Genomic DNA, 144,179 nt, shown 5'->3' on the forward strand with positions numbered 1-144,179 from the left:
TTTATTTCAGAAAGCAAAAAAAATAATGTTAATCCATCCATTGACTCTCAACTTTAAATTATTAAAGTGACATCAAATTGTACTTAATCTTTTTTCTGCTTATCCTTGAGATCAAAGATGACTTGCGTCTAAACTATTTTCCGGTTAGAGAAACAATCTGATGCAGGAACTAAGCAACTCAAGCTAATTTTACAAGATCCATTGAGTTCTTCCTGGAGATTGTTTGTTGCTTCAGATTCCAGCATTGCATTTTCTTCTGTCTCCATTATGAGTTCATAAGTGATAGGAGCAGAATTAGACCATTTGACCCATCAAGTCTATTTCCGTCATCGGTTTTTTCCGTTGATGAAAAATGAGAGAGATATTAATGTTTTTACAAAATTCCCCATTCTCTCTGCTGCCCCTGCTGGTGGCAGGGGGAGGGACTACAAAACCAGGAAGTGTCGTGCCTCATTCAGTCTCTGCTAGACCAGGAAGCGAGAAGGTCACGGCTCTCTGAGCTGCGAATAACACTGAACGCACGTCTACTCCACGGTGAGTCCCCTCGATGCGGCTGTAAAGTGGCTGCAGCCCTTTTTTAACAAGTTTGTGTTCACAAAATGAATTTTGGTTGTCGGGTGTCTGCAGCCCAATTGTTTGCCTCGCCTTTTTTTAACAAGTTTGTGTTCACAAAATGAATTTTGGTTGTCGGGTGTCTGCAGCCCAATTGTTTGCCTCGCCTTTTTTTTAACAAGTTTGTGTTCATAAGGTGAATTTTGGTTGTCTGGTGTCTGCAGCCCAATTGTTTGCCTCGCCTTTTTGACAGGTTTGTGTTCGCAAAATGAATTTTGGTTGTTGGGTGTCTGCAGTCCAATTGTTTGCCCCGCCTTTTTTTAACAAGTTTGTGTTCACAAAATGAATTTTGGTTGTCAGGTGGCTGCAGCCCAATTGTTTGCCTTGGCTTGGCTTTTAAAATTGTTGCAACAGTTGGATGCCTGCCCAAGCATCCATACGGCCCACAATATCTATACTAGCCCTCTGGAAACCAGTACCTTCAGCCCGCAACACCCATACTAGCGCAAAAGATAGCCCCCCCCCCCCCACCCCACTGGCGAGCAGTATTGGAATTGGTGGAGAGGTGGAATATTGCGTTGGTGACCAGCCCTCCCGTGTGACGCTGGGACCCAACGGGTCCCACTTAGTCTAGTTTAATATATATATATATAATAATAATAATAAACTTTATTACGGACTCAAGGTCCAGACAAGGGGCAACAATACATTAAAAATGCATTGCATATCAAATATCATAAATACATATAAAATCATGGTATATCACTTATAAAAACATCATAATTTTTTTTTTTTTTAAACCCACAATACTTAAGTTAAAAATCCAGATTAAAAGATGATCAATGTCCTACAACGAGACAACAATACCAGTGTCTCCACAACTGGGATTCGTAGCGTGTAGTGCTAACCCTTATTTTTGTCTAGGCCACAATAAGCACATTTTTAGAGTCATTTATCCTGTAAATGAATTTATACATGTGGTGTCTTAGGATAGCTTCTAAAGTACTGACTCCTGCAGCCACAAACATATTACTGGCACTACACCATCTAGGTTGCCTTAGCAGTGTTCTCATGGCATCGTTATATGCCACCTTTAGTCTCTGCATACTTGTCTTTAAATAGTTCGACCACAGGTGCGCCGTGTAGAGTGGTGTGCAGTATGCTCTAAATAGCGACATCTTCACCACATCTGCACACACATCAAATTTACGCAAGAGGATATTCGCCTGTACATACAGCATGCTTAGTTGCCTATAAATATCCTCATCATCTGTCATTTGTTCTGTAATAATATGCCCTAGATATTTTATCTTATTACAGACACTAAGATTGTTGTCAGACAATTTAAAATCAGGATATTTTAGGCATTTATCATCTTTGGTTCTATAGACCATAACAGCACTCTTACTAGCATTATATTTAATGTCATGTTCCACACCATACACAGAACATATAGTAAGGAGCTGCTGGAGACCAGCGCTAGATGGACTAAAGACCACAGGATCATCTGCATACATAATATGGTTCACTAAAATATTACCAATCACGCACCCAGTGTTACAGGCTTTCAATTGTTTAGACAGATCATCAATATATAGATTAAAAAGAACTGGGGACAAAATTTCTCCTTGTCTAACACCATTGCTAACCCCAAATGGGGCTGAGACCCTATTGCCCCATTTTATTTGCATAGTCTGGTGGGCATACCAGTAGGCCAAAATTCTAACAATGTATTCAGGCACCCCTTTTTGACTCATTTTACCAAACAGCTTTCTGTGATTAACACGGTCAAAGGCTTTGGAAGCATCAATAAAGCACATAAGGATTGAAGAGTTTTTGCCTCTATATTTGTTTACAATCTCCTTTAGGGCATATATGCATGTCAGTGCCATGGTTAGCTTTAAAGCCAAACTGGTTATCTGTGGAATTAACAAACTCATTTATTCTATCCAGCAGAGCTCTTTCTAAAACTTTTGACAATATGCTGGCTAAAGCTATGGGCCTGTAATTATTTAGGCTGCCTACTTTACCAGCTTTGTCCTTAATGACCGGCACTAACAGGACAGACAACATTGAGCCTAGTAAAAAGCCATGAATCATAAAGCCAGTAAAACAAATAGCTAGGAGAGGAGCTATCCTCATACTTGCATACTTAAGATGTTCAGCAGAGATATGATCCCCGCTACTTGCTTTGTTGTTGGACAGCTTGTTCATGGCATGATACACCTCATGTGACATAATCACCATCGAGTCATTACTCTCAATATTGTCCACCCTATACAAGTCACCTTGGACACAGTTGAATAAAGTGCTATAATGTTGTCGCCATAACTCCGCGATATTAGCTGTTCCGGAGATTCCATCTACAGTACATGGTAGAGATGCTTTGCAACTGCTAAGAGCTCTCACTTCCTTCCAAAAATCTGTAGCATTGTTACTTAGCAGCTTCTTAGCCATGGAATCAGCCCTCATAGCTTGCTCATTTTTACAGATGAAGCGAACAGCATACTTATACCTTGCATTAGTGAGCTTCTTGTGCTCAAACACAGGCCCCTGTCTGGGTCTACCTGCCATAGCCCATGATTTGGTGGCTTCATGGGCTTCAGTATGATACTCAGCTACATACTTATTCCAGCCAGGTCTGATGTTATGTGTCTTATTTTTACGCTTGCAGTAGGGCTTACTGCCTACATATAAAGCGCTTACTATATCATTATACATGGAGCAGATATCTCTCCTATGCTTCATATCTTTACAATTAACATTACTACATATTATTGCATCTTTAGGTAGATGAATATTGCTTAAGGATTTATCTGTATGGGCATAATAGTCTAGGATGTCTTCCTTTGTAAGCGTTGACCAGTCCAGTTTTTCTGTATTAGAGCTATTTCTATCTCTGGATACCACAGGTATGTGTTCAACATTTATTGTCATAGCAACAGGTATATGATCAGTCATTGCTGCCCCGTACAGAATGCTCATACACCCCAATGAGGCATGTGCATCAGCTGTACTAATACCAAAATTGTACACCAAATCTGGAGTATGGTGTACAATTTTGGTCGCCCAATTATAGGAAGGATGTCAACAAAATAGAGAGAGTACAGAGGAGATTTACTAGAATGTTGCCTGGGTTTCAACAACTAAGTTACAGAGATAGGTTGAATAAGTTAGGTCTTTATTCTCTGGAGCGCAGAAGGTTAAGGGGGGGACCTGATAGAGGTCTTTAAAATGATGAGAGGGATAGACAGAGTTGATGTGGACAAGCTTTTCCCTTTGAGAATAGGGAAGATTCAAACAAGAGGACATGACTTCAGAATTAAGGGACAGAAGTTTAGGGGTAATATGAGGGGGAACTTCTTTACGCAGAGAGTGGTAGCGGTGTGGAATGAGCTCCCAGTGGAAGTGGTGGAGGCAGGTTCATTGGTATCATTTAAAAATAAATGGGATAGGCATATGGATGAGAAGGGAATGGAGGGTTATGGTATGAGTGCAGGCAGGTGGGACTAAGGGGAAAAAAAATTGTTCGGCATGGACTTGTAGGGCCGAGATGGCCTGTTTCCGTGCTGTAATTGTTATATGGTTAATACAGTGGTCCAGCCATGATGTGGTGTGCCAGGCCTCACTAATATAAGTATAGCTATCTGTAGGTAAAAGCACTTTGCTTGACAATATTAAATTATTATCTTGACAGAACTGAGCCATATGATTGGCAAATAATGAGCTCCTATCTGAGATATCTGCATTCATATCCCCAATGACATATACATTACAATAATTATTGTTTTGAATGAAAGAATAGATGAAAGCAATTCTATTTAAATATTCATCCTCATTCTGATGGCATTCATAGGGTGTATATACATTCAGGATAACAAATTCCTTGTCATTGTGAGTAAAGTGTATGGCAATGCACCAGTCAACATCAAGCCAAATCACATTTACTGATGAGTCAAGCTTCTTGTTCCATAGTATAGCCACACCACCTGGTATCCTACCTCTGACTATTCCCATGCCAAGGTCAGTTGTAGACTCCCTAGCCCCATTGAAGTTGTCATTGAGAGAATTGAGTTTGTCCAAGTCTTGCTTCGCTAAGAATGTCTCTTGCATACATATATATATATATATATATACACGCACATGAATAAGCATAAAAAGTGCAATAAGCTATTAAAGTTCAGATTTTTGTTTGAGTTGAGTTTAATAATCTGATGGCTGTGGGGAAGAAGCTGTTCCTGAACCTGGGTGTTGCAGATTTCAGGCTCCTGTACCTTCTACCTGAAGGCAGTGGAGAGATGAGTATGTGGCCAGGATGATGTGGGTCCTTGACGATGCGGTCAGCCTTTTTGAGGCAGCGACTGTGGTAGAAACCCTCGATGGTAGGGAGGTCAGAGCCGATGATGGACTAGGCAGTGTTTACAACTTTTTGTAGTCTTTTCTGCTCCTGGGCGCTCAAGTTGCCGATCCTAGCCACGATGCAACCGATCTGCATGCTCTCTACTGTGCACCTGTTGATGTTCGAGAGAGTCCTCCTCGACATACCGACTCTCCGTAATTTTATTGGAGCTGTTTATTGGGGTTTATATTTATTAATGTTCTTTGTTCTAAAACATGAATTAACTTTTGAGGCTGCCTCAAAAATATGCAAATGCCCAGAATTAATGGGAAAAAATAGTCAATGATGATTAATTCATGATTAGTGATGTATACCTCTAAATCCTGCTCTTCTCTGAAATCAGCTGAAAAGTAATTTTAAAGCTGGATAGTACAAAAGCTGCATTATTATCTGATGGATAACAATCATTAAATAAATAAACGTGTAATTGTTTCCATCAATAGGAGCTATAGGTATGTAGAAATGGTTAAATGAAACGTGTTCCATCTAACACATCCCCTATCACATCATATAATTTCCAACATGCACATCAGCTGCTTTAACAAAATTAGATGGAATCAGAAGACTGTTTTCTAATACACTGAACTGCAAAAATGGTTTGTTATGTAATTTTCAAAATGGCGTTTCCATGTCCCTGGTTTGACTTTCAATGGGGTAATCAGCAAAGGTCACCTGCTTCCCACCCACGGAAAGAAAATTAATGACTATGTAACTGCAGAGTTCTCTTCTTGTGTACTGGGTTTTAAAAAAATACACTCTATTCAGAGTAAAAAATGTACACAAAATAGGAACTGTGCAAAAATTCTATTGACATTCTCGGAGGCTATACATACATTCAATGCTTCGTAATGTAGTGTTTACCAAATTCTACCCGACACCCTTGCCGTGGTGAATTACTGTTGGTTTATAGTAAAATCTCTCAAATCACAATCACACAGTGCTGCCCACAATCTTGCTGCCCACCTTTCCCGGGAATGGTGCGTAATGAACTGGGATCGAGTGTGGTGTGAACATGTTGGAACAATAAACCAAAACGAGCCAACAACTGCCGGAATATTAACTCATAGGTTGGGGTTTCTCTCAAATATATTTTCTTGCTGGTTCTTCCAGGTAATGAATATTCCCAGGCTGCAAGGTCAAGCCACAATCTTTGTTCACACCAATTTATTTCCAAAAGTTTTCCGTTTGGAGGTTAATTGTGGAGGCATTATTCCAGTTTAGCATGAAGTCAACCTGGGACCTGAAGTGGGTTATTGTGAGTTTCCCATAGCATTGATTTACTGCACTAATATATCCCTTTAGCCACAAGGGCCACATCTAACTCCCTCTTAAATATAGCCAATGAACTGACCTCAACTACTTTCTGTGGCAGAGAATTCCACAGATTCTCTGTGTGAATTGCATTGCTCTGATGAAGAACATTGTCGTGATATGGAGTTCACCTCCATCTGGGGATGCTTCATATAGTCTTATTGGATGGCCCTGATTCCATCAGCTTGTCCTTTTGCAGTAGTTTGTGATTCTTTTATATCATGGAGTCACAGAGTGGTACAGCGTGGAAACAGGCCCTTTGGCCCAACTTGTCCACACTGGCTAATATGTCCCAGCTACACTAGTCTGACCTGCCTGCGCTTGATCCATATCCCTCCAAACTTGTCCTATCCATGTACCTGTCTAAATGCTTCTTAAACGTTGGGATAGTCCCAGCCTCAACCACCTCCTCTGGCAGCTTATTCCATACACCTACCACTCTTTGTGTGAAAAGGTTACCTCTCAGATTCCTATTAAATCTTTTCCTCTTCACCTTGAACCTATGTCTTCTGGTCCTCGATTCCCCTAATCTGGGTCAGAAATTCTGTGCATCTACCTGATCTATTCCTCTCATGATTTTACACGCTTCAGACGTTCATAATTGTCTATGACGGCTGTAGAAAATAAGGTTTGGAGACTAACTAATTAGCATATCACTCAACAAAGTTAATCATCAGCATTCGTGGAGGAAGTACCAACATCATAACTCTGCTACATAAGCAATTGCATCGTAATGAAAGAGTAAAGTCCTGGCCAATATAATTCTGACAGGTGTTAATGTACACAGAAAAATGGACGAGAAGAAATAATGTTCTTCTTTTCAGTGCTATGTTTATTGATTTGTTAATAGTTTTAAGCATTTGTTTTCTCCAAGTTAATAACAAATAGCCAAGTTCCTAGCAATGATTTATCCTTCTTTCCTGAAATATAATAAACAGCAGACTTTCCAGGCATTGAGAACCCTTCCTGTTGGTAGGTTTTTGTTAATGATTACCATTTACACTGTTCGAAGGCCTACTGTTCCAATAGTGAAACAAAGAAAGATTCTTCAGAGTGAAAACCAACAGTGTGCGCTTACATGAGTAGCGGGACGGTGCAGGACAAATCTATCGATAATTATCGTAAGTAGTTATTATCTGTTTAGTGAATTTTACAAGCAAATTCAACACTTTAGTAACAAATTATTGCAAGATAATTTTGATATTGTGATGTTTATTAAATCCGATGATAAAAAGTATAATTTCAAAGTTTGGGTGTGGCTATTTATCATTGATTGAAAATCAACATTTTGAAGACATGACATTTATTTAAAATATACTTTTAATTTCGGAATAAATTTTGTTCTGGAGGAAATTATTAATTTATCATCGTTGGATAATAATTATATCTAAAGATAGTTTGGTTACCAGAAGTGAAGGCTACTGCATTTCTTTGTATCTTAGTGTTATGCCTACTGCTCATGTTAGACACTTCCACATATTAAATGAGTAGTGGGTAACATGTTTGTCACTGTTAATACTGTTGGTGCATACTGTATGTCTGATATAGAGTTTGTGAGGCCTAAGGTTCCTCTGTAGACACCAAAGCATTCTAACATCTCTTTCCCTTAGTGCGGAGAAGTGGATGTTCTTCACTTGGTTCTGAGGCCCTGACTGAAATTGGAAATCTATGCCACAGACTCTCCTCTCTCCAACATGATAAATTCTAGCATCAAAGTGTGCTTTAACTACCCATCACTAATTATGCTTTGATACTGTAAAACCACTTTGCATTTTAACATTCACATAGTCCCCTTCATCTAGAATTTTTAAAAGTTAATTGAAACATATAAGATCACCTATTATTTTGAAAATGTCTGCACCCTTTAGCACCAATAGATGACTTTTCAATTTCAAAGTAGATCATGGGAATTAGGTGCAATAAAAGGTTGTTTAGATCTTTCCATCATTCAGTCATATCATACCAGATTGTTATATCCAATTAACCTTCCCTTAATATTCCTTTATTCTTTGATTTTCCTTCCAAAATCCAAAATTTTATTGACCTCTCTCGTGATATACCCAGTAAGGTAGAAAGTTCCAAAAGTTAATATTCTTTTTAACAAAGTAGGTTTTCCTTACGTCAGTCCTAAATAGCCGATACATTATTCCGATATTGATCTCCAATTCCAAATATCCCAGGCCACAACAAGACCAGCTTATTGTACCCTAATGCAGTAAAATGCTGTAACATACTTCACCGAACAATTTCAAATACAATTTGATGTTCAGACACAAGGCGGCAATAAGAAAAAGTGACCAAAAGCAGGGTCAAATAAATTTGTTTTAAGAGGCCTCTTAAAGGAAGAATCACTTGGGGCTTTAGCAGGCAGAGGTTTGCACAATGTCTTGAACTCTGAAGCCAGGCACATTTCCAATCTGGGCCTTTAGCTTCATGCTGATCATAGCTGGCATTTCCAAAATGTCCCAAAACCCTATTGAATGGGGTCACCATTTTTTAAATTTAGAAGACAAGTAAAAGCAATGATTATTTTTATCAATATTTTAATTAAAATTAATATATTTAAATAATTTATATTAACTCTACTTTATATTTTTATATTTAAAAATAAAATATATATTTTTTTCAATGGTTTCTGTTTCTAAATGTCCATGATTAATTAGAGACTTTGCGAATCACTGCAAAGGCAACTTGACAGCAAGGGCCATCTTAAGGCCATGGCAGTTTGAGGGCATTTTAAGGCCATGGCAGATCTTGCTATCTGCCCCCTTGTGTCCTACTTCTGCTTGTGAGCCCACTCCTGAGGATCCGGTAAAGCAATAAAGTTGGCATGATCAGCTGGTGTCAGAGAGTGCACTTGGGGAATATGATTTGGCCCAGTGACTTTGGAGTATTGTGAACAGTTTTGGGCCCCATATCAGAGGAGGGATGTGCTGGCATTGGAGAGGGTCCAGAGGGGGTTTACGAGAATGATCCCAGGGATGATTGTGTTAAAGATATGATGAGCATTTGACGTCTTTGGGCATGCACTCACTAGAGCATAGAAGGATGCAGGAGGATTACCATACAAATTAAAGGCCTGGATAGAGTGGCTGTGGAGATGATGTTTCCACTAGTGGGAGAGTCTGGGACCAAAGGTCACACCTCAGCATAAAAGGACATACTTTTAGAAAGGAGATGAGAAGGAATTGTTTCAGTTAGAGGGTAGTGAATGTGGAATTCATTGCCACAGACATCTGTGGAGGCCAAGTTTCAGGGGTATTTTTAAAGTGGGGTTTGACAATTACATTATTAATAAGGGCGTCAAAAGTTATGGGGAGATAGCAGGAGGATGAAGTTCTGAGGGAAAGATAGATCAACCAAATAAATGGTGGTGTAGACTTGATGGGCGAAAGGCCTAATTCTGATCCTATGACTTATGGTCCGAACAATAGTTAAATAGAGGAAAGTTATTCCCATTCAATGCTGTAAGGTTTTAAAGCAGTCTGATAACTTAGAAACAGAGAATTGCTGATGGACGTTGCAGGGAGTTTGAACATAATCAGATTCAATAAGGAAACTGATGCATTTTTAAATTATCTTTCAGAGAAAAATTGTGCAATTCAGTAATTAGATGGACAGAGGAGCACTTGGAATCTTCAATCATTTAATGTGCAAGCACTGACCCTTATTTCATTAAATGCTTAAAAATAAAATTGTCACATTCACAACAAATGTAATTTGCTTGTCTGAACTGTTGCAACACAGCTGCTGCATTGTTGGAGATGAAAAACTCTGTTTAGCTGCTTTAGGCTTTCATTTTATGCGACACTTTCTGGCCAGAATTGTTACCTCCACTTGTGCTTTGATAATGCTGTTTAAATTATTGTTTCAATCACAAAACACAGGATAATTTGAGCAATCCCATATTACCAGCCAAGGAACAGTGCTCAAATAACCATAGATCAAATTACACATACCTTTAATTTTATTCTGTAAAATGGATAAAATCAACACTTCCAATAAGTGCTTCATTATGCAATATTCATAGAGGTAGTCTATGCATTTGGGACAATTTTTGCACTGATAGCTGAAGGTACGAAAGCCCTAAGTTGCAAAGTGAGATTATTACAACCTACACCATTTTCCATTGCGATAGCTTGCTCAGACTATTCTAAAACCAGTGCTCTCATTATTTTTAATAGCACAATAGATAATTGGCCTGATGTAGCCAGTTGTTTTCTCCAGATGTAAAACCTGAGACGCTGATATTTAGTAGCTATTGATAAACGTAATGAAGGGACAGTGAGTGGAGCAACATAGAGACATTTTAATTCACTGTTTGCTTTTGGGAATCCGACAGAAATGAGTACTACACTGATATTACAGTACCTCCGTCAACAAACCATTCTTCCCCTATTTTATACTCATTTGAAGCCAATGCAGAGTGATATTGGGCATTATTTTTTGAACAGACACTTCACATGATTCTCTTGGTCTTTGTCCAGTGGGTTAAGCAACAACCATCCCTTAGGATCAGCTGATGACCTATTTATTAAAACAAATGTTTGAGGAGATTGATACTCGAAATTATTTTAAGAACGTATTTTAGTTCACAATGTAAGTCAATATGAATAGTTTCCCAATTCATTGTTTGTGATTTCATACCATGCTGGCTGTCATATAATCATGGAATCTGTAAATGGTTATAGCATGGAAAGAAGCCATTCGCTTGCACCACGTCTCCATCAGAGCAATCCACTTGTTTCATGCTTTGGTCCCTTCTTGGTAACCTTGCAAATTTTTCCTAACCATATGCACAGTTCCCTCTTAAAGTCAGCAATTGAACGTGTCTCTACCAGGTCTGCCTGCAGTGCATTCTATATCCCAACCGCACACGATATAAACAAGTTTTTACTCCTGTTATCATTATCCTCTTCACACTTTATAATCCTGCCAAGTTTTGTGGCATCTGCAAATTTAGAAATTACGACTTGCATTTCCAATTCCAAGCCACTTACTATAGATTTTAAAAGAATGGCTCGAACACTGATCCCTGAAGGAATGCTACCAGTCAGCTTCTTTTAGTCTGAGGAATAATCATTCAGCACAGGCTTCTGTGGTCCATTGCTTTGGTAACTTTACTATAACTTTAGTTAATGGCTTCAACTTTGCTGGTAAGTCTGCTATGTGGCAAGCTATCAAAAGTTTTTTGGAAGTGCATTTGCACAATATTGACTCCCTTACTTTTGTCAACTCTACCTGTTATTTCATCACAACGTTCTGTTACATTAGTTCAGCACGGTCTGCCTTAACAAATTTAGCCATTATTAATCCATTTTCTTTCAGGATTCCATTCATCCTGTCCTGGACCTGAAAGTTTTTCCACCACTGTGGTTCATCTGACATTTTCTTCTAGGCCAACCATGACTGTTTTTTAAACAAGAGAGTAACATTAGGGAGGGAGTAGAGAGGGAGGAGCATGGGGTAGAGACGGAGGAGGGGAGTCACTCGCAGCGTGTGGTATAACTTGTGTGAAATAGGCTCCGACCCGAGCCATCATGCATGCCCACCTCATTGTGACGTCATCAGTGGAAGCTGGTCGTTTTAAAAGGGAGTTTAAATTTTTTTTTTTAACTTTAATCATCAATGTCGAGAAATAAAGCATAAAATCTTCAGTGAAGCTGTCACTGCTTAGAGGGGAAAAATGTGAATCAGAATATGTAAAAATCTTATCGTTACCGCGTAGTGTTTTTGCAAAAATATATAGACACACACACACATATACACACATACATGATGAGAGTTTTAGTTATCATATTATATCTATATTATTAAAAGTATCATCTTGACCACTTCCTGCTGTTCTCTATATTGGTTTTAGAAAAAAATGCTGCCACTTATGGCAGTTATTTTTGGCCATCTTACTCAGAGTCCCCCTCCACTGCGCAGGACAAGAGGGTTTTTCCCATCGATGAAAAATAAAAGAGTTATTAGTGTTTAAAAAATGTTGAGATTCTCTCTCCTGTCAATCACGCCATGAAGGCCATGCACCTTCTGGTGGGAGGGGGGAGGGACTATAACACCCGGAGGTGTGTGCGTGCCTCAGTCTCTGCAAGATAGGGGAGGGTGAGTTCACGAATCTCTGTCTTTAGTGGCCTTGCACCCTGCTTGAAATGGTATGAAACTGCACTTGAATTTGGTGGCCTTGCGCCCTGCTTGAAATGGTATGAAACTGCACTTGAATTTGGTGGCCTTGCACCCTGCTTGAAATTGAATTTCACGGAATAGCCGTGAGTCAACTGCCAGCCCACCAGCCGTGAGTGAGTGAGCTGCCAGCACACCAGGCTCGAGTGACTGAACCACTAGCCCAGTAATCCATTCGGCCCACAATGTCCTTACTAGCCCTCTGGAAACCAGCACACAACACCCATACTAGCGCACCAGAAAGCCTCCCCCCCCCCCACTGGCCACCAATATTGGAATTGGTGGCGAGGTGGAATATTGCGTTGGGGTATCAGCCCGTCCATGTGATGCTGGGACCCAACATTTATATAAATATAAATATATATATATACGTACATACACACACACACACATATATAAGGATTGCAATGAATAACAGTTGCCTTTTCTTTTTCACTTCAAAGGTCCTTAAAACCTTTAACACACTGCCATTCTTCGTTACATTTTTTTTGGCATGGTTTCTTGGAGGGGATTAGTAAATAGTTTCTGAAAATGTCCCCCAAATTTAGTGATAATTTTTATTGGAATATTACAGCATGCTAAAATTCAAAGAAATGCTTTTATCTATTAGGTTCTCACATGAATGCACAACTTGCAGTAATGGTCTCATCTTTATTAAATTTATTTGTATATCATGATATGTTGGACCCGTAATCATGTAGTTTTTTAAATAGTTTTAGAGGTATAGAGTGGTAATTGGCCCATCGGCCCACCGAGTCCGAACCTACCAGCGATTTCTGCACATAAACACCATCCGTCACACACTAGGAACAATTTACATTGTACTTTGTGCTTTGCACTCAGGGACAATGTACTTTGGTGACACAACAGTGAGTCCATGCTTTGGCCCTGGGTGGAGCAGTGAATAAGGAGCACGAGGGACTCATCTTCAAGCCTACTTTATTAAATGGAAATAATCATTAACAAAAAGAAAACAATAAATGGCATTCAGAACAGGTTGTTTTTATTGCATTGCATGCACACCATCTGAATGACTCATATTCCTTTCCCCTGCCATTTTCCTAATCACTGACTTTTGTACCAACGTACCTGATTGTATCTTCCCACTCATACAGAATAGCTGTTATTTTGTTAAATACATACTGGCACAGCATCTCACAGAGTGGCGATACCCTGCACAAAGTGAAAGAAGAATATTTTGTCTTTGCAGGCAGGAATTCAGGAGCAGCAACCTGCAGTTGCATATGATACAGTTATAAAGCAGGCATCTTTGTGAGAAAACCAAGAATAAAATCTTTGAATTTATTTTCCTTTAAAATGGATGGGTCCCAATTTCCAACCGTTAGTGTGACATATTCTGACACTTGAAACCTTCTATTATTAAATACATGTTTTTTTTAACAGGAAAAAGCCTCCTAAAAACGTATTAAATGTGCAGTCATAATTTGTAGCAATTATTTCAAATCCTCTGGTCTGTTGAAGTGCTTGACAAATCCAAGCAGAGTATTTAGGTCTGGTAGTTGCCATGGAAATTTGTTGTCCTTTGTTTGAGATGATGCAGCATGGGAAGCACTGAATCCATTTGAAGTGATTTCTAACAATATAAATTAGCACTCCTGATGGGTCAATGCTGTCAGTAGATGTGTGTAAGTGTTTATTTTATCGGTCTTGCTGCTTTTTATAGTAGTGACATTAGCTATCTTATTTCAGTTCATCGCTCGCTACTTTTCCCACTAATATTCAAGTAGTCAAAGGGGGAAGAAATAAAAGCCTTAAGTCTTGCTGCAGTGAGTTACACCGCGGTTGTCACTTGCTAAAAATATTGTGATGTTAGTGGAAATTGCATTAGGGTATCCTTCATCAAATTGTTTGAATTGTCGATTTGTTTAATAAAATGTATCTAAGCAGGCATAACTTATATGTAGCCTTGAACAAAAAATGTGAATAAATTGTCAAATACAACTCCTGGTAGCCATTGTGTGGTAGGATAGAAGATTATGTCAATGCTCATGTGATTTCCGCCTATATTTTTTTATCAGAATTCTCGGATGTATCACATTTAGTCCTGGTGACATCTAATTTAAGTTCAGCCAATTTATCCATTGTGTCCATGCAACCTATTTTTAATGTAACTATGTCTCAACTATGTCTTTCTTATTTTTGGCTTGGTAGTATGTAGAACATAGAGCATAGTACAGGAACAGGCCCTTCAGCCCACAATGTCTATGCTGAACATGATGTCAAGACCAACTCTTATCTGCTTGCACATAATCCATATCCCTCCTCTCCTTGCATATCCATATGCCTATCCAAAAATCTTTTAAATGTCACTTTTGTATCTACCTCCACCACCACCCCTCGCAGAGCGTCCCAGAGGCTCACCACCCTCTGTGTAAAATCCTGACCCACACATTTCCTTTAAACTTGCCCCTCTCTCCTTAAAGCTGTGCCATTTGGTATTCGATTTTTCCATTTTAGGAAAAAAGGTTCTGGTATTCTTCCCTATCTATGCCTCTCATAATTATATATACTTCTGCCAGGTCTCCCTTCAACCTCCAGTGTTCCAGAGAAATTAATACAAGTCTGTCCAACCTCTCCCTGTATTTAATACCCCCTAATCCAGATCATTCTGGTAAACCTCTTATGCACCCTTTCCAAAGCTTTAATGACGAGACCAGAATTGCACATAATACCCAAGTGTGGCCTAACCAAAGTCCTATGGAATTGTCATGACTTCCTCTAATTTTAGTTTGGTTTAGGGATACAGCAGGGGAACAGACATTTGGCCCAACGAGTCCATATTGACCACCGATGACACATTCACACTAGTTCTATGTTATCCCATTTTCTCATCCATTCTCGACCTACTTAGAACAGTATACAGAGGCCAATTAACCTACAAACCCGCACATCTTTGGGATGTAGGGGGAAACCGGAGGAAACTCATACAGTCACAGGGAGTATGTTTCATTTCTAAGTTTCATTTCTAAGTGCATGATGTCAATGTTTGTTGCTGGTAAAAATCAAATTTGGATTCCTACATCAACATGTTTCAATGGTTGATTAATTTAATAAAATGTATCTAAACAAATGTAGCTTCCATGTAACCTTTAACAAAAATGGGGATAAATAGATCAACAGAACTCCCAGTACAATTTGTGAGTTATAATAATACATACCATTACAAATTGGGTACGTAAGCCATTAGCTCCTGGCAAACCCCTGTCAGATGGTCATGAATTTTTGTTTGTTTTGAAGTTTTCTGTAACATTGTCATAAAAATGTCGTCCACTAACACTTGTGTCATATGTGATAATATCACAAGATATGTGCATAGTAAAGCTCATGAGGAAGTAGCTGAGTGAAAAAATAACTTGACTGTAATCTTTGTTATAACATGCTGGGCATATTCAGCAATCAAGCATCACCAGTGTAAGGACTAGGAGTGTAAACATCTCAGGCTAGCATTCTTCCATCAAATGAAAGGCCAAGGACTTGGAGTGTTGTTTCTTGTTTCACGTGATTTGCCTAATCTCTTTAATATTTCCAACAATATCTGTTCTTAATTTAGATTTCCAGCATCTGCAGTATTTCCCTTAATTCCATCTAAAATGTCAAAGCTATTTTGAATCATTCTTTCTTATAGGGAAATTGTACAGAGAGTCATAGACATACAGCATGGAAACAGGCCCTTCAGCCCAACTTGCCTATGCTGACCAAGATGCCCCATCTTCACTAGTACCAGCCACCTGCATTTGGCCCATATCCTTGTCAAAAGTTCCTATCCATGTACCTGCCCAAATGGTTTTTAATTTGGCTTCAATTGTTTTTTAAACGAGACAGGAAAAAGTAAGCAAATTAATTCAATATATACTAGACTAAGTGGGACCCGTTGGGTCCCAGCTGCACATGGGAGGGCTGGTCCCTCAACGCAATATTCCACCTCTCCACCAATTCCAATATTGCTGGCCAGTGGGGCCACAATTAGCGTGACCTCTACACTCACCGGAAATTACGCAATCAGCGCGACCTGTCCACTAAGCGGAAGTCACGAAATGAGCGGGACTTTTGAACCAAACATAGTCGGACCTAATAAAGCATTTATTCCTTCCAAACACAGTCAGACCAAATAAAGCATTGCAGATTCAAGCACAGGCAGGGCAGCAAGCCAAACAACTCATGGCATTGTCAGTAAAGGCTAACAAATCATTTATTGCAAGTACATTGCAGACTCATAGTTCAGTTGATTCACAGCTTAGAATGACAGTCGTGGCCTCTACCTCGTGATCTCCAGTGACTGAGTCACGTCCAGGCATCCGGGATTTTATAGTCCTGCCCCCCTTCCCCCCCCGGAAGGGGCGTTACCTTCATCGCGGTGATTAACAGGCGAGAGGATCTCAAGGTTTTTTAAACACTCAAACCTTTTTTATTTTTCATCGATGGAAAAAATCCTCAGGGCCTGCGCAGCGGAGGAGGACTGTGTGTAAGATGGCCAAAAATCATAGCAATTTGTAGTAGCGTTTTTTTCTAAAATCAATATACAGCGCAGGCAGGAAGTGGTCAAGATGAGACTTTTAATTATATATAGATGTTCAGGAAATTGCAAGAGCACCTTGTTCAGCAGATGGGAGAGGAGCAGATACCTTCTTTAAAGTTGCAGTGGAGCCAACTGAACTGAAAATTTTGGGAAGTATTTGGCAAGATTATTATTTTGATTCATTATGCCAACAATTGTTGTAATGATTGAATTAACTGGATTTGAGCACATTCAGCTGCTGTAAAAATAAAGCAGCTTTACAGTTTACATCTGACCTCCTGTCCCCTATATTTCACGTGATCTGCAATGGACGAGATTGGAGAATTGCCGACATGAGATTCATAAATAATCCAGAGTAGATCTAAAGGGATTGTTACTATTACACCTCTAAGGTTAGCTATAATATGAGTGTGCAAAGGGGCATCCAGATATGCTCACGTCAAAATAAAATGTTCAGGTCTGCACTGGGAATGAATTGTTGCGGCCAGAAGTTATTTTGAATCATTCTTTTTGATAGGGAAATTGTACAGAGAGTCATAGATTCATACAGAATGGAAACAGGTCCTGCGGCCCAACTTGCCCATGCTGACCAAGATGCCCCGTCTTCACTAGTACCAGCCACCTGCATTTGGCCCATATCCTTTTTAAACATTCTTATCCATGTACCTCTCCAAATGTATTTTAATACATTTAAGAAGGATATGGGCCAAATGCAGGTGGCCAGAAAATATATATTCAAGGTGTCAGGGGTTATGAGGAGAAGGCAGGAGAATGGGGTTGAGAGGGAAAGATAGATCAGCCATGGTCTATGACTTGGTTAGACTTGATGGGCTGAATGGTCTGATTCTGCACTTATATGAACTTATATACCAGTGTTGTTTATGATGAAATGATGACAAAAAATAATGTATTTAATGGATATTTGAATTGGTAAAAGGGCACAAATATCCTACAAGATTATGTCTTTCAAATTATCTCCCATTGTCTAAAGGGGATTACTTGCTAATTAAAGGCAAAACAATTAAGTAGCTTGATCAATAAGTGATAATGTAAAACACTAACCTGTAATTTTTCTGTAAAGTGTATTTAAAATAATTGGTTTTATTGGAAAGTTATTAACCATAAACATTTTTTTTTGTAGATGGTGAGATCAGACAAAGTAACATGGACTCTCTTTTTTGTTCTTCTACATGTAAAAGGTACAATGTTAAGTTGAAGATGGGAACTTTGCGAGTTATGTTGCTACTTTAAACACAAGAAACTTTAGAACACATAGAGAAGTTGCATAAGGAGAGGGCGGGAGAAAAAGCTTGAGAGGGAAAAATAGATCAGCCAGGATTGAATGGCGGAGCAGACCTAATGAGCTGAATGGCCTATTTCTGCTACTATGTCTTATTGTCTTATAGAGATCCTCAGGTCTTATCACATTGAAAATTGTACATGGTCACCATCACATTATATCATGCTGCTTCTGCGTTTACCAGGAAGCCACTTGAAAGCAATGCTGGTGCATTTTAAAATATAAAGATGCACACCGAGCCTGTTGTGATGTCACTGTGCAGAAACGTAACCAATTCTCCTTGCTGATATTATAAGATTTGGACAGCACGGTGGCATAACGATAGAGCTACTGCCTTACAGCGCCAGAGACCAAAGGTTTGCTCCTGACTATGGGTGCTTGTCCGTACAGAATTTGTACGTTCTCCCAGTGACCTGCATGGATTTTCTCCGAGATCTTTGGTTTCCTCCCACACTTCAAAGACGTACAGGTTTGTAGGTTAATTAGCTTGGTATAAATATAAATTGTCGCTGGTTAGTATAGTGTTAGTGTGCGTCGATCGCTAGTCAGAGCGGACTTATTGGGCCGAAGGGTCTGTTTCCAGGCTGTATGTCTAAACTAAAACTAAACTAAACTAAAAGATTGTAAAATCTACCTAACAAAGAGTCAGGAGGATCAAAAGGGTTCTTCTTGGTTTCACGTACACATCCAAGCTATTGTTGAGTCTGAAGAAGGGTTCTGACCCAAAACGTCATCTATTCCATTTCTTCAGAGATGTTGCCTGTTCTGTTGAATTAATCCAGCATTAGGTCTATCTTCAGTATAAAACAGCATCTGCAGTTTCTTCCTACACCGGGTACTGTTGGCTCACATCAGGTCTTGCCCCCTCCACATACATTCTCCTGGTTTTGCCATACTTTTGGTCAGTGTGTCAATGTACTTAGTGAGTTTCTCAAACATATTGCTATTTTGGGTGTGATTAGTGTTGGTAGAATACGATTCTATCCTTTATGATGCAGGGAATGAACATTACATGCTCCTCTCACCTAATGTTTCTAGCATGCAGAGATTGATTTGCACCTGAAAATGTCTGCAGACAAAGTTCAGGCCAATTTGTTACGTTGAAACAGCATGATGTAAATCTCTGAATAATTTCACCTGCGTATGATCAATACTGACCACTGCAGTAATAATATAGTTTTTCCTTTTTTCCTGTTGTAATGCTGCTAAACGTCTCACTTACCTAGAATTGACAAAACTTGAATATAACAATTTTCTTTTTAATTCCAGCTTCCACCGCAGCACTACCAAAATTTGGCTCAAATATGACTGTCGTATCTGTTCCAGAAGATACACCTATAGGTTGGTTTACTATTAATGTTTAGGAAAAAGAAATTCTTCATGAATTCAGATACATTTTCAAACGTGCTAAAAACAGAATTTAGGTTTTTACATATCGTGGTCATGAGGGACCTAATTGCCTTACCAGTGATGTTTATTTTGGTGTGTTGTGTAGATATAGTGCATACATTGTGTGATGAAACTACAAAAAAAAACTCTATTGAACAAATGTGAGCTAGATATTGGAAGGTTTGCAATAAACATTTCCCAGCAAAGGCGGATTAAGTTGTGAAACTTCTGTTTAAGCTGTGAAGTTCTGTTCTGTATTCATTTATTTCTACTATATTCTGTTGTACTGAAGCAAAGCAAGAATTTCATTGGCCTATCTGGGACACATGACAATAAACTCTGTTGAATATCTTGAATCTTGAATCTTGAAACTTTTTTAAGTCGATGCATTGAAGGGTTCCTATAGCAACAGCCTTAGTGTTCACCCCCAAAACAGGCAATGTAACCAGTTCACATTGCTTGCCAAGTAAAGATAGAGAGGTAATATCTGTTTCTGGTATTTGAGACCACATAGACACAAACTAAATTCTGAAGATACTTTCCTGATGCAATGTTCAGGTTGATATTAAAGACATAAAATAACTAGAGATACCTGCCTCTACAGAAGCCACCAATCTCATTAGAACATCACCATGTTGCCTGTTGAAGCAGAAATCTTCTGCACCCTCTATGGTATGACTGGTGACAAGACGCACTCAGTCATAAATGGAAATAAATTCCACTGCATTCAGATTGAATCAAAGCTGTTGAATATAGATGTTTCCAATCATTTAAATCTGTTCCCACATCTGTGGCAGTGGTGGTATCCATTTTTGTGTTAATATCCCCCAACCTATCTGGTTCTATGGACAGAATGTGTATGTCCAGGCCCAGTTGTTTCTTGAAACTCTCTCATCTTTTACTTCTCTGTCTTCAAGCTCATCAGAAGCTTTTACTGATGGTAGTGAATCCAGCAGTTCCTGAATCTCATTGCACAGAATCTTTTGCCCAGAGTAGGGGAATCGAGGACCAGAGGACATATGTTCAAGATGAAGGAGAAAAGATTTCATGAGAATCTGAGGGATAACTTTTTCACATAAAGGGTGATGGGTGTATGGAACAAGCTGCCAGAGGAGGTAGTTGTGGCAGGGACTAACCCAACATTTGAGAAACAGTGAGATAGGTACATGGATAGGACAAGTTTAGAGGGATATGGACCAAACGCAGGCAGGTGGGACAAGTGTAGCTGGATCATGTTGGCCGGTGTGGGCATTAGGCCAAAGGGCCTGTTTCCACACTGTATCACTCTATGACTCTATGATTCTCTGAGGAAGAATTTCTGTAGTCAGTGGGTGATGAATCTGTGGCGACGGTTGTGGAGGCCAAGTCAACTGATATTTTTTAGGCGGATATTGGCAGATTCATGATTAGTAAGGATGTCAGGGGTTATGTAGCGAAGACAGGAGAATGGGGTAGAAAGGGAAAGACAGTTGATTCCATAATTGAATGGCAGAATAAACTTGATAAGCTGAATAGCCTAATTCAGTCCAAAGAACGTATGAACATAATACTCACTAGGATGGAATTGCTCTATCATTGCTTTTCAGATAACCTGAAAGATCCACTAAGGAGGTCTGCTGAACTTGGTGGCCAAGTGTGTCCTCCTACTGGTTCTGATTCCAGCTAGCAACTCTTCTACAAATACATATTACTCTTGACAACGTCACATCAGGTGTCCCCAAAATCCATCCAGACATCAGTGGAGGGCCGTTATGTATGTGAACACAGATCTTATATTATACAAAATCTTTCGAATGTAACTTTCTACTTATCCCCAAGATCACGAAACTTTCCAAATAACCCCAGAAGTTTCTGCTCATTGACACAATTATTATAGTTCATAAGATCCACCACTAATTAATTAAAACACACGGGGCCAGTGTTATTTATCCTGTGTTGCCAGATTTTTTGCATATAATCTTTCTGATGGGAACAGGGAAGGTTTATGTCCATCAAAGGACTGTTTGCTTTACTGTGTCTGTAGATTTTTAATGCACCCTCTGAGGACCCACACCAGCCATAACCAGAATATATCAAAGTCTTCATTAACCTTTCAATGTTAATGGTCTATCTAAGTCTCTGCCCTCCTCTCTTAATCCTAGACAATATCTGATTTGGACCCAAAATGCTGGAGCAACTCAGCAGATTAGGCAGCATCTCTTGAGAAAAGGAATATGTGATGTTTTGGATCGAGACCCTTCTTCAGACTAAATAAGGGTCTGACGGAGGCTCTCGACCCTGAACTTCACTTATTCCTATTCTCCAGATATGCTGTTTGGCCCACTGAGTTATTTCAGCATTTTGTGTCTATCTTCGGTGTAAACTAGCATCTGCAGTTTCTTTCTACACACAATATCTGATTTTGTGTTCTTTGTTACATTTCTTAATCTAAAGTTCCCGAAATCCATCAGCAAACCCAGTCTGTTTTCCTGAGTCAGGGCTCATTGTCATTGATATGCAGGGCAAATAAAATAATTCCCACCACTAAATGGGATGTGCCCTCTGTCCCCAGGAAATTTGCATAGTCCTGCACTGGGATTATCATATGGTAAAATGGTCAGGGTTATCATGCAGACTGTAGCCAATGGTGGACCAAATCAGTGCAAGGCCTTCAGTAATGTAGGGCTGCTAATACCAACTTGGTCTTTGCAGGACAAGGAATAAGTTGGATGGACAAGATGCTGATGGGCTACTACCTCAGCCTTGTTTGACTTCCAGGTGATTGATGAGGAAGGACCGTCAGTGGTGGTGGAAAGTTACAGCAGGAGCATGTTTAGGCTTTACAGCCAAATCCATATAACAAAACCATATAACCATATAACAATTACAGCACGGAAACAGGCCATCTCGGCCCTACAAGTTCATGCCGAACAAATTTTTTCCTCTTAGTCCCACCTGCCTACACTCATACCATAACCCTCCATTCCCTTCTCATCCATATGCCTATCCAATTTATTTTTTAATGATACCAATGAACCTGCCTCCACCACTTCCACTGGAAGCTCATTCCACACCGCTACCACTCTCTGAGTAAAGAAGTTCCCCCTCATATTACCCCTAAACGTCTGTCCCTTAATTCTGAAGTCATGTCCTCTTGTTTGAATCTTCCCTATTCTCAAAGGGAAAAGCTTGTCCACATCAACTCTGTCTATCCCTCTCATCATTTTAAAGACCTCTATCAGGTCCCCCCTTAACCTTCTGCGCTCCAGAGAATAAAGACCTAACTTATTCAACCTATCTCTGTAACTTAGTTGTTGAAACCCAGGCAACATTCTAGTAAATCTCCTCTGTACTCTCTCTATTTTGTTGACATCCTTCCTATAATTGGGCGACCAAAATTGTACACCATACTCCAGATTTGGTCTCACCAATGCCTTGTACAATTTTAACATTATATCCCAGCTTCTATACTCAATGCTCTGATTTATAAAGGCTAGCATACCAAAAGCATTCTTTACCACCCTATCTATATGAGATTCCACCTTCAAGGAACTATGCACGGTTATACCCAGATCCCTCTGTTCAACTGTATTCTTCAATTCCCTACCATTTACCATGTACGTCCTATTTTGATTTGTCCTGCCAAGGTGTAGCACCTCACATTTATCAGCATTAAACTCCATCTGCCATCTTTCAGCCCATTTTTCCAAATGGCCTAAATCACTCTGTAGACTTTGGAAATCCTCTTCATTATCCACAACACCCCCTATCTTGGTATCATCTGCATACTTACTAATCCAATTTTCCACACCTTCATCCAGATCATTGATGTACATGACAAACAACAGAGGACCCAACACAGATCCCCCACTAGTCACCTGCCTCCAACCCGATAAACAGCCATCCACCATTACCCTCTGGCTTCTCCCATTCAGCCACTGTTGAATCCATCTTGCTATTCCTGCATTTATACCCAACAGTTGAACCTTCTTAACCAACCTTCCATGAGGAACCTTGTCAAAGGCCTTACTAAAGTCCATATAGACAACATCCACTGCTTTACCCTCGTCAATTTCCCTAGTAACCTCTTCAAAAAATTCAAGAAGATTAGTCAAACATGACCTTCCAGGCACAAATCCATGTTGACTGTTCCTAATCAGACCCTGTTTATCTAGATGCTTATATATATTATCTCTAAGTATCTTTTCCATTAATTTGCCCACCACTGAAGTCAAACTAACAGGTCTATAATTGCTAGGTTTACTCTTAGAACCCTTTTTAAACAATGGAACAACATGCGCAGTACGCCAATCCTCGGGGACTATTCCCATTTCTAATGACATTTGAAATATTTCTGTCATAGCCCCGGCTATTTCTACACTAACTTCCCTCAATGTCCTAGGGAATATCCTGTCAGGACCTGGAGACTTATCCACTTTTATATTTTTCAAAAGTGTCAGTACTTCTTTTACTTTGAACCTCATAGTATCCATAGCTACTCTACTAGTTTCCCTTACCTCACATAATTCAATATCCTTCTCCTTGGTGAATACCGAAGAAAAAAAATTGTTCAATATCTCCCTCATCTCTTTTGGCTCTGCAGATAGCTGTCCACTCTGTCTCTCCAATGGACCAATTTTATCCCTCGTTATCCTTTTGCTATTAATATAGCTGTAGAAACCCTTTGGATTTACTTTCATCTTACTTGCCAAAGCAACCTCATATCTTCTTTTAGCTTTTCTAATTTCTTTCTTAAGATTCTTTTTACATTCCTTATACTCCTCAAGCACCTCATTTACTTCATGCTGCCTATATTTATTGTAGATCTCCCTCTTTTTCCAAACAAGATGTCCAATTTCCCTTGAAAACCAGGGCTCTTTCCAATTTTTACTGTTTCCCTTCAACCGAACAGGAACATAAAGATTCTGTACTCTTAATATTTCCCCTTTAAATGTCCTCCATTTCTCTTCTACATCTTTCCCATAAAACAAATTCCCTTTTGCAATTTCTGCCACTATTTCATTCCAAGTGATAGGAGGGATAATGTCACAGCCTCCATTTGTCCCCAAATTTTCTCACTGCAATGGACTTAGGCAGTAGCATCTCGAGCATAGCATGAAATGACTTGCCAACCAGGTAGATGATGCTGTCATCCAAGGGCTTGTGTATGTTCCAGGGTAAGACAGAGACATCCAAAGATATAATTGAAAATGCAAATTGGGCTCTTACGCCGTACAGAGAACAATGTTTTCCTATCATAGACAACAGGGCAGATCATTTTGGTACTCTATCCATTTTTAGCATTGTTCAGCTGAAAAGAGATAAGGTATTGGATTTAATTTGTTTTGGCAGAGTGTCAGGAGAAGAAAAATATACCTCTGGGTACAATGGAATCAACTAATTAGTTAGTTTGCTTCTCTGTTAGTTTAGTTTATTGTCATGTGTATCGTGGTACGGTGAAAAGTATTTGTTGCATGATATCCAGTCAGCGGAAAGACTGTACGTGATTACAATCAAGCTACAGTGTACAGATACCGGATAAAGGGACTAACATTTACTGCACAATAATGTCCAGTAAAGTCCTATTACAGATAGTTCACGTCTATCCCTGGTTTCTTTCTCACTATTTCCTCCTCCTTGGGTGGATCCTATACCTGAACTTATCTTCTTCCTAGATTTAAGATCAGTCTACAGAAAGGTCCCGAAGCATAACATTGCCTATCCATATCCTCCAGAGAAACTCAGCGGGTGAGGCAGCATCTATGAAGCGAAGGAATAGGTGACATTTTGGGTAGAGACCCTTCTTCAGCCTGATCAGTCTGAACAAGGGTCTCAACCCGAAACGTCACCTATTCCTTCGCTCCCTAGGTGCTGCCTCACCCGCTGAGTTTCTCCAGCATTTTTGTCTACCTTCGATTTTTCCAACATCTGCAGTTCTTTCTTAAACATAACCTCCAGAGATGCTGCCTGACTCGTTGAGTTACTCCAGCACTTTAGTTTTTTTTTAAAAAGCCACTTTGACTGCCAAATAATGTGGTGACAAGGAAAACAGACATGTCTGGGCTGTGCTTTACAAATTTCGACTGGATAGTCGTATATTAATGGTGGAGTCCTGAGAGAGGATTGCAATCTTTTGAGATGGCTAGCTCGAGTAAAATGCAGGAGTAACCCAGCAGGACAGGAAGCATCTCTGGAGAGAAGGAATGGGTGATGTTTCGGGTCGAGATCCTTTTTCAGACCCTACACATCCTTCCTACACATTTTGTCCTTCTCTCCGGAGATGCTGCCCGTCCCGCTGTGTTACTCCAGCATTTTGTGTCTGTCTTCGGTGGAAACCAGTGTCTGCAGTCCCTTCCTACTGCTCTGTGATGGTGTTTGGGAAATGCCTATGCTACTGTGTCATGGTCATTTTCTGTGCTGAAACCTCAAAAATAAATACAATATTTGGATCAATGTAAACCCCCCCCCACTGTTTTAATATAATAACAATTAATGGTTACTGTAATTTTATTTAATTATTCCAGGTGAAGAAGCGTATAAATTATATGCAACTGATGCAGATGGCGACACACTGACCTATTCTATTTCCGGAGCAGATGCAGGATATTTCCAAGTAGATATAAACACTGGCATTGTCACAGTAAAAGTCGCTTTGGATCGCGAGGTAACCTAGAAATAAGGTTGGACTGTAATTGTAAAAGGTTTAAGTTCAAGTCCGAAATTCAGAATTATGGGTTAGCATTAAAAACTAACTTTAACAGAAGATTTTATTTCATTCAAAGATTACTGCTTATTCCTCAAAAAATACGCCTCATGCAAAGATACATAACTATTGTGAAAGATATTATATAAAATTGAAGAGAGCCCTCGAAACATAATTGAATGAAAGATTATAAAGAAATCACAGGGAGAATTTTCACAAGAATCATCCATTTCCAAAGTAAAATACAGCAGCTGCCAAATACATCCATTGTTTGAGTGCTGTTTTGTAACCATGTGTCCACATACATGTGTACATTTGGATGTATTTGGATAAATCACCATTGTTGAGGGTTGCAGCATTTTAACACATTGGAAGCATGCAGACTAAGCATGTGTGTGACTTGGAATCACTGCTAAAGTCCATATTTGCACCTATAGCAGCAAATCAATATACATGCAGAGTCTGCAAACTTCTAATGCCAATGCCACGTGCTCAACTTGTGTGAAGGATGAAGCTTGGAGCAGCAGCACCCACTGTCTTCAAGTTCCCTGAGAATGTTTTTGAAAGGGATCATCAACTGCTTTGATGAGTCATTTTCACACCCTACCCTTCCATATCCCTTTCCCATGACTCTCAGTCAGAAAAAAGGTCTCGACCCGAAACATCACCCATTCCTTTTCTCCAGAGATGGTCCCACTGCTCCTGCTCCAGCATTTAGTGTCTATATTCAGTGTAAACCACCATCTGCAGTTCCTTTCTACACTATTTCTAATTGCATGAAAAATAGTGTTGGTTCAAAGAGCATTTGGTACGCCTATATTCCCAGGAGTGCCATGCCATGAGCTAGAATTTAGAAGATTGAGGGGGGATCTTATAGAAACTTACAACATTCTTAAGGGATTGGACAGGCTAGATGCAGGAAGATTGTTCCCGATGTTGGGGAAGTCCAGAACAAGGGGTCACAGTTTAAGGATAAGGGGAAAATCTTTTAGGACCGAGATGAGGAAAGCTTTTTTCACAGAGAGAGTGGTGAATCTCTGGCCAGTCGAGGCCAGTGCATTGGCTATATTTAAGAGGGAGTTAGATGTGGCCCTTGTGGCTAAAGGGATCAGGGGGTATGGAGAGAAGGCAGGTACAGGATACTGAGTTGGATGATCAGCCATGATCATATTGAATGGCGGTGCTGGCTGTAGGAAGGCACGTCCATCAGATATCTTCTCATAGAAATGCATGCTTCAATGCAGAACAATGTCTGAGGGACCTGTAATTCATTAATGAGGTCCTCAGCAACATATGCCACATGACCCAGCCACATTTATAAAAGCAGAGACTACTCTGGATCACTTTGCCAGTGCAGCATCAAAAGGAACAGGATTATCTCATTCGGCTCCCTGAGCTGGATCACCCTTCAATGAGATCATGGTCCATCAATGATGGAATAATTGTCATATTCCATAAGACTGGTGACCAATATTCTACAAATCTCAAAGCAGGGGCAATTTACAGAAGCTAATGAATCTACAACCCTGCACATCTTTAGAATGTGGGAGGAAACCAGAGCATTTGGAGAAAATCCACACGGTCATAGGAGAATGTAGAAAGTGCGTACAGACAACACTCGCAGTCAGGATCGAACCCGGATCTCGGGCGATATAAGGCAGAAACTCTACCGCTGTGCCACTCTGCCATCCTTACGCCACTGTGCCACCCTTCTTATAAATGCAGAAAATGCTGGAAATATTCAGCAAGTGGGGCATCATGAGAAGGTCCATTTTCAACTACCTGGCTTATACATTTAGCTTTCACTGGATGCAAGTGTTTCCCATATACAGTGGAGCCTTCTGATCTTGTATCAGGGACTTTGAAGCAGGGATTTGAGCCTCCAACCATCTAGATCAACGGAGGTAGGTTATTGAAGGCAGAGATTACTTTCCCGACCTGTGAAGTGTTTGCTCTCTTTCATTTGTAAGGAGTTTGACAACCTAGTAAATGCTACTAATGTTGCTTGCAAACCGCTTCAAATAATGCTTCAACCTGATTGTAAGTGGCTGTGAGCTCAATCATATGTTATCACCAAGGAGCCTTGAGGCAGTTTACCATTTTTAATTTTGTGAATGGTTAAATCATTTAATGCTTGCTCCAGCTAATGTATTACCCTTTTTTGTTTTTAATACCAGGCCAATGACATTTTGAATGTTGAGATTGGTGCGAATGATGGAAATGGTATGCGTACTCAGGTAAGTTCTGTTAACTTTATTTAAAGTAAAAAACCCCTAGCTTGAATAGACAATGTAAAACTGTTTGAGTGAATGTACTAAAAAGATTGATATTGCCATAAATAAGCACATTGCAAAATATGCAAATCGAGAAAATACAGTAACAGCTGAAAGCTGAAGGGTGAAATGATTTTTAAACCAGTTTCAAAGCTTATGTATTTGATTGAACTTTGAAGTCCTCTAGATTTAAAATCTTTTACATTATTTAATTTATTTCACTGGATTAGCATTAATTAAACTTATTGATCTGCAAACTCCAGCCTTGTGTATTTGGTCATGTTCTGCTTCTAAAACTTGAGGTTCATCACACCAGATTTACAATGAATCTAAAATTATACTAACATTATTTAATTATGTTTTTGATAGTGGGTTGATGAATAAATTTGATCAGATTGTACTGATTATACTCAAATTTATAAGATTATACTCATACTCATACTCAAAAAGGAGTAAACGGGTCCTTTTCACAATGGCAGGCAGTGACTAGTGGGGTACCGCAAGGCTCAGTGCTGGGACCCCAGCTATTTACAATATATATTAATGATCTGGATGAGGGAATTGAAGGCAATATCTCCAAGTTTGCGGATGACACTAAGCTGGGGGGCAGTGTTAGCTGTGAGGAGGATGCTAGGAGACTGCAAGGTGACTTGGATAGGCTGGGTGAGTGGGCAAATGTTTGGCAGATGCAGTATAATGTGGATAAATGTGAGGTTATCCATTTTGGTGGCAAAAACGGGAAAGCAGACTATTATCTAAATGGTGGCCGATTGGGAAAGGGGGAGATGCAGCGAGACCTGGGTGTCATGGTACACCAGTCATTGAAGGTAGGCATGCAGGTGCAGCAGGCAGTAAAGAAAGCGAATGGTATGTTGGCTTTCATTGCAAAAGGATTTGAGTATAGGAGCAGGGAGGTTCTACTGCAGTTGTACAGGGTCTTGATGAGACCACACCTGGAGTATTGCGTACAGTTTTGGTCTCCAAATCTGAGGAAGGACATTATTGCCACAGAGGGAGTGCAGAGACGGTTCACCAGACTGATTCCTGGGATGTCAGGACTGTCTTATGAAGAAAGACTGGATAGACTTGGTTTATACTCTCTAGAATTTAGGAGATTGAGAGGGGATCTTATAGAAACTTACAAAATTCTTAAGGGGTTGGACAGGCTAGATGCAGGAAGATTGTTCCCGATGTTAGGGAAGTCCAGGACAAGGGGTCACAGCTTAAGGTTAAGGGGGAAATCCTTTAAAACCGAGATGAGAAGAACTTTTTTCACACAGAGAGTGGTGAATCTCTGGAACTCTCTGCCACAGAGGGTAGTTGAGGCCAGTTCATTGGCTATATTTAAGAGGGAGTTAGATGTGGCCCTTGTGGCTAAGGGGATCAGGGGGTATGGAGGGAAGGCAGGTACGGGATACTGAGTTGGATGATCAGCCATGATCATATTGAATGGCGGTGCAGGCTCGAAGGGCCGAATGGCCTACTCCTGCACCTAATTTCTACGTCTAAAAGCAGGCTTTTATCTAGGCATAAAATTGCAGTTGTGCAAAGTGCAGAGGAATTAAGATGTTCTTGTTCAAAAATTGCTGAAAGGTAACAGACAGATGCAACAGATGGTTAGGAAGGCAAATGACATATTGGTCTTTATTGCAAAAGAATTGAAGATTAAAAAAAAGGGAAAGTGTTGTTATAATTGTACAGGGTATTGGTGAAGCCACAGCTGAAGTATTGTGCAGTTTAGATCCTTTTTATAAGGATATGCTAGTCCAAAATACATTCACTAGGTTAAATTAATTCTTAATTAGACTTAAGAAGGTATGTTAAAAATGGACATCTCTGTCACTGTATATCTAATTTTACTCTCCAGAGCCTTATTCCACCTGGGAAATTTTGATGGCTGTCTACAGTATATAATAGTTTGTGATTTTGTAATTAGAATAACTTTTCCTGTTTTCATCTTCAGAAACAAACTATCATTATTATGGATGCCAATGATGTACCACCCATTTTTATAAACGCTCCATACACAATAACTATTTTTGAGGTGAGTCATTTCCAGTTTTTATCACTGAATTGCTTGAGGCATCGTGCCGCAGTAATGAGTAGCTTGGGTCATGGCATCAAATCCAATCCAAATTGATGCAATGAAATAGAGATGTGTGCTTTCAATCAATTTTCTGTGACAGTATCACTGAGCCTGTCAAAAATATCATAAATAAGCAATAATGTCAGAAGACTAATTTTTTTTTGAGGGGGCCTTTGATTGCACATGAGATAAAATCATCTTTGTGCATTGGGAGATTTTAAACTTGACTCGGGTTTATGCAGTCACTTAAATGTAACCATTTTTTGGGATGGTAATTTAACAGGCAGACGTTATCTTTGTTCATACACAGGAATAGGAATAGGAATAGGAATACTTTATTGTCACATATGACTAGGCACAGTGAGATTCTTTGCTTGCATACCCAATGTATACAAATAGTAGCCACCTATTCTAAGTTACAAAGCATGCCGGCTCCTCCTTTTGTCCCCCATTCCCCCCCCCCCCAACAGTTCCGCCACGCCTGGTCCCCATTGTCCGTTGTTCGCCCCCCCCATTCTCCATTGTCCTCCGTCACTGCAGTCCCTCCATGCCGGGTCCTCTATTGTTCTTCCCCTCCCCCCTCATGGTGGTCCTCCACCCTCTCATCGACTGTCGACTATGGGACGACCCGCGAGGTGTCGCCGCTGCCACGAGGCGTCACCACCACTAAGGCCCCTTTTCGTGAGGCTTCACTGCTGCCACCGCCGAGGCCTCACCACTGTTGATGCCCCACTTCATGCCTCCGTGGTGCCGACCCAGGCCCCAGCCGCAGTCCATCAGGGTTAAGGATGCCCAGCTTCTACTTCACTTCAGATGCAAGAGACTTATAGATGCTGGAGTCTGGAGCAAAAAATAAACTGATGCAGGGTCTCGACCCAATACAACGACCATTCCTTTCCCTCTACGGATGCTGCCTGACCCCCTGAGGTCCATCAGCAATTTATTTTTTAATTCTGCTCCTATACAATGGTTTATAAGGTGGCTGACCATCGAAGGACCTGCAGAATCAGCCTTGGGTGGCAGAATGACTGCACAAAAAGATGCAGCTTGACCCTTGAATCTATGTTGGAAATTACTGAAGAGCAATTTTGGCCATCTAAATTATCTGTATTTTCCTTATATCCATGATTTTTTTCTCTTCTTTTGATATTCCTTTCCTTCGATTCTGAAGATTACCATTGGATTGCAGCACAGTTGCACAGCTGATAGAACTGCTGTCTCACAGAGCCAGAGACCCGGATTACATCCTGACCTCGGGTACTCTTTGTGTACACTTTGCACGTTCTCCCTGTGATCATGTGCGTTTTCTCCCATATTCCCACGACGTACAGGGTTGTAGGTTAATTGACCTCTGTAAATTGCCCCTAGTGAGCATGCAAGTGGATGCTAAGTTGGACAACATAGAACTAGTCTGAATGGGTGATCGATGGTCGGCGTGGAATCAGTGGGCCGAAGAGCCTCTTTCTATGCTGTATCTTTCAACCAATCATTCAATTGAACGTGTATCCACCAATCAACTTGGTGATGCATCCAAAGACTAACCAAACTTTTCCTCAGAAGTCTATCCTCATGAGATTTCTGGTTCTCTGCAACTTGGCTATAGAATCGTAGAAGATTTCAAACACAGGTGGAGGCATCAATTAACATAGGCCGATATATTCTAATCCCACCTTCCATGCTCAGGTCCAGCAGGTCATGGCATTTTAAGTACATACCTATGGGCTTTTTTAAAATGTGATGTCTCTATCTACCATTCTTTCAGGCAGTGAGTCTTGGTCCCTTACTACGCTAGTTGATGAGAAAAGTCATACCTATTTCCTCCCTGCTTCTCCAGTGCCAGTGCCCCCTGAATTATAACAACTCAGCTCAGGAAAGCCTTTAGAAGCACTTTTCCTTTGACTCCTCCTATTACCTCCAAATCCAAGTTGTAGTTATGGGCACGCACAAGGGCCCCAGCTATGCCTGCGTCTTTGTAGGGTACATCGAACAATCCTTGTTCGAGGCGTACCGTGGCCCTATCCCCGACTCTACCGCCGCTATATTGATTACATTGGCGCTACCTCCTGCACCCATGCAGAACTCACTGACTTCATCCATTTCACCACTAACTTCCATCTGGCACTCAAATTCACCTGGAATTTCACCTATCACCCTACTGTTTCAAGAACTCACTATCTCCATCGCAGGTACCAGACTGCTGACCGTCATTTACTACAAACCCACTGACTCCCATGGCTATCTGGACTACACTTCTTCCCACCTTGCTTCCTGTAAGTCTAATATAGCATTCGTTAACTGTACAGTCCCAAAAACAAATCACAATATATTTTAATCCCTCATCGTATTGTTTACAACCAACGGAACCCCTGGTTGAACAGCCATGAGTCGGACTCCACTTATAATAACAGTCTTAATCAAACTATGTTCTTATACAGTCAATTCAAACCACTATTACAACAGTGTATCTAACACTCAAAACTTTAAATCAAAGGCAATACACAGTAAATACGATGAAACAATTGGCAAATCTTAAACACACTTTAAACTGCAGCTTCACAAATCATAACTATTAACAATTTCAGCAAACTATTTATTGTACACAGATTAACCTGGAAGAAAATATATACATTTTACAACATCCAGCTCCCAATATGGAAGCCTGGAATTGGAACTAACCAGCACTTCAATATGAAGTCCTGAATTTGGCAAATTTGGATCGACAAATTTTAGCTCGTTACTTTCTTATCCAAGCATTTTTTAGTACGCAAATTCAAATTCAAATTTTTAAACAGACGTCTTTATTATTATTAACTTCTCAGGATTGGTTAAAAGTGTTTTCTGCCAATTATACTCTAACCACTGAGTTCCTGGTACCTTTACAGAACCTCTCCCTTTTCAGTTCTGCCTACTACTCACACAGGCGGGGACTCAGACCCTCATAGGCTCACACCATAGCTTCTTCCCTCCTACCTGGTTGGTACTGGGCATCAGCGTGTGTCCGCTTCATGCTGGAATTCGATGCCTATCTTAAAAGTGCCTTTCCAATTTGCACCCTCAGCAACGATGCAGTCCTTCACCTCTTAGTACTGAAACCTAACCCAGTCCTGAATATTCAGATACCCCAGCCAATCGCATATCCCAGTCCGGGCAGGGTCCCAAATCCATCAGCTACTCTTTTGGTGTCAGGCCAACTCAATGGTACCTGACTGCAACAGCTGTTGACTAACTCAGAAGGGTCTTTCACCCCCAAGGCAAGGACACCCTTTCCTCGACCCTCAGGTCTGATCGCAAACTTATGTCTGGGGTCCGTTGAGATCCCGGATGAGCCCCCAATGTAATTATGCTCCTAAGGCTTACCCCCCTTAGTCTAGTTCAGTAAAACACTGAGTCAAGCACCGGGTCACTACCCTGTATTCTTTATTCTTCCCAACAATAACGAACTCCCTATACAATATCTAACCACTGCGGGTTCTATCCTTAGAAACATAGAAACATAGAAAATAGGTGCAGGAGGAGACCAATCGGCCCTTCGAGCCAGCACCGCCATTCATTGTGATCATGGCTGATTGTCCCCAATCAATATCCCATGCCTGCCTTCTCCCCATATCCTTTGATTCCACTAGCCCCTAGAGCTCTATCTAACTCTCTCTTAAATCCATCCAGTGATTTGGCCTCCACTGCCCTCTGTGGCAGGGAATTCCACAAATTCACAACTCTCTGGGTGAAAAAGTTTTTTCTCACCTTTTTCTCACCTTTTCTCCATTCTTAAATGGCCTCCCCTTTAAGCTAAGACTGTGGCCCCTGGTTCTGGACTCGCCCAACATTGGGATCCTTGTCTCTGCTCGTTCAAGCCCTTCAGCCTCGTGCAAGCAGACACATCTAAAAGGTCACGCAGTCCAAAGTGCCCCTCCAGAAGATCGATTACGATCCTCGTGGGGTCTACTCTTTTATAGGTCACGGAATGGGACTGAGAGGGAAAGATAGATCACCCATGATTGAATGGTGGAGTAGACTTGATGGGCCGAAAGGCTAGATTCTGCTCCTATCTCTTACGCACTTGAACTAACCAGTGCAGGCCTTTGAACTTCTTGTTCAGTAACATTAATTTTACATTATCTTTTTTTTAACGTTATGTCAGATTAAAAAGCAATTACATCCGTGATTAATGTGCTAAGTTAACATATTGTTAACTTCTCTTAATTGTTACTTGAATTAATAATTAATGGATTTGTTTTTTTTACAGAATGAAACTGAAGGAACAATATTATTTAATGCCTTTGCAGAGGATTATGATCAAGGGCCTGCTGGAGAAATAAATTATAACATTCTGGAAGTAAGTCGTTTTGAATGAAATCCAATAAATTACACTAATTTGATTTAATTTCCTTTATTTGTTGCTTCTGGCTACATAAGTGGAGTGATAACATCCACAGTAATCTGCATCTGCCATGCATTTTCCCACTCACCCCAACCTATCAAATTGCAGAAATAAATTAAACACTCATCACAGCTCGCACTGCCATTCTGCAAAAGATAAGAATTTCCTCATTTTGAATGAAATTGCAGCACCCCACTTCCTGTTCAACATACTTTTGAACAGTAGTTGGCATTGATAGAATTGCTGCTCGACCTGATACCACGTTATTTTTCAGAACAATGACACCATTGGCAATCAAAATAAATGTTTAACTTTTGTTTTGAAATGGAGGATGGAACAGCTGAAAGGTTAACCAGGTGTATAGCCCTGATTATTTATCTTTTGTGAATTAGTGAAATATTCAAACAAATAAATCATTATACTGATTTTCATGTTGTGTCCTATCAGGTAACCCTTGCTTCTGAAGATCCACTGGGGAAAAAATAGTTCAGCACAAACTTCATTCACTTGGAGACGAGCATAAACCACCAGCATGTAGCAAAATATTTTGGACCAAATTAAGACTGTTAGTAATAAACTGCAAGAAACATCTAATCGGTTATAAAAGGTCATAAATGAATGCTATATGCCAACCTGTATCTTGACGTCATCGATGAACAGAAATAAACTTACTTCACCTAATTCTGATATTACTAAACTTTCTGTGTAGGAAGGAACTACGGATGTTGGTTTCCACTGACGTGAAACACAAAATGCTGAAGTAACTCAGCGGGATAGTGAGCGCCTCTGCAGACACTCCAGCATTTTGTGCCTATCTTTACTAAACTTTCTGTTAGATAATTATCATATGAAATCCTGCCTGATGCTTGTTTCTCTTATATTAAAAGTATATATGTTTTTCTATCAACTTTCAACACCCATCTTAAATCTCCTGCATAAATGGATCATTCACAACTGCTCTTGGGTTATGCGAATGGTTCATGAGTCATGTACCAATGAGTCAAGATCATCTGATGTTCTCTAAATGGTTGGATAACTCCTGTTTCTTGTTCTGTTACAGGTTCTGCCAGATGACCCATATCTTTTTAAAATTCAGCAGAATGGAAGTGTTATTTTGAACGGTACACTGAGTTACACTGAGAAAAGCAGGTTCTATCAGTTAACGCTCGAAGCTTCAGTAAGTTTAAAATTATTCTGATTGAACCCAAGTATTCATTATTCTAATGCTATGACTTCTGAATACATATCCTGTGTGTTTTACAGGACAGTGGTGGAAAGTATCATGGAAAAGATGTTGTTCAGAAATCCTCTGCATTTGCACTTATTAATATTGAAGATGTTCCTGACATGAACCCCAAATTTCAGAACACCCCTTATCAAGCCACGATCCCTGAGAATTCCAAAGTGGTATGTATGTAAAACTACATATTTGCCAGAAAAATTGTGGGTAGATGAGGGGTGATGTAAATTTAAAACTAACCTGTTGTAGCAATGTTGTAGCTGACTGGTTAACACGCAACAGGTGACAATAAACGAAACGAAACTAAACCAAATAAACTAAACCAAACTAAACTAAACCAAACCGAACTAAACTAAACAATAACTCCATTATTTTTAAGCAGCTGAGAAGAGAATGAAAACTGGAGTCAGTGTGGTTAGTAATAGGATTTATGTGAAGATTCTGTCCAATTTAATGTTGGTAGTATACGTTGTCTATATTTATAGATTGACAATTAGCAAGATTGAAAAGCTGGTTAGACGTCTGGTGGTTACCCTGCACTGGTCTTCAGATGATGAACAGAGAGAACAATTTGGACGGAGTGGAATCATAGATAGATGATTAACAGGGAAAGATTAGTCAAGGAGAACATGAAGAGTGGGAGCTCAAGATGGTGATGATGAGATAATAGATAGGAAGTGAGAGTGAGGGAAATTAATTTGGTTGTAGGCCGGCAAACTAATATGCTTGTTGCAACTGGAAATGATCTCTTCTACTTTACATTCTCAACCAGTCATGAACATAATCTTAGCCCCTTGTCAAGCAGATTTGATGTATTTGCTGCAAACAATTGTTCAGCCTGGATGTTTATTGAGATATGTAAAGGAAGCAGGAAATTGGGATTTGTTTTTGGTTTGGCATTAGTTAACAAACTGGTTTCCCTCAGGTTTTTAAAAACATTTATCAGCTCTCATCCCCAATTTTGAGTTGAATTGATTGTCTGGGTTTTGGCTGCATTGGCTTTTTGGACCTGAGAGTAGAGCATAATGCATGACTTGAAGCTGGAGCTGAGATGGTATTAAAAGTGTCAATGGGAGATTGGAGGCTCCAGATTGGGAGCATGGACACAGCAAGGATCAAATGTTTGAGGGTAGGGAGAGCAAGAGTTTGATTAGTACGGGTGTTAGGAGTTATGGGGAGAAAGCAGGAGAATGGGGTTAGGAGGGTCAGATAGATCAGCCATGATTGAATGGTGGAGTCGACTTGATGGGTCGGATGGCCTAATTCTGCTCCTATCACTTATGACCTTATGATCTTATGAGAGTTGGAAAAGTTGAATCAGATTTTTGGATTGGATGGAGATTGTGCCTTGGGAGTGGGCAGGGTATATTGTGGGTGATCAGATAACAGGGGTGTTTAAGCAGATGAACTAGATGGATCATTGCCCCTCGTCTTAGATTACAGTTTAGAACTCGTTTGGTGGAAAAGCCTTTAGCTGGTGCATTTCCCAGATTAAGCGTGTCCGTCGAAGGCCTATTGACAGAGGTTCATCACTATGTTTACTATCGCGTATGGGCAGGTGTGCAATGGAACTGCTGTTACTGGAGGTAATGAAGGCAAGAGTTTCAACAAAGAGGCAGGAGTGGTTGGATGGTGCTAGAAAGGTGAAAATAGACAGTCATAGTGTAACATATATGTCTAATTAGAAATAGCACAACACCAATGTTATGAACAATCTGTTATGAACCTCTGGCAGTTGCCATTGAGAGGGATGGAGTGTGCTACTAGTTTTGGATAAGAAGGACATTTTTGCTCATCTTATTTTGGAAGCCATGAAGTAGCCTAGTTTCTAGTTTAATTATTTGTTAGTTTAGAGATACAGCGTGGAAACAAGCCTTTGGCCCACCGAGGGTAGACAAAAATGCTGGAAGAACTCTGCGGGTGAGGCAGCATCTATGGAGCGAAGGAAATAGGTCGAACCCCTTCTTCAGACTGATGTGAGGGTGGGGGGGGCAGAAGAAAGGAAGAGGTGGAGCCAGTGGGCTGAGGGAGAGCTGAGAAGGGGAGGAGAAAGTAAGGACTACCTGAAATTAGAGAAGTCAATGTTCATACCGCTGGGGTGTAAACTGCCCAAGCGAAATATGAGGTGCTGCTCCTCCAATTTACGGTGGTGCTCACTCTGGCCATGGAGGAGGCCCAGGACAGAAAGGTTGTATTTGGAATGGGAGGGGGAGTTGAAGTGCTGAGCCACTGGGAGATCAGGTTGGTTATTGTGAAATGAGCGGAGGTGTTCGGTGAAGCGATCGCCAAGCCTATGCTTGGTCCCACCGAGTCCGTGCCAACCAACGATCACATGTACAATAGTTCTATCGTACACATGTGGGACAATTTACAGAAGCCAATTAACCTACAAACTTGCACGTCTTTGGAATGTGGGTGCTCCCGGTGAAATCCACGCAGTCAGCACCAATAGTCAGGATCGAACCCGGGTCTCTGCTGCAGCGCCAATGTGCCATCCTGCGCCACTGCCGCTCTGCACCACTCTGCTGCCCTACACCACTGTGCCGCCCTGCATCACAGTGCTGCCTTGTGTCACTTGGCTGCACGGTACCACAACGCTTTAGAGCTTGTACAAGAGCAAGTTCTATAGTCTATTATTTGTCTCTAATTTGGTGTTGGTGCTGCCTCTGAGATGAGAAATGAGAAAGTCGATGCTTGTAACCTGCGAGTAAAAGGAAGAACTGACCACACTGAAAGTAGTAAAATTCTTAACGTATAATATAAAACTTCCTGCCTATAACAACTTCTTCCTGCCTCATAATCCCTTTCTTTACTCACACCAATTATGGGACCACCTAATGGTAACTTTGTTTATTTTTCTGAACAATGTTTTCATGGAAACATCATCTAGATCAATTGAGAGTACTGAGCTGCAGCTGCCTCGGAGTTGTTTCACTTTTTATGTCGTATAAATTGAAGTTAGCTCTATAGTTTAGTACAGTTTTCATTTGTAGAACATCAGAAGGGGAATATGGCATGCCATTAAAAGTACCATCTGGTTTGGGGGATGTGATTTATCTTGGCTGATGCTGTCCCTCCACAGGAAGCAGGAATGCAGCAGAAGTACATTAAAAAAACTTCTACCCTATAATAAAAAAAATTAAATCAACGTTTCTCATAAAAAAAAAACGTAAGATGGAATAAGTGTGAAGGAAGTAAAATCAAAAAGGATAGAAGCAGGAAAATTCCAAATCAGGTCAAGCCATTTTAAGGTCCACAAGCTCTGTTCCTGTGTTATGCTTTTCTCGGTTGAATATATTTGTTAAGTACAACACAGTGGGGAACAGCCACAATGAAAATCTTGCTCGGCTAAGCAACTTTTGAGATTGCTTTAAGGGCCTGTCCCACTTGGCGATTTTTTTCGGCGACTGCCGGCATCATTGACTGACGTATCAGGTCACCGAAAAATATGCGGCGTGACGAGGCGGTGACGGGCCATGACGCGGCGTGATGATGTCTGACGCATTTTGTTTCAAGTGTCGCAACATTTGTTTTGTCGCTGCTGGATTTTGAAATGTTCAAAATCTTTTGGCGACACTGATACAAAGCCGGCAGTTGCTGAAAACATGGCCAAGTGGGACTGGCCCTTTACCTTTCAATAAGATTAAGGCTGAAGATCATCAACTCCATACCCTGAACTATTTCCATATTCCTTGCTTGGCTTGAGGCCATCAACCTACCCATCAGTTAAGTTAGCAGGGCTTTCACTTTACATCGGAGAAGAGAAAACATTAAACATCCTCAGATTAAAGAGATTTCTCCACATATCTGAGTCTGTGGCTTTAGTGCTAGACTCCCGGCGGCATGGTGGCGTAGTGGTAGAGTTACTGCCTTACAGCGCCAGAGACCCAGGTTTGATCCTGACTAGGGGTGCTTGTCTGTATGGTGTTTCTACGTTCTCCCCCCGTGACCTGTGTGGGTTATCTCTGAGATCTTCGGTTTCCTCCAAAGACTTACAGGTTTGTAGGCTTGGTATATTAAAAAAAAAAGTAAATAGTCCCTAGTGTGTGTAGGATAGTGTTAGTGTGCGGGAATCGCTGGCCGGTGCAGACTTGGTGGGCTGAAGGGCCTGTTTCCGCGCTGCATCTTTAAACGTTCATTCTTTTTTCATTGTTTTCCTTCTGTGAACCTACTCTCAATACACATTAGTATATTACCACAAATTCCACGTGCTCTATTTTTGTTCAGTAACATCCGGTGCGAGACCTTTTTGAAAGACTTGGAAATACACCACATTCGCTTGTTCTCCTTCTAGTTTAGTTTAGTTTAGTTTAGTTTATTATTGTCATATGTACCGAGGTACTGAAAAACTTTTTGTTGTGTGCTATCCATCAATAGAAAAACTGTACATGATTACAATCAAACCATCCACAGTGTACAGATACAGGATAATGCTTAGTACAAGGTAAAGTCCAGTAAAGTCTGACTAAAGATAGCTCAAAGGTCTCCAGTGAGGTAGATTGATGGTCAGGACCACTCTCTAGTTGGTGGGGGAATGGTTCAGTTGCCTGATAACAGCTGGGAAGAAACTATCCCTGAATCTTGAGGTATGCATTTTCAAACCTCTGTACCTCTTGCCTGATAGACGAGGGCAAGAAGAGGGAGTGACCGGGGTGAGACTAGTCCTTGATAATGCTGGTGGTCTCATCGAGGCAGCGTAAAGTGTTGATGGAGTCAGTAGAAGGATGCTTGGTTTGCATGATGGTCTGGGCTATGTCCACAACCATGGTGGCGCAGCGGTAGAGTTGCTGCCTCACAGCGCCTGAGACCCAGGCTTGATCCTGACCCCAGGTGCTGTCTGTACGGAGTTTCTACGTTCTCCCTGTGACCGCGTGGGTTTTCTCCGAGCTCTTCCGTTTACTCCCACACTCCAATGAAATACAGGTTTGTAGGTTAATTGGCTTGGTATAGATGTACAATTGTCCCTGATGTGTGTGTAGGATAGTATTAATATGCGGGGATCGCCAGTCAGTGCAGACTCGGTGGGCCGAAGGACGCTGTATCTTTAAACTAAACTAAACTAAACTAAACTCATCTGCAATTTCTTGAGGTCTTGGATGGAGCTGTTCTCAAATCATGCTGTGATGCATCCTGATAAAATGCTTTCTACTGTGTAACTGCAGAAGTTGGTGAGGGTTGTTGGGGACAGTTCACGTATTAGAGAAATTATTGATAATTAAGCCTCTAGTGCTATGGGTCACATTGTCTGATCCACCAGTGCTACTTTCTGGAGGTTCAGTCACACTCCTGGGCTTCTTGCTTCCAGTTCCTTTACAGTGTTAAATATTTATTTCTGTATATGTATTAGTCCAAATATTAGCATAATAAGCAAAAATACCTCTTTTTAATAAACTTATTATGGTTACTTCAAGGCGGTACCATATAACATAGCTATCTATATTATACCCTTGAATATGTTCTTTGTATGATTTTAAAAAAGGACACTTTTTGAAAAGCTCTATAGCAATAAAACATGAATAAACATCTTCAGGAACACAATTAAATAAATGATCTTAAACCCAGAGTTGTTTAACTGGATAGACAGATATACTGTGTTATTTAATATTACATAATGATATCAATACCTATGTAATGCATGTGGCTATCCAAACTAACTTTGGAAATGTGTTTTGAATTACATTTTCCTCGAAGGGAACGCCAGTATTTCGAGTTTTGGCCATAGATGGTGATCTGGGAATTAAGGACAAAATTACATACACCATTCAAAGTAAGGCAGACATTTTCTTTCATTCTCTGTCATTATGCTTGCTTATGATTCTGAGTGTCAACTTAATTTAAAGTCTGCTGTAAATTTCTCACACTGTACAATAATTGAAAGCATACTTGATACAATCAAAATATTATTCCCAAGGCAACAAATAGAAATGAGTCACTCACTTTGATTAAATTATAACCTTTCTTTTATTTCATTGTTGTTTTATTTTCCACATTGTTCCTGCACTTTTCAATGAGTGCAATAAATAACAATAATAAAAACAGAAAATGCAGGCAAAATAGAGCATCTGCGGGAACATTAAAATCTTAGTTGAGGACTTTTGATCAGAACCAGCCAGTTCTGATACAGACTGAAAAGACTGATTACCATTAAATTCTGTGGGTTTTCATGTGCCTAGTCAGAAGATAGGATGCTGTTTCTTGAGTTTGTGTTGGATCTCAGTGGAACAGTGCATGACCAAAGATATCGGAATACAAATGGATAGGGCATTAAAGAGATGGGGAACTGAATGTTGCATCACCTTTTCAAGCTGAATGGAATTGTTCTGCAAAGTGGCCACCCGTCCTGCTTTTGATTACTCCACTGTACAGGAGACCATATTGTCAACATCAAATGCTGTACACTAAATTGCAAGAAGTGCAAGTGAATTGCTGCGTCACCTTGAACGACTGTTTAGTGCTTAGATGGTTGGAAGGGAATAGGTAAAAGCCAGATGATGCATCTCTTACAACAGGGGAAGGTGCGTTGAGAAGGAAGTGAGTTTTGGTGTAGATGAAAAAGTCAACCAGAGGCACAGTGTAGCACGATGGCGCAGCGGTAGAGTTACTGCCTTACAGCCCCGGGCACCCAGGTTTGTTCCTGACTATGGGTTTCTGTCTGTATGGAGATTTACGTTCTTCCCATGACCGTGTGGGTTTCCTCCCTCACTCCAAAGACTTACAGGTATGTAGGTTCATTGGTTTCAGCAAAATTGTAAATTGTCCTTTGTATGCAGGATAGTGCAGTGCATGGGGATCGCTGGTCAGCACGGACTCGGTGGGCTGGAGGGCCTGTTTCTGTGCTGTATCTCTATAGAAAATTAAACTAAACTAAACTAAACTGAGCGTGATGAAGTGAATGGTGTCTTCTGAATTCTGAAGATATTGCAATGCCTTTCAATAGATTGACATTATACTGGACACTATGCATGTTTTGTAATTTAATAAACCTGCAAATGAAAATAACCAAACAGGTACAGGACAATAACTACTCTGTGTTTTGTTGTGAAATAAACACAGTCTTTGTCAGCCTTTCATTTTGTTCGCAGGTTCAAAACCTCCAGAATTATTTGAAATTGGTCTTCTGAATGGTGAGATACGTGTAAAGGGCGATCTGGACAGAGAGAATCTTTTTGACTTTAATTCAGTCGTTGAACTGCAAGTTACTGTAAGTGGGAATACAGCAGCACGTGTTCTGCAAAATTTAATATATGGTGTTTTGTATAATTGGGATACCTTCATGTATGTTGAATGAACTCGTTATTCAGGGAATGCAGGATGAAAATAAATATTTTTATCAGAAATAATGTTACGCTGTTTTCAGGGTAAAATAAATGCATAATTTATAACCCACGAATGCATTTTGGCTTAATATATCCTTTCCTTCATGAATTCCTCATTTGGGAAATTGATGAGGCCAGAAACAATTTAGGATTCTGCTTCCCCTTACCAAGATCAAGTTATTAAAAGGAAGTATAGTTATTATTATTTTACAATGGATAAACTGTGGGATGTGCATTGTTCCATTTCTTGCTTGTGTTTAGTATATTTTAATTTACAGATACAGTACGGAAACAAGCCCTTCGGCTCACAGTCCATGCTGACCAGTGATTCCCACACACTAATGCTATCTTGCACATTAGGGATCATTTACATATATACCAAGCCAATTAGCTCACAAACATGTACGTCATTGCAGTGTGGAAGGAAACTGAAGACCCCAGAGGAAACCCACGCAGGTCATGGGGAGAACGTACAAACTTTGTGCAGACAAGCACCCATAGTCAGGATTGCACCCGGGTTTCTGGCATGGTAAGGTAGCAACTCTACCGCTGCGCTACCGTGCCACCCAAAAAATATCAATTAATTGTTACTTTTACATCTGTGCCAACAGTGAATGTTTCACAGGATGAAGTGATTACCAGGCATGCACATAGGTCCATCATTTCCAACAGAGTTCTAATGACTAGTTTAGATGCCTCATTAAAAAGTGGTTGGCAGAGGTTGCAGTGGTTCTTGCAGCTGCTGAACAAAATATGTTTAATAATTATAAAGTATATCTATCAAATATAATATCCCAAAACAGAAATGTTCCCTGCACTCCAGTGACCTTGGGATTTTATTTCCGGGCAGAAACATTGACATTTCTTAGCAAGCCCAGGAGAAGAAACACTAACTATAGTAATGTAATAGTTAGTCTTTTATAATGTAATGGTTAGTTGACTTTAAATGAAACAAAGACTGGAATCTGAACTTCAATTATCTATTATGAAAGGTCAATTCTGAGTTACAAATATATAATTGTCAAATGTGAACACAAATGTGAACACAATTAGGCCATAAGCACCCAAGATACTTCAGATTTTTTTTCCAAAATGTTAGCTTCTAAATGACAAATCTGAGTCTCAATTTGTTCTTTTTCATAGGCTGAAGAAATGCACCTCAACATCAATGGAATGGTGGCCTCTGCGAATACAAGTGTATCCATCACAGTAACCGATATCAATGACAACACACCTTCCTTCTATAACTGTAGAATTAACGCCTGTAATTTTAACACGAGTTCAGAAGTCAGATCATTTACCACATCACTTCCTGAACACGCCCCCCAAGGGGCACCAATAGAAAACTTAACAATAGTGGCCCATGATCCCGATGAGGTAAGCTTTTCCAATATCACTTTAATCAATGCATATACATATATTTCATAATCTTTTAAAATTGGAGAGTTCATCTCACGATCCTATTTCAAACATTCAATAAGGGAAAATGGATTTACATTTTCATCCGACTAAATCAAACTATGTTTATCCCCAAGAGCACTTTTAAAAGGAACCACATGTCTGCTTTGTTTTAGGAAGGAAATTTGGTGATTTTTGACTGTTGTAGAGCAAATTGGTCTCTATTTGGCTCCTTAGCTTTCTCTCTCCTTCTCCGCGATGTTAATAACTCAGCTGGATCTACTTATGGGCTATCACAAGCTAATTATCACAAGCAAACTGCTTTGGCCCAGTGGCATAGGCTGAGCTATTTTCTTGTTGGGAGTTTGCAATAGTTAATACTTCAATTTATTACAAGTAAAAATACATTTTTGATTTCCCTTTAGTCAGAAAACTTGTGGATGCCGATTTCTAAAATGTTCTCTTGTTTGGACATGTAGGATGCATTAAATGTAATAAATTACTTAAAATTACCTTAAACAATGTCTTGGACGCATCAAATGGACCAGGTACAGCTGCTGGCTGGTAGGCTATCTGACTGAGACCTTGGTAGGCACAAAATACGAGTAATTCACAGTTCAGACAGCGGAGAAAGGGAATAAGTGACGTTTTGGTTCGGAAGACTTCTTCAGTCTGAAAGGACCTTGGTTAGATTATCAGTTAAAATGATTGTTCTCTACACGACTGGAATTTGTATTTCGATTGCTTCGGTGGGAAAATGCATGATTGAATTATAAAACTGAGTTGAAATCCTTAGGAGTGATCTTGTTTCATTTTTGTTATTTCTGCATGTACGAACAGCATTGTTTATCTTTATGTGTTTATCATAGGGTCTGAATGGAATATTCATGCTGCACTTGGAAGGACCATATGCACCTGCTTTTACTGTCTCTCCAAGAAAAATAAAAAATGAAGGAATGGTGCAAATAATTGTGAGAGACTCATCAGTCATTGATTATGAGCAACTGAAAGTTATACATATTTACGTAAGTTTTTTCAAGAATGAAATAATAACATTTTTCAACAAAGATAAAAGAGCTGCTGCAAGAATTGATATTAAAAGTCCTTTGAAAGTGGAACATAGGAGCATTAATAGATAGGACGTACAGTAGCTCGTAAAATGAACAGGATGAAGGGATTGGGTGATTATTATTTCATTTGAAACCAATAATCTACCATTATTCTTCCTCATCATTGCCTCTCCATTGGAATTGAAAAGCTGTCCATATATATATATATATATTTCTATTCCTATTATTGTCCATTCCTGACTGCATTGAGAATATATCCTTGTCTACCAATCTTTACAACAGCACTTAGGGTCATAGAGCCACACAGCACTGAACCAGGCCATTCAGCCCAACTCATCCATGCCGACCATATGCCATTTCTAAACTAGACCCATTTGCCCACGTTTGTCCAATATAGTTATAAACATTTCTTATACATGTACCCATCAAAGTGTATTTTAGATGTACCTGCCTCAACGACCTCCTCTGGCAGTTCTTTTCATATACAGGTACCCATATGAAAAATTTGCCCCTCGGGTTCCAATTGTATTTATCCCCTTTCACCTTAAACTGTCCTCTGGTGCTTGATTCACCTACCCTGGGAAAAAGACTCCGTGCATTCATCCTATCGATACCCCTCATGATTTGATACATCTAAGATCACCTCTTAGCCTCCAGCATGCTATGGAATAAAGTCCTAGCTAACTCAATCTCCCCCTATAGCTCAGGATATCAAGTCCTGCAAACATACTTGTAAATCTTCTCTGGAATCTTTCCACCTCAATGACACCCATCCTATAGCCAAAACTGAACACAATACTTAAAGTGCAGCGTATCAAAGCTGTAACAAAACGTTCCAATCTATACTGATTGGATTAATCTACTCTGACCGATGAAGGCCAATGTACCAAGATCCTTCCTTACTACCCTATTCATCTGTGACACTACTTTCAAGAAATTAGCTACGTGTACTGTAGATCCCTCAGCTCTACATTACTCCCGATGCCCGTACAATTTACTGAAAAGGTTCTGACCTGGGCTTGACTTCTCAAAATGTAACACCTTGCACTTATCTGCAATAAACTCCATTAGGCATGGCTCAACACATTTACCTGTCTGATCAAGATCATGCTGTAAATTTTGATAACCATCTACGTTATTGTCTACGATATTGTCTACGATACCACTTATTTTAGTATCATCTGCAAATTTACCAATCATGCATTTTCATCCAAATTGTTCATATAAATCAATAATAGGCTTAACACTGATCCCTGAGGCACACCACAAGTCACAGACGTCCAGACTATGGGTGCTGTGTGTACGGAGTTTGACTCTGTGACCGTGTGGGTTTTCTCCAAGTGCTCTGGTTTCCTCCCACATTTCAGACGTGCAGTTTTGTAGGTTAATTGGCTTCTGTAAAAAAAAAATGGGTCCTACTGTGCAGGATAGAACTAGTGGATGGGGGATCATTGGTTGGTGTGGATTTGGTGGACCGAAGGGTCTGTTTCCATGCTGTATGTCTAAACTAAGCTAAACAAAAGGCAATTCTGTATCGGCAGCTGGGCTCTCCTTATATTCTATGCCATCTAACTGTCCACAGCAGCCTACCATAAGGAAACCTTTCAAAGACCTTGCTGAAGTCCATATAGACAATGACTATGGCAGCCTCATCAACCACCGTCATTACTTCTTCAAAATCACAATCAGATTTGTGAGACATAATCTACCACGTATAAAACGATACTGACTATACCTAATCAGCCTCTTTCTATCGAAATGAATATATATCTTTCCCTCAGAATTCTCCCCAGCCAGTTACCTACCACAGATGTTAAGCTCATTAGTCTATAATTCTCAGGCTTTTCCTTGCAACTCTTCCTAAATAAATAGAGACACGAAATTAGTCAACCTCGAGTCATCTGGTAACTCACCCATGTGGAACGATGATTCATATATCTGAGCCATGACTCCTGCAACTTCATCTAGTGTTCCCACAGTGTTTTCAGATATATCTGATCATGGCCCAGGAGATTTATCTACCTTCATATACCTTAGGATATTCAGCACCTCCTTGACCTTAATGTGGACCTTGCTCAAGACATCACTATCTGTTCCTTTCCCTGGTCTTTATGTCTTTCTCCACAGTAAAAATAGAGGAGAAATACTTAGTGAGGACCTTGCCCATCTCCACACATAGATGATTACTTTTGTTTCTGAAGGGCCCAATTCTCTCTGTAGGTACCCTCTTCCTATTAATGCACAAATAAGTTATTTGAATTTTTCTTAATCTTATCTGTCAGAGCTATCTCTGCTCCCCTCTTGCCCTCCTGATTTCCTTCTTAAGGGTGCTTCTCAGTCCCCTACACTCCTCCATGGATTCACAATCCCAACTGCCTATAGAAACATAGAAACATAGAAATTAGGTGCAGGAGTAGGCCATTCGGCCCTTCGAGCCGGCACCGCCATTCAATATGATCATGGCTGATCATCCAACTCAGTATCCCCTACCTGCCTTCTCTCCATACCCCCTGATCCCCTTAGCCACAAGGGCCACATCTAACTCCCTCTTAAATATAGCCAATGAACTGGCCTCAACTACCCTCTGTGGCAGAGAGTTCCAGAGATTCACCACTTTCTGTGTGAAAAAAGTTCTTCTCATCTCGGTTTTAAAGGATTTCCCCCTTATCCTTAAGCTGTGACCCCTTGTCCTAGACTTCCCTAACATCGGGAACAATCTTCCTGCATCTAGCCTGTCCCTCCTTTTTTTCCTGACCAGAGCCTCATTTTCTCACATCATCCAGGCTTCCAAGAGTTGCCCTTCACTCTGCCCCAGGAACCTTTTCCAGCATTTGCTTCTTTTCCACTCCTCCAATTGGCAACCTTAGTTTAAAAAGAATCAGGGGACACAGGACTAAAGCGGATAAATGACAATAAGGTTGAAGATCCGCCATGATCTTATTGAACGCCAGAATAGGCATCAAGGAATGGATGGCTAACTGTCTCGGAAGGAACAGCAGGTGCTGGTTTACACCAAATGCTGGGCTAACTCAGCGGGACCGTCAGCATCTCAGGAGAGAAGGAATGGATGATGTTTTGGATCGAGGTCCTTCTTCAAACAGATGGCTAACTGGTTCTATTTGTTGTGTCTTTATTCAATCTAATCTCATCAACAAACATTAGCTTGCACATGTAGGTTGGTTCTACCTCTCTAATAGTTCTGTGACTCCCATAAACATCTCATTTTGAGATGCCTGCCTGAAGTGATTGAATTCCAATTCTCTCCACTGGATGAAATTTGATAAGATAACAATCAACACCTTCTTAACCTTTTCAACCTATCTTGCATAATTATTGCAAATTGATCCAAACAATCCAACGTAAGGCCAAGTTGAATTTTCGAACCAACAATACCAAATTCTTCCTGGAGTCTCTTGAATAAGAATTTTCATTTTTTCCAACTTTAAAATATTCCTTAAAACTCATTGCTTTAATCAATCTGCTGAATGCACATCCTGATGTCCCCTTTGGGCAGTATAACTGTTTACTTTTTCGTTCTGCATTTTATGACAGACACTGGGATGTTTCATTAAATCCCTTGTACAATTGCGAGTTACAGCACTTTGATAATAGCACAGCAAAATCTATCAACGCTGGACTGGGGACAAAGTGGAGTGTTGAGAAAAAAATAGAAATCTGAAAATTATTATGTAATTGCTATTTATTAGGATTTCTTTTGGAAATTTTTTTTATGAAAGGGAGTACTGCGATTCAAATCCTATGTGCAGAACAAAAAAAATAATAATTTGGTTTGAAATTCTTCTCCAGATTGTTGCAAATGATACAACAAATCCTAACTGTTGCTCCAGAGCTTTTGTGACAATCAACATTTTGGACATGAATGATAATAGTCCAAAGTTCACAGACGAGAGATATGTGTTAACCGTGAAAGAACATGCAAGTATTGGAACTATTATCGGAACTGTTACGGTAGGTTCTGTTACACTGTTAATCAACCTGAACTGAAATGCTGGGATTGTTCTTGCTAAGCAGAGCGTGCTGCCCAGAATTACCCCTTATAGTTCAACATCTTCATTCTTAATTGGGCTTCATGCATGAGCTGTTCTTAGCTGGCTTTCTGTATCATTGGAGTCCAGCACTGAGGTATAAAAACAAAAAGCCATCAGGCACCTTGTTGTGGAAACCCCATTCCTGAGAAACGTCCCACATATCTGAGATGCTAAAGAGACTCTGAAATGAGCTTGTGAGCTACAACTTCAGTTAGCATGCAGTGAGCACAAGATGCTATCTTGGTAATGGAGCTTAAGTGCATGCAAGGAACAACAGTTTAGAAGTAATTAAACTCCTAATTAACAATTAAACTGTCTTCTATTCTTTAGTTAAGAGGCTAGATGATTTGACTTTGCTGTTTGATGAGAATTTTGATTCACAGTGGCCATGCATTTTAGTTGATGTTCTGTGGCCATTTATTCTGAAAACTCAATGAGTACTGCAACTGGAAAGTGCTGATCTATTCTCAGATTTAGATTTAGGTTCAGGTTTGTTATTGTGACGTGCAACGCGGTACAGTGAACAGCTTTGTTTTGCATGCCATCCAATCAGATCAGATAAAACTGTACATACATACAATCAAATTAAACTCAAGTACAAAAAAAGTAGAGCAAAGAGGCAGATACAGAAGGCAGAATATTCTACCATGTTAGGATTCACATGTTTTTTCTAACTGTATTAAACTGACTTTTTTTTAAAACTGTTTTCCTTTGGAAATTTTATGTGTAATTTATGTGTAATTTATGTATAATTTATGTTTCTGTATGTTTGTCTATTTGCCTGTGATGCTGCTTCAAGCAAGGTTTTCATTGTACCTGTACCACCTCACTGTTGTGGTGCATACAATAAACTTGACTTGACATACCTATTTCAGGTAGTTAACATATACCGTGTTTCCAAGAGCTTCTACGTATATTGGCATCACCATGATTAATGGCAGTCAGATTACAGGAAACAGTGGTCATGCTGGATTCTTGCAGGATTACTTGGCCATCAAAGCACTGACTGAACAACCCAGATGTTATTAAATCACAAAGTAAAGAACCAAAGAACCGCAGTTGCTGGTTTATACTAATGATAGACACAACGTGCTGGAGTAACTCAGTGAGTCAGGCAGCATCTCTGGAGAAAAAGGATGGGTGAAATAAAAAGTAGAAAGTTGGGGGCGCTGTTGAGTATGGTAGCCTCGCCTGCAGCTGTTCGTCCTTTCATCCTTTTTTTATTTTCAGTCTGTCAAAAAGTTTTGTTTTGGAGGACTTTTAGTCTTTTTATGTGGGGGTTGGGGGGGATAGGGGGAAACTGTCACTACCTGGTCGAGGATGCGTCTTTCCTTCAAGCCGTATCTTTGCCCCCTCCTCTCGGCCTACCATCTGGATTGGCGCGGCCCTTTCTGCCGGAGACCGGCCAGAGCTTCAGCTTCAGCAGCGGCGCAGCACTGAAGTACCATGGCCGAGCGGGCGATGCCTTACTGGGGTCGCCGTGTGGCGCTCCGGAGTGCTGGGACTGCCGACTTTAACACCATGGAGCTGTGGTCTGCGGTCCAGCTGCGGACGGCACTGACTTTAACATCACGGAGTCCTGGGATCCCTTTGCCGAGGGCCGCCAGTGTTGAATCTCTGCCCAGCTCGGCCTGTAGACTTTGGGAGCCGCTGTCTCCGGTAAGAAGTGGCCGATTCGGAAACTCCAAGCTGCTGAGAATGTTCTTTCGTTCCGACGTCGGAGTTTCCATCATCCCGGCGAGAGGGCCTGAATATCAGGGTGCCGTAGAGGCGACTGCGGAGGGCTCGAGGCCCCGACCACGGGTAAACAAAGAGGAAGATGACTGAAATTTATTGCCTTCCCTCACAGTGGGAAATGCTGATTCCGCTGTGCGGGGATGTTAATGTTAAATTCTATCGTGTGTTATGTTCTTTTTATTCGTATGGCTGTATGGTAACTCAAATCTCACTGTACCAATTGGTGCGTGTGACAATAAATGTAAACTTGAAACTTGAAACTTGATAACGTTCAACATTATGCAGCTGACAACTTTTATATTCATTTGTATAACTTTTTTTCCACAGGCCACTGATCCTGATGAGGGCATCTTTGGTGAAATTACATACAGCCTGTTACCATTGAGCATGTATGTGTTCATTTATCACATCTTCATTTCCATTATTTATAATTAATAACTTTTGCAACTGACTTTAATTATTTTAAATTTAAAATAGTCAATTTACAATTGTGATATAGTTTTGAGGCCTGGATGTTAGTGGTAATGGGGTTTCGTGTGTAAATTAAAGAGTTCCTTAAAAAGAAAAGCAGAATGGGATTGAAAATAAGTGAAGAGATGTTTTTCAATGGGATTGGTTAAAATTGACCCTTACAAAGTATTTTAAATTGATCCTTAAATAGTTGTATTTCTGTAATCCATAAAGTAGTGTGAAGTAAGTTCACCGATGAGACGTATAAAAATGTTTTTGGGATACTTGACTTGTGATACCAGCATGATTTAACATAATCTGGAATGGAAGAAGCAAGATTGAGAATGAAAACATGGAATAGTTGTGTTAAGATTAAAGGCACAACCCTCTAAACTTATCAAATCAATCTGTGTTTGTCGTTGGAGGAATATGTTGAACATTGGTACCCTACAATAGTATGCACGTTTAATCACTATACTTTTAGAATAATGCTTGTTACCCTAGAGAGAGTGCCGAATAAAGAATTATTAGACTATTTCCAGGGATAAGAGAATTCAATTACGAAGACAGTCTGGTGTCTTGTGGTTGTTCTCATTGGAGCAGAGAATTTCTAGAAGAGCATGGTAGAGGTACAAAATCTTTATGGATTTGAGTAACGTAAATGGAGAGAAACACTTTCCATTAGCAAAATGGTCATCACTAGAGCAACTGATAAAAGATTTGGGATGATGCGATAAAATTATTTTGGGAGTAGTTCAGATTTAGAATGCACTACCTGATGAGTATGGGCACAGTCGTGGCTTTCGAAAGGGAATTGGATTAGTCAAGTCAAGTCAAGTTTATTCGTCACGTACACATACGAGATGTGCAGTGAAATGAAAAGTGGCAATGCTCGCGGACTTTGTGCAAAAAGACAAACAAACAAACAACCAAACAAACTACAAACAGAATGTAACAGAATCACATTTTTATTTTTAAGGCTTGAAGGTAAAAGCATTGCATTTCTTTTTTCTATCTTATGATTTAATGATATTAAGCATTTTACTTTACTCTTTCCTGGTAGCGTCCAAAGCAAAATGTCTTCAGTTTACCCTACTGTTTGCCCCACTGAGTTATTTTAGAACTAATTGGTAATAATATCTTTTTCCCTTGAATGCCTTAAATCTCAAGTAAAAACTATTCAATTGGTACAGTTCTTTCTTAATCCAGTCTTCATTCAAAGAACATAGAAACATAGAAAATAGGTGCAGGAGTAGGCCATTCGGCCGTTCGAGCCTGCACCGCCATTCAATATGATCATGGCTGATCATCCAACTCAGTATCCTGTACCTGCCTTCTCTCCATACCCCCTGATCCCTTTAGCCACACGGGCCACATCTAACTCCCTCTTAAATATAGCCAATGAACTGGCCTCAACTACCTTCTGTGGTAGAGAATTCCAGAGATTCATCACTCTCTGTGTGAAAAATGTTTTCCTCATCTCGGTCCTAAAACATTTCCCCTTTATCCTTAAACTGTGACCCCTTGTTCTGGACTTCCCCAACATCGGGAACAATCTTTCTGCATCTAGCCTCTCCAACCCCTTAAGAATTTTGTAAGTTTCTATAAGATCCCCCCCTCAATCTTCTAAATTCTAGCTAGTACAAACCGAGTCTATCCAGTCTTTCTTCATATGAAAGTCCTGACATCCCAGGAATCAATCTGGTGAACATTCTCTGTACTCCCTCTGTGGCAAGAATGTCTTTCCTCAGATTAGGAGACCAAAACTGTACGTAATACTCCAGGTGTGATCTCACCAAGACCCTGTACAACTGCAGTAGAACCTCCCTGCTCCTATACTCAAATCCTTTTGCTATGAATGCTAACATACCATTCACCTTCTTCACTGCCTGCTGCACCTGCATGCCTACTTTTAATGACTGGTGTACCATGACACCCAGGTCTCGTTGCATCTCCCCCTTTCCTAATCGACCACCATTCAGATAATAGTCTACTTTCCTGTTTTTGCCACCAAAGTGGATAACCTCACATTTATCCACATTATACTGCATCTGCCATGCATTTGCCCACTCACCCAGCCTATCCAAGTCACCTTGCAGCCTCCTAGCATCCTCCACACAACTAACACTGCCCCCCAGCTTTGTGTCATCAACAAACTTGGAGATGTTGCATTCAATTCCCTCGTCCAAATCATTAATATATATCGTAAATAGCTGGGGTCCCAGCACTGAGCCTTGCGGTACCCCACTAGTCACTGTCTGCCATTGTGAAAAGGACCCGTTTACTCCTACTCTTTGCTTCCTGTCTGCCAGCCAGTTCTCTATCTACATCAATACTGAACCCCCAATACCGTGTGCTTTAAGTTTGTATACTAATCTCTTATGTGGGACCTTGTCGAAAGCCTTCTGAAAGTCCAGATATAACACATCCACTGGTTCTCCCTTATCCACTCTCCTAGTTACATCCTCGAAAAATTCTATAAGATTCGTTAGACATGATTTACCTTTCATAAATCCAGGCTGACTTTGTCCAATGATTTCACCACTTTCCAAATGTGCTGCTATCCCATCTTTAATAACTGATTCTAGCAATTTCCCCACTACCGACGTTAGACTAACTCCCTTTTTAAAAAGTGGGGTTACACTAGCTACCCTCCAATCCTCAGGAACTACTCCAGAATCTAAAGAGATTTGAAAAATTATCACTAATGCATCCACTATTTCTGGGGCTACTTCCTTAAGTACTCTGGGATGCAGCCTATCTGGCCCTGGGGATTTATCGGCCTTTAATCCATTCAATTTACCTAACACCACTTCCCGGCTAACCTGGATTTCACTCAGTTCCTCTATCTCATTTGACCCTCGGTCCCCTGCTATTTCCGGCAGATTATTTATGTCTTCCTTAGTGAAGACAGAACCAAAGTAATTATTCAATTGGTCTGCCACGTCCTTGTTCCCCATGATCAATTCACCTGTTTCTGACTGCAAGGGACCTACATTTGTTTTAACTAATCTTTTTCTCTTCACATATCTATAAACGCTTTTGCAGTGAGTTTTTATGTTTCCTGACAGTTTTCTTTCATAATCTATTTTCCCTTTCCTAATTAAGCTCTTTGTCCTCCTCTGCTGGACTCTGAATTTCTCCCAGTCCTCTGGTAGGCTGCTTTTTCTGGCTAATTTGTATGCTTCATCTTTTGTTTTGATACTATCCCTGATTTCCCTTGTTATCCACGGATGCACTACCTTCCCTGATTTATTTTTTGCCAAACTGGGATGAACAATTGTTGTAGTTCATCCATGCAGTCTTTAAATGCCTTCCATTGCATATCCACCGTCAACCCATTAAGAATCAATTGCCAGTCTATCTTGGCCAATTCACGTATCATACCATCAAAGTTACCTTTCTTTAAGTTCAGGACCTTTGTTTCTGAATTAACAATGTCACTCTCCATCCTAATGAAGAACTCAACCATATTATGGTCACTCTTGCCCAAGGGGCCACGCACAACAAGACTGCTAACTAACCTTCCTCATTACTCAATACCCAATCTAGAATAGCCTGCTCTCTCGTTGGTTCCTCTACATGTTGATTTAGAAATCTATCCCGCATACATTCCAAGAAATCCTCTTCCTCAGCACCCTTGCCAATTTGATTCACCCAATCTATATGTAGATTGAAGTCACCCATTATAACTGTTTTACCTTTGTTGCACGCATTTCTAATTTCCTGTTTGATGCCATCCCCAACTCCGCTACTACTGTTAGGTGGCCTGTACACAACTCCCACTAGCGTTTTCTGCCCCTTAGTGTTTTGCAGCTCTACCCATATCGATTCCACATCCTCCAAGTTAATGTTCTTCCTTTCTATTGCGTTAATCTGCTCTCTAACCAGCAACGCTACCCCACCTCCTTTCCCTTTCTGTCTATCCCTCCTGAATATTGAATATCCCTGGATGTTCAGCTCCCAGCCTTGGTCACCCTGGAGCCATGTCTCCGTGATCCCAACTATATCCATTCCATTCATCCCATGCAATTGGAACTTCTGCTTCACACATCACTCTTCTAACTAAGTGTTCAACTCTCTAATTTGTTTATCCCTACATTAAATTATATGTCTCAACTAACATTTCAATTAATATTATCTTTGAGACCCTATTCTTTAATTTAGGTACTAACTCTGGCTACTGTACTAAAATAATCTTTTGCCCCTATTTTCCTTTGTGGGTTAGAATATGGACCACTATGAATGGAAACAATCACACTATCACCAATATGAAGATGTCCCTTATCCTTCCAACTGCTAGGCAACATATCACATAGAACCCTTGATCATGCTTACCAAATATCAAAAGATAATAATAAAAACAGAAAATGTTGGAAGTACTCATCAGATCAGGAGGCATCCCTGGAGTAATCTTTTTTTTTAATATATAAAATAATGTTTTCTCTCTTAATTATTGAATTTCTCACATCTATTACTCCTCCTCACCCCACAGCCCAAATAAATCCACTGCTCCAAAGTGCTGTGGCCGGGATTCTGATTGTTCCTTCAATTATCTTATGTCTCTGAGTAGCATTTAGACTGTACCTGTTGAATGAGATAAGTTTCTTATTGTCCATTTCATTTTGTGTCCAGTACATTACTGGCAATGCTAACCCTGTTCTGAATCCACTGAATATATAAACAGTGGTCTTGAGCATGTGGTTCAGCAATCCTTTTCCTCTTGCTCTTTCTTCTATATCAGAGTGTCTCTTATTTATGCTCCAGATGGTAAAGGGTCAAGTGTTAGGATCTCTACCACAGAAGTGTTTGCTCTGGGCACTTTTGCTGCCTACAAACTCCCAGATATTCACAACATAATGTGGCAAGTGTAGGAAGGAGCTGCAGATGCTGGTTTAAACTGAAGATAGACACAAAATGCCGGGAGTAACTCAGTGGGACAGGCAGCATGTCTGGATAGAAAGAATGGGTGACGTTTCGGATTGGGACTCTTCTTCAGGCTGGATATATAGCATAGTATACAGATAAACTGCCACACTTGGGACTTTAGTGTGACAGACTGGTATATGTTTTGTATTATTGACTGCTTATAGTTAATACATTAATGCAATTTAAGTTCACAACTCTTAGATGTTACAAACTTAAATAATAGCATTTCAAGTGAAGCTAGTGAGTTGAAATGGAGTATAGTTTGAAGAGAGCTTGGGAATCGGGGCCTGATGAGTTTAAAAGAAGGGATGAAATGGGACACAGGTGCTTTGAAAGTGAAAATGGGAATCAGGGCCCTGTGAGCCTGGTGAACATCTCTGGAGCCAGATGTCAAACTTTGGGGATTTCTGCAGAGTTGGACAGAGAATCACTGGGGTTGTATTTCACATTTTTGTTGGCTTGCTATATACACAGTGGTTTACACTAAGTAATAGATATTGGGCAAAATGTTAAAAGTTTACTACCTCAGATTAAAATAAATCACAACTACTGTTAAAGAAAAACAAAGAATATCATTGCTCTCCCTTCTGTTTCCAATGAAATATTTGACCTCAGTTTATCTTATGATAAATTCCATGTGCGATAAGTCTTTGGCTGTAGAAATGTGCCCTTGAGGTCCACTTTGCACTATTAAAACAGTAATCAATCCAATTTAGGTATGTGTTGACATTTAAGCAGCAACATTTGCAGCCAGACTCATCAACAACGGTGCTGAAGGTCATTCCATAATGGGTGCAGGCACCAACAATGATTTTTCTGTATATCATCTGTCCAACTTACATAGATTTATATAGAACAATAGGCCTGGTACAGTTTGCCCCTGGAACGTTATGGCTGTGGAATTTAGAAAAGTCAAAGCTGAAGAATTGGAAATATTACTGATGCATTCTTTGTGAAACTTTTCCAAAAAGATTATTGACTGCTGAAGTATAATTTTTTTTTTTTTTTTTGTAAAATGGAAGATATGAATTTAAAGTCAACAGTAGTACAGGTGTGATCACAGTTGGGAACAACACAGCGATTGATAGAGAGAGACGTCCCATTTATTATGTGACCCTTCAAGCAACCGATGGTGAGAATCGTGCAGATACTACTATGATTGAAATTGTTCTGGAAGATATAAATGATTTCTCTCCGGAAATAGCAAGAGATTCCTACAGTGCATTCATCACAGAAGACAAAATAAACGAATTAAACATTAAAATTGAGGTAGGTCATAATCCCATCTTGTTTTACGCTGCCGATTCTGTAAATTAAAAAAAGGGACTGCTGGGAATGCTTAACAAGTTGGGTCCCACACTGTACTGGTCGCTGGAGAGATTATTAACCAATACTGCTGAGAATTTATGTTCATTTTTCTTAGGGTCCTTTTGAAATAAACACTATTACATTTATCTTGTGTGAGTATAATCACAGTTGTGACTTTGTTCCAGTAAATGTAAAAAAATGTCATTAACCTTCACATTGCAAAGCTTGCGTGCTGGTTAGGCTTTGGAGCATGTGTTTCATTCATTCTGTTTTATTACAGTCCGGTGAGAGGGAGAGATGGAACATTAAAAGGCTGACAAAAACATTGTTGAATGAGATTGCCATACACTATGGTTAAAAAATGAATAATTAAAATGACGGCAGTTAGATTAGTAATTATAACGCCTGATTTATTTTTGATTTTCTTTTAGGCTTTTGACAATGATGAGGAAGGTACCAATAACAGCAAAGTGCGTTATGCAATAATTGGTGGTGACTACCAACAAAATTTCACTATTGATCCTTACACTGGCATTCTTAATTCGATTGGAGTTATTGATCGAGAAGACATAAACCCTTCATGTAATGGAAAAATCACTCTAATTGTGGAAGCTCGTGATTTAGGTGTTCCATCTCTTTCAACAAATGTTAGCGTTGTTATCAATATAGAGGTAAGGTTTTGAACTTGGGTCTTTACACAACGTAGTAATGTTAGAAATAAGACCAGAAGCAATTCAATATCCGACTTATTCAATATTACTCTTCTGTTTCAATTTTATATAATACTCATTCCTTCAATGTTTTTATTGGAACCTTAAAAATGTCCAGTGGGCTCTTGAAAAATATTTTATTTAGTTAATGATCATATGATATTCATGTTGATATCAAGTATTTATATTGATATAAAGCTTTTGGGAATGTTTTTGACAGCAAAGGATTGTTTAGAAGATGTGTGGCCAATATTTACCCCTTAATCAATATTAACCATGAAAGTATACAATTATCATCAGATTGTAGATTATAGAAGCTTGGTCTCAATCTTTCTGTGATTTGGTAACTACATTTGAAAAGCATTTTTCCATCTCCAGAGTATTGTAAGTCATCCTGAGATGTGAAAGGTCATTCTTTAAACATAGGTTTTTCTTTATTTGTTTTAACATTTTCCCACTCTCTTGCACTCCCAGTTTTAAAGAAGTACTTGGCTTGCAGAAACATTTAATTCAATGTGCACAAAATGAAGAAGGGATGATAGTTGACACTAAGTGGACTGTGATTGATTATATTAGTTCAACGGTAAATTGGTGCCATTATTAAAAGTGAATATGAGCACAAATTCAAATGTAGGTAGACTGAGAGAGAATGTTACGTTAATTTTAATTTTAAATTGGATTTAGTCATTCAATAATTAAATGATATTAAATATTGAATTATTAACATTAAATAACTGATGATGGTTCTTTTTGTTTTAACTGGGGTGGGTTTGGGGCATGCATCCTACCCTTCTGCAGAAGGCATTTTGGCTGTTTAATTATTATAAAACCTCAAAACTGAGCATAATTTTAAGGGTTTAACAACTAAAGAGAGGACTGTGGGACATAGGTGATCATTGCTAGATCTAGTTTACCAACTTCACACAGGTTCTATAATAAGTTCTTAAGTTCATAAGTTCTAAGAGCAGAATTAGGCCATTTGGACGATCAAGACTACGTCATTCTATCATGATTGATCTATCTTTCCCTCTCAACTCCATTCTCCTGCCATCGCCCCATAACTTCTGATATCCGTAATAATCAAGAATCTGCCAATCTCTGTCTTAAAAATATACATTGACCTGGCTTCCACAGCCAATGCATTCCACAGATTCACCACCATCTGACTAAAGAAATTCCTCCTCATCTCCTTTCTTTTTTTTAAAATATTTTTCATTAGAGGCATCTGCATATCATAGTCCAAACCAATACAGACTTTGTTTAATGTTACATATTAAATATCCAGGTTTCCAGGGACCCAGTTACCAAAGTAGCTGGGATCCTCCTTTGTCAGTTACATATTAACATTGCCTCTAATTATTTATTTATATTTATAGATAGAAAAAATAAAGACAGAAAGAAAGAAATTAGAAAAATAGGATAAACTATCAATAATACAACTTAGGAGATAGGTCCGTAGATCAGAGAACATAACGATTCATCTAGTCCTGGGTTCAGGCTTCAGTCCGACCTCCGCGCCGGTCCAATCTACCCCTTCAAATAATCTATAAATGGAGACCATATTCTAGTAAATAATTCTGGTTTGTCATTTAAGACAAATCTAATTTTTTCCAAATGTAAGGTGTCCGACATCTCCATAATCCACATCGTGATTGCGGGGGTTGTTGGGTTTTTCCAAAATTTTAATATCAATTTTTCCCCAATTATTATACTGTAATCAAGGAAATTTCTTTGGTTTATTGTAAGTTTTAGGTATTGTTCTGATATACCCAATGGTGTTCTGATATACCCAATATTATTAATTTAGGATCGGGATCCAGTTGGATATTAACGACTACAGAGATTATTTAAAAAATATCCATCCAGTAATTTTTAATTTTTATACAATTTACAAAAGTATGGGTTAAATTAGCCGTGGGGTATTCTCATCTCCTTTCTAAAGGTGTATCCTTTTATTCTGAGGCCGAATGGTGTAATTCTACTATCTCTTGTGATCTTATGATACTCTGTCATTCAACATGATGAAGGCTGATCTGTTCCAGGCCTCAATTCCTCTTCTATGTTCTTTCCATACACTGTTGCTCTCAAATCCCCAATCTTTTGAAAATGTAGCTACCTCTTTAAATATCTTCAGTGATCCAGCCTCCATAACTTGGGTGGGGAATTCCAAAAACATTCATCATCCTCTGTGCAAATAATATTTTACATACCTCAGTTTTAATAACTACCTTTTAATTTTGTAATCATGTTCCCTCATTCAAGACTATTACACCAATGCAACATCTCAATATCTAGTTTGTCAATATCTCTTCAGATCACATATGGTTCAATATGATCACATTTCAAACTTCAAACTTTTTTAGTTGTTCATAACCTCAGGAACAGGAACAGCTTCTTCTCCTCTGTTATCAGGCTTCAAAATGGTCCTTCCATAAGCCAGAGTACTGACCAATTCTCCTCTACATTGCAGGCATCAATAGTTCAATAATTCAATGGCACCAGGCACCGTGCCGTGAGTAATTACTCAGGGTAGGCAGTCAGCCGGCTTTTAAAAAATCTTAAACTGCGCATGCGCAGATTGCTCTCCCCTCTATAAGCTGTCAGTTGACTTTTATAGTCTTCAAAAGCCATATGTCTTAATAAAGTACCATATTTCCTGGCAATGAAGACGCACCCCCATTTTGAGTTGCTAAATTTTGAAAGAAGGCTGGTGGGACATGGAATTTCCCGCGCTCAAAAAAAAAGTTTCAATATAAGGCCAAGGCTTCCTAATCTCATTCATTCTGAATTACCGAATGGGTGGGGGGTGGGGAGGGTGATGGCAGGTGGAGAGATGGTCGGAAAAACGGGAGCAAACCGGGCCAAGTAGAATCAGTTGTGATCTTATTGAATGACAATACTAGTTCAAGGGACCAATTGGGGGGAGAGTTCCTTTCACGTGTGGGGAGTCTGGCCAGAGGTAACGTTGCAGGGAGGGCAGGAGCGTTGAGAAGGAGAGGGTCGGGGATCATGCTGGTAACTCACTCACCGCTGCCGCGGCACTCTGGGCGCTGAGCCACCGCATTGTGGTCGGGGAGGGAAGTAGCTCGGGTGGCTGTGAGCGGCCGCTGGGACTGGACAGCGAAACTGGCCGCCAGCTCAGCGCTTTCTGCCGGCCCGCTCACCTCTGACAGTGCTCTCCGTCTGAACATCTCTCACCTGCCGCTCGCTGGCCTCGCTCATGTCAGCCGCTTCCCGCAAATCCTTAAATTCCGACAGCCAAGTAACCTCAATTGGTCCCTTGATCACACTGTCGGAATTTAAGGATCTTTCTTGATGTTGCTGTACTGAGGGATAGCCAAGTCTATCTTTCTTGGCTAATAACCTAACCTTCGGCCTCCAAGACACAGGTAAATGTTTGTGCCTTATTTTTGGGTAAAAAAATAGCGTCCTCATTGCCAGGAAATACGGTATTTGAAAACGTATAGCTCAAAGAAATTTACTTACCATATTATTTGTTCACGAACTTCATTCTTCTTTCTTTGTTTCCTAAGATACTCTTAAGATAAGGACATGTTTAAAAAAAAAAACGCCAAGAAACTTGCGCTGTACATGCGCAGTAGGCTGCTGCACATGCGCAGTATGCAGTTCATGGTGCAAAGGCAGAATTTCAGCTGCCTTCAGCTCCCCTTGTCATTGACGGCTTGAAGCAGCATCAACGGCACGTCAGCTGCACATACATTCGCATGTTACATGTACTGCGAATGAAAGGCACGGAGAATTATGCCTACCTAAGAGATCTATCTAAGAGATCGATCTCTTAGGTAGGCATTATTCTTCCATGCCTTTACTATTTATATTTAATAATTACCATTTTATAAATGTAGTCAGGGTAGGCACTGCCTAACTTGCCTACCCTGACGGCACGTGCCTGAACGGCACTTTATTTGTCACATTTACTGAAGTACAGTGAAATATATTTTTGTCTACAGTTCAGTACAAGTATCACTATACATACTTAATTAGATATATCTTGGATAAGCATCTCAGGTAAGGTACAAGTGTATAATAGTAGTGCACAGTATACAGATATGCCATTTGGCTCTATTTTCAAGTCCCAGTTTGTAAGTGCCGAGTTCCTGACCACTTAAGCTTTTCTCTGGAACTATTACACTACAATGCTGAGAACTATATTCTGCATTCTGTATCTTTCTCTTCACTTTCCTTATTGTACCTGAGTTTGGCTTGATTGTATTTACATATAGCGTTATCTAATTTAATTGGATGGCACGCGTAACAAAGCTTTTAACTGTGCCTCGATATACAAGAAAATAGGACAAGCCTCTCATTCCATAAATTATTCCAGAGAGTCTTTTCAGAATTGCCAACACTCGTATATCCTTTCTTAAATAAGGGTAATTAAACCATACAGAATAATCCATGTATGGCAATTATCACAACTTTCAATTACAATTACAATTATTTATACTTTTAAACTCTAACACTATATAATGGGAATGTGTATATCATTTGCCATCCTAATTACTTGCTGCATTTGTATTCCAACCTTTTTGCACTTCATGCACAAGAACACACAGATCCTTCTAGTCCTTTCATTTGCAGTCTCTATAAATTCAGTTAATAGTCTACCTTTTGATTCCTTCTTCCAAAGTTCAAAACCTCAGGCTTTCCTATATTGAACTTCATTTGCCAAGATTTTACATACTCATTAAACTTGTCAGTTCAGATTCCAAATATCTTAATTGCATCATGAGTTGTTTACAAATACACATGACTAGATGTTAAAAGTCCAAAGTGCCAAATATCAATTTACTCCCGATGGTGATGGGAGCCTTATGCACTCACCTATGCTCCTCCGATGTTGAGAAAGGCTAGCCGGACACATCATTGGGGTTATCATGTGGGCACCTACTTTCATCGACGTTTCGCTGATTGAACCCACGACGTCTCCAGTAGGCTCAACGGTGCATTCTGGCGTCCCAGAACCACCCCTCCCTGCATCTGTCTAGTCGGCTATTTGGGAGACCAAATGGGGTCTTTCCTCTTCAGCCAGAGCCACTGGCTACTCCGCTCTGCCACCCGTGATGTTTCTTTGATGGCCTGGCGTAGGGCTTGTCCGCTGATCCCCAGGTCCTTCATCAGTCTTAAGGTAGATGTTGCCACGGTAATCCTTGACTACCGGGCAGATCTTAGCTCTCCAGCCCCGCTGTTCTGCCTCGGTTGCAAGCTCTGTATATCACAGTTTCTTTCTTTCGAAGGCTTCCTGCACAGCATCCTCCCAAGGGACTGTGAGCTCCACAAAATACACTATGCGCTGAGAGTTAAGCTAAATGGTTGCTACGCCTACTTTTTTCCCTCTCCCTTCCTGTGATTTCCCAATCATCTGGTCCCTCCCTGGAACTCATAAGGACATAAAATCATAAAGAATAGGAGTAGAATTAGGCTATTTGGCCCATTAAGTCTACTCTGCCATTCAATCATGGTTGATCTATCTCTCCCTCCTAACTCCATTCTCCTGCATTGTCCCCAAACTCTGTGCAATAATGTCACTATAATCTCTAAAGCCACTACTTTTAAAGAATTTGTTGCAGACCATCGGGTCCTGGTGACTTAGTCACAAAGTTTACTATTCAATGCAATACTTATTCACTCAGATTCCTTCCAGAAGGAGCCATTGATGGATTGGAGAAACTCAGGTCAGGTAGCATCTGTGGAGTAAAACAGACAGATGACATTTTGGGTTGAGATCTTTCTTCAGACTGAAGAAGAGTCCTGAGCCGAAAAGGTGTCTATCCATTTCCCTCCATAGATGCTGACTGACCCACTGAGTTCCTCCAGCTATTTGATTTTCAGATTCAAACTTTATTGTCATTGTGCAGTGTACAGTACAGAGACAACGAAATGCAGTTAGCATCTCCCCAGAAGAGCGAAAATAGAATATGAGCAATAAATATATATACATACATACATTCGTCGTAGTGCAATTTTTTCCGGGGGAAGGAGTGTCTGGGGGGGGGGGTGACTGGCAATCACCGAGGTACAGAGTTAAGTAATGTAACAGCCGCAGGGAAGAAGCTGTTCCTGGACCTACTGGTCCGGCAATGGAGAGACCTGTAGCGCCTCCTGGATGGTAGGAGGGTAAACAGACTGTGGCTGGGGTGAGAGCAGTCCTTGACGATGCTGCGCGCCCTTCGCAGACATCGCTTGCTTTGGACAGACTCAATGGAGGGGAGCGAGGAACCGGTGATGCGTTGGGCAATTTTCGCCACCCTCTGCAGTGATTTCCGGTCGGAGTCAGAGCAGTTGCCATACCATACTGTGATATAGTTGGTAAGGATGCTCTCGATGGTGCAGCGGTAGAAGTTCACCAGAATCTGAGGAGACAGATGGACTTTCTTTAGAACATAATTTTACCGACAAAAGCGATACCAATGAACAAAATGACACGCAAGAAGTAGGATCATGGGGGGGGGGGGTTGCATGGTAGGCCCCTCTGGCCCACAGACTATTGGGGTGTTCTTCTTTCTGTAGCAGAAACTATTCATCCTATAGATTAATCCAGCAGGAAGCTTGTTGGAGGTGCAGTGCAATGATGTAGCAAGGAAGGTTGAGTGGAGGGTGATGTGATGGCACAGCCCTGTTTGACCTCATTGTGTACTGGACTTCAGCAGGGATATTATCTGCTCTGGAAGTCGTTGTTTTTTGGCTATTGGATGGCCTCATGCAGGACTTGAGAATGGCTTGGAGGATATAGCAGAGAGCAGGTAGTGTACTGCGAGATGGAGTCCAGGACGTGTATCGAGGAAATCTATGAAGTGGTCTTTCCAATGAGTGCTATCTTCTGCTCTCATCTTAACAGGTTCTGCTCTTTACTTGCCCCTCAGCCAGGTAGCCCCTTGCATGTTTGGACCATGGACAGTAAGCATAGCAATGCAAAGGTCTGTGTGATCTCTCCCATTGATGGTGCTATAAATCTACAGCACATACTTCAACTCCACACCCTTACTGGTCTGCAATACAAGATTTGACATTGAAGTAGACATTAGTTAAGGAAATGAGAGTGGAACTCTGAAACTTGTCCCAGCTCATTAGAAGCTATAGAGTTGAATCCAGGAAATGGAAATACAGGTAGTGGCTGTTATAATTGTTTGGTTGAAAATTAGATACCATGCCGGGAATTGCATCTGCTTGGTTTTTAAAGAGAAAGGACTTCAAAAGGAGTTGGGGAAATGATTTATATCCAGTATGCATTTGTGGAAAACAAGCTTTGTCAAAATAACAATGGGAAATATTTCTAAAATGTTTGTATCAATTCTAGCGGGAAGGTAATGACTGGAAATGCCAAAGATATTAGTCCCAGGATTTCTACTTTAAAGAAAAGTCTTAAATGAATCAAAACATGTGGTAAATCAAATTATTTGTCATAAAATAAATAAGTAGTAATCAGCAAAATCGGCATCCAATGTGACAAATTGAAATGGTATTTCACATCATTACTGCATTTTGCAACATGAAATGAAAATAACCTATCCTGGAGATACCACAGCCACTTGTAACATTGAAGGCAGTCATTCTGCCTAAACTTCCCATTACTTCAATTTGAAAGTGCTGTGTAATTTAGTCCCATACCTCAGCCTTTCCAGTATTAACAATGTAAATTAGTAATCTTCATTTGCTTGCATTTATTTCGAGAGGACTAGAATATAAAAACAGGGATGTAATACTGAGGCTTTATAAGGCACTGGTCAAACAGCATTTGGAGTATTGTATGCGATTTTGGGCCCCACGTCTGAGAAAGGATGTGCTGGCGTTGGAGAGGGTCCAGAGGATGTTTACGAGAATGATCCCAGGAATTATTGGGTTAACGTATGATGATGTACTCGCTGGAGAAATGAGGAGGGACCTCATTGAAACTTACCAAATAGTGAAAGGCCTGGATAGAGTGAATGTGGAGAGGATGTTTCCACTAGTGGGGAAGTCCAGGGCCAGAGGCCATAGCTTCAAAATAAAAGGAAATACCTTTGGAAAGGAGAGGAGGAGGAATTAGTCAGAGGGTAGTGAATCTGTTGAATTCTTTGGCACAGATGGCTGTGGAGGCCATCAATGGGTATTTTTAAGGCAGAGATTGACAGATTCTTGATTAGTAAGGGTGTCTGGAGAGGGCAGGAGAATTGGGTTGAGAGAGAAAGATAGATCAGCTGTGATTGAATGACAGAATAGACTTGATGGGCCAAATGGCATAATTCTACTCCTAGAACTTATAAACCTATGAACTTAATATGAACTTCAAAAGCAAATGCCATTTGAACATTCTAACAGAAGCTTCTTCCACCACCTTTTCCGGTAGTCTGTTTCACATGTTAATACTGTAACCATCTGTGCAAAGAAATTTCCTTCTCGCTTCATTGTTTGTTACTTTGAATCACAAGCTGCCAACCCATTTGTCACAGGAAGCATTTTTTTTTCCTAATTGTTCTACAAAAGAATTCATAATTTTAAGATTGGATGAAAACTCTTTCTTTGAAGGAGAATAACTACACTCCAATGCCTTCATGTAATTAAGTCCCTAATTCTTGGTATATCATGGTGCATTCTCTCCAATCATTGCTAAAATGTGATCGCAGTATTGCCCACCAATTTAACTCATTGGGAAGGCGTAGAAAGACATTTTGGTTTTTGTTTCTCTGGAGAGAAGGAATGGGTGACGTTTTGGGTCGAGGCCCTTCTTCAGACTGAGAGTCGGGGAGAGGAAGATAGAGATAAGGAAATGGAAGGTGTGAACGAAACATCAAAAGGGGTGGAGATCATGGAAAATGTAGAATAGATCATTGTTAGCTAGGAGAAGGTATCCTGACGGCTTTTCCTAGCCAACAATTATCTTCTCCTCGCTAACAGTGATCTATTCTACATTTTCCTTAATTTCCACCCTCTTTGATGTCTCATTCTCACACCTTACACTTTCTAATCTCTGTATCTCCCCCTCCCCTGACTCTCAGTCTGAAGAAGGGTCTCAACCCAAAACGTCACCCATTCCTTCTCTCCAGAACTCAGCGCCGCATGTCCTGCTGAGTTACTCCAGCATTTTGTGTATATCTTCGGTTTAAACTAGAATCTGCAGTTCCTTCCCACACAAACCAAACAGCCCTCAGCTCCAGGATCTGTTTGCGATGTTTCTTCCAAAATGCATTACTTCTATTTATTGATAACAAAATTGTTCCCGCCATCTGCCAGACCCCCTCAACCGGGGGTGCAGGCACCCCGCCAGCTGATGACCTGAATTCTTTTTACGCACGATTCGAGACTGGCAACATCACCCCTAGCTCACCGGCTAACAACAACACCGCCAGCGCGCTTGCAAGCGAGGCTGGAGGGAGGTCCACCGCTGGGAAAGTGCACACATTCTCGGAGACCAAGCATGACGTGAGGAGGGCTCTGACGCAGGTGAACACGAGGAAAGCTGTAGGCCCAGATGGTATATCTGTGCAATTATTAAAGTCTTGTGCTACTCAGCTTGATTCACCACAATATCCAACCTCTCCCTGGCCAAGTCCGTGGTCCCTGCCTGCTTCAAAAGATCCACCATTGTACCAGTGCCAAAGAATGCCTCTCCAGCTTGCTTGAATGACTACCGACCAGTAGCCCTCACCTCGGTAGTCATGAAATGCTTCGACAGGCTAATCAAGAACCACAACTGCGCATTCCTCCCTCATACTATGGATCCGCTGCAGTTTGCATACCATTTGCTGGAACTGGGGCTGAGCATTCCGCTGTGTGCCTGGGTCCTGGACTCTCTCACCACCAAGCCCCAGATGGTTAAGATTTGGAGACATACCTCCAACCCCCTCACCTTGAACACACGGTCCCCCTAGGGTTATGTCCTTAGCCCCCTACTGTACTCCCTGTACACACATTAGCAATGTTACAAAATTTTGAGATTTAAAAAATCAAGTCTGTAATTTATCCCATCAGATAAAGTATAAAAAGAAGTTTAATTTGACACCTAATTCACTTTCATATCTTCAGTATTAAAAAAGTTATGGCCATTTTCATACTCGGAAATTAGCATCTTGTTCCCTATTGCTTTTCCATTGGCTGAACACAAAAGCTGTGATCGAGGACAGTCAAAAGCCTATAACTTTCTTAAAAATTAAGAGAACTGAAATAAATTTTCAGTTATTATAGTTTGAAGCATTCTTAAACAAATATGAAACAATCTTACTTAGATGACTTGAAATTAAAGCATATAATTAGTTAGTTACCTAATTGTAGCTAATTACAAAACTCAATTACTGGATTTAAACATCTATCAATTTCTTAAGAATAGATTAACATTTTTAAATAGCCTGTGTCCAAATAACACTCATACAAGAATTCACAATATAACATAATTAAAAAATCTCATTGTTATGGATTTATAGGCCAAATGGAAGGAATTTAATGTTTAATACCTGCAAATTAATTGCCATTTAAATCAACTTGCGAGTGGGGTTTTCTGGAACGCGATCATTTGGAACGTGGCGGTTTGCAGTGATTTAGACCCCCATACCAACATGAAAAATACTGCCGGTTCGTATGGGGACTAAATCACCGTTTCGCAACTTAAAATGTGAACTAAAGGCATCTTAAGAAACACTTTTATACATAAAAATAAACGTCTTTTACCTGTCACCTACATGAAATCTGTCCCCGTTGTCGGCGTTTACGGCTTTAGAAGCTGATTTTAAAATTACTCCACTTTGGGAACTGAAATTGTCAGGCGATTAAAAAAAAAAGACACAGAACGGCCGTCGGAACAATTCTTCAGCAAAAGCTTGCACTCCGACAAAATATAATCCAGGACAAGGTAGGAGAAAACCACGTTTTAACCCCGTACCCCCCTCAAACGCGCCAAAATCGCGCACACGGCCAGTGGCAGAACTGCAGCGCTGCTGAAGGTAAGTATTGTAACATACCTACACACCTGACTGTGTGGCCAGGTTCAGCTCCAACTCCACCATCAAGTTTGCTGATGACACTGTGGTGGTGGGCCTGATTTCTGATAATGATGAGAAGGCCTACCGGGATAAGGTGGTTGACCTGGCACTCTGGTGTCAGGACAGCAGCCTCCTCTTGAATGTCACCAAAACTGAGGAGCTGATTGTGGACTTGAGAAGGGCACAACATCCGAGGATGTATATGCCACTGGAGATAAATGGGACTACTGTGGATAGGGTGAGCAGCTTTAAATACCTGGGGTCCACATCACAGAGGACCTGACATGGACAACACAAACTGCCGCATTGGTGAGTAAGGCAAGGCAGCGCTTACCTCCTCAGGCAGCTGAGGAAATTCAGAGTCTCTCTGAGGATCCTTCAGTGCTTCTACTCTGGGGCTGTAGAAAGCATCTTGTCCGGCAACATCTCAATCTGGTTTGGGAACAGCTCTGCCCAGGACAGGAAGGTTCTGCAGAGAGTAGTGCGTTTGGCCGAACGCACTATGGGAACTACACTCGCCCCCCTGCAGGAACAATACACCAGGAGGTGCAGATCCAGAGCCAGCAACATAATGAGGGACCCCTACCACCCCAGCAACGAACTGTTCCAGCTGCTACTGTCAGGCAAGCGCCTCCGCTGTCACAATGTGAAAACAGAGAGGATAAGACGGAGTTTCTTCCCACAGGCCATCAGGACTGTAAACTCTTATCTCACCAGGGACTAATTTACTGTTGTGTTGTGTCTTTTTAAAATTGAAGAAAATTCTAAAATGTAAATACTGGTTCTGTTCTATTCTGTTCTGTTGTTCTGTTATTTTCGCACAATCTGCAAGCATTGCCACTTTCATTTCACTGCACATTTTCATTTCATTTCACTATGTGCATGTGACAAATAAAGTTGACTTGACGACATATGGTCAATATATCCTTGTCCACTAAAATCTCCCACTATGTATGACAAAGCAGAGTTTTGTTTTGTTAACAATTATGTTTCTGAAACACAAATCTAGGTCATTATTGTGTAATTGGAAAGGAGTGGACCCAATACAGATCACATGGGTGTCACACAGTACTTTTCTATCCAGTTGAAAAACATCAATTCACAATATGCTTTCATCACTTAGTGCTAGTGGATATTTCAATTTTCCAAACGTGTTACATTTTACTAAACAACTGCCCTATGTAAGCCCACATATACAACATTATTGGGTTTTCTCATTTCTTTTATTTTAATAAGTGTGCAATCTTTGCTATCCTGCTCTCCCATATCTGAGTAGCACTGAACATAACAGTCAAGATTTCAGCAACAGCGTACATCTGCCCTGGCTTCTTTCAACAACCGTAGAAGAATTCCAAGACCTAGCAGTTTCTTAACTTTGAAATATGCCAAAATACTTAACACTTTCTCTTTATCTATTTTTATCCTTTCCAATATCACCACTTCCTCCTTATTTACTGCAATGTTAGCCTCCACCTCTTGCTTTTGTAACATTTAGATGCTTTTAGAATAAACAGGCAGACACAGTGGACTTTAACACAGCTTTACTATGATTCTCTGTTCCAATTCATTACACATCATCATTAAGTGTTATACATGCAAATCACAGATGATTGGTTTGGTCAATTAATATGCTGCAGTCCATAGATATCAGAAGTGTGGCTGATAAAACTATCCAGCTTCCAATTGTTCAGTTTAGTTCAGAGATACAGCGTGGAAATTGACAATTTTACCAAGCCAATTAGCCTACAAATCTGTACATCTTTGGAGTGTGGGAGGAAACCGAATCACCCAGAGAAAATCCATGCAGGTCCCGAGGAGAATGTTGAAATCCGTACAGTCAGCACCCGTAGTCAGGATCTGGCAGCAACTCTACCGCTGTACTACCGTGACGCCCCTCATGAGCGAAGTTATGAGGCAAATCGAGAGATTGCTGATTCAGAAGTGGCTCTTGTCTTTTTTCTTTTTTTTAATGTTTTGTCTCGTTTAAATGTAGTTATAGTGGGTTTTTTTTTTTAACTGAGTATGTGTGTGGGAGGCGGGGAGTGGTGGGGGAAACTTTTAAATCTTTTCCTTGTACGGAGAACCCAACCTTTTCTTTGTCGGGTCTCCGTTGTCGTTGGGGCCTAGCACCGTGGAGCGGCCTCCAACCGGAACGACCTGGGGCTCCAGTCGCGGAGCCTGCGGACTTACCCACCATCGCGGAGCTGGCCGAGTTCGGAGGGGAAGAGCGGTGGTGGCGCGCTGCTGCAGCCCGATCCTGGAGATTCGGAGGCGCCAACCGCAAGTCTGATGGACCGTGGGGAAGAAACATAGAAACGGAAATTAGGTGCAGGAGTAGGCCATTCGGCCCTTCGAGCCTGCCGCCATTTAATATGATCATGCAGCCCCAACTCATATCCCGTACCTGCCTTCTCTCCATACCCTCGATCCCCTTGGCCACAAGGGCCACATAAACCCTCTTAAATATAGCCATGGACTGGCTGAAGAGGGACATGAGCCTATATGAGCCTGTGGGTCCCTGGTGGGAGACAGCTTTTCGGGGCTTCCGCAATGGCGAGTTTTCCCGCCCGAGTTGCGGGGTTGAAAAGTACCTGGAGCAGGGCCTTACATCGCCCGGCGCGGCTTTAACGGCCGAGGGACTTGCTAGCGCCAGCCGGGGGCTCCAACACCAAGATCCGGAGCGCGGCCTTGCATCGCCCGGCGCGGCTTTAATGGCCGCGGGACACTTACCATCGCCCACTGGGGGCTTTGACTCTGACATCAGGAGGAGGGGAGAGATAAGACTTTGCCTTCCATCATAGTGAGGAGATTCACTGTGATGGATGTTTGTGTAAATTGTGTTGTGTCTTGGCTCTTTTTCTTGTGTGTATGACTACAGAAACCAAATTTCGTTTGAACCTCAAGAGGTTCAAATGATAACAAATAAATTGTATTGTATTGGAAGGTACCAGGGTTGGGTTAAGCTGAAAGTTTACTTTCAAGACATCTTGGGCTTAGTCATTGCTGGACAAGGACAGTCTTTGTAAAGTGTCATAGATTCACTGTCCTTGCTAAAACAGCTATTTTGGAACTGGTATAACCTACAGAATTCAGTCATTCTTTGAAAAAGATTGTAATGTGCAGTTGGGGTCTCAGTGCGGAATGGGGCCTCACTGTTCACTAATCACATCAAGTAGGCGTGAATTTCAATTCACCTGAGTCACGGACACGTTCCCTGCTTCTCTTCAGCCTATCAGGCTTTGTTCAATGTCCCAATTAGTTTTCAATGCCTTTGACTAGAATGACAAAACAGCACCAGAAGATACAGCACAATTATCCAGTGAACAATAACCAAGTATGGGAGATGGTTCTAATACGTGGGTGGACTTTAACATTCTTACCAACATCCCACCAGGATGAATCATCACCAATCTTTTCGAATCCTCTCTGTAATTCTTGGTTCCTTTGAGCCCAAGTATAATAATGTTTATGACAGAATTAACTTCTCCATCATCTCCTTAAATCCTTCTTGTATAGCAGCATGCCACGACCAAACCAGGCCCTGTGCTTATATTAACCCTATCAGGGTCCTATTTATTTGTTATACAATAATTTGTATACAATCAATATACACGGTGGCACAGAGATAGGGTTACTGTCGGAGATCTGCGTTGGTTTTCTCCTGGAGCTCCGGTGTCCTCCCACACTTAAAAAATGTACAGGTTTGTAGGCTAATTGGCTTGGTAAAGTTGTAAATGTCCCACGTGTGTGTAGGATAGTGTTAGTGTGCGGAGATCATTGGTCAGTGCAGACTCGGTGGGCTGAAGGACCTGTATCTCTAAACTAAAAAACAAAACATGTTTCTGTTGTACAATAGCAGGGGATGTAAAACAAAAAGTTTCATTCTACATGGGATAGGTTAGATTGTCAGTACTGGCATTCATGTTGCAGGTACTGGTAGACGGCGCATAATAATGATGTGACATAATCCTTTACCTCTGTAAAAACCACTCTCATGGGATTTCACCCTCAGGTTATCACTTGGTGTAGTTCAATGGGATAAAATTGAGTTATTTGAACTGGTGGCCGATGGATGTGTGGACTCGCTGAACTGAAGGATCTGCTACCATGCTGTATCTTTAAACTAATAGTCTGATAACAGAGGGGAAGATGCTGTTCCTGAGTTTGGTTGTACTAGTCTGAGTCTGGCTGTCTTCTCCCCAAAATCCATAAACAGAACTGCCCCGGCATTCAAACTCTGGTTATACATGCGTTCAAGCTTTTGTATTTTCTGCCTGATGGGTGTGTGAATAAGAAGGAATGTCTAGATTTAATTTAATTTAGTTTGGAGGTACAGCACGGAAACAGGTACTTCAGCCCATCGAGTCTGCACTGTCCAACGATCCCCTCACATTAACACTATCCTACACACTCTAGGGACAATTTTACTTTTATACCAAGCTAATTAACTTACAAAACCCATACGTCTTTGATCAAAATTGTACTTGATTATGTTGGCTGCTTTCCCAAGATAGTGTGAAGTGTAGATGGAGTAAATGGTGGGAAGTTTGATAATTCCTTAAAAGACGAGCTTCTCTTTTATTTTCCAAGATTCAAGATTCAAGTGACATTTATTGTCACATGCACAATTGGTATAGTGAAATTTGGGGTCACCATACAGCCATACGAATTTAAAAAAAAAGACAGAACACGATAGTCTTTAACATAAATATCCCCACACAGCGGAATCAAAGTTTCCCACTGTGAGGGAAGGCACCAAAGTTGTCATCCTCCTCTTTGATGTTCTTTGCTGTTCACCCATGGTCGGGGCCTCCCGAGCCCCCCGCAGTCGCCGCAAAGGTGGCCCGATGTTCAGGCCCTCTCGCCGGGATGATGGAACTCCGATGTCGGAACGGAAGAACACCCTCAGCGGCTTGGACTTCGAATCGGCCACTTTTTACTGGAGACCGCGGCTCCCGAAGTCCACAGGCCGAGCTGGGTGGAGATTCACACTGGCGGCCCTCGGCGAAGGGATCCCAGGGCTCCGCGATGTTGAAGTCAGCGCCGCCCATGGCTGGGAGCGCCACAAACCACAGCTTTTGCATTATCAGCTCCGTTAGACCCTTCTTCCTTTGCTACAAGGGAGATGTTGACGATCTCATCCTATAATTTTATCTTTTAATCTGGGTAGGAGCTGAGTACTAAAAGGGCCAGGTGCATTAGCAGCCAATTTTCCAAGAAATTCGTTGCTCTACTTGGTTTTCTTGCAAGTTTGTCTGCTTTCTTATTCTGTTCCCACGTTGGTTCTGCACTGGAAAAGGCCCGGGTCTTATAAAACTCTTCTGGCTGCTGGATAATCATCAAAGTACCATCAATTCACTCTTACTTTTTGTCAAGACATATAAACATAATTAATTCACAACCATAATCATGCCTTTTGGCTCCATAAAGTATTATCTTTTATACTTCTAATTACATCTGCCATTCATATAATTGCCCATTTCATATACAGGCACCTCACGTTTTATGCGCATTTTAATTTATGCATTTAAAAAATATTGCACATATTCCTTTAACACCAAAGTTTGATTTTTGCACTTATGTTTTTGGAATAACGAGCTTAAATTTACTACTGACAGCGTACTCATGTATATGTTTAAGTTATACGTTAAGAATAACAGCCTGTTATTGAAGCATGTAACCCCCGTATAAATTGCCTTCTGTATTGAAGACTCTTGGTATCCCTTCTATGTTGCCTGTTCCTTACACACTTGCTTTGTCTATCTTATATCTCTTTTCAATTTTGTCCTAATTTTCTCTCATGTCCTTTCTTTGTTCTGTATTTCCCTTAATTTTCTATGTTATTCGTTGAATTTCAATGTTAGAAGCCCCACTTTTCCTTCTTGGAATGAGCCTGCACCTTTTCTAATTTGAAGGCTAGCTACTGGTTATTCACCCTCTCCTGGCTGATCTGAATTATTTGTTTGCACATACTTGGTCCCTTCTTCAATTACTGAAATTGGCTCTCTGAAATTGGGTATCTTTTTCTTTATATCTTTCTGTCACGCCTTTAAACTTAATTATACTTGCAAAGATGGTTTCCCAGAGAGGCATATGGTGCCATTCCTGTCTTACTCCAACATTGGAACAATAGCACTTCCTATTTCACTTGGGCAGCTTACAGCCCAACGGTATGAATTTTGATTTCTCTAACTTCAATTAACCCTTGCACCCTCTCTCTCCGTCCCACTCCCACCCTAGTCATCGTACTAGTTGCACTGCCATCCTGTTTCACTGTCTGTATAACTCTTTATCTCATTATCACATTGCTCACAGCCAACAAAGGACCATTGTGGGCTCCAGCTTTCTTTGATTATCATTGCTTTTAAGCATATCTTTCATTCATTTGTCCTATATCTTCCATATCTCTCGTTTCCCTTCCCCCTGACTCTCAGTCTCAACCCAAAACGTCATCTGTTCCTTTTCTCCTGAGATGCTGCCTGACGCGCTGAGTTACTCCAGTTTTTTGCGCTGAACTTCAATGTTGCTTCCTTCCTCAGTGACCCAGATTAAGAAAGTTCTCGGATACATTTTTAGACTTCTTCACCCTTCTTGCCCCTTATGCTATTTCCACCTCTTCTAGGTCATTGTTTATGAATCTACATGGCCTAGAGTGTACAGCTGATATTGCTAGGTCCCTGTACTAGGGCAATAGAAGTCCTTTATTGTTACTGCTATATTTTACCTTCATTTTTCTAAAATTTGTTCCTCCAACCATCTCATTTGAGATTGTGAACTACGCTAGTGAAAAATCTCATAGATTGACAAACAAAATTTATTCTAGAAATACCTAGGAAGTCACCTTTATTTTCAATAAGAAAAGAACAATTTTGGATTATACATTGTCAGCTGCATTTGAAAAAGTCTATGAAGGTTAGGAAAAGGGGCAGGGAGTTAGGATATGGTTGGCTTTGTTGACTCAAAATTGTTCTTCATTTTCTCTAAGATGAAGAAATGTTTCTTCAGTTATAAATGTGTTATTAAACATATGTTTAAATTATTATTTATTTTCTTGAATACAGGATATAAATGACAATTCACCTGTATTTGCTAAGTCTGTCTACTATGCCTCTGTAATGGAGAACACATTAGGTAAGCTTCAACTCCCTTCTGATGAAGAGCATCTACCTTCATTACTCATTTCCTTTGTATTTCATTGTTCCTTTTGAGTCTCTTTTCTCCCATTCTTGTTCCATCTCTTATATTAGATAATCTATGTAATAGATCGAATAACACAATATGATTTGAACGTAACCAATACTCATCACTACTTCCACCATTTGAATGGTAGAATATTGGCCCAGAATTTCCTGGCGGTGGTGAATTACCCACATTGTCACTCGCCCACTGGAGAGAAGGAATGGGTGACGTTTTGTGTCAGAAACAGATCCTTCAACCTACCTACCTGCAATCACTCGTACACCAGTTCTATCCTATGCACTAATAACAATTTACAGAAGCCAATTAAGCTCCAAACCTGTGCATCTCTGCATATCACACAGAACACCGGGAGAAAACCCATGTGGCCACAGGGAGAAAGTACAAACTCCGTAGTCAGGGTCGAACCTGGGTCTCGCGCTGTAAGGCAGCATCTCTACCGCTCTGCCACTGTGCCACCCTGTGCCATAGATATCTATGCCTCTATTATCCTTTGTACCGTCTGGAAGCTTCCTCAGGGAGACCTCTAATTAAGATAACAAGAGAGTCCCGATTATATTAGCTTTGCTGAGTTAATGCAGAGGTCTTTTAATTTTAATTAACACTTTATTCTTAAAAGCTGATTAATTGGATCCAGTGGGATGGTGTAACCACACCTGGTGGTTTATTTTAGCTGCCCTGCAATTTAGTTTATAACAGGCAGTGAGGTTTATAATCACCCTCTTATATACCATCTATTCCATCAACATTGTTAGAATTTATTAAAAATAATATTTTCATTTTGTTTTATAATTTTATAATTGGATATATGTCATTGGCCAACCCTTGGTCACCAAAACTGATGAAAACACCACTTTTGCTCAGTTCCAAACACAAAACATTTAACAAAGACCATTATGCTGCTCTTGATGGACGTAAAGTGCTGGAGTAACTCAGCGGGTCAGGCAGCATCGCTGGAGAAAAAGCATAAGTAACATTTCAGAAGAAGAGTCCTGACTTGAAACATCGCCTATCCTTTTTCTCCAGAGATGCTGCCAGGCCTACTGAGTTACTCCAGCACTGTGTCTATCTTTGGTATAAACCAGTGTCTGCAGTTCTTTGTTTCCACATTATGCTGCCCTCACTTTGTTGAAGATTTAATAGCTGCAGTTTCCAAAGGAACTATCTCAGGTTTCCCTTCACATTTTGTACAACTGAACAAGTTCATGGCAATAATATCTGACTTATTTATTTTGTTGTTTGATGAATGTTTAAATGTTATCATCTAATCTAAGAACATATGCTCACTCTCCTTGTTTATTGTTGCCACGTACACAGGAGCCTTTGTGGCACTGGTTAGAGCCAGGGACAATGATGCTACAGAAATCAACAACCGGGTGATATACCAAATTGAAAACGGCAGCAGAGGAGCCTTCTTAATAAGAACGATCTTAATCAATAATACTGACCCTAAACAATACGCTGGAAATATTACCGTTGATCCAACATTTGCACTGGACTACGACAAAGGACCGAAAATTTACATTTTAGGGATCATTGCCTCGGATTTGGGAGTCCCACCCAAATCAGCCTATACAAATGTCCATGTGACTGTATTGGATATGAATGATGAACCTCCTGTGCTAGATCAAATTTCAATGAGGGACCTGGATGTCATGGAAAATTATACCATGGTTGGAATAGTGAGAGACATTACTGCCAGTGATGTTGATACCAATCACTCACTGATTTATCGAGTGGTTTCAGTGGGCTGTAAGAAACGCAATATCGCTGATAAGTTACCCGATCCGCCATGCCAGTATTGGTTTGGGCTCTATAACAATGGCTCACTCTATGTCAACAAATCTTCAGTTATTGATTACGAGGAATATGATGAAGTGCTCATTACAATTCGTGTTATTGACCTTTACACTGAAAAGAATAATCAATATACTGATGGTAAGCTTGTCTTCTATGCTGTATTGTTATTTTGTTGTATTAACATGGTTACTACACCCTTCTTAGTTTTCAGAAGGTGTTCTTTATGTCAATTTGTTCTCAAAGAGAAGGAACAATTACACTGGGCCATGTGCAGACGTGGCGTCAAAGGACGAGAAGCCGAAGCGAAGAAGTGGAAGCCAAATAACTGAACAGAAACGACGCCAAAAAGCCAAATAACCGAAAGTGTACCAAATCACCGAAAGTGCGCATCGTCAAAAAGCCAACTCACCGAACGGACGCAATGCTGAAAAACCAAATAACGGACATGATGTCGCCGGGGAGCGAGACTTGTCAGCGATTGGTCCAGACCCCCACGTCCATCACATCACTAGCCGGGGGAGACGGGAGGGTGGGGGTCATTTTCTCCACCCAAGACCGCCCGGGGCTGGAGGGTGATTGGGCACTCTGAACCTGAGCACCAAGGTGTAAGCGGCCGAAGGAGCGCATCCCTTGGGACAGCCCCCACTGTCCCCCCGGGACAGGCCACACTCTCTCCCCCCCGGGGTCAGAGCTGTCCCAAGGGATGCGCTCCTTCCAAGCCCTCTCCTTGACTACCCCATGGGCCGCCTGTCCCTGCGGCTGGGGGGGGGGGGGGGGGGGGTAGTGGTGTAAATCACCTGGTGTCGGGGGTTGAATCACCCAATCATCCCGTATGTGGGTCAGGGTCCGGGAGTCGTGTGGGGGGGGGGGGGGGGGGGGGGCAGGGAGTGGGTGAATCACCCTGGGGTGGGGGTCGGGGTCCGGTGGCAGTGCATCACGGTCAGTGACTTTAGGTGGGCGGAGGGACCAGTCTGTCCCCAACTTTGTTGCAGTTGACGGGGACATTGCCGGGCTTTCATCCACGTATGTGTGTGCGCTGCCGACCCACAGCCCGTTACAGTGTAGCTGCGGGACCAATCGCTGACAATTCCCGCCACCCGCGACATCATGGTTGTTATTTGGCTTTTTGGCATTGCGTCCGCTCGGTGAGTTCGCTTTTAGGAGTCCCGCCCGTTCGGTTAGTTGGCTTTTAGGCGTCCCGCCCATTCGTTTTATTGGCTTTTTGGCATTGCATCCGTTCGGTTATTTGGCTTTTCTGCGTTGTGTCCGTTTAGTAAGTTGGCTTTTTGGAGTGGCACCCTTTCGGTTATTTGGCTTTTCGGCATCGTACGCTTTCGGTTATTTGGCTTTTCGGCGTAGTTTCCATTCAATTACTTGGATTCAACTTTTTTGCTTTGGCTTCTCGTCCTTCGATGCCACGTTCGGGTACCCACTGGGTGGTATGGTGGCTCAGCGGTAGAGTCGCTGCCTTCCAGCATCAGAGACCCAGGTTTGATCCTGACCACAGGTACTGTTTGTGCAGAGTTTGTGCGTTCTCCCTGTATCCACATGGGTTTTCTTTAGGTGATTCAGTTTCTTCTCACACTCTAAAGATGTACAGGTTTGTAGGCAAATTGGTTTCGGCAAAATTGTACATGGTCACAGTGTGTAAGATAGAGCTAGTGTATGGGGATCGCTGGTGGGTGTGGACGGTGGGCTGAAGAGCTTGTTTCCGTGCTGTATCTCGAAACTAAACTGAACTAAACTAAACTATAGTTATGCACAATGATTTATTCTTTGTTCCTGCTTTGATGCAACTGAACTCATGATAAAGTGTAATATTAACCCTCAAATCCCTTTCTTGCATTACTGATGAAGCTGTAAATTCTCCATCCAGTAGGATAATCTTATGATTTTGCTATAATGTTGATTATTGTAACAATAGCATAATTCTTCTTCTTACGTATGGTGTGCACAGCCTAAAGTTGTAGGTCAAGGGTAGACATCCAGGCCAGGACAACATCAGTTACTGGGTGGATGGCTTTGATGCCACCACGGAAAAGCCTCAGTGGGCAGTCATTCACGATGTGTGTGATGGTCTGGTCTGGATGTCTGCAGTTGCAAGCAGGGCTGTCTTTCATCCCCCACTTATGCAGGTGATGGGCTGTTCTTTCATGGAGGGTGCGGATTCTGTTCAGGGTTAGCCATTGCTTGCGATGGAGGTCCAAACCCAGTGGTTTCACTGTGGCGTCTGTGATGACCTCGCCGTTTTTTAATGTTGGAATTGTTCCAGGCTCTGCCCCACTCAGTCTTGGACTCAAAGTCTCCGAGCACAATTAAGATCATAGTATCAGGCAGCAGACTGGCACCACTAGGAGAACTGCTCCCTCAAAATCTAATGACCTGGGCTCAATCCTGATCTCCGATGTTATCTGTGTTGAGTTTGACTGTTCTTCTTGTGATGGTATCGGTTTCCTCTGGGTTTACTTGTTTTCTCCCACATCTCAAAGATATGCAAATGAATAGGTTAATTGGTCACTAGAAATTGCTTCGAATGTGCAGGTGAATCGTGAATCTGGGAGAATCAATGGAAATTTGGAGAGATAAAAAGAAATATTAATGTAGGATTGCTGCAAATGAATGTTTGGCAGATGCAGATTTGGCGGCCCAAATGGCCTGGTTCTGTGTTGAAAGAGTCTATGATCTGCAATGGACATTTTCAATGGACATTGAGAATGATTGTGTTGACTCTATTCTGCATTAAAAGCCCAACTGACTGGGTTGTCTGGTCAGAAGCTAACGTTACATAAGTTCTGATCCAACACCAAGTATTGAGAGAATGTCTGGGCTTTAGAGATTCCAGCAGTACAATTTCTATTTTGAAATGTGAGTATAATTTAAAAAACAGGATCATGAACTTAATAGCTTTCTTAAAGTTGATTAAAAGTTGGATAAGAAAGTAAACTTGTCGTGGTGTCCAATTTTTAATAAACTGTGTTATAGTATTTTATAAGAGATTTGTATAGGAAAAAATGGCTGTGCATTGGTAATAGATGGAGTATAAAATGTGAAGGTTATTGATATGCAGAACATAGAAAACTGGTGCAGGAGGAGGCCATATGGCCCTTCGAGCCTGCACCGCAGGCATCAACATGGCTTAGATCAATTTTGTGTGCTGGAGACCAAAGATTTAATAAAGGGACTGGTTCAATAGGCATTTATAGATTTACAACTAAGGAAGAGAAATGGAAGGAAAATGCATGGATTGACAAATTAAATAAGGGATATATTGTGTGGATAATGATGATGCAAGAAAAAGTTGTTGAATTTGTGCAAACCTGACCAGAATAATCAGTTTTGTGACTTGGATTCTTCTGTCATTGATTGTTCGGAGAGTCTGAAGTCTATCAATAGTTGGTTGAAGCTGGCTGAACATTTGCGTTGAACAATTCTCATAGACAGCAAGCCAGCAAGTAAAACCAACAATTTTCAGTTTTCATTTAAACCATTTTATGGCACAAGAAAGAAAGAGTGACATGGACTCATCAGATTAAGGCAAAAATTGAATTAACATGTAAAAATCTATATGATTAAAACTCAAATCTTGACCTCTTCCTGTTTGCACTGCATATTGATTTTAGAAAAAATGCTACCACTTACGGCTGTGATTTTTGGCCATCTTACTCAGAGGGTTTTTCCCCATCGATTAAAAATAAAAGACTTATTAATGTTTCAAAAATGTTGAGATTCTCTCTCCTGTCAATCATGCCATGAAGGCCATGCCCCTTCCGGTGGGAGGGGGAGAGACTATAAATCCCGGAGGTGTGGACTGCCTCAGTCTCTACTAGATGGGGGGAGCGAGAGGTCACAACTCTCAGTCTGAGCTGTGAATAACACTGACCACATGTCTACTAAACTGGGAGTGGTTTTACTGACCTGTGAGTTCCCATTAATGTAGTTTGAAAATGCCAAAGTGGTTTGGTTTGAAAATGCAAAATGGTTTGGTTTGAAAATGCAAAAGTGGTTTGGTTTGAAAATGCAAAAGTGGTGTGGCCTTTGCCTCATTGAAAAGTGGTGTGGCCTTTGCCTTATTGAAAAGTGGCGTGGCCTTTGCCTTATTGAAAAGTGGCGTTGCCTTCTATATAATTAAAAGTCTAATCTTGACCACTTCTTGTTTGCACTGCATATTGATTTTAGAAAAAACGCTACCACGTACGGCTGCGATTTTTGGCCATCTTACTCAGAGTCCCTCTCCGCTCATCAGTTTCCCATCGATGCAAATTAAAAGAGTTCTTAGTATTTAAAAAATGGTATGAAACTACATGAAATGGTATGAAACTACATTTGAATTTGGTGGCCATGCACCCTGCTAGAAATGGAATTTCAAGGAATAGCCGTGTCAACTGCTAGCCCACCAGCCGTGAGTTAGTGTGCTGCCAGCACACCAGGCTTGAGTGACTGAGCTGCCAGCCCAATAATCCATTTGGCCCACAATCTCCATACTAGCCCTCTGGAAACCAGTCCCTTCAGCCCACAACACCAATACTAGTGCTCCAGAATGCCCCCCCCCCCCCCCCCCCCCCCCCACTGGCCACCAATTGGAATTGGCGGAGAGGCGGGATATTACATTGGGGAGGTGGGATATTGCATTTGGTCTAGTCTAAAATAAAATCTTTATGATATTAAAATGCATGCTGTTAAACTGAGAATTTTTCATCCCCAGAGCTGGACTGTAAGTTTTACTGTATTTATCTAAGGACATTACTATCTACACATACATGTAAATGTGGCTTAGTGTGCATTAAATCTCAATTACACTTTAAATTAAAAAAGTAAAATTTTAAAGACATTTCCAGTGCAAACAGTATCATGAATTCCAATAGAAGCCCAGATTTATTAAGCGTTTGCTTAGGATCCCTATGAATCAATGTATCCCATGGCAGAGGAGAGATTCACTGACAACTGCTGCTAGATTTCTACATTGAACTGTTAAGGGAATCTAAACCATCATTACAATGGCAAAATCCGAGCAAATTAACTGACACTAATTCAGAATTACATAATTCATAATTTTACGACAATTCATATTTGAATTACCCAATCGCTGTTTGGGACATGGAGCAAGTACACAGAAGTGGTTTGGAATGGTATCTTGTTTGATATGAAAGACAGTCTGTAAGGATTATTGTCAGTGTTGCAGTTATCCTATTGCAGACATGTGTAATATCATCTTTATACAGTTTACTTGGTATTGATTTTCCGATTTACCATACACTATCTCCTGACTGAAGAGACAGGCAGCCAGTCAGTTCCCTGGACTCTATCTATCCTCCTAATTGAACTTTTCCAACTGAGGTATTTAAGTTGCATCCTGTTATGTGCACAGGATATTCAACAACAAAAAAAGCTTCCTGTAAGGATTAGATAATTTGGAGCATAGGGTTCAAAATTGTAATTATTATTTTTTTAACCTTGATAGGTACACTTACCATCAACATTGTGGATGCGAATGACAACCCACCTGTGTTTCTTGCCTTTAAAAGCAAGTCTGGTAGGTCTCTAAACTGTACAATAACATTGCACAATGCAGTTAATTACGTGTAGAGCATTTGTATAAAGCCCTGGTTTCAAATATAACATGGATGTTGATTCATTCATTTTACTGCGATCTTAATAATTATAAAATGTTGTGATCAAAACTGAGACAGGGGATTTGCATAAAATAATGTTTCTTTTCCCCCATAATGATTTCCTATAACTCTGCTGAATTCTACAGAACATGTTAATTACAACCATATGCCAGTGGTACAAGTGTAGCAATGACAGGAACATAATGCACAGCTTGTTCTTATTCTGGAGAATAATTTTGCTGGCAAAATATTACAATATAAGATGATAGTTTTTTACCATCTTTCTCTGCCATTTCTTTTCTTTGGCTGCAAACGTGAGGCAAGGTTGTTGAATAATTATCACATTAGCTGAAGGTGAAAAGGTTGCAGTAAGAGGTCATAGCCAATTAAAAAATATGCTCAATTTTCTCTTCCTTTGTAGTAAATCAAAAGGAAAATTGAGTTTATAACAGGCAGGCCATCTACTTATACTGCTTTTCCTTTCCCAAGTGTAAATTGTATCCTTTCTCTTCCATGCTGCAAGAGGACTGGCAATTATTATGTTATCAGCTATATTTGTGGGCAATTTTGATGCAAAATTCTCCTTCCATTCTTGATTGCCCTGAATGCACTTAAAGTCAAACACACACGGTATGGATGGGCAGATGACTAGGTGCTATCTGCTTGTTGATCGCCCAGAAGTCATATCAGACTACATTGTCAACACCATACACTCAGTCTACAACAACCATCTTGAACTGTGCAAGAAGGACCTGCAGATGCTGGTTTACACCAAAAATGTGCACAAAATGCTGGAGTAGCTCAGTGGAAATGGGTAACGTTTCAGGTCGAGACCTTTCTACAGATCATCTTGAGCTTGCTGTTGTGTGTCATTTTAACTCCCTTTCCCATTCCTACACTGACCTATCTGTCCTTGGCCTTCTCCACTGCCACAGTGGGACCAAACTTGAAGAACAACACCTTATCTTCTGCTTGGGCAGCCGATAGCCTATTAGTTTGAACATTGAATTTTCTCATTTCAGTAACAGACTCCCACTGTGTTCCTTTCCCATTGCCAGTCCACCCAGTGTCTCTCCCCTCTTTTTAATCTTATTTATCCCCCTCCCCCACCCTGATTACCTCAACTCCCCCACTTGGTTCCATCCGATCATCACCCACACAGCCATCAACTTGGATTTCTTTTCCCTCCATTCATCTCTACTGTCCCCACCTAGATCTGATTCCATCTGTCCATGATACCTCCCTTATCTGATTTCACCATCAACTACCGGCCTCTGTCTCACCTCTTGCTTCTAAATACTGGTTATCTTCCATCTACACTCTTAGTCCCGATGGCCGATATTTCTCAGCCTGATATACCGACTATCTCTTTGCCTTTGCAGATGCGTGACCTGCTGATTTCCTCCAGCAATTTGTTTTTAACTTCATATCTGATCCGTGTGACTTGGACTGGAACAGATATGAAGTGATAAACAAACTGGGAGGCTTACAGGGTGAATTGATCACACTTGAAGTTCTATGATGCCAATCTTTGAGATGTAGCATTTTCTTTTTCATTTCAGTTATCGTGGCCGAATTAGCAACAATTTCTGCTGAAGTAACAACAGTTCAGGTCTGTCAAAACTAATGTGTGCGTTTGTTAAATTTCACTGACTTGTTGAGTTCTTGTTAGTATCTGTTAGTCTGGAGGTGATACAGCACTAGAAGCGGAAAATCCAGACGGAAACTGCTGCTGTTTTAGAATTATTTTGTATCCTGACACAAGATATTTCCTTTTGTAGAAGAATTGTTCTGCACACCACCAGACAGGCCCTTCCAAATGTGTACTCCAATCAAATCTATACCTCTTTACGTTTAATTTGTTAAAAAGGCAAAAAGACAACGCTGAAAATCTTTAATATTGATAGCACAATGATAAATTTATTCTCAGTGATATAATGATCTTAACAGGGAATGTTTTTTGCAGAGAGTTCTGTTTTCACATTGGAGATCATATATACAAGTTTATACAAGTAATTTAATCAATTTCAAATATCTATTTCCAATGGGGAAACTGAAATGAAAATCTGAAGCTATTACTAGGTTATTTTTGTACCACTCAGATGGTATGAACTCCAAATGTTGTATTTCACAGTTGTGCAGAGGTAAAGTTGTTGTCTTACAGCACCAGAGACCCGGGTTCGATTCTGACTATGGGTGCTGTCTGTACGGAGTTTGCACGTTCCCCCTGTGATGGCGTGGGTTTTCTTTGGGTGCTCCAGTTTCCTCCCACACTCCAAAGACGTATAGGTTTGTAGATTAATTGGCTTTGGTAAAGTTATAAATTGTCCTTCATGTGTAGGATAGTGCTAGTGTACGGGGCGAACGTTGATCTGTTCACTCAGTAAATGAACAATCTCTTTCTGTGCTGCATCTCTGAAGTCAAAAGTTCAGTGAGCTTAAGTTTAATTTTGCAATGATTTCAGATTTTTCTTTTGCCTACTGCAGACAAAGGTTTAAATTTGATTACAACATTTGTTGAATTATGGATATATACAGCCAGAAAGTGTTGCCTTTTTTTTAACATTGCTCATGTGCAAATTGGTTCTTTACTGGAGGCCAAAATCTGATTTCACACCTTCCTGGAAATCAATCAGGCACTTCCTGTAGCAGACGGTATTTGTGGAATCAGTTGCTTTCCATATTGGATGCACACTAAATTATGTTTTTGCCCTGGAACAATACTTGTTTAGGTAATTAATTGGTGAAATTGGTTTACGTAACACTAATGCTGTTGTACACGCTCAATCCAATTCAATGTTAATAATTTTGTTTGCTGTGCAGCAGTGTGTTATAAAGTGATCCACCCCTGCACTGGTCACAACCTGGCACTGGAAGCTAATTTGAGTAAGTGCCCTCCAACTTACTTACCAGCTCTCCTCTGCTTCCATCATCTACAATCTTCCAAGCCTCAGCCTCCTTCACCTCACGATCCCTTCTGATTCCCTGGCTCAGATATCTCTACCGTGGGCAGCACAGTGGCGCAGCGGTAGAGTTGTTTACAGCACTTGCAGCGCCGGAGACCCAGGTTTGATCCGTACTACAGGTTCTGTCTGTACAGAGTTTGTACGTTCTCCCCGTGACCGCGTGGGTTTTCTCCGAGATCTTCGGTTAATTCCCACACTCCAAACACATATAGATTTGTAGGACAATTGGCTTGGTGTATGTAAAATTGTTCCTAGTGTGTGTAAGGTAGTGCTAATGTGCTGGGATCGCTGGTTGATGCGGACTCGGTGGGCTGAAGGGGCTGATTCACTGCTGTATCTCTAAACAAAACTAAACCAAAATCCTTTTAAGATCACTAAGTGCAGGCCTCGGACTCATTGATATGTCTTCACCTGCTTCCCAATCGCGGGCAATACCTTCTGGCCTAAAAATCCATTGGCTCACATGGAGGTATGTAAATAGTGTGCTATCATTATTAAAGATTTTTTGTGTGGTCTTTTTACCTTTTTAATAAATTAAATGTAAACAGATGTAGATTGGATTGGAGTAAACAGTTGGAAGGGCATCAGTGTTCAAGAAGAAGGGTTTTTGGGGTTTCGGCACTGAGTGTTCAAGAAGAAGGGTTTCGGCCTAAACGTCACCTATTTCCTTCGCTCCATAGATGCTGCTGCACCCGCTGAGTTTCTCCATTTTTGTGTACCAGTCGGAAGGGCCTGTCTGATGGTGTGCAGATCAGGCACTGTTAAATATTCTACGAAAGGAAATGCCCCGTATCAACAAACAATTTAGTCATGGATTGCCACTTATAATTTCACTGGCACTCTGGGCCAAAGGTGTTGGAAGTTCCTGAATCAGTCTGACATGAGGAAGGAATTCTCCCTCTTGTGCAACACCTGGTACTGTAGCCGTGTCCAAGGTGATTGTTGTTGGAATGAACTGCAGATGCTGGTTTAAACCGGAGATCATATATACATGTTACAATTTAATCAATGGGAAAACTGAAAGAAAACTGAAAGTTTAAGAATAAGGAGTAAGCCATTTACAACGAGACGAGGAAACACTTTTTCTCACAGAGAGTGGTGAGTTTGTGGAATTCTCTGCCTCAAAGGGCGGAGGAGGCAGGTTCTCTGGATGCTTTCAAGAGAGAGCTAGATAGGGCTCTTATAAACAGCGCAGTCAGGGGATATGGGGAGAAGGCAGGAACGGGGTACTGATTGGGGATGATCAGCCATGAGCACATTGAATGGAGGTGCTGGCTCGAAGGGCCGAATGGCCTACTCCTGCACCTATTGTCTATTGTCTCTTGTCTATTAAAATCTGAAGCTATTTCTAGATTAGCATTTCTAGACTACCTGGCTAGCCACAAGAGACCGAGGCTCTTCCTCATGTTAGACTGATGCAGGAACCTTTGACACCTTTGGCCTAGGGTGCCACTGAATTTGCAAGTGGCAGTCCATGACTAACCTGTTTGTTGACACAAACTGCAGCAAACTATTTACATAGCTCCATGCGAGCCTCTGAATTTTTAGGACTTTGCCCACAAATTCACGTTTCTTGTAGGCCTATAATAATTTGAAAATTACCTGCTTCAATTTAATTTCAGTTATTTCAATTTAAAATAACTTTAAATTAACATAAAGGGCCCTCTGTCCATGAAAATGATTTCATACGCAGGTTTAAAACATTGCTGTGACACACCTGATTACGTTGAGTAGCAATTACAGTAATTCAGAAAAAAAGATACAAGTATTCAAAGTTTAAAAAAAATGGAAATCTTAAGTATTGACATACCAGTCTATAAAATACAAATTATGTGTTTGTCATGGTTAATCTCAAGGCAAGATGCTTAAAGCATTTCATTCAATCAAATGCATTTTGAGAGGGAGAGATGGAGCATAATTATCAATGGTAGTAAAGCTTCAAATTGTCATAATTCACATATACTAATGTTATTCCATGTATCTTAGTCATTAATTTTAATCAATGAATGTCAGTGTAAAATAGCACCCATGAGCATATTGTATAAATATGTTAAGTATAGATATGCTTCAGTGTTTGAATGCTCTTTCTCATGGTGGGCTCAAATCTTGTAATATTTAATCAAATAAGAATATGAATTAAATGAGAATACGTTAGTTGCACTGAAGGGCTTTCCTCAGATTTCCAAATGTGTCTTCGTGCACTTTCTTTCTGATGTCTTCCTGCCCCAACTGATCTCTGAATTTGGTAGACAAAAATGCTGGAGAAACTCAGCGGGTGAGGCAGCAACTATGGAGTGAAGGAATAGGTGACGTTTCAGGTTGAGACCCTTCTTCAGACTGATGTGGGGGTGGTGGGTGGGGGGCAGGAAGAAGAAAGGAAGAGGTGGAGACAGTAGGCTGAGGGAGAGCTTGGAAGGGGAGGGGAAGGAGGGAGAAAGCAAGGACTACCTGAAATTGGAGGTCAATGTTCATATCGCTGGGGTGTAAACTACCCAAGTGACATATGAGGTGCTGCTTCTCCAATTTGCGGTGGGACTCACTCTGACCATGGAGGAGGCCCAGGACAGAAAGGTCAGATATGGAATGGGAGGGGGGGGAGTTGAAGTGCTGAGCCACTGGGAGATCAAGTTGGTTAATGCGGACATCAAGCCAATTTTGTGATGTTTATAGCTGATGCATAAATGTGAACCTAACGCTGGTACAGCATTGAAAGGCCACTGGAGCTGGCATTAAAATTAATTAAAATTAATTTGGGTTATAAATTAGCTGCTAATTAATTCAAAGTTTCTCTTGACAGGCAGCTGACAATGATACTGGAAAAAATGGCGAAATTAATTTTGTTGTAACCCATGTTCTATTCATTTATTCGGATGGCCGACCAAGCATTGTATTGCCAGATGTATTTGAAGCATCGAGAGCGACCCTCATTGGTGATGAATACACAGCAACTATCAGGTAATGTAGAAACGAGGATCTGCAGAGGCTGATTCATATTAAAAGAGACACTAAGTGCTGCAGTAACTCAGCGGGTCAGGCAGCATCCCTTGAGATCATGGATAGGTGATGTTTCAGGTTTGCATGCTCTTTCAGACACTCAGACAAGTCTGAAGAAGGGTTCCGACCAAAAATGTCATCCATCCATGATCTCCAGGGATGCTGCCTGAACCGTTAAATTACTCCAGCACAGTGTAATTATCAGGTAATGTTTGAATTTCTTTACTGAGTTACTTTACAGCAACTATACCTAATGATAAAGATAGACACAAAATACTGGAATAACTCAGCGGGACAGGCAGCATCTCTGGAGAGAAGGAATGGGTGACGTTTCGGGTCGAGACCCTTCTTCAGGTTTCTTTGAATGTCTGGAAAAGCATCCCAACCTGCAAAATTATGCTAAACTGTAGTAATGCAACAGCAATCATCGAGAAATGTTCGAGAGAGTACAGGCCATCTTCCAGATATGAACCAGTCCACTCTAGATTTTCTGCTCTCGATTCTGACACTTTGAACCCCAATAAAGGTGGCCAGACATCCCCAGCTCCTTGCATTCAGCCTATCTTTGATCACAATGCTTTTCTGATGGGTAGTATTAACTGTAGCCAGAAGTGGTCAATTTTATATTGATTTGGATGTATCAAATGTGGTGACAAATATTCTTATCTCCGGGTGTTAAATGAGGGTTACGGAAGTAAAACAAATATTTTCTTAATTACTTCTTTAGGTTTGATTTGTTTATGACCCGCAGGCTCATAAATTCACAAGGGCTTTGAAATGTATTTCTTCAAATGTATTTATTTTTTGTCTCTGGCACCATTGCTGTCTGTATGGAAAGATATTGTATGAAAAGAGACCAGTTGGTCCATTGCCACTCTGTTACCTCTTCCAGAGAGATATTTAATTAGCCCCACTCCCATGCTCTGTCCCTGGAGCCTTGATTTTATTTTCCTTTGGAGTAAACCTAAATTTCGTTCCGAGAGTAAATTAAATAGGAACATTGCTTTGTTCAGGAATGGGCCCTTGTATACAGAGGTCAGGGACATGAGCTTTCTTTCTGCTGTTCAATGCTTTTTCATGAAGTAAACATTCAGAATAATGTACTGTTGTTTTGTAGAATTAAATCCTCACTGGACAAAACATTAAAGGGTCAATATAATGTAACCATAAAAGCAAAGGATAAAGGAGATCCCAGCTTAGATGCAACAAATTACTTAGATGTAAGTATTGTTAAGATGATTCATTTTACTATTTGTTTCTTTATATCAATATATGCTCTCACTGATGAACTAATGTACAGTGTTGCTCAGTTTGGTATAGACAGATAAAACACGATGCAATATGATGCAGCAACATGATGAATCTCTTTCCTATCAGTTCTAGTTTATGAAGTGTGATGTTGATGGGCTGATTCTCACACAACATAGATATTTCAGAATTGATTGTCTTGCTTTTCACTTTCCGCTTTGTAATGGGGTTGAAGCTGGGAATGAAGGAATATATAATGGGAGTTATGCATCAATCTGATGCCACTGTTTGAATTTTCACCCTTTATCACTTTTTGGATGATCTCATATTCTGCCTCCTAACTTCCAAAAAATGTATTCCTATTATACGGCTCATTGATATGTATTGGGTTGTTTCTCTTCAAAAGTCAAAACATACCTTTACAAACAAAGTAGTGTCTCTTGGGCAGTGGGCATCCTCTTTTAGCTCTGCCAGGGGAAGGTTACATGGAGGATACACACAGGTTCCTTTCCATACAGAATTAAAACACCCTTTATCTAATATCATTCAATACAGATACAGTCTATACAGATATCAAGCAAAATTTCAGTCTTATTATGTAAAGAAGGCAAAGGAAAATTGGCTTTTCTTATCAATTTGTACAGATGCACCAAATTTTGATGCATCACTGCTTGGTATGGTAATTGCTTTGCCCAAGACCACAAGAAATTGTAAATAGTTGTGAACACAGCCCAGTCCATCACACAAACCAGTCTCCCACTCCCATCAACTCCATCTACACATCACACTGCCTTGGGAAAGCAGGCAAAGTAATCAAAGACCACTCACTGGTACACAAAATTGCTGGAGAAACTCAGCGGGTGCAGCAGCATCTATGGAGCGAAGGAAATAGGCGACGTTTCGGGCCGAAACGGCACCTATTTCCTTCGCTCCATAGATGCTGCTGCACCCGCTGAGTTTCTCCAGCAATTTTGTGTACCTTCGATTTTCCAGCATCTGCAGTTCCTTCTTGAACACAAAGGCCACTCACTCCTTGGTCATTCTCCTCTCCCGATGAGCAGAAGATTCAAAAGCTTAAAAGCAATTACTACCAAATTCAAGAGCAGCGGCTTCCCCGCTGTTATCAGACTCGTGAACAGACCTCTCATATGCTTAGGATGAATTCCCAATACTTCCTCGTGGCCCTTGCACTTTTTTAAAATCTGCACTTTCTCTTTCGTTCTAACATTATATTCTGCTCTCTGTATATTTTCCCTTTTGCACTACCTAATGAGCTCATGTTTGGTATGATTTGCCTGTATAGCAAACAAAACAACGTTCTTCACTGTATCTTAGTACATGTGACAATAATAAAACAATAGTAAAAGGCATACAAATGCCAAACTGCTAAATTCATGTTATCGCATAAAGCCTTTTTATTTCCACCTGCATGGGCATCTAAGCCATCTCTAATTGCTCTTTTTTAGGCTTCTGAAGTTTTCCCAGGCCTTGTTGCATTGTATTATAACTGAGTTTTCTAGACCTAGTGCTTTGAGAAACTGCTAAACAAAGTTTCTGCGAGAAATCCAGACTATTTACTTCTGTGATTGGACCCTGGAAGGACCGAAGTCCGTCACGTGTGCCAGCCCCCCCACCCCCATCGACTCCATGTACAACATGCTTCCTCATGAGAGTAGCCAAGGTAATCACAGTCCACTCATTTGGGAGAGCACATCAGGCCAGGCACCATCACTGATGATAGTGCGGCACTCCCTGTTGAACAATGCAATGACATCTGTCCCTTCAGACTCGAGTGTGTCTCTTCCCATGGTCACTGTTACAGGAGTAAGATCACACAAGGTTCAATAAATGCACAATGATAAGTGCACCTAATGATACACTTTAAGAAGATCCCAGGGTAAAATTGTTGACCTTGCTCTGGAAGCCTCTTTGGTACTATAACAATTTCTAAGTACTTATGTTCCCCTCATGCCCCAGATTAAACTTTGTTATTCATCACTAAAAACAGTTTTCCAGTGGTGGATGTAAATAGTGTTGATGTTCTGCTTTAAACAACACAAAATGTGATCAAGGAAAGTTTAGGTTTGCTCGTCGTGGTTTGTGCTTAGGTGGTGATGCTGATGGTGATGTTTGACAAGCTCTGGAGAGTATTACAGTTCTGGCTCTAATCCAGAGGAAAGGATGTAAATTTTCATCTTGCCCCTTGCAAAGGAGTATTTTATTTTCCCGTTCTGGACTTTTAGTTTTTACTTTCAGAGATACAGCGCGGAAACAAGCCCTTCAGCCCACCAAGTCCACACCGACCAACGATTCCCGCTCATTCTACAGTAGGGACAAGTTTTACATTTATACCATGCCAATTAACCTACCAAACTGTACATCTTTGGAGTGTGGGAGAAAACTAAAGTTGTCGGAGAAAACCCACACAGGTCACTGGGAGACTGTACAAACTCCGTACAGACAAGCACCCATAGCCAGCATCGAACCCGTGTCTGCCGCTGTAAGCGCTGTAACTATACCACCGCGCCACCGTGCTGCCCTGATCTTCTTGAGGATGACTCAATCATAATATTTGGACAGTATTCTCTTCTGTGGGAAGGAGGAAGAAAATTGAGAAGGATATTTGCATTTCCCATTGCCATTAGTTTTATTCCTTGCTCGATATGAAGACAGTGAATGTAGACTGACCTGCAAAAGACAGCATCATTGCAGTATAAGAATGGAAGATGATACAAAAGAAGAAGAAATTATCATCATTGGCAATACAGTTTATAATGCATGTTTTAACACTTCTTTTACAGTTAATTACAGTGGACGAGACTTTCAAGGCACGATTAGAATTTCAGGTGACAACTGAGGACGTTCAAAGAAATTTGAATAACATAGCCATGTAAGTTCCCAAACTGACTTACTTGTTACACTGCATCTGTAATGTATTATACTTTTTGCTTATGGTTGTTTAAGTATATTTTTAATCATTTTTACAGTATTCTTCGCAAAGCTACACAGTCAGATCCACGTGTGGTAAGCATAACTGGTGTTGGCAATGGACGTGTTCAATCATTAACCAGGTTAGACATTAATATTCCTATACTACTTGATGGAAGCAATGCAGATATATACAGTAGTAATTAATGTATTAAGATGGAGATAAGTTAAAACAACAACAACCAGACAGTTGAATTTTAATTGAACCCTTTCAGTGAATACCTCAAAAACAACACATATCTGTGCAGATATGTGATGCAAGTTATTTGAGATTTTGGATTGTGTAATGTTTAATTTACAATGCATTTTCAAAATAAACATTGCAAACAGTGTGAAATGCATCATTGCAATCAAGTTGATGTGCTAAGAACGTAATTTAAATCACCTCACGTCATGGACCAAAAGCCAGAAGCAGTATTAGGCCATCCGGCTCATTGAGTCTGCTCTGCCATTCGATCATTGCTGATCTATTTCCCCCTCTCAACCCCATTTTCCTGCCTTCTTTCCATAATCTTTAACACCCTTTACTAATCAAGAACCTATCAATCTCCGCTTTAAAAATACCCAATTAATTGATGGATTAAATATGCTTGTGGTCTCCACTCATCTGTACTTAAATGGTTGGGGTACAATGGGCCAACCTCAATCTGACATTGAGAAACATTTAAGAGCTATTAAAAATGAAGCAGAAAATAAAAAAAACATTATTATTATTGTTGAAATAAAAAAAGAAACTAGAAACATATGAACCACTTATAGATAATTAAAGCATTAAAGTAAAAGTAAATAATGTTCCCCTTTCCCTTTGCCTCTGCCATCTTTAATCCTAAATCATCCTGTTTCACCTGGTAAATGATCTTAAAAGTGATTTCCCAGTGTAATGCTGAGGAATCTCTGCCTTCATCTCTGGACTCTGTAGGGAGTTCAGCCGTGAAGCAAAGTGACAGATTTGGCCTGCTGAACCTGTCAGTAAATCAAAGACATTTTACAGCATGAACATGAAAATCTCTGGATTTCTAACATTTAAACAACTAAACGCTGCTTCAGCCAGCAAATGCAGATCCATTGTGTTTTTAAGGAGGGCTGAGATTGTCAAAATGAACTTATCTCTCATGTTTCTCTCTTAGAAATGTAGCCAGATCCATTATGGAGGTTTACTTCATATATAACAACGGAACAGCTATAGCACCCAACAACCTTAACGGGTATGTCTTATGTCTATCATTTATGTTGTATATGCCTTCAAAAAACATCTGTGTAAAAGCACAAGATGTAGTCAAGCTCATACTCTGATTTAGGACTATTCTGGTAGCAAAATGTGATTATAGAACTATAGATTACTTCATAATTTGTCATATACATTTACACAGCATCAATCTCCACTGTACAATCACAGACCCTTCAGTCCACCAAGACCAAGCTAACCATTGAACAGCTTTTTTATAATAATCTCATTTTATTCTTCACCTATTTCCTTCTCTCCCTGGATTCTACCACTAACCTATCCATTCGCCAATGATTAGGATCTATTTGCATGGCCAAGACAGGACAGTAAATAGTGGAGGTGTCATAGAACAGAGGGACCCTGGGGTGAAGGTACATAGTTCCATGAAAGTGGTAACACAGGGTGACAGGTAGATGAAGAAGGCAGTTGCCACCCTGTCCTTGAGTACATTAATTGGGATGTCATGTTACACCTTACAAGATACATAGAAACATAGAAACTTAGAAATTAGGTGCAGGAGTAGGCCATTCGGCCCTTCGAGCCTGCACCGCCATTCAATATGATCATGGCTGATCATCCAACTCAGTATCCCGTACCTGCCTTCTCTCCATACCCCCTGATCCCCTTAGCCACAAGGGCCACATCTAACTCCCTCTTAAATATAGCCAATGAACTGGCCTCAACTACCCTCTGTGGCAGAGAGTTCCAGAGATTCACCACTCTCTGCGTGAAAAAGTATCTCGGTTTTAAAGGATTTCCCCTTTACTGGTAAGGCTACATTTGGAGTACTGTTTTATACTGGTTGCCCTGCTATAGAAAATATGTCAATATACTAGAAATGGTGTAGACAGACAGGAAGCAGCATGTGGGGCTGGGGAAGCACATCTCAGACCCGCAAACCCTCAGCATAGGAGCTCTGCAAGACTGCGTACTCTCCCTTCTTCTTTACTCTCTCTCTACACCAACAATTGCACCTCCCCAGACTCCTCTGTCAAGCTTCCCAAGTTTGCTGACGACACAACCCTGATTGGACTGATCCAGGATGGGGAGGAATCTGCCAACAGACAGGAAGTGACACAGCTGGTGTCCTGGTGCCATCGCAACAACCTGCAGCTCAATGCTCTTAAGATAGTGGAATTGAGAGTAGACTTTAGGAGAGCTCCCCCTCCCCTCACCCCACTCACCATCAACAACATCACAGTCACATCTGTGCAGTATTTTAAGTTCCTGGGAACCATCATCTCCAAGGACCTTAAATGGGGGGGGGGGGGGGGTGTGGGGTGGGGCGGTACCATCGACTCCACAGTCAAAAAGGCACAACAGAGGATGTATATAGATCGAATGATGCGCTGCAGCCTCCGGATGTCATGCTTGAGCCAAACCAGAACATGATGGAGAAGGTGAGGACAGACTCTATGATTGCAGTATAAAATTGGACCATCATTGCCTGTGGCAGATTGTGTTTTCTCAGTTGCCGTGGGAGGTACATCCTCTGTCGGGCCTTTTTGACAGTGGAGTCAACAGGTGGCCTCCCATTTAAGGTCCCTGGGGATGATGATTCCAAGGAACTTAAATGACTGCAAAATGCAGGGGGTCCAGCAGGGGGTTTGTGATAGCCAACACAAGTCAAGTCAAGAGTCAAGAGTGTTTTATTGTCATATGTCCCAGACGGGACAATGAAATTCTTACTTGCTGCAGCACAATAGAATATGTGAATATGTAAACATTGTATATAACGGGGAAAAAAAAGAAAAAGTTCAATAAATAACAAATATAGTGCAAATAACAAATAATAATATAGTATTTTGCAGTTCATAGCTTATTCAATGTGATTAATAGCCTGATGGCTGTGGGGAAGCAGCTGTTCCTGAACCTGGATGTTACAGTCTTCAGGCTCCTGTACCTTCTTCCTGATGGCAGTGGTGAGATAAGTGTGTGGTCAAGATGGTGGGGTCCTTGATGATTTTGGCTGCCTTTTTGAGGCAGCAACTACAATAGATCCCTTCGACAGTGGGGAGGTCAAAGCTGGTGATGGACTGGACAGTGGTCACAACTTTTTGTAGTCTATTTTGTTCCTGGACGTTCAAGTTACCGAACCAGGCCATGATGCAACCAGTCAGAATTCTACAGTGTACCTGTGGAAGTTCAGGAAAATCCTCTTCTGCATGCCAAATCTCCATAATCTTCTCAGGAAGTAGAGTCGCTGATGTTCCTTCTTTACAATTGCAAAGGTTTATTTTTTAGTTGTGTATATGTTGGGGAGGGGGTGGGGAGGGAAACTTTAAACTTTTTTATCTCTTCCTTGAACGGAGACGCGACCTTATCCTTGTCGTGTCTCCGTTTGCTGGGGCCTAACCTCGTGGAGCCTCGGAGGCCTCACTGGCTGGCGTGGAGGCTGTGGTGGCGAGGCGGCGGCTACCCGACTGCGGAGTCTCGGAGGCCTCGGCCGCAGGACCTGTGGACGGTAAAATTGGGAGCTCGCAGGTCCCTGGTGGGAGACCGATTTCCGAGAGCTCCCACAATGGCAACTTCGCCAGCCCTGAATCGAGGGGTTTGAAACGGCCCGTCGCAGGGCCTTACATCGCCCGGTGTGGCTTAATCGGCCGCAGAACTTACCAACGCCCGCCGGGGGCTTTAACATCAGGAGCCTCGATCGCCTCGATGCAGGAGAAGAATAAAGAACAGGGAAGAGATAAAACTTTTGCCTTCCATCACAGTGAGAAGGTGTTTGGAGATTCACTGTGATGGATGTTTGTATGAAACTGTACTAATTATGTGTTATGTTTATTTTATTGTTATGACTGCAGGAACAACATTTTGTTCAAACCACTGTCTGTTTGAATGATAATAAATGCAATTTGTATTGTATTTGTTGTCCTGGGCTATTGTTAGTGATGGAGAAGTGGCCAGACTGATGTTGGACAGCAAGGAGGGGGTGGGTAGTGGACAAGGGCCCAGTCTTTGCAGACTGGAGTCAGGCTGGAAGTGGGTGTGAAGTGGTGATTAGGGAGGAGTTGGTGGGGGAGGGAAGGAGGGGGCACCGGAGTTATGTTTCTGTCTATTGAACCTGCAGTAGAACTCGTTCAGGTCATTGGTCAACTGACGATTGTCACTATGTAGAGTCACCATCACTATGACTCTGCTGTCCCGATTGTGAAAGAATAGAACATTTTCCTTGTAAGAATTATGAAATGCAAATGTTTCTGAGGAGACATTAAAGTTCAAAGTTATTGGAAATTGGGAGTTTGCAGAAGACACAATTGCAGAACACTAGCTTCCATTGTACCAGTTATGTGCTGAGTTTCTTTCACAGGTGGTATGTGTGAAGAGCACAACTGTTAAAGATTTAAGTGATGAGTGCAACTTCTTCAGGTTTATGCAGCAGGTGATCTTGCTCCACAGTGTAGAGCAAAGTGACTCACTTGAATACTAGCCACAATGAAATGAGAGCATGTCCCAGATAGAACAATTAAATTATTGCAGCAGCATAACAGAAAATGTTTATTTCTTGTATATATATATATGCATACATACACATTTTCTGTTATGCTGCTGCAAGTAAGAATTATATTTTCTGTTATGCTGCTGCAAGTACGAATTTATATATATTTATATACGTAAAACCAAACACACATAATAATAGTACAAAATGACAAAACCTAATCTTTTTGATTGGTTTTGACCAACTAAATCAAAATTTGCAGAAATTTCCAATGGTGATTGATTTATTCCAGGGCATGGTCAATTTATTGGTACATCTTCTAGCTGTATGTTTATAAAAACTAATGCAAGATATTGCAGGAGCTTGATTTGGGCTTCTATAATTTGCATTTGAAATTTGTCAATCATTTGCATGGATTATGCTGATTTTAATGTAGGTGAATTGGTGAAAAAACTAACTGAGTAAAGAGGGTATACACAAAATGCTGGAGTAACTCAGCGAGACAGGCAGCATCTCTGGAGAGAAGGAATGGGTGATGTTTTGGGTTGAGACCCTTCTTCAAACAAAGGGTCTCGACCTGAAACATCACCTATTCCTTGTCTCCTGAGATGTTGAAGGAATGGGTGACATTTCTGGTCGAGACCCTTTGTTTGAAGAAGGGTCTCGACCCGAAATGTCACCCATTCCCTCTCCAGAGATGCTGCCTGTCCCGCTGAGTTACTCCAGCATTTTGTGTCTATCTTAGGTTTAAACCAGCATCTGCAATTCCTTTCTACACATTGAGTAGAGAGGGCACTCACTTACAGTGACACACAGTGGCTTCCCACATAAGTATAGAAACATAGAAACATAGAAATTAGGTGCAGGAGTAGGCCATCCCTTCGAGCCTGCACCGCCATTCAATATGATCATGGCTGATCATCCAACTCAGTATCCCGTACCTGCCTTCTCTCCATACCCCCTGATCCCCTTAGCCACAAGGGCCACATCTAACTCCTCTTAAATATAGCCAATGAACTGGCCTCAACTACCCTCTGTGGCAGAGAGTTCCAGAGATTCACCACTCTCTGTGTGAAAAAAGTTCTTCTCATCTCGGTTTTAAAGGATTTCCCCTTTATCCTTAAGCTGTGACCCCTTGTCCTGGACTTCCCTAACATCGGGAACAATCTTCCTGCATCTAGCCTGTCCAACCCCTTAAGAATTTTGTAAGTTTCTATAAGATCCCCTCTCAATCTTCTAAATTCTAGAGCAGTATAACACCAAGTCTATCCAGTCTTTCTTCATAAGACAGTCCTGACATCCCAGGAATCAGTCTGGTGATGCTCTGCACTCCCTCTATAGCAATAATGTCCTTCCTCAGATTTGGAGACCAAAACTGTACGCAATACTCCAGGTGTGGTCTCACCAAGACCCTGTACAACTGCAGTAGAACCTCTCTGCTCCTATACTCAAATCCTTTTGCAAAGAAAGCTAACATACCATTCGCTTTCTTTACTGCCTGCTGCACCTGTATGCCTACCTTCAATGACTGGTGTACCATGACACCCAGGTCTCGCTGCATCTCCCCCTTTCCCAATCGGCCACCATTTAGATAATAGTCTGCTTTCCTGTTTTTGCCACCAAAATGGATAACCTCACATTTATCCACATTATACTGCATCTGCCAAACATTTGCCCACTCACCCAGCCTATCCAAGTCACCCTGCAGTCTCCTAGCATCCTCCTCACAGCTAACACTGCCCCCCAGCTTAGTGTCATCCGCAAACTTGGAGATATTGCCTTCAATTCCCTCATCCAGATCATTAATATATATTGTAAATAGCTGGGGTCCCAGTACTGAGCCTTGGGGTACCCCACTAGTCACTGCCTGCCATTGTGAAAAGGACCCGTTTACTCCTACTCTTTGCTTCCTGTTTGCCAGCCAGTTCTCTATCCACATCAATACTGAACCCCCAATGCCTTGTGCTTTAAGTTTGTATACTAATCTCTTATGTGGGACCTTGTCGAAAGCCTTCTGGAAGTCCAGATACACCACATCCACTGGTTCTCCCCTATCAACGCTACTAGTTACATCCTCAAAAAATTCTATAAGATTCGTCAGACATGATTTACCTTTCGTAAATCCATGCTGACTTTGTCCAATGATTTCACCACTTTCCAAATGTGCTGCTATCCCATCTTTAATAACTGACTCTAGCAGTTTCCCCACTACCGATGTTAGACTAAGTGGTCTGTAATTCCCCATTTTCTCTCTCCCTCCCTTCTTAAAAAGTGGGGTTACGTATGTCCCAAGGCACTCTGCATCCAATGTTGTCTGTGACATGTATTAGTGCAGCAGCTGTTTTGCACACTGTACAAACAGCAAATGAATAAATGAACAGTTAATTTGTTTTCAGTCATGTCATTTTAGAAAAGAATGTTAGCTTGACTGTTCAAAGAAATAATGGTGATCCTTCGAATAGCAAATCCGTGAATTTGCCAAGCAAGCAGATATTTACTTAATGTAATCTGTGACAGTGATATCCTGCTGTGTGATATTTTCAATACGCTGCTTAATTTTGTCACCCTAATGCTTTTTGAAAAATGTCTCTTTAACATCACAACAGATTTATTAAATTGTTTATTTAAATTGTATTAACTACGTGGCTGCGGAAAACAACTGGGAATATAAAAGCTGGAATAGATAATTTAGTCATTTGAGTCTGTAACGTTGTCAGTGCCAAACGTGGCGACACTTGTGTACTGCCTGGATGAAGTCTACTATACAATTTTACTGGGTTGTATGCAAAACAAAGTGTTTCGCTGTACCTGTGTACATGTGACAATAAAGTATGATTGAATCTTTGAATAATCCTTTGAGCCTATTCCATCATGTTCATGTGGGATCTAAATCCACAAACCCATTTTTTACCTCCTATAACACCATCATTTGATTTTTAAAAATCACCTTTTTAGGCTGAAAAGCCTTCTTTGTGTAATACGTTTCTGTGAATCTATGTCTCAATTTCAATTATGCCAGAATAATTTTCACAGCTCAAGTTATATTTGAGATTACTGTTTCGTACCACCGAGTTGAATGTCAAATTTGATTGCTCTGATTGTGATTTTCTCCTTTTCAGCATTCTCCAACATGATCCAGAGTCTGTAAATGAATTGATAGAGCTTGGTCTTCTGAATATTGTAAGTACACAAAAAGTTTGGAATCTAGATAAAGGCTAAGTTTTATATGTCGAGAAGCACTGCTGTAAAAATTAGACAGATTGTAAAAGTTGTATGAGGTGAGAAAAAACTTTTTCACCCAGAGTTGTGAATTTATGGATTTCCATGCCACAGAGGGCAGTGGAGGCCAAGTCACTGGATGGATTTAAGAGAGAGTTAGATAGAGCTATAGGGGCTAGTGGAGTCAAGGGATATGGGGAGAAGGCAGGCCCGGTTATTGATAGGGGACGATCAGCCATGATCACAATGTATGGCGGTGCTGGCTCAAAGGGTCGAATGGCCTCCTCCTGCACCTATTTTCTATGTTTCTATTTTCTATATTTCTATGTCTGAGTATTAAACTACTGGGAACCAATAAAATGGAAGAAACCAAATTTGAGTTTATTTTAAGTGAAGAAAAACACTGGTAGATGCAAGTTGTCTGACTATTGCACAGAACATTTTCTTTCTATTACCTTCTCTGGAACAGAAAATCAATCTGCTTGCACAATGAATGTTCAATTTTCTTTCTGTTCATCTTTTATGTCATCTTTCTGTTGCTGCTGAAAGTTTAAAAAAAACACTTCTTTTTTTCAATGGACAAACAACATCTGCTGGACATTTTTTTCTGCTTTTCTGAAAACTGTTCTCTCTCCCCGTTTCCTTTTATCTTTCTCTCGTGTTCATTCTGTACTAATAGTTTCTCTTGATTTGATTGGGGAGAAAGATTGAGAGAAACGTTAGGGGGGAGAGGGGGAGGAGAGGGGGTAGGGTGCAAAGAGGGGGGAAGGGCATGTCTTCCATACTCTCACCAGATTGAGGAAAAATGTTAACACTGTTGAAGATGGAGCATGATCTCAATAGGGTGGATTATGTTTGACAAAACCCTCGCCTTGCATTTATCCATCCCCTGGTCAAAATCAGGTAGATCATTACTTTAGTTCAGACTGGTTGTGCCACTAGATGCTTTTGGTTTCTACAGAGAATGGTGAGTTGTTTTATTTTCACTGCCCTCATCAAGGAAAATACTGGGAAATAGCAGTATCCATCAAGAGATTATACAATTGTGTGGGAGAGCAGAAAATCTGATCATTAGTCAATTGTGACCAAACTTACTTATCTATTGAAATATGCTGATTCAAAATCATAATTATGGTTTCTTTTGTAGCTGTCTAAAATTCCATTCCAATTATTTTACTTGTATCACATGATTAAAAAACCCATTAATGAATATCAATTGTATTTCTTATAAACTGCATTTTATTGAATTTTGTATGTTCCAGAAAGAAACAACCAAACCCATTAATGGTGAAAGTCTACTCATTGTTATCATTGGCGGATTGATAGCAGGTTTCGTTATTGTATTAGCCATCATGATAACCCTTCTGTTCTGTGTTCGCAAAAGGTATCTATACAAGCAACACGCGGAAAAGCAGTTTAAAAAATCTTTAATTAACGTTCCATATATAAGTTTTAAATTTGTCTTTCTCATTGGTCATGGATTCTGCTCAATGAATAGCTGAGCCTTGCGTTTGGAAAGTCCTAAGCTTGAACCTTGATTTTTGCAACAATGCTGTCACTTGTAATGATGGTGGAAGTATTATATTCAGAATCTTAGCCACTTTTGCATCTCAGGTCCAACTATTTTCTGCTTGATCATCTGTGGAAATGGTTAGAATTTCAACGTCCAATAAAAACCTGGAATTTTTATCAAAGCCTTAAATCTTTGATTGGAGGGTGTATTGCAGAGTTTGTTGCCTTATCCTTAAGATTCTATTCTGGAGAAGTTTAGTTTTTCCATCAAGATTTAACAACATGCATGGAACGTAATAGCAACATGGAGTATGTAGCATAATGTCACCGTAATGACACTGATGTCGCACAATGTCCGTGTCTCTCTTAATAAATCAGCATTGAGGAAGCAGCAACTAATAGCTTTCCCACTCTTCACTGTGGAAATATACCTTAAGGCTGCAGCCTGATCCCGCATAGGCTGGCACAGATTCTGGCTGAAGGATTTGTGGTAATTAGTCATTATTAACATATTACCATCGACAAAAGAGATTAATTTGTTAATAATAGTCAGAATAATGTTTGGATGATGTGAAGGGGTTCTAACTGGAATAAATTCATGTTTCTGCGCATTTGGTTGAAAGGAAACAATTTAGATTCCAGGACCTGTCAGAAATTACCTTGGAGCCCTTTATTCCTTACAAATGGCTGCCTGGATATTTTTACCAACATGAAGAGAAAATAATTATTTGTAGCGTGGCACTGCAGATGCTGGTTTAAACCAAAGACAGACACAAAATGCTTGAGTTACTCAGCAGGACAGGCAGCATCTCTGAAGAGAAGGAAGGTGTAACATTTCTGGTCGAGACCCTTCTTCAATCTGAAGAAGGGTGGCGTTTTGGGTCGAAGAAGGGTCTTCAGTCTGAAGAAGGGTCTTGACCCGAAACATCATCCATTCCTTCTCTCCAGTGCTGCTGCCTGGACCACTGAGTTACTCCAGCATTTTGTGTCTATCTTTGAAAATAATTGTTTTTCAGAAATATTCCATTTCAAATATGATTTTTGAACAAAATGAGCAGCATTTGATTTAGCATCAAATCCTTGCAAAAATATTTAAAATACAATCTCTCAATTCTAATTGTAGTACTGTTATGAGGATATTCGTTAGATCTATATATCACCTAGGTCACAACTCTTTATAAATGAAGCTGGTTTGCTTTCAATACAGAAGGCCGATACTAAAGAGTTACTTAAGACCTCTTGTATCCTGGGAAGCACAGATCCACCCTACATAATCTATCAATAACCTGTTACCTGCTTTGATCTTCCTCTGAATTTTGAAAATACTTCAATATTAGTATCATGTTTTGACAATTCTACAGGGAATCTCAGTTCCTGTAGCTATCAAAGCCACCAGTCACACTTACATTTAAAAAAACCACGTAGTTCTGCAAACCTCTGTCACTCAGTGTCATAAAGCAAGTTCCCCATACCACCACCTAGTCACTAGATATCAAGATTCAAGTGCTCATGTTTTTCTACTACACCTGCAAAGCTAAAACCAGAGTGAACAAAACTAATAATGAGCAAAAAACAAAATGCTGGAGGAACTCAGAAGACCTGACAGCATCTGTGAGGGAAAATTGTTTTTTTTTTTTTTAAATATTGGAAATCTTGAACAGGTCAGGATGCATCTGGGGAGTGAAAGTGATCCTTCTTCAGAAAGGATTGTATTGCCATATAACATATTTCACACTCATAAAGCAAAGGATGAAATATCGTGGGGAAAATCAATCTCACTTGTTTATGATATGCATATTGACATTTTTCTGCTGATAATATATTAATTATGTTGTGTACACCTTCCTGCAGTTACAAAAGAAAATTAAAATCAGCAACTGCAATGAACACAGCTAAAACAATTTCCTTTGATGCACTACAGAGTGGACCTGTAGTTCCTGGCACAAATAAATACACCATGGAAGGGTGAGTCAAGCAAAGTTGCAGAAAAATAGCTTTTAATTTAAAAGAGCATTTAAATTTATATATTATTCTAATTTAAAAAAACACGTAATTATATGTTATAATAGTAGAATTAATAAACTTTAGTGGTATCATTGGTATCATTTAAAAATTGGTATCATTTAAAAAATAAATTGGATAGGCATATGGATGAGAAGGGAATGGAGGGTTATGGTATGAGTGCAGGCAGGTGGGACTAAGGGGAAAAAAATTTGTTCGGCACGGACTTGTAGGGCCGAGATGGCCTGTTTCCGTGCTGTAATTGTTATATGGTTATATGGTTATATAGTGGCAAACAAATCTATAAATATAGCATTGAAGCCCTGATAGGATATACAAACCACGGATGCTGTTTGCTCTTTGGTACCACAATAAATATTGATGAATGACCCCGTTTTTGTTGTTCATCACTAGTTCCTGAGGTGGACCGTGACACTGTGATTCTTTTAGCATTGTGTAGATGTTGGGAAGCTTTGTCTGGAACTGCTGTAGGTGACTGCCATTGACAGATAACTAGATCACTGAGAATATTACAACCACCAAGTGTGGTCCTTGATCATTGGTTATTCTCCTATACTGTAATTGAACAGTGAGTGGCCATATCCCTTTAAATATATCAATCGTGTACTGCAAACAGCCAGGTTTAATATTGGCTGGCAAATGAAGGTAAGTACACAAAAGCAGTTCCCCCTTCCAGGGCAGCACAGCAGCACAGTGGTAGAGTTCTGCCTTACAATGCCATAGACCCAGGTTCGATCATAAGGTAAGGTAAGGTTCATTTATTGTCACATACACCAATTGGTGCCATGAAATTTCACTGGCCAGGTCAATCATATAATTTAAAAAAGCAACAGACCCAAAAATACATTTTAACATAAACATCCATCACAGTGACTCCCACACATTCTTCACTGGGATGGAAGGCGATCCTGACCTTGGGTGCTGTCTGTAAGGAATTTACGCGTTCTCCCAAGACTGTGTGGGTTTTCTCTGGTTTCCTCCCACACTCCAAAGATGTGCAGTTTATAGATTAGTTGGCTTCTGTAAATTGTGCCTCGTTGTGTAGGATGGAACTACTGTATGGGGTCGGCGTGGACTCTGATTTAATTTTACGATGATGTCCCGCTATGTTTCTTTGCTCTACAGAAGGAAATGTTTCCCCAGACCTAAAAATACTTTGAATCGTAAAGCATTACTGTCAGATAACCCCTCAAACTCTACAAATTCAATTGAATGCATGACTTTACTCTTTATTTTCACCCTATTGTAAAAAATAAAATGAATCACCTTCAAGGCCACTGCATCTGTCCTGAGCTGGAATGTGTAAATTCTTCAAATGAAACTTCAAACAAATGAGGTCAAGGCAAAATTCCTGTCAACGATCACTTCAATAGAAATTGTGCAAGACTAGAACAGTAAACTAACAAAGAAGGAGTTGTTGATTATTATTGCTAATATAAAAAAAGTGAAGTAAAGAAAATATCCAATTATTTTAATTGCTTGTTTTTTTAAATAATCCTGCATCTTTAGTGCAAATCCAGTTTGGAACACCAATTTTGACACTTCAACAGACCTCAATTTTGAAGACATTACTTCAGATCAAGCAAGGTAACATTGAATAAGCCATCTTCCGTATTTTCTAGGATACTGCATGACATTTCGTGGAGAAATGAGATGAAAATTATTATGTGTAATAATTTACGTGATAAGAATTATAATGTAAAGATAAGAATAATTCTCATGATGCAGAAGGGGATCATACAGAGGCAGTGTATTGGTGCCACTAACTACTGTTTACTGCTCTGACCCCAATGCTATTATGACAAACATCATCTTTGATAGGACTTGTTAATGTGTGGCTAGAGTATATTTGTGTTTCCATTGGTAACCCCCCTTCTTAAACATAGAAACATAGAAAATAGGTGCAGGAGTAGGCCATTCGAGCCTGCACCGCTATTCAATATGATCATGGCTGATCATCCAACTCAGTATCCTGTACCTGCCTTCTCTCCATACCCCCTGATCCCTTTAGCCACAAGGGCCACATCTAACTCCCTCTTAAATATAGCCAATGAACTAGCCTCAACTACCTTCTGTGGCAGAGAGTTCCCATGCAACCCATGGTTCTATGATATACATAGCATAGAACCATGGTTCTAGCAGACCAGTTGGACGAGAGCTGTCAACATGAACCTTGATACTCCTGTGGGGCTCGAGGAACAGGAATGATCTCTGTTCTTCACAAGTTTAATGTAGGGTGCCAACCCACCAAATTCCCATCTCATTCCATGAACAACTTTCCGCATCGCCTCCAGCCTTGATGTTAGCCAACATCTATTGGTTTTGCTGGTAATATCCAGGTACTGGTGGATTATATTGGGCCATCACTTTGTTAACAAATTCTTGCTAGCTTTAGGTAGTGTAGCCCACAGCACAAAATGGACCTGGTTCCCATCAGTATTAAAGTCTACTCATTAATTATTTCCATATAGAGAGGAATATTCCACTCTTTGCTCTGTACAAAACAATATTATATAGTGCTTGTGAAACTAAATGAAGATGTCTTAAATCTCTTGGTGCATATATAATGCTACACATATTACATTTTCTTTATCATAAGGTGCTGAGCAAGCATAAGGTATCTTACAAAATTGCTCATGGATGCAATTATAATTCTCATAATGGACCTCTGAATTCTATTTTATTTTATTTTTATTTCTTCTTATGATCTTCTATTTCATTGACTGTAATGGACTATTAATGATGTAGTATCTGCCACGCAGAACATACCAGATCATTTTAAATTGTTTAAATTTGATCCGATCCATATATATATTGAGGAATAATTAATAATTCTAATTGATTCAGGCATATAAAGAACTTTGAGGGGATAACTCAAAGTTGTATATTTATTAATATTGGATGTCATATTTCTTACAGCATTAATTCGCTAGATGTGAATTTGGTAGATATGATGATAGAAAAACCTCAAGTGAAACCAAATGCATCAATGGTAAGTTAAAACCACATTGACAATCCATAAAACATTTGTATAAACATATGTAATATCAAAATTAAAACTTCCAAGTGTGACAAGTCTAAGACACCAGACTAATATAAAAATATTATGTTTCTTTAAATTTGATAGAAATATCAATGTTACTCTGAGATAATTGTATAGCTATAAACAGAGATATGCTGTCGGATTTGTGTATATTTTAGTATTTTTACCATCAAAACGCAACAATGCTGACAATCTCTTTCAATTAAGTAAAGCAAGCTATTTGAAGACACTGTGCCACCCAGTCCTCTGGGATTCAAGTGTTCGCTCATTATCCCTTTACACTGGTTGAAATGTAGGTCAAGGTTGTGTAAGGTTGTGAATTGGACGACAAGTTTTTTTCTCCAGTTCTGATATTAAAAGAAATTGGATAGCATCAACTCAAAGCCTAGAAAATGTAGACTCATTAAAATAAATGAAACAAACAATATGCTGTGATCTTCATGAATAACGTGACAATGTTGCAGTAAATTATTTCACCAAGTTAGGAAGCTAGGTGATGTGGATATCTTTTGGTGTGTTTTTCATAAAGTGACGAATATTTGTCTGTTCTTAGTTTAAAAATTCAAATGTTTTTCTTTGTTTAAGATGACTGAGAAGACAATGGGCATTCACACAAATGAAAATGCCAGAGTTTTGAACTTCGCACCAGATATAGAGAAAGAAAGAGATGGCTGGAAAAGAGGAGTTGACAATCTCACCACCTTGAGCACTGATATTTGAGCATCAGATCAGGGGATTTTTGTCTCTAGCATTTGTTAAATTTTGAAATTTGCACATAAAATCTATTATCAAAAGAAATGTGTTGATAATAGTTAGTGTTGCCTTTGTCAAGTGGAAAGAGCTTTCTCAAATAATGCGGTTTTGTGAAAATCATTAACATGTCATTCTCACACATGTATTTGTTATATTTGTCTTGACATAATTTTATTAATAAATTAGCATGTTTATCTAATGTTATTAATTCCCTCAATGCCCAGTAAACAATTGAGATTGTGGTTAAATTGTAAGATAGCAGCATTTCATTAATGAGGCCTAATAATAGGACATCGTTACAACCATTGTGATTAATTAAGAAGGACCTTAATCATCATCTGTTCTTCTTGTGGCGATAAAATCTGTAGTTCGTTTTCTGGTGTTCATTCTGGTTTATCTACATACACATGCTTGACAGTCTGGCTCCAAGTCTTGGTCACTCATTATATCAATACTTGTTAACAGTAATTTCTAACATATTACTATAGGGAAAATTCTTAGCAGTTTGAGTGAAAAATACAAGAGCATTTGGTTGTGCAATGTTTTCAAATAGAGCAAACATAAAATATCAAGTCTTAAAATCAAAGTCCGTAAAGTTTTGTCACAGAAGGAAAGATGAATATAGTTGACTATGTTGTAATTAAAAAATATTTTGTGTATGATATCCTACTTTTTACCCAAAGTAATAAATCATGTTTTATCAGTTGTTCTCTTTTTCAACTTTTATTGGAATAGCACCTTAGAATGAAGACAATAAGATTGGTTATTTTTGGGGTGGGTTCTTGTCAACATTTTACAGTGCATTTAAAATACATGCCTCAAAAAGATCACTATGATTTGCTGAGCCCCATAATTTATGTGATTTGAGGGTGTCAACATGTCTCAAGTGCAGCCATTGAAGCCCAGGAAATCATAGTTCTGTTGTAGGCTTTCACTGTTTCATATCCACTAACATCCGACCTCAATGCACATGGGGCCCCACACTTCCGTTCATATTTAGAACTATTTCTGGTCTCTATTCCTCTCTTTATGAACCTTGAGTATAGAAGTTGGGAGGTCATGTTGCAGTTACATAAGATGTTGGTTTAGAGGGATATAGGCCGAAAGTAGGCAGGTGAGACTTGTGGAGATGGGGCATGTTGGTCGTTGTGGGCAAGTTGGGCTGAAGTGCCTGTTTCCACGCTGTGTGACTCTATGTCTGCTTGTACAAGCTCCATTGCTCACCAGGTTCATTGCTGTTTTCATTGTTCCCCGACAGTGGTTGCTCTCTAGTCCTTTCAATAAGCAAAGGAGCAAGACCCAGGAGAGGAAAGTGAGAAAAAGGGCCTACCACTAACTGTTCCAATTGTTACAAGTAACATCTCAGAGACCAGCACTCAATTGTTTCGGGCAAAATGTATTTCTTTGCATTCTCACCCACTGGGTACTGCCAGGTAGCTTGGAAAGTACAGAAGCATGTTTTGAGAGCCACCAGACATCCAAAGTCCCATTGACACATGCCTGACGCTACTATTGTCATGAAGTATGGAATATTGCACGAGGCTGCAAATACCTCAAGAAGGTAGTAACAGGCAAATATGGTAAACTCCTTATAATTTACATAACAGGTGAACATTTAGAACAATTCCACTGGGGTACTACGCAGACAGTGGAAACAGATAATGAAAAAATGGCCATTTAACACAGCTACTGCAGTCTTAAGGGCGGGATAAGTGTCTTTTTGATTGACATGTGATCTATTGTAGGCCAGAATGTATGTAAAATAACTCTACAATCTTCCACTTAGTTTATACAAAATATTTCTGGCTAACACGCAGGACCCTCTGATCTATGGGAGAAGGGAACAGTTTGGTTGTAGTGGAGAAAAGTGGGTCCAGTTTCCTGACATAGTGATGGGCCACAATTGCACATCCGCTAACATAGAATATGCTGAATAGAGTTATTCATATCGAGGAACTGTGTTTTTCACACAGACTTTGAATTGTGCAGCTGATTGTGGGGCAGCTCGGCGGCACAGTGGTAGAGTTGCTGGATCACAGCGCCGGCCACCCGGGTTCGATCCTGACTACTTGTGCTGTCTGTATGGAATTTGTATGTTCTGCCTGTGACCTGCGTGGGTTTTCCTCCCCCTCTCGAAAACATGGATCGGTGATGTTTCGGGTTGGGATCCTGCTTTAGACTGGGTTAGGGGGTGGGTGTGCAGAAAGCTAGAAGGTAGGAGGAGTGGGACGAAGCTTGGCAAGCAATTGGTGGATACAGATGAGGGGGGGGGGGGGGGGGGGGGGGGGGGGGATAAGCAAATAGTTGAACAAAGGCCAGAGATTAAATGACGTGTGATAATGAGGAGTTGCAAATTGTGAAGCCAGAGGAATGAATGTAGATGGAAAGGGAGGAGGAGGGGGGAAGTGGGTACAAGTCCAGGTGGGATGGGGCACAGGGAAGAGAGGAATGAATAAAAGAGTAAGGAAGGGGAGAGAAGAAGGGGGTTGGTTGGTAAGTTTACTAAATTTGGAGAATTCATTGTTCAAACCATTGGGTTGTAAGCTACCCAAGCGGAATATTGAGTGCTATTCCACCAGTTTGCCTGTGGCCTCACTCTGGCAATGGAGGAGACCTAAGCCAGGAAGATCAGTATGGGAATGGGAAGAGGAGTTAACATGATTAGTAACTGGGAGATCTGGTAGGCTTTAGCAAACCGAGTGCAGATTTTGGGTGAAACAGTCATCAAGTCTACTCTTGGTCTGGCCAATGTAAAGAAGGCCACATCAGATACAGTAGATGAGATAAGAGGAGGTGCACATGAAAACTGTCTCACATAGATGGATGTGCGGGGAGCAGATATAAGGACAGTGTTATATCTCCTGTGGTTGCAGAGGAATGTACCTGGGAAGGGTGTGCTTTTGGTGGGAAGGGATGATTGAACCAAGGAGTGGCGGAGGGAGTTGTATCTAAGGTAGGCAAAATGGTGTGGGGATGGGAAGATGTGACTGATGGTATCTCTAATATGCTCCTCCAAAATCAATCAAAGTTAAATTCATGTGATGCGCCTGAGTGAAAATGAAAGTAATGCAACAGCACTCTCAATGACATGGCCAATGTCCAACCTCCACGTTGCTAACTCTTTGGAGGACTGTTACAACCAGGGAATGATCCATCAGCCTCAGACTTCTTTTTCTACAGCTACAAATGGAAGGTGTTCAATACAGCACAGAGAGAATCTCATTAACACCACCAATCTCTCTATCTATCAACGTGGTAGACATTTTCAATGCTCAACAAATCTTGGCCAAAGTCCAAAGATGCTGATTGAGTGCTACACTTGCCTCTCATTCTGCTGCTTACAACGGACTGAAGAATGGACTCCCCTCTTCAGCTAAATTACAACAGTGACAGTTGCACAATCACGGTAACTCATTATTTACTCCATGTTTACTCGAAGTGGCACTGCACTAAATAATACTGCAGTATTGAGGAACATCCTTTCCCTTACACAGGAAAGTAACAGGCTATATCAACTTTGATGTGAGTGTCACCCACTTTCTGCTACTTCACTAACTGCAAGATGAACTCCAGGTCATTCTGCTGTGTCAGCAGATAGGTTTCTTTCCGCACGGCATCTGCATCCCTGTGCCAACGTAACATTCATCTCATCTGATGTGAGCTTCCCTCCTGCACAATTACTGTTGCAAGTATAGGAAGAAATGGCCACTAAACTCATGATGAGTTAACTGTACTCCTAGCAAGGTTGCCTCTTCAACATAGTGAAGATATTGAATAAAAACAAATAATAATCCACAAAGTGACCTGGTTTTATGTTTTGCCTGCTGTTGCCGTAAACTTTGCAACACACCACTTGACAGCAGAATGGATGAATATTGTAATCAAAACAATCTTCATATCAGAGCATTTTAAAGCAAATATAGACCAAAGCAATTCACGATGATATTGCAAACTATTTCACCTGTGCTGAGTTTATAGACCATATTATTTTCTTTGTCCACCTGTATCTAGGTATTGCTGTCCCACTGGCCATCACTGACCTGGAAGGGAATTGGCTAGGGTTAGCATGGAAGGTCAAACATGAACAGTTCTGATCCTCGATGGACTAGTTTGGAATTGCACCAATGGTAAGAGCAGCACAAGCCTAGACTCCACGGTTAAAGGATAATTGCAAAGGCACTGCCAGATTACCAACATTGGGGTTGCAAATGTTATCCTGAAATAGAAACATTCTTTCTCTATGGAACCACTGGCACCCTGGAATCAGGCCATTAGAGGGCTTTGCAATCTGCTGGAGTTCAGATCACACTCCACTATCATAATATTGAGGATTGTGCCAGCCTCATGATGTGACAACTCCTCGTGCTTTGATGGCTGCAGTTTGAGCTTCACTGCAGCACACTGACTTTGAGTGACCTCCGCCTGTGCTGCTATGGAAACAAAAACTTCTGCCACTGACTGACGCACAATGGCTGAGTCTGCATGGAAATACCCATTATTAACCAGTGACACAGGATGAACTCTTAGATAACACACACTCAAACCACCGCCGCATGATATTTCTAACAGGTACTTTTGGCAGGCTGATGACAGTGCCCAGATCAGCATCTTCCGATCAGTTGCCCCATTGTATCACCATCTGAGTTCTTTGGAACAGCACTGTTGCCCTCCAGGGAGTTGATGCAACAGTGACCATAGTGGACAGTGGGCAGGCTACAACCCATAGTGCCAGTTTTCATACCACATGGAATTCTTGCACATGCAATACAATCTATATGTTGTGCACTGCCAAGATCTTCACAGTTAATGACAGAGCTCTGGGGAGTGTTGCGGAGTAGAGGGATCTTGGAGTGCAGGTGCATAGGTCCTAGAGAGTGGTGACACAGGTTGATAGAGTGTTCAAGAGGAATTGGAATTAGTGCTTTGGGATGACAAGTACAATGATCCAACACGCTTCTACTCTTCCTTGTTGGAGTCGACCTCCTCAGCAGCAAAAGAGTACATGGAAAAATGAAGCTGGGCAAGTGGAACCACTGCAATTCTGCAAAGATAATGGTTCAATGGTGCTTTCATTGTCACGTGTGTAAAATGCAAACATATAGTGCAATTCATTTCTTACAAACAATCCAGTAGAGTATTGCCATATCTAAGCATATCCCCAATTAGCAAATTGTACAGAATTAGTCTACTGAACCCGCGTGCAAGAGGTGCCTTGATTTGATGCCATTTATCACACCAAAATAAGGCAAAGGACATTGACATGGCGAGGGAACACACACAATGGCGCAAGGGGAGAAGGGATTGAAAGACGAGAAATGTGAATATTTTCATCTTCAACCCTCCTTTGTTTGCGGGCTCAATGGAAGTAAAAGCCTCATTCACCAAAAAGCAAGTCAGCCCCTGCTCCTTACAGTTTCCCTCAGCTTATTGCAAGAGACACCAATTCCTTTCTGTCTTCAGCAAGATAGGAGAGTGCTCATTATTGTTGCTCAATGTGTTTGCAGGAGACAACTCTAATGGGGACGTGTGCATGGGTATGCATGGTGCAGCAGTGGTAAACATTGCAGTGTTGGCTTTGTCAGGTGTTTTCCTTTTGTGTAACAGCCTTGAACTTGACCAAGTGGAATGAGGAATGAAGTGAAGAGATTGCTACCTTCACGTGGTCCACCCTGTTTCGACGAATGCAATCAACCTGGTGTGCACAAACAGAAGATCAAACAGAACACGTTGTCTTACAACTTTAGGCTGTGCATGCCATACGCAAGAAGAAGAAGGACATTCATAGCTTTCCACAAATGGGACCAGACTGTTCATGAATCATTCCTAGTGTTTATCTTTTTGACCAACTTAGCTTTAATTCTGCAGGAGCAGCTGGGTTGGTCTTTTGATAAAGGTTCGCGTTAGAGGAGTAGAATCTGGTAATTCAACCCATCGAGTCTACTCCGCCATTCAATCACGGCTGATCTAACCCCATTTTCATGCCTTCTCCCCATAACCCTTGACACTCGTTCTCATCAGGACCTTTGCGGTAAGTAAGCTCTCTTTGTTTTGCTCTCCATCTCATCAGAAGAATATTTAAAACCTTTTAGTGGGTCTGGAGGCTTGCTCCCTCCATGGATGTAGATACAATCAGTCATGGAATTACAAAGTTGCAGCAATGGTTTGAATGAGTGATCAGTTCTCCTTTCAGAACCGGCACACTGCTGACAATTAGATTAGAATCCATTTTGCAGTTGTATAATATTGTTAAAGGACACACAGCAAGAAGGAAATTGAGTTTAGAATTTACACTACAAAGTACTGTAATAACTCAGCGGGTCATGCAGCATCTCTGGAGGACATGGATGGATTATTTTGGGTAAGGACCCTTCTTCACACTGTTCTTTCAAAGCTAAAATATGTAGACTCTCTTGCACGGGGAATGCAACAGGAAAAATGTGTGCAAATGTAACCAGGGCCCTCTGTGGATAGTGCATCCTCCATGATCTCTACTCACTTTGAGCATATGTATGACTTATTCCACTTTGAATGTCGCCTTGGACCTTGTACACAGTATAATATCAGATCCCCGGAACCTTGCCTTAACCTGCTGCTGACTGCCATGAGTTTTCGTATATTGATACATTTTTACCCCATTCTTTTTTCTTTCACTGAAGATCAGAACTGTAAATGTAGACAATAAATGGTTGTCCACTCTTTTATGGGATTATTTGTGTTCTTTATGGTGCACATTTTTTCATTTTATTTTCTACACTTTTAGGTCCATTAGTTCACCTGTCCTGCATATCCGCCTCAAATTAATAGCAAACCTTTTTTTTTTATTCCTCTAGTACAATAATATGCTTCAAAAAAAGTTGCTTCACCAGGTCCACATTACTAATTCCTCACATCCAACAGAAATACCTTATTTAACATTATTCCAAATTAATCTGTCATATAACTCACATTCCTCCTGTAATTATAATTGTCTAACTGAAATCTTTCCTCGTTAGTACCATTTAATATTGCTCGTTCTCCTTACAGCCAGACAGCCGTTTATTCTCTGATTATGTAGTCGATTTTCTTTACATTTATCATGGTTCAGTACATTAACATACTCTGTACTGGAGACCTTGACATTCCAGAACCTCTGTCTGGTTCTCTCACCAAGTAGTTATTAGCTTCCTCTCTTAATCCTAAGGTTGCATCTCTCCAGAACATGTTTGATGAAAAGCTTCAAACATAAGGAACAGAACCTCATATTTTGCTTGGCAGCTTACAACCCAGCAGGGCATGAATGTTGGTTTCTTTAACTTCAAGTAACCATTGCTTTCCCTCTCTCTCCATCCCTACCCCACCGTAGTTCTCCGACTAATTCAGTCCTCCTGATTAATTTGGCTGATTGTATGGCCTACACCTACCCCTCGGCTGACAATGTAGCATTCATCATTTCCTTAATCGACTTTGGCTTTGATCTGTCATTTTCACACCTTACCCTACCATATCTCTAGTCTCCCCCTCCCCTGACTCTCAGTTTGAAGAAGTGTCTCAACCCAAAATGTCACCCATTCCTTCTCTCCAGCGACGCTGCCTGTCCCACTGAGTTATTCCAGCAATTTGTGTCCATGGAGTTTTGTAGACAATAACCTACATTTACAATGCACATTTTATATAAAATATTTCACAATGGTTTTGATAGAAGATTTAAAACACCTGCAGTTGACTTTAATAATTATCAGTTAAATACCTTTAGAATTTAAATACCTGCAGTTGAATGATGGGGAGGCCAGCTGTGTGGAAGGAGGGAACAAAGACAGCAATAGTCTTCTTTTTCTGGAATTTTGCTGACCATATCTGTGAAATTCTAGCATACATATGTTGATATCTTGTGATTAAATACAATACTGTGGCCCCTCATCCCTGGATCCATGCATATGATTTCAAAGCAAACTGGAGATCAAATTCTGACCCATATTTCATATTAAAAATATTAGCAATATTTTAATTACATCATTATCTTTTATTTCTGTTAAACAGCACTTGATTTTTTTTTGTAATAAATATGTTTAACATGTTTGACATCATTATGAAATTGGAGTGGGAGATTGAGGAAAAAGGGCATTATAAAGTGACTGAGTTCACCATCTTCTGCTTTCATATTGTTATTTTTCTGTAATCGAGTTAGGAGATCAGCAACAATATAATCAGGGTATACGAAATAGGCATGTTAGATTTTTATGTTTCTCTCAGTTAATATAGTATTTGTAAATGCCAATATAATTCCTCGCAACTGTGCTAGTCAGGAAATAGACAGGCCATCTCAGTTACGATGCTTTAAATAAAAATCATTCTTCCATGTTTGCCTCAGTTGAGATAATTATGCAGAGTATTTCAGCATTTCGCAGTGGATTGCAACCGTATTTTAACTGTCTGATGCATGCTGCAAGATGGCCGTTTATACTTATTGCCAAGTACGATGTCCATGCTGACATTAGCTTATTTTCTTGTGGTCTGCAGCTGCTGAATGTTAGCTCAAATGCACATTGCTTGACTAGGTGCAAGTGCAGTCTTAAAAAAGAAATATTTGTTGTTTTTGTTTGGTTGAAAGTACTTAAAAGTAAAATGTGTTTGTAGAACTCTTTCAGAAGGTACTGTCAAATGTGTTTCCCGAGTCTTGGAGAAACAGAAATCATAGCATCAGTTAGTGTGAAAAAGGGTGCCAACCCAAAATGTCATCTATCCATGTTCTCCAGGGATGCTGCACGGGTTACACCAGCACTTTGTGTCTTTTTTTTGGTAAAGCAGCATCTGCTGTTCCTTGTTTCTACAAAGCATTGGTCACTGTGTTCAGATGCTGGGCTTAACATGGAGTCCTGCAAAAAAGGCCAGTCGATTCATTGTGCTGAAGACTCAACCTCTCCAATGATACAGCAGTCAGAGTTGATGTGTTTTTCTTAAGTAATTACATTACTTACAAAAGTAGTCAATAAAATTAAGGTAATATGATGTATGTTACATTACGTTAATATTAATTAATGCAGCAAAGTCATCAAGAAAGGTGATGATATCTGTGTTCATATGGAGGTCACTATTTTGAATGACATTGTTGAAGGTTAGCATGCAAATGGGGAATAGGAAGAAGCCGGTATAGATCTATGCAGTACATCAGAGGGAACAGTACGGGATATGCAGCATCTCTGGAGTGAAGGAATGGGTGGCATTTCTGGTCGAGACCATTCTTCATACTGATGAAGGGTCTCGATCCGAAACGTCACCTGCAGTCTGAAGAAGGGTCCCGACCCGAAACGTCACCCATTCTTTCTCTCCAGAGATGCTGCCTGTTCCGCTGAGTTACTCCAGCATTATGTGTCTATCTTCAGTTTAAACTAGCATCTGTAGTTCCTTCCTACACAGAGGCAGCAGAACAAATCATGTTATTGATGCTTCCCAGCCAGCAGGGCAGTAGAGCTGCATATCAGGAGAATTGCATAAACTTTTATCTCATTAACAGCTGGCTGGAATTGATGACAATTTCCATTGGTGTACAAATGTTAAAGTGAAAGTGAACATTTGTTGGAAGAATGTGTCTGTCAACAGTATAACATTGGAATGTACTTTTGAAAAAAATACAATCAAAATATAATAAAAGTTAAAAAGAACACCTGTTCCATTTATCCTGTTACAGATTAAATAGCTTTAGTTCATCTAACCCATTCTAACACACACCATCCACAGAGTTGCAAAAAAAAGACCCATTTAAAGCATAACAAAAATTATGAAAAATTCCTTCTGTGATCCCTGAAGGCAGTGTAAGCTATAGTGTGAATAGTTACCAATTTTAAGCTTTGACAATACTAAAGTAATACTTCATTGAGATATTCTTTCCTTGCACAATGTTCATTTCTTAAGCCAAGATCTTAATCATTGTGAAAGAAATTGGATCTTATGTGAGAAGACCTCATTTTGCACAATCCGCATTGTGTACCTTTTACTGTTAATTTAAGCACTCAAAATAATGAATTACTGGCACTATATTTCTGATTGTTGTGACTGATGGTAACACACAAATGGTAGGAATTTTATACTGAATATTCTGAATCACTGTTCATTTTAAACAAGTGAGCTTAAAGGAATCAATATTAAAATCAGTTGACTTTATCTAATAACACTCTTTCAAAAGATGAAGCCCTGAAACTATAAATCATCCCTGCAATTTGAATAAAAACCTTGAGGAGATGCTTTATATACAATTCCAAAATGCCTTATCACCTCTCAGCATGGATGGCAGCTCAAACCAAGTAAGAAAACAAACACAATCAGATTACAGCATTAGCTGCACTTTTGTCTTTGATATTCAAGCTGTGAGATATAAATGATATATAAAGAGTAACCTCATTATCGCCCCAAACTATATTATGTAGGGTTCAAAGCACATCAACCAGTTGCTTCGATTCCCCAACATATCCTTAATACTATTAAAGCAAAACTACGCTATTACACATTTGAAGGATGAACAGTATAGATCAAGAGTCAAGAGTCAAGAGTCAATTTAATTGTCATTTGGACCCCTGGAGGTCCAAACGAAATGCCGTTCCAAACGAAATAGATAACATAAAATGCTAGAGTAATGCAGCAGGACAGGCAGGCAGCAGCTCTGGAGAGAAGGAATGGCTGAAGAAGGGTCTAGACCCGAAACATCACCCATTACTTCTCTCCAGAGATGCTGCCTGTCTCGCTAAATTACTCCAGCATTTTGTGTCTATCTTCGGTGTAAACCAGCATCTGCAGTTCGTTCCTACACAATATAGATAACATGCTATGATGGTGTTTCTTTTTGCTAACATTAGATAGTCGTTTCTTCAACTTTAACAACAAACTCAGCCAATTCAATTTAGAAAGACAGAAGGAATCAATTATAGGAAAAAACAGTTGATTAAAACATATAACTCTTTTAAGGCATGAAACCAAAAAAGCCTAGAAAGAGGTATCTGGAGAGATTCAATAAATTATTTATGTCTACATAGTGAAATTGCAAAGAGGGATCTTGCTAGTGAGAAAGATTAGCACAAAGCTTAACATTCAAAAGAATGTTAATATTTAGTTCAGAAAGACAGAATACATCAGTTTGCATGTGGTTAAGAAGGAACTGCAGATGCTGGAAAATCAAAGGTAGACAAAAATTGCTGTAGAAACTCAGCGGGTGAGGCAGCATCTATGGAGCGAAGGAAATAGGCAACGTTTTGGGTCGAGACCCTTCTTCAGACTGATGTGAGGGTGGGAGGGGGGCGGGAAGAAGAAAGGAAGCGGCGGAGACAGTGGGCTGAGGGAGAGCTGAGAAGGGGAGGAGAAAGCAGGGACTACCTGAATTTAGAGAAGTCAATGTTGGTTTGTGGTGGTGACGTCTAACAGCCTTATCAAATGAATATCAATGGATCTCATTTTTCTTTGCCTGTTTTATGTTAGTGGATCTTTGTCATGCAGTTACATTAGTGTTACTTAGCCATTGTTTAACATCCAAGCAGTACAGATGTCAGCTATTAAAATTAGTTGAAAACACATTGTTTTGTTTTACAAAATACATTGGTGTACAGGGGTATATGTAACACAGGTGATACACACAGTGATGGCTATTTACCCACACACCACCCAAATGGCATCAACCATATACAAAAAGCTGAAAGGGTGATTGAGCCATGCAGTTCTGTCAAGATAAGCTTATCTTTAGGTAACTTGTAATTAGTGTTAGTCCATTGTATTTGTATCACTCTTTAATATTGTTGCACATATTCAATACAAGGCTTTTTCTTCTTCAGTAGAAATATGTGTCTATCATTTTCATTTAATTTTGCTGGAGCAGAACAATTATAATGGTACATTTGAAGGCAACTATTTGAACATTTGTTATATTTGCTGCTTCGCTGCTGTCATGTATCTGTACATTAGGGATGGCTCGACTGTGATCATGTTTTGTCTTTCTGCTAACTGGTTAGCACATAAAAGCTTTTACTGTACCTCGGTCAGGGGCTTCAATATTGTCTGTAAGTCTCAGCTAAGCAAACACATAAAGTGGATAATTTTGTGAGTGTTCATTTTGAGTTACATGGGGTAGATATTATAATTTAACAATAAATCCCATTGCATGGCTGTGTATATTAAGGATGGTAATAAAGATTTTGCATATACCTCAAAAAATATTCAGAGCATCCTTAGCTGTGAATGGATATATAACAAGCAATCAATGAATACATTTCAGTAATGAAGAGAGAAATAAGAAGCAGGACAAATTGACTATTAGGGTACCAAGTGATGGGTTTATAACAGCCAGATGTCTAATGAGCTTGAGATAATACTTTATCGGGCCCAAGCGAGAGAATAAACCAAGGGAAGTGGCAAGGTCTGTGGCTTATATTCAAAGATGGTTCATGTAAAAATAAAATATGCTGTAAATATTCATACCGTACATTATCACAATGCCGCAAATTGATACATAGAACAGTTCTTAAATATAATTTCAGCACTCTGGCTGGCGATTTCAAGCAAGGATCATAAATGGTTTTCATATTTTAATATTCTTCAGTTTTTGCTGTTGAAGCAATATAAACAAATTACGACAACAAATTTATTAGTATTCCTGTTATTAAAATGAAAGAAAAATATTCCAACTGGAGAGTGTGACTGATATTTCAATCTATCCCATTTTTATTGTGTATCATAACAATCGAGATGACATTATTTTACCAACCCACTCAGAAAATGTTAATAACACTAGAACAGAAACTAGACAGTGACATTTTGTTAAAGAAACAACGTCTGGCATTGAAATTAGTCACAAAAACAGCAAGATTTTACCGAAAGATTATTTTAAGTGAATCCAGGGAGCATCTTCCACAAAGGAAAATAAACTAATGAGAAAATACTCGATTTCTCCAATGAGAGGATGAAGTAAACCATAACATTTGACTGTTATTTCTATCAATTCAACAAATAGTACCCAAAGGATCAATTCAAACACACATCATAACATTCAGCAGCTACTTTCCTTCCATTTTCAGCTTTGGGGAATCTGAAATATCAATAATAACAATATATCATTTGAAGTGACAAAATACAAAACCTTGAGTTAACTTAACTATACCACCATATATCCTACTCAACTCTAAAAACCAGCAGATTATTGCGTATGGAAAATGGCTTCATACATCAATTAAATGGAGGAAAATGGGTTCCTAGGTGATTTTTTATACATTCAACTGACAAGTTATATTCAGTTAGGTTGACAGCCAAAATGAAAGCTAGAAGTAGTGAGAAAAATAGAAACATATATCGTCAAAAGGTAACAGGATTCTATTCAGATTCTGTCTAACAAATCTCAAAATACCTTCAAATGTTGAATTATTTTGCGTTCATTTTTCTTATTGTTTCATTGCTGCAAACCAACTATTTCCTGTAAAAGTATTTTAAAACATTTTTGGGAAGTTCTTATTTAGTATATATTAGAATTAATTTGTCTTTTCACTGGGGGGTTTAGTAAATAATACATTCCCATATCTTTTCAAAAAAAGTCCTATGTTTTTTCTGACAATACAAAAACAAAATTAAAAGAGGAAAACTTTTAATAATCAGTCCTACTTTCAACTAAATTTATTTTGACAATGTGGTTGTGCAGCCCAATAAACGTTAACTATAAAATGTCACAAGATTATATGAAACTGAATTTGATTGTCTATTACCAGTGAGGGGGATACACAAATACAAGGCAAGTAGATAAAATGTACTGCAGAGGTTATAAGGAATGCTGCATTGTTCCTGGGGCACTGCCAAGCACTTCAAAGAGGGCTCTTTCAGAACACGTGGTGAATGATGCCAGAGCTACATTCTGCCAACTTAGTCTTTTGCCGTTAGCTAGATAGCAACTGGCAATTCCAAGTGGTGGGGATAAAATAGCACTTAATATTGATTTTGTGTTAAATCAATGAATCTATGTACGTTTGCCGTTACACACATATTAATTAAATATTATGAAATGCAAAACACTGTTGTTTAAAATGAGTTAAGGTAAAGATACAAGAACTAGTAAAACAGATTTTCAGCTTTTAGCCTCTTTTATGTTTCACTTGCCTAAGTATTTATAATCTTTTATTTGTCTATGATGCAGGTTAATTTTGCTGCTTTATTAATTTGCTCAGGCAAAACGTGAAAAAGGTTAGAAACAATAGGAAATGTACTAATGAGACAAACTTTTTCAGGTTTTGTGATAATTTGTCAACAATCCTGATCAAAGATATATCATTCCGCTGCGGTGTCCCCACGAATACAACATTGCGGACTTCTAATGTTGTGTAGAACTGCCTGAAAAACATTGCTTTGTCTTCTCTTATTTTCTTCCTTTCCCAAAGATCCTTTCAGTGAATTAGGTTTATCATTTTGGTACACCTCAATATTTTGCTTGCCATGTTCCTCTATTTGCTTTTCCAAATGTTTCTGGATAGCTATTCCAAGGACTTCGGCATCCACGGATGCTCCATAGACTTCCCATGTCATACCTTTTTCATCCCACTGGACTTCGCGCACCGGCTCATCCTCTTCCATGGCCTCCACACACACCTCAGGGAGAGTAGGTAACGGAGTCTTCTCCAAAGGAGTCATTGGGCCGGTGGCAACTGATTTGCATTGCACGGTTATATCCACTTGCATCTGAACATCTTTTTTTGGTGGCGCAGTTACAGATGGTATATCTGGTGGACAAGCAGTTGGCTTTTCAACGGGTGGATCTCTTAAGATGACCTCAGGAATTGTAAACACTGGACAGTTATCCAGAGGAGCCATGGGGCTAGTAGCAATTGACCTGCTCTGCACTTGGATTGATACCTGCACCTCAGCGTCTTGACTTGTTGATGTGGACATACATGTCTGTGAACAGCATGCAACTGTCCCCAAGTCCTCGTTCTCTCTCTCGCTTTGCCGACCATTTTCTGTGATATTCCTATCCGGCTGAACACGCAAATTAACCTTCGTTTTCTTTACCTCTGCCGGATCAGCGAGGCACTGGACATTAATGTTGTGGGCTGTCTCTATTCTCGTCGTCTCCTGGCCCAATCCGGCAAAGGGCACATCGGCACTGGGGTCAGAGCTCTTCATATCTAACCTTATTGTTTCTTTTCTATTTTGGTCTATCTCTGTGTTAATCTGGGCAGCGTCACTGCAGAAGTTGCCGCTAGATTCTTCCTGCCCGTGTTCCTTGCTTATATCCATCGCCTGCTCTGAGATTTCGCTGGGATTGTCTATTTCTGCGCTGGCAAGTTCACCCACACTAGCGCTGATCTCCAGCGGGCGGCTGGTGCTCATATCGTTCGAGCAAGTATTGGAACAAAGAATAGGGCTGTTGGACTGAGTCGCAGGATCCCCCCCTTGGTTATTGCAGGGGGTAGCGACAACGGCAGCCGTCAGCGTGCCCTTACTCTCCATCTCAACCGGATCTGATACTGCAAACTGCAAACTGTTGAGATCTTTAATGGTCCCCATCTTGTTTCATAGTTAACGTGGCGCTTTCGCTGAACTGGCTGCGCTCTCTCTGTTCTTACAATGGGCTGTTTGTGTTTTGCTCAGATCCCCAGGAGATTTCCATCGGAAAACGGAAGCATTCAAGTCTGAAAGAGAGAGGAAAAAATCGTGCACAAAATGAAAATGTGGATTTAAAAAGCGAGAAACGTTCTTTGAAAAACCGTCCGAAAGAGCGAATATTAAAATTTGTGTCTACAGGCGAAAATTAAAATTGAGCCAACTAATTGTTGAATCACTCCAGTGGCACATCGCGCTGTTTGAAGCGGGCTATTACAGTACACCGGGGGTGAGGAATGATTGCAATGTGGGGAGTTTCTAGGCAGCATTCCTCCCCTTCTCCAGGTCTGACCGCAGCTCCTGACCCTGAAACCAACTCCCCCTGAAATGGTCAACTCTCCAGGCATCGTCCTGCCGTTACCGAGCAGCGCCCGCTCATTCCCCCACCCGTCCGGTCCAACTGGTTGATTTTTCTACAGTCCGAACTGAATCATATCTCGATCGCACTCGTTTTATTTATTTTTGCCTTCCCATACGCCGGGCTCTCGGCAATCCTCCCTCTCCCCCCACCTTCTTTCTGGAAAGATTTCGCACCCCCACCCCACTTGTTTGATTAATGGCGAGGTTGGAGAGACCCGGGATCGAACCAATGGACGAATTCACCCCCCTCACCTGGATCTGGCGTGTCGCAGACGAAGGAGGCCCCTCCTGGTCGATTCTCCCACCCCCCTGCGCTGGACACAAGACAGTCCTCGTCTCTCCTGGGAATGCACTAGGGCCTCGGAGGCTGCTGACCGGTTGGAGAAATGCAAAGAGGGACTTTCCTCAAAGGATTTCCAGCCGGCTTCTGGTTTCTCCGGGCTTTCCGCTATCCCTACAGAAAGGCTGGAGCCGTATCGGAGGAGGAGGAGGCGCCCTTCAGTCTCCCTGGAAACGTCCTCCGTTTTTTTTGTGTCTCCCTATTGACACCTAGATCCTTTATCAGCATTGCACCGACATTCGGGGCTGCGTTCCAGTCCCAGAAAATGCGTTCAGAAGTTGCACCTTTTGAGATTAAACCAAGAGCAGATGTGAATAAATGCTGATTGGGTTGCATTCAATACACTAGGCAAGAGCATGCGTGTTAACATATGTGTGCATGGGAGTATATCGCCGAGTGAGAACACTGACAACACCCTTCTGTCACCCCTCCTTACCAATATTTCACATTTTACTTTGTCTGAGGTGAATGACTTGGGGCTGGGCCGACTCTCCGATGTGTTCAAACCAACGCAATGTGGGGACAGGAACGCTTCAGAGGAAATGAACCGATTAACTAAATAGCACGCGGTCTCTCTTGTAAACCCTAACTATTTATTATACGTTCACATTGATTGAAAGTGAAATAAACATCTTACGGATGAAATGTTCAAGTTGTGTTGGGCGTGGTGTTTAGTCAGTGTAGAGTGGAGATGGGGGCGGAGTGTTGGAATCCGGTGATCAATTCAATGCCTGCAAAGGGTTGGACTCTTGATCGGAGCCACATAGAAAGTAGGTGCAGGAGGAGGCCATTTGGCCCTTCGAGCCAGCACCACCATTCATTGTGATCATGGCTGATCATCCACAATCAGTAACCCGTGCCTGCCTTCTCCCCATATCCTTTGATTCCGCTAGCCCCCAGAGCTCTATCGGACTCTCTTTTAAATTAATCCAGTGAATTGGCCTCCACTGCCTTCTATGGCAGAGGATTCCACACATTCACAACTCCCTGGGTGAAAAAGTTTTTCTCATCTCAGTTTTAAATGACCTGCCCTTTATTCTTAGACTGTGGCCCCTGGTGCTGGACTCCCCCAACATTGGGAACATTTTTCCTGAAACTAGCTTGCCCAGTCCTTATATAATTTTACGTTTCTATAAGATACCCTCTCATCCTTTTAAATTCAAGTGAATACAAGCCCAGTCTTTCCAATCTTTCCTCATATGACAGTCCCGCCATCCCGGGGATTAACCTTGTGAACCTATGCTGCACTGCCTCAGTAGCAAGGATGTCCTTCTTCAAATGAGGAGACCAAAATTGCCACATGGTGTCAATTAGTAAAATGATACATTCCCTACTTCCGATGATGGAAATTCCATTGGTGCTGTGTAAGCGGGGCGCTGGGAAATCGTCGAAATTAATTGGATTTTGCTTATTATAGAAAATAATTCTACCATTCATTAGCAATCAGTACTTGCTATGTGCAACTCTAGTTCCTTGTGTTTTTTGACGCGCCAAATATTTATTTGGAGCTATGTGTCTACTTCAGTACTTCATTTTAATGGATTGCTCGTTCAATGGCGGCCCAGGAAATGTAATGCCCACTGTTCGTACATTTTAGCGATTAATTTGAAAGTATCAGTAGGTAATATATTATCAACTCCGACACCGGTAAATTAAATAACGGCCGCATTCTTGATTTTAGTCATTAACTCAAATTGTAAACAGCAATTGTAGAGGAAATGTGAATTTGTGTCCAACAGACGCCCGTGAATAGCATGGCCCAGGGAATATCAGACCAAAGAAGCATTTGGAAGGAAGCCTTATTCGATGCCTGTAACATTGAATGCAACACTTCTTAATTTAAAATCCTAATTTTCTGGAGTGATTTGTGGTGAATAGGCTCTTTCAAGGCGGGTCCCGCGAAAGACAAGGGATATTTTATTCATCTTATAAGTAACCTGGATATTAGGAAGTGTCACTTGGAAATAATTTCAGACATGGCACAGCAAAGGAATAAACTTTTTAATGACCGACATTTAGATTATCGCTTTCGTATTCTTAACAACCCCATATCATTAATAGTTTGTAGTTTAGAGACTGGTGTCTGACTGAAATCATTAGCTCAGGAACACTAAGGGATGATTAACCAATTTCACTTCCTTTATGCCAGTAGGAAGAAGAATGTGGCCCAATTTCTTTGGACAACTTCTATTTCCAGTTCCCCTTTTTTGGTAGAGAGAATATGATGATCATTTGTGAACTTTATGTAACAGTTTGTGTGGAAGTTATTGCAAATCAACTGATCACATACCCTGGAAATCTGAAGAAAAAACATAAGGTGCCGTTTGTTGAAAGATGTGAAATGTTATCGCTGTTTCTCTTTCCACAGATGCTGCCAGACCTGTTGAATTCTTCAATGGCTGTAACATTGAATGCAACACATCTTAATTTAAAATTCTAATTTTCTGGACAGATTTGCGGTGAATATGCTCTGTGAAGGCGGGTCCCGCGAAAGACATGGGATATTTTATTCATGTTATAAGTTACCTGGATATTAGGAAGCGTCACTAGGAAATAATTTCAGACATGACACAGATCAGGTGTAAAAATGCCCGCTCACTCTCAGAGATTGGAAATTTACAGACATTGAATAATTACAGAACTGGAAGAATGAAGTTGAGAATCCAGAACGACAACGCTTCCTGTAAAGATCCACCAAGTAGCTAATTTCCAGGGGGGAACCCGGCAACTGGTTACACCCCCTGAAATTGATGAGTTACTGGGTTTCATGTCGTGTGTTAAATTCCAGATTATACGTGGTCATGGAGTAATGTTGTCATCTTATAGAATAATTAGTTATTGACTGGCTCTATTTATATATTTTTCATTTTTGAACCTGGAAGCCGTGCGTGAACATTATTAAATTTAGTGTGGTTGAGTTTGATCTAATTATTCTAAATCAACTTAGAAAATAACTGAATTGAATCTATGAAATATATAGGAATGCCTTCAAGGTTCTGACTTCGCATCACATATGTAATGTAATGTGTAATGTGTAATGGTCATATGAAAATTCAGGCACCTTATGTTTTTTCTTCAGATTTCTAGGGTCTGTGATCAGTTAATTTGCAATAACTTTCACACAAACTTACATAAAATTCACAAATGATCATCATACTTTCTCTACCAAAAAAGGGGAACTGGAAATAGTTGTCCAAAGAAATTGGGCCACATTCTTCTTCCTACTGACATAAAGGAAGTGAAATTGGTTAATCATCCCTTCGTGTTCCTGAGCTAATGATTTCAGTCAGACACCAGTCTCTAAACTGCAAACTATTAATGTTATGGGGTTGTTAAGAATACGAAAGCGATAATCTAAACGTCAGTCATTAAAAAGGTTATTCCTTTGCTGGCAATTAATTCTGCTTCTATCTATGGAAAATTAATAACATTAGGCTTTAGTGCACAGCGAGGTTCTCAGCAACTATCTGTCCACTTTTCATAATTTTGCATTTCATTAATTGTTTATATGGTCTGACTTTTACAAAAACATACCAAAAAAAATGCCCGGATGCTTTTAGCACTATGATTTATTTTTCTTATTTGCATAGGAATCACTGAATGTTAACGGGATTAGTTAACCAGTGCATCATTACAAGTAGACCGTTTCAACTATTACTGCAGTTGTGAAAAAATAATTATGCAAGCTGCATTTCGTCAATGGACTTCAGAAAATGACACAAACATATTTTATCACTGTGCAAATGTGGACACAGTGTTAAGAGGAGGTTTGAATGCATTTATGATTTCTAAACCCTGTTTACTTGTGCATCACTTAACCACAGAACACATGTATAAACCTACTGCTAATAACTATGGAACCCTGGTAAATCTCGCTCCTAGGCAGCAAACACTTTCTGCTCCGAGGGGAAACTGCAGTTCCAATTGAACACCAGATTTACAATATGAATGTGTGAACAAAAGGTGAGAAAAACAAATGTAGCAATTGCTGACAAAGGAAGGTCCACCTTCAAGAACATTGTTAAAAAGGCTGTTCTTGATTGGCTAAGATGTTCGAAGAGGCAATGTACAGCCTTGTAGTATATTCATATCTATAATGCCAAATTTTACAAAGTTACCAATTATACTAAACTATTTTACTAAACTACTTCAACAAGATTTAAAACATTTGGAACCAATCCTATTTAAAATAGAATGGAACATATAATTTGATATTAATATAACTCAAGGGTGAAAAATATTTTTTTCATCATATCCATAAATCACACTGCCATAAAGGATAGTTGTTTCATCATATCCATTACACTTTCATAAAATAACAAAGAATGGAAGAGATTGACATTTTTTTCACCTTCCATCAGTGAGGAATGTGGAGGAGTCACTGTGGTGGATGTTTATATTAAAATGTACTTTATGTGTCTTGTGACTTTTAATTATATGATGATTGTATGGCAAATCAAATTCCTCGTATGTTGCAAAACATCCTTGACTAATAAAGTATGATTATGAATATGATTATGATTATAAATGTTGACGATTCATTACCTGATTACTGAATAGAATCATGAAGGCCTTAAGGTTTTTATTGTATTTAGTATTTTTAAAAAAAGTATATATTTCAGTAGACTAATATAACTGGATATGAAATCTGTTTGGTGTTTTTAAAAGATATTCCATTCATAATGTCTAATTAAGAAAATGAAGTGGATATGAGATGGATTAAAGTTAACAAAGGGTCAGAAATAATTTCTTGGTATATTAATTTATCGGTTATCATAGTAGACAACCAACAACAAAAGGTTACTGTTGAAGCTTCACATAAGCATTCTTTAACATATTTTGTATCTCTGTTAATAGCAGATCTACTTTTCAGTAACAATGTGTATTTATATAGTGCCTTTAACAGTAAGAACGCCCTAAGGCTCCCAAAATTATATTAAGAAAGACTACACTTGTTTTGTATCAAAGTAGTATTGTTCATTCGGTATCCATTTCTAGTGTCAAAGAAAATCTAAGCCTAAAAGTAGAATATTTTGGCTACTCAAAAAAAATAATACTCACGAGTTCAACTTGAAAAAAAGAAATTGTTCAGGGCAAAGTTCATCAATTAAGCAATGCATTACAAAAGGGAGAAAGAGGTTTCAGAGTATGAGAGCTGAAGGAAGACCAAAGTCCATTTTGATTAAACAAAGGGCTGGCAAAAATAAAGTTAACCCTTACAGGCCTCTCAAAGTGATATATTGGAATGTGATGTTTATGATGCTGGAAAATCGAAGATAGACAAAAATGCTGGAGAAACTCAGCGCGTGAGGCAGCATCTATGGAGCAAAGGAAATAGGCAATGTTTTAGGTCGAGACCCTTCTTCAGACTATTGGAATATGATTGTGGTTTGTCGGGTCTATTTGTTTAAGTTGCAACTAAATATGGTGGTTTAATTTTGTTTCGCAGCGAATAGTCTGAGGAATTAACGGGTGTTTTTACAAAGTGCTCAGGATATTTTAGGCCCTGGTGTGGGCAAAGATCGGTATGTCCTATTTATAGAGAATCCAGCAACAGTAGACCATTTAGCCTCGTGAGCCTTTTCAATTATTAAATTAGATCATGACTGATCTTTGCTAACTCCATGTGTTTGCCGCTGCCCTGGGGACGCCAATGGGAGATTGAAGGGACAACATCTGCCTTAAGACCTTTAATTGTCAATTAATGAATTAGGTCTGGTTGTATGAGAATGATTCTAAACTTTCGAAACAGAGTTGAACATTAACAATACCATTCGACCCTATTTAGAAATGTCTATAATCATGAAATCTTAAATCCCGCTATATCTGTCCCTTGAGCCTTTAAAACATAGGAAACTCCACGCAGTAGGCAATTTTTTTTTCCACGTAAATGGCACATTTGATTATTAGCAAGTATATTTATGAAGAAGTTTACGAGAAGCACTAAATAGCTAACAGTTGTTCTTCACTGCTGAGAATTGTCATGAAAATTACATTTTCCAAAGAGAGTGAAAAGCCGTGTCATTGTGTCACGTTTTCCATGGATAAATTAATCAGAGTTATGGAGTCGTACAACATGGAAGCAGGCCCTTTGGTCCTACTTGCCCATACCAATCAAAATGTCCCATTACACTATACAAACCTGCTTATGATTGACTCATATCCCTCTAAACCTTTCTGATTCTTTCAAAATACTCTCAAACCCATTCTGTATAGTTTGTGGCATTTGAGCTTTATCCAAAGGATTACCCTAAATACTAGTGAACAAGACTTTCATAATGCAATGGAAAGTCTGTGTATTTTTCTGCATTTTATGTTTGTTATTATATACAGATTGAATTGTTTAGAATTGTATGTAGATGGGAGTGATGGATGTACATTTTCTCCATCCAGTTTGATTTTTTATGTACCAGAAATTAAAACATAGTGAATGTTCATTTCAAGTTAGACTTGTGGTGAAGGGGAAGCGAGGTTTATTAAAAAAATCCCTAAATCCATGGAGAACATATAAGCTGCATTTTCTCATGTGTGTGTAAATTGTTAAAATATAATTAAATTTGCCCATTTGCACAAGTTTTAAAAGAACCTTCTAAATGTATTTTCAATGGATTTGTGCTTTGTCTTTAAGGTCTGATAGAATTAAATTTTGTTGCTGACAGAATTAAATAGGTATTAAGCAATAAAAAACTAGCATGCTGAAGGTATAGAGTCGCAGTCTTTGGCCCTACTTGCCCATGCTGATCTAAGCTGAATCCATTTACCTGCATTTTGCCCATTTCCCTTTCAACTTTTCCTATCCATGTACCTGTCCATATGTCTTTTAAATGTTGTTATAGTATCTGCCTCAACTATTGTAATTCATCTGGCAGCTCATTCTGTATACTCACTACCCTGTGTGTGAAAAAACTGTCTCCCACATTCCTATGAAATCTTTCCCCTCTCACCTTAAAAAGATGCCGTCGAGACTTAATCCCCTTACCTTGGGGAAAAGACAATGTGTATTTACACTATCTATTCCCTTCATGATTTTATACCCCTCTATAACGAGGTCCCTCAGCCTCCTGTGCTCCAAGGAAAAAAGTCCCAGCCTACAAAATCTCTCCCCACAGCTATTAGCTGAAAAGAGTGCAGAGAAGATTTAGAAGGATGTTTGTAAATCTTCTCTGCACTCTTCCCAGCTAATAACATATTTCTGCAAATATTCTAAGTGTGGCCTCACCAATGCAGAAACACAGTTGGAAAAAATCACCAGTAAATTCATATAAACATTTGCTTAATGGTTTGATGCCACACAGAGTTCAAGAAATGTTGATAGACGCCCACATTGTTCTTACAAATGAGCTAAGCATAAAATCTAAGAAGAAAAGTTTCAAGAAACCTATATTTCAAGCATAAATGTGATGGAATAATTATCATTTATACAGATACGAGAATTTTTTGTAATATATTGTTATATGCTGAGTTAATTTGATATGTATCTATTCTTTCTTTGCAATAATTGTACATTAATAGGACATTTTACTGATAAATATAATATCCTCCAACTGGGCAGAGAACAAAGAGATTAAGATGAATGCAACAATTGTTTGCCACACTACATTTTTTTTTTGTGTGTTATTAACCCCAAAGTTGAGACAGATGTAAGAATGTGGGAACATTTCTGTAATTATGGTGAATGTATGATTGCAGAGAATTGAACTTTTATGTGATAGATATATGGAAATATCCATATCCCACACCTGGATTTTTTATTGGTGATTACATGGTGCAGCTTTATAGGACTTGGGTCCGGCAGCATTTGGAGTATTACATGCAGTTCTGGTCATCCCATTCCAGGAAGGATGTGAAAGCTTTGGAAACGATACAGAGAAGGTTTACCAGAATGATTCGTAGATTAGCGGCATTAGATCTTAAACCCATTCTCCTGCCTTCTCCCCATAACTTCTGACACCTGTACTAATCAAACATCTATCTATCTCTGCCTTAAAAATATCCACTGACTTGGCCTCCACAGCCTTCTGTGGAAAATAATTCCACAGATTCACCAGCCTGACTAAAGAAATCTCTCCTTATCTCCTTCCTAAAAGAACATCCTTTAATTATGAGGCTGTGACCTCTAGTCCTAGACATTCCCACTAGTGGAACCATCCTCTCCACAGCCACTATATCCAAACCTTTCACTATGTATCAATGAGGTCCCCCCTCATTCATCTAAACTCTACCGAGTACAGACCCAGTGCCGACAAACGCTCATCATAGGTGAACCTACTCAGTCCTGGGATCATTCTTGTAAACCTCCTCTAGACCTTCTCCAGAGCTAGTGCATCCTTCCTCAGATATGGTGCCCAAAAATTGCTCAAAATATTCCAAATGCGGCCTTACCAGCACCTTATAGAGCCTTAGCATTACATCCCTGTTTTTGTATACAAGCCCTCTTGAAATCAATGCTAGCCTTGAGTTTGCTTTCTTTACTACTAATTCAATTTGCAGATTAACTTTTTGGGAATCCTGCACCAGCACTTTCAAGTCTGTTGCATCTCCGATTTCTGTATTCTCTCCACATTTAGAAATTAGTCTACACCTTTATTCCTACTACCAAAATGCATGACTTCATACTTTACCACACTATATTCCATTTGCCACTTCTCTGCCCACTCTCCCAACCTGTCCAAGACCTTTTGCAGAGTCCCTGTTTTCTCTACACTACCTGTCCTCTCACCTATTTTTATATCACAAACTTGCCCACAAAGCCTTCAATCCCCTCGCCCAAATCATTAATATACGACGTGAAGAGTGGCCCCAGCACTTACCCTTGCGGAACTCCGCTGGTCACTGGCAGCCAACCAGAAAAAGCCCCCTTCCTTGCCACACTTTGTCTTCTGTCATCCAGCCAAACTACTCTCCATGCTAGTATCTGCCCTTTGATACCGTGGGCTCTAATCTTCCCTTGTAGCCTCATGTGTGGCACCTTATGAAAGGCTTTCTGAAAATCTAACTACATCTACTGTCTCTCCATTGTCTGTCCTGCTATTTACTTCTTCAAAAAATTCCAGCAAATTTGTCATACAAGATCTCCCCTTCACAAAGCTATGGTGACTTCAGCCTATACAATATTTTGAACTGTTTATTTTCTGATAAGATAGCATCACCCAGCTTGAAGAAGTAGATAAATAAAACATTAAGGATTGGCATGATTACTAGGTAAGATTTAAAAAATCTAATATGGACTTGCAAATTAACTCATTACTAAACACCAGATCAGTGCATTGACATGATGGGTAAAAAGGTTTTTAACCAAGGGAATGCAATTAAATATAGATCTCTTATTTTTTAACATGTTTGCATAAAAGTATTTTCTACATTACCTCAATACTAAAAGTAATGTTTAAATGTGATGTCAAGGTCCAATTTGGGATCAGAAGAAAATAGAGTGAGAATTTTGGAGGAGAATGGAAGGTGAATCAACTGCATTGTCAGAGCTTATTTTCACAGAACACACACACACGTGATTTTACTTTTAATGATTGGTCTTTCTTTCCTGCTTTGTAAATATTTATATTTTCAAACATTTGAAAAAGAGCTTTGTCTGGATGTCTATGAGTTCATTTGCAGAGCTCTCTTCTTGGCAGGATAATTAATCAGCTGGAGAGAAAATAACTAATGGAAATAAGTGTCTGGCTAGTCAGACCCTGAGCTATAGCTTTAGGTTTGCATCTTTTTTTTAACGGATGAAAGCCTTCAGAAGGGTGTTCCATAATATAAGTGGAACCTGTCCTTTGTGTTTGATGCTGTAGTTGTATTCCACTTAAGAAATCTTTGGTTCTAATGACTTTGTGGAGTGGAGTAAAACATGTATTGACTATTTTCAGCATAAGCCACAGAGGACTATTTTCTGCCCCTGCATAATCTGTTTTGAAATACTGTAGCTGAGGATAAACTGAAAGATACTTCAAAATAGTAGTAAATTAAATGCCGAACATATTCAACCAACGTAGAATAACAATTAACAGATGCTTGAACAAAATCGGCCAATTTGGGGAGACACAGTGGCTCAGTGGTAGAGTTGCTGCCTTACAGCGCCAGAGGACCCAGTTTGATCCTGACTATAGGTGCTGTCTGTACGGAGTTTGTATGTTCTTCCTGTGACCGCATAGGTTTTTGCCAGGTGCTCGGGTCTAAAGATGTACAGGTTTGTAGGTTAATTGCCTTTGGTAAGTTGCAAAATTGTCCCTAGTGTGTAGGAGATTATTAGTGTACGGGATGATCGCTGGGCGGTGCAGACTAGGAGGGCCGAAAGGCCTGTTCCCGCGCTGCATCCCTCAAGTCTAAACCAATGAGAATTTATCTCAAAAAGAGATAATTTAAAAGTGAACTCAATTCAAAAGTGAACATTCAAGCCACTTTTGTATGTTCCAGTGGTTTGGTAGCATTATAGTAAGGCCGTTTTCCTCATTGTGAATGGGTTGAATACACATCTTGAATTCTACAACTAATATCAAGGCAGGCAAGCTGTGAAGGTAGTACAGAGGGGACTGTTAGGTTGACTGCACTGCTATTATGAAGAGTCGGAGAAATTTGGATCTTTTCCAAGGTAAAAAATAGGCGATGATACAGAAGCATACAGGGTTGAGACGTAATGATTATTTTAAAAAAAACTATGCCTTATATTCCTTTAAATTATACTGTGGAAAATTGAATTTGGGAATATATCAGCCAGGAGAATTCGCAAAAAAAAAAATTATAACCAGTATCAGTAAAGTTTTCTTTATGCAGGAATCAATACATTTTCAAATGGAGCAGTGGTGGAAAATAAATCTTGAGTTGATCAGATACAGTGGGATAATCCAGTGGACAGAATATTAAATTTCTCCCTGAATTGATGACCTAAGTTTATAATGATCTTTGAAGAAAAGTTGAGTCTTTACTTAGATTAGGCTAAAATAAATGTTTGGTTTTGAACCCTTGCAATTTGTATAAAGGAAAACATAAGTCACAGTGGACACCATCTCTGTTATATTACATTCAGCTCTGGATTACTCTGACGATAAAAGCACCTAAGGCAGGAGGTATATCTGCTCAGCTTTCACCATAATACCAAGTAAACCGATCCCTGAACTTCTGGATCTTGCCTTGGGGCCTCTACCTGCAACTGGTTTCTGGACTTCCTGACCGGCAGACCTCAGTCAGTTAGAATTGGTTATACCATTTCTTCCTTCCTGACCCGCAACATTGATGTCCCTCAGAGTTATGTGCTCACTCACTTACTCTACTCCCTGTACACCCACGACTGTCTAGTTAGGTACGTCATTAACTCAACCTTTAAATTTGCCAGTGTTGTTTCACTGTTGACAGCTGGATTAACAACAGTGATGAGACAAAGTATAGGAAAGAGATTAAGAACCTTGCGTAATGGTCAAGGACAACACCCTATCCCTTAATAGCAGCAATTTGAAATAGTTGTTTGCGTAGGAAGGAACTGCAGAAGCTGGTTTACATCGAAGATAGACACAATATACTGGAGTAACTCAGCGGCTCAGACAGCATCTCTGGAGAAAAGGAATAGGTGACATTGTGGTTTGAGACCCTTCTTCAGACTTCTTCAGAGTTGGTTGGTGACCAAATGACAGGGGGAACATAACTTGGTGTTATCAACAAAGCAGCATTAGTAGAGATGGTCAATGGCTTCATATCACCTGGTCCCTTCACATTAGTGTGATGATTAATAAAGAGAACCGAATCGCTACTTTCTTAGGCATCTGAGAAGAGTTGGCAGGTCTATGCGGATTCTCTTGAACCTCTTCAGATGAGCTATAGAAAGGATTCTGATGGGATGTATCTCCAGCTGTACAACAACTACTATTCTCTTGACCATCTAAACCTGCAGAGAGTGGTGAATATAGCCCAATCGATCATACTCTCATCCGCTCCATCCAGTTAATCTTCAGGAAGACCGATGTATTGTCGAGGATGTCTATTTTCTGGCAATTTCCTGACATCTGGGAGAAGACACAGGAAGTTCAGATGTTCAGATGTCCAGGCTTAAAAACTGTTTTTCCCCCCACTATTCTTAAACCCGTGAACTAATCACCTCTTTCACAATCCCTTCCTGGAGATGCTGCCACGTATTCTTAACTCCAACTCATTCAGTCATTTTGGTTATTGCACTTTAATTAATTTGCTCTACTTGGGATTACACTGCAATCTTGCACCATTCTGCTGTTTTGCACTCTTTTATTCTATTTATGCTATTAATCATTACTGTATGTGACCCAGTAAATCTGTCAGCTTTATGTAAACAAGACTATTTTATGGTGCAGATGACAATAAACTCATCTCAATGTGATTTTGAATTGATAACGTCATCCCCATAGTTAAGACCCAATGGAGAAATATTGCTTTAGAATAAGTTTGTGAGAAGATAAATATTTTTTTCCTTAAAGACACAAAATGCTGGAGTAACTCAACGGGACATGCAGCATCTCTGGAGAGAAGGAATGGGTGACACTTTTGGATGAGCCCTTTCTTCAGACTGGTCTGAAGAAGGGTCTCGTCTTGGTGTCACCCATTCCTTCTCTCCAGAGAAGTTGCCTGTCCCGCTGAGTTGCTCCAGCTTTTTGTGTCTCTCTTCAGCTTAAACCAGCATCTACAGTTCTTTCCTACACATTTATTTTCTAAGTTTGCTTCCAATGTTGTTGATCCTGTGCCTCAGATTGTGATGAACATTACTATTCCATAAACCTAATAAAATACTAACATTAAAGTAAAATTTATAATTGCTAGAAGACTTTCTTATTTATTGTTAATTATTTTGGAATTAAGAATATATTTTGTTGAACACCTAACCTTACATCACATTTTCACCTAGGATTGACATTTGGAGAATGGAGTGAAAACATTCAGAATCTGAACTTAATTTCACTTCAAATTAAAGGAAATGTTCTGTTAATTATAAAGCACTCTAGCTTTAAAACAAATACATCCTTTATTTGCATATTAAGTAGTTCTGATGAAAGTCCAGTAGATATATATTTTTTCTCTTTCTTATAGTTGACTTTTAATCTTTTTACTTCAGATTATATGGTTGACTTTAAGCAAATAGACGTCTCTAAATATGTAAACAGTAAATTTGCTAATGTTTAATCTTGTATTGTTTATTCTTCTTGCGTACTTCTTGCGAATGGCGTGCACAGCCTAAAGACATCCCGGCCAGGACAGCATCAGTTACTGGGTGGATGGCTTTGATGCCACCGGGGAAAAGCCTCAGTGGGCAGTCATTCACGATGTGTGGGATGGTCTGGTCTGGATGTCTGCAGTCGCTAGCAGGGCTGTCTGTCATCCCCCACTAATGCAGGTGATGGGCTGTTCTTGCATGGATGGGTGCGGATCCTGTTCAGGGTTAACCATTGCTTGCGATGGAGGTCAAAACCCAGTGGTTTCACTGTGGCGTCTGTGATGACCTCTCCGTTGTTGGTGTTGGCATCTTTCCAGGCTCTGCGCCACTAAGTCGTGGAGTCAAAGTCTTCCAGGGATTTAACGGAAGACCAGAAAGGTTTGTGGGCCTTCAGGCGCATGTTGGGCAGTTTGTTCAAGTCAGCATGGATGGGAAGTTCAGGGTTAGCCTCGATGGTGCGCCAATCTTTTAACATCCTCTCCCTCCTGTGTATGCTGGGAGGGGCAATATGTGAGAGGACAGGGAGCCACTGCAAAGGTGTTGACTTAAACATCCCTGTGATGACCCGCATTGCAGATTTAAGGATAATGTCAACTTGTTTGGTGTGGCAGCTATTAGCCCAAGCTGTTGAGCAAAACTTGGTTGTTTGTTTATTACAGTCACACCATATAGTAGAGCTATGCACGTGCAGAGAACATCTGTTAGATCAAGGTGTTATCAGCAAGGATATTTTACACACTAGTCTGATGACAATATTTATAAAATGGTTGCTCTCAAAATTTTTTAACCACCATATTTTCCCATTAAGGTCAAGCATTACCAGAATAAATTCTATTGCAGGTAGACTTTTCAGGAAACGTGTTACATGATTGCAAATGAATGCACAGTAATTTATCAGAATTTTTTATATAAACATACTCACATAAGCAAATGTTGCAATAATCCAGCCCTGTCACAGTCCATGTGAGTTCTTCTCTGTGTAACAGTAATATATCTAAACTGGAATACAAAATGCTCACAGGTTGAAAAAATCTTCCCATCCAAATAATAGAGGTGGTTGCACTTCAGCTCTACATAATACATACAAGGAATCAATTTGCCTGTCAAATAAATATTGTTGGTTAGCAATAATTGCATCTGCACTTTACACTGGATTCAATATTATTTCAATGCAAGGTTTAGAATGAAAAAAATAATTTCCTTAAATGCATTTTTTTTACAGCTTGTTCTCTATATGGTTTGACATTAACTGAAACAATAATTAAGTTGGAACATTTACAGATTCACAAAATAATTCTCAATATAGTGTACGGAGCAGCAATCTACAATTGCCTACTCTCATATTTGCAGAGGTGTTAATATAGTTTACTGAAAAAAACTGGAACTGAATGAGGCAAAGTCAGAATACCCCCAAACATTATTAATATTTATATTCAAGAAGACTATTATTCAATTTTGCCGATAAATAAATATTCATTAGACTGGGACTAGTCAATTTATAATTGGTTCTTGTAATACTTTTAAAAATGGCTAAGATGAAAAGAATTGAAGTGCAATACACATATTACATCTTGAATAAAATGAAAATCAAGAATGTTATTTTGTTTCTAAAATAAAGCAAAAACATTGCTATGGTAACAATGGAGCACAGGATAATTCCTTATGCTAGTCAGAACCTTTTGCTGAATAACTGACTCATGACACATTACCTAACATAATTACAATGCTTGTGATTACAATAAGCAAGGCTATAAGTAAAAGTAATCCTGGAAATCACAGAGGTATTCTATCTAGATGACTTGTAGCTGTTATTTTATAACATTTTATTTTATATTTTTGTGAATGCCTAAGGAACGTAAAAGTGTTCAAGAATAATCTTTGCTTAATCATACTTTGTTTTTATTCATTTGGCGTTACATCACAAATTCCTAGCTTACTCAAAATTTGAAATAAACGGTAAGTGCAATTTCTTTTGATAATACAATTAGGATTTAAATTAGCAGTAACTAAGTGCACAAATTAACACAATTTCCTGTCAGCTTTGTGCAGTTTTGTTTATGTTCTTCCCTTAAATATAAAAAAATATTATTTGATACAGTGGCTTGTACAATTACACTAAATTTATAGCAGTGGTCACCATGACAATGGAATATATGTAGGAGCACACATATATTCTTCTTTTATTATAGTTTACAATTTTTCAAAGGAAAAACATATTTCTGTTTAAGGAGCCAGAAACACTCTGCTGGTGTTGGGTTTCGACCTGAAATGTCATCTATCCCTCAGACAGGTGCTGTCAGACCTGCTGAGTAGCTCCAACAGTTTGTTTCTTTTTGTTCCAGATTCCAGCATTAGCAGCTTCTTGTGTCTCTAGCTTTCTCTTTAAGGATACCGTATCTTATTGAATTAGCGTGGTCAGGGATTTAAGCCATTTTACACCTTGTTTGCATCCACAATGTCAAAATGGAGCTGAGCCCCCTCTGACCATGAACAAAAGCATACTTTCATATGTAGAAATAAAGAACTGCAGATGCTGGTTAACACACAAAAGGACAGACAGTGCTGGAGTAACTCAGCAGGTCAGGCAGTCTCTCTGGTGAACATGGATAGGTGATGTTTCTGGTCAAGATCCTTCTTCTATCCATTCTCTCCGGAGATGTTGCCTGAGATGCTGAGTTAAGGGCCTGTCCCATTGGATGACCTAATCCATGAGTTTAGAAGACCCTAGACGATTTGAAAAAAATGTCAAGGTTGTGTTGACTCGCCAAAGTAAAAGATCTCCAATGACCTACTAGGACTATGTCTACAACCTCCCACGACTATGTCTACGATATCCTACGTCCCCCCTTGACCTCAGTCTTCCACACCTAAGACCAACTACGACTTGCTACGAGTGGAAAATGATCGCATGATAAAATTATGTCATGTTTGCATTTTTTTCTCGGGCCAGTTACCGACCAACGACTATGTATAATTACCTACGACTACCATCACGAGCTACTACGACCTACCTACGACCCACCTACAAATAAAAAGTATCGATTTTTTCCATGCCGACCTTTTTTTTACTCGTGGACATTTTTTATCAGGCTGGAAAAAACGCCGCAACCTACTTGAGGCCACGAGTACGTGGAGACCACTCACGGGCATGAGGAAGAGTTACAAAGACCTCATACGACCTCCTATGACCTCGTGGCGACCATGCTGCGAGTATGAGTCAAGCAGAAATTCGGCAGAGATCACCAATTAGGTCATGAAAGTGGGACAGGGGCTTTGGTGGCAAAAACGGGAAAGCAGACTATTATCTAAATGGTGGCCGATTGGGAAAGGGGGAGATGCAGCGAGACCTGAGTGTCATGGTACACCAGTCATTGAAAGTAGGCATGCAGGTGCAGCAGGCAGTGAAGAAAGCGAATGGTATGTTAGCTTTCATAGCAAAAGGATTTGAGTATAGGAGCAGGGAGGTTCTACTGCAGTTGTACAGGGTCTTGGTGAGACCACACCTGGAGTATTGCGTACAGTTTTGGTCTCCAAATCTGAGGAAGGACATTATTGCCATAGAGGGAGTGCAGAGACGGTTCACCAGACTGATTCCTGGGATGTCAGGACTGTCTTATGAAGAAAGACTGGATAGACTTGGTTTATACTCTCTAGAATTTAGGAGATTGAGAGGGGATCTTATAGAAAACTTACAAAATTCTTAAGGGGTTGGACAGGCTAGATGCAGGAAGATTGTTCCCGATGTTAGGGAAGTCCAGGACAAGGGGTCACAGCTTAAGGATAAGGGGGAAATCCTTTAAAACCGAGATGAGAAGAACTTTTTTCACACAGAGAGTGGTGAATCTCTGGAACTCTCTGCCACAGAGGGTAGTTGAGGCCAGTTCATTGGCTATATTTAAGAGGGAGTTAGATGTGGCCCTTGTGCTAAGGGGATCAGGGGGTATGGAGAGAAGGCAGGTATGGGATACTGATTTGGATGATCAGCCATGATCATATTGAATGGCGGTGCAGGCTCGAAGGGCCGAATGGCCTACTCCTGCACCTAATTTCTATGTTTCTATGTTTCTATGTTTACTCCAGCTTTTTAAATACGTTCCCGTGGTTTGGGTCTTTTTTCATGTAGATACAATACAATTATTCTTAGAAGTCAATCAGTACTTTGAACAACTGAGCAACTTAATTAAGCAGCAATCAGATCACAAATTGAAATTCAGCTTTTTTTCCTCATTTGCATTTGACAATTGCAATCCCACGATATCGAAGACAATTTAAAAGTTCACCAATAACTTGCTAATCTGAGCCAAATGTCTCAACCAGTAAGTCGAGATTCTGGTGAGAATGTATGTTCATAGTAAAGGGTAATTTGAAAGAGTACAGCCATGTATTAGTATGGCACTAGTGATTAGTTATGTTCCTCAGT

The 144,179-nt window shown here is 40.2% G+C and overlaps 2 protein-coding genes and 1 long non-coding RNA gene across 6 annotated transcripts; 2 read left to right on the forward strand and 1 right to left on the reverse strand.

Annotated features, from left to right (window-relative positions):
* Positions 1 to 5,049: 5,049 nt before the first annotated feature.
* Positions 5,050 to 19,880, forward strand: LOC129701701 (uncharacterized). Its single transcript, XR_008724254.1, has 3 exons — positions 5,050 to 7,383; positions 18,127 to 18,184; positions 19,555 to 19,880. It is a non-coding gene; the product is annotated as an uncharacterized LOC129701701 (long non-coding RNA).
* A 6,254-nt stretch (positions 19,881 to 26,134) lies between these two features.
* Positions 26,135 to 111,007, forward strand: cdhr2 (cadherin related family member 2). The gene is made up of 29 exons (XM_055643065.1): positions 26,135 to 26,317; positions 28,534 to 28,593; positions 30,593 to 30,673; positions 34,959 to 35,048; positions 36,154 to 36,270; positions 36,357 to 36,500; positions 42,025 to 42,100; positions 43,416 to 43,534; positions 44,793 to 45,026; positions 45,917 to 46,072; positions 49,925 to 50,086; positions 52,231 to 52,292; positions 58,305 to 58,551; positions 59,022 to 59,261; positions 77,335 to 77,404; positions 78,788 to 79,408; positions 84,729 to 84,800; positions 86,442 to 86,491; positions 90,643 to 90,800; positions 91,957 to 92,059; positions 94,889 to 94,977; positions 95,075 to 95,158; positions 96,203 to 96,280; positions 102,862 to 102,922; positions 104,224 to 104,345; positions 106,325 to 106,438; positions 108,005 to 108,082; positions 109,415 to 109,487; positions 110,124 to 111,007. The coding sequence occupies exons 2-29, from the start codon at positions 28,582 to 28,584 to the stop codon at positions 110,256 to 110,258; spliced, it is 3,648 nt and encodes a 1,215-aa protein (XP_055499040.1). The 5' UTR covers positions 26,135 to 26,317; positions 28,534 to 28,581; the 3' UTR covers positions 110,259 to 111,007.
* An 11,941-nt stretch (positions 111,008 to 122,948) lies between these two features.
* LOC129701703 (uncharacterized) lies at positions 122,949 to 127,199 on the reverse strand. Of its 4 annotated transcripts, XM_055643070.1 has the most exons (3): positions 126,501 to 127,196; positions 124,814 to 125,917; positions 122,949 to 123,333 (listed from the first exon to the last, which is right to left on the reverse strand). In XM_055643070.1, exons 2-3 carry the CDS (start codon positions 125,790 to 125,792, stop codon positions 123,302 to 123,304), a joined length of 1,011 nt encoding a protein of 336 aa, XP_055499045.1. In that variant the 5' UTR covers positions 125,793 to 125,917; positions 126,501 to 127,196; the 3' UTR covers positions 122,949 to 123,301. The 4 variants fall into 4 exon arrangements, with proteins under 4 accessions (XP_055499045.1, XP_055499041.1, XP_055499044.1 ...); XM_055643066.1 differs by having other exon boundaries at positions 122,949 to 125,917; positions 126,501 to 127,199; XM_055643069.1 differs by lacking the exon at positions 126,501 to 127,196 and adding an exon at positions 126,399 to 126,419 and having other exon boundaries at positions 122,949 to 125,917.
* Positions 127,200 to 144,179: the final 16,980 nt, after the last annotated feature.

The sequence above is a fragment of the Leucoraja erinacea genome, chromosome 11 (genome assembly GCF_028641065.1).
Source record: "Leucoraja erinacea ecotype New England chromosome 11, Leri_hhj_1, whole genome shotgun sequence".
Classification (NCBI taxonomy): Eukaryota; Metazoa; Chordata; class Chondrichthyes; order Rajiformes; family Rajidae; genus Leucoraja; species Leucoraja erinaceus.

Coding starts and splice junctions, on each gene's coding strand:
- LOC129701703 (XM_055643066.1), bottom strand. CDS start 125,792: ATGGGGACCATTAAAGATCTCAACAGTTTGCAGTTTGCAGTATCAGAT.
- cdhr2 (XM_055643065.1), top strand. Junction 43,535..44,792: donor TCGTTGAACTGCAAGTTACT/GTAAGTGGGAAT, acceptor TCTTTTTCATAG/GCTGAAGAAATGCACCTCAA. Junction 77,405..78,787: donor TGTAATGGAGAACACATTAG/GTAAGCTTCAAC, acceptor CCACGTACACAG/GAGCCTTTGTGGCACTGGTT.